A 125835-nucleotide genomic window follows, 5' to 3' on the forward strand; every position below is an offset into this window, starting at 1 on the left:
CCTCCTCCTCGTAAACATGACGTGTGGGTATAAATATCGTGTTCACGATATAAATATGCATGTTTAAGACTAGGGAGATGATATTGTCACTCCCCCTGCATTACGCATGCACCTCACTTATTATGTGATTTGACGTCACATCAAATCAGGTTATAAGGGGGGCGCATGCGTAATGCAGGGGGAGCGAAAATATCATCTCCCTTAAGACTATCAAGGACATTTAACAATAAAACTAGCAAAAGATAGTAATATGATAAAGGCTGTGAAAATAATCCTTCCCAAGCTCCACGTGACTATTTTCACAACCTCGTTGCCTTCATTTGATGAGTAATTCTGCTAGAAGAAAAGGTCAGTCTGGGTGCTCAATCCAACTGAATTGCTGGAGCAATTTTTTTTTTTTCGGTGAATTTGCACCCCATCTATAGCCAAGGCAAAGAAGTAGAGACCATCTGCTTCACCCATCAGTTTCTCAATCTCAAGTTCGTGCTTATGATAATGGTTAGAACATGAGAATATGCAGTGGGAAAATTGTAAAATTCTACTTTCCCTCAGCACCTACGTTTACGACAACAAACTGGTCCTCTCCAAAACAGCTTTTACACTGTTCATGCTTGGATTTGGGTCCACCAGTGACCAATGGTACAAGATTTCAAAAGCTGCAACAAAGCCCAACATCTTTCAACATTATTACTTAAGATATGATCTTGAAACAATAAACCGGCTGAACAGGACATTAAGATACATGCATATGATTATCAGATTAGCATAAGATTTTGATAAATTAACTCACCAGCTGCAATAAGGGGTCTAGAAGGGTATACATGGTGCAATGCTGCCAATTGAAATACAGTTCGAGAGTCATTTGCCTTTCCGACGCTTCTGCATTCCAGTGCAATTGGAGCAATACCACTTTCCTTTGGGTTGTTCTTTCAAACCAACACAGCCATAGTGGAACCACTCTATTTTGCACTGTCGAAAGGTAGAATCGGCCTAAATCAGAAAAAGCTTTTCACTAGCAGAAGTTCGAAGAATTCAGGAAAGCAATACGCACATCTGGGTTATCACAAGCAACCATCTCGCCGTAGCTCACTTGGTTGCAGAAACAGTATGTGGGTTCATTTGGATCCACTGGCAAATCCAAATCCATGCTTGGTGGATCTGCTGCTACTCGTGACCTGCTTACAAATAGAGGAGTCAAACTGTCAATCAATGCAATACAGAGTATCACCCAGACAAGAAACAAAGTCATTGACAACCTTTGAACAAAGCCCAGAATCATCAAACAGATAGGAAACTCAAATTATCAGTTGTTGCAACAAGCAATAAGAATGCATTAAATTTAAATGCATGTGATGCAAAGCCATATTATAAACTCAAGGATAACATCCAGCTGTTGGTTATCAAATCATGCGTACAATGCAGAGTAGAGGGCATGATTGAAGCAAAATTAAGAAAACCACAGATTTTCTGCCATGAGATCTTTAAGTGACTTTGCAAAAAATAAAACCCTAACCCTAACCCAAAAAAATCGAGAAATCATAACATATTTTGCAGAGAAAATGGTGCTTTGGCTCAAGAAAAAGAAGAAAAAAAATAAAAAATGCGGAGAAAGTATATATATATATATAGGGAAAAGTAAGCGTACTCGGTCGAGTAGATAAGCTTATCTACTCGGTCGGCTAAAAACAATGGGGGCCCACATTTTTTGGGTGATCCAAACCATTCATTTGAAAGGTCCTTACCTAGATAGGGTGTCCACAAAAAATCAGCCCCATAGGATCATCCTAACCCATCCAACAATGGAGGGAAAATTGGCAGTTTTGTGGACAAATTGTGTCTATCCATTTTTCCCTCCACATTTGAATAGGTTATGATGATCTGATTTTTTGTGGGCACCCTATGTAGGTAAGGGCCTTTCAAATGAATGGATCACCCAAACAATGTGGGCCCCCACTGTTTTTAACCCGACCAAGTAGGAACACTTTTCCGATATATATATATATATATATATATATATATAGAGAGAGAGAGAGAGAGAGGAAACTGTTGGTGAGCTTAAGCGCACCAAACTTATGGTGCGCTTAAGCTCCCCAATCACATGGGTCCCACATTTTGGGGAGTGATCCAAACCATTCATTTGCAAGGCCTTATCATAGATAGGGGGTGTACCAAAAATCAGCTCCATAGGATCATCCTAACCCCTCCATTTGTGGAGGACAAAGATGGGGCAGATTTGTGTCTGTCCATTTTTGTCCTCCACAAATGGAGGGGTTAGGATGATCCTATGGAGCTGATTTTTGGTACACCCCCCATCTATGTAAGGGACTTTCAAATGAATGCTTTGGATCATCCTAACAAAGTGGGCCCCCATGTGATTGGGCGCTTAAGCTCACCATAAGTTTGGTGCGCTTAAGCGCACCAACAGTTTCCTCATATATATATATATATATGAGAACGGTTTCTACACACATGTGTAGATAAGTTATCTACACACTAGCTTAAAATACAGTGGAGGCCCACATTGTTTGGGTGATCCAAACCACTCATTTGATTGGCCCTCAGATAGATAGGGTGCCCACAAAAAATCAGCTCCATAAAATCGTCATAACCCTTCGAACTGTGGAGGCAAAAAATGGACAAATTTGTGAAGGTTTATACACATCCATTTTACCTCCACAAATCATAGGGTTGGGATGATCCTATGGAGCTGATTTTTTATGGACACCCTATCTATGTGAGGGCCAATCAAATGAATGGTTTGGATCACCCAAACAATATGCCCTCCACTGCATTTTAAGCTAGTGTGTAGATACCTTGTCTACACATGTGTGTAGAAACCCTCTCTCTCTCTCTCTCTCTCTCTCTCTCTATATATATATATATATATATATATATATATATATATGAGAAAAGAGAAGGTACTCCCAGGATTGGGGCCACATTGTTTGGGTGTTCCAAAGCATTCATTTGATGGGCCCTCACATAGATAGGGCGTGCCCAAAAAATCAGCTCGATAGGATCATCCTAACCCTATGAACTGTGGAGGCAAAAAAGGACGTGTATAAACCTGCACAAATCTGTCTATTTTTTGCCTCCACAGTTCATAGGGTTAGGATGATCCTATCGAGCTGATTTTTTGGGCACACCCTATCTATGTGAGGGCCCATCAAATGAATGCTTTGGATCACCCAAACAATGAGGCCCCAACTGTTATTTTAAGGTAGGGAGTAGATAAGTTATCTACTCCAGGGAGTACCTTCTCTTTTCTCATATATATATATATATATATATATATATATGAGGAAAAGGATTGTACGCTCGACCGTACCTAAAGTTAGGTACGGTAGAGTGCCAAATCACATGGGTCCCCCATTTTTGGTGGGCATCTAAACCATTCATTTGCAAGGCCCCATCATAGATAGGGTGCATACCAAAAATCAGCACCATTGAATCATCCTAACCCCTCCAAAACTGGAGGCCAAAATGGGCAGATTTGTGGACAAACACTGTCTGTCCATTTTGGCCTCCACAAATGGATGGGTTAGGATGATCCTATGGAGCTGATTTTTGGTATGCACCCTATCTATGATGGGGCCTTGCAAATGAATGGTTTAGATGCTCACCAAAAATGTGGGACCCATGTGATTTGGCACTCTACCGTACCTAACTTTAGGTACGGTCGAGCGTACAATCTTATTCCTCTATATATATATATATATATATATATATATATAGAGAGAGAGAGAGAGAGAGAGCCACATACCACCGGGGATGAGAGAGAGAGAGAGAGCCACATACCACCGGGGATGAGAGGTCACCGGCGAGGAAGGACGAGAGAGGAGAGTCTGGACGAGGTTTGTTTTCGCAAAAAGCCACCCAATAAAGTCTCGAGAGAGAAAAACCCCCTTTTCTGTTTCTCATTGACGGAAATGAGTTTGCGCAAATTCGAGGAAACCACAATTTCCACGTAATTTTTTCCTAATTCCACGTCATTTAAAATAGTTTCTTTGGAAAGCAACAAAACATCATTTTTTGGAGTTTCGAAAAAAAGGGGGTAGTTTCCTTTGCTTTCCTCAATGGAGAAAGCAAGTGAACACAGCCATAGTGAATAAATTAGATTTCCGGTCAAGCTTGAATTTATAAAGACTCTAAATTGAAATTCGAACTTTGATTCGAGTGCTGGTGAATTCATAATTCTTTGTGGCTCCCTGCCTCATGACTAACTGGCTATGGATAGAAGTTTATGAGAGAGAAATAATTGTCTCGGTTTTAAGTGATTATTTCGTCACTCTATTCAGATTTTTTTTCAAAACTTTTGACTCAATTAAGTACTCGACCAAGTCATAACCAGCACTCATCAAGTTAGGGTTGTTTGAACTTTGAAGTTTTTGAACGAATGCTATCAACTTTGATAGAAATAGAAGTATCATACTGCCTCTATCATATGTTAACACAGATGTAGTGGTCCAAAGTCCTAACCGACACAGTCAACAATGAAAGCCGATATAGTTCTATACACATGGCACAATGCTATATCGGTGCCTGATTGTTCCCACAAAAGGACTTCTTGAACTTCATATATTTGCTTATTGCCCTTCCATCAGGAAGAGACTGAGATGGTTGTTCAAACTTCTGATAAAGCTCGTAATAATGATGGGAAAATAATGCAGTCAAAATGTGAATGCATGCACACATAGCAACCAAGAAGAAAGTTCGCATATAATCAATTCCTTACGACTGCGCCCTCTAGTCACAAGTTTCCCTTTCAATCAGACCATGTGACTCGACTTCAACTTCTTTTCTAAGTTCCAATTCACCATGAATGACATCCTACCAGGATGCCATTCCACCAATTCTCATGCTTCTTATCCTAGTATGGAGTCAATTTCTTCATGGCACGCAATGCTGTGGTCCAAAGGTAGAGACCACACTAGAAAGGAGAAGAGATCCACTGTGGAATACTGACTAAATGCTCATAAATTGATCATCATGATGAACGTTGGATAAATCAGTGCATCAATGAGGCAATTTCAGTAGGCCCAAAGGTCCTACAAGCTCCTCCCGCAATCCCTCCAGGTCCATTGAAGGTTTACGGTCTAAAGAAGCATATGAAACATCCTGAAATCTACTGTACTGGAAGCAGACCTCATGTTAATGTCAGCACAGAACCCACCTGTGGACAGTTAGCGACCAAATCTGAAAAACATTGCCCTTCCTATTTATTGAGGATTTAGGGGAATTTCATTGGATTTTATGAGTAGCCTTAGAAAGTCTGCAGCAAGACCTGTTTACAGGAATGTATTTCCAGTTTTAAAGAGGTTACGTCACAGTTTTGTGTACAGTAATATTTCTTTGGATTAGCAAGTTTGGTTTTGTTGGAAATAAGAAACACAGAATCCTGGATTCCCTCAAAATCGTAGATGGAAGACGAGCGAAGAAGGAGACCAACGGTCGTTTTATGATTTCTCACCCTCCTTTCCGTCAGCAAGAGAGTAGATCATCCCATGTTTCCAGGTTCTAGAAATCTTAGGATGGGGGAGAGATTTCTAAAACCTGGATTTCTTACTTAAAACCAAGATTCTAAAGAGAAGCGAAACGGAGAGTCTCCTTCTTCTCTTGTCTCCCACCCAGGATTTTGAGGAAATCCAAGATTCTAATATCCGCGTATCCAAACGGCCCCTAAGAATCTTAACATTTTGTTAGCAATAAGAGGTCTAGGTTAGGGATAAGTTTAGTCCTCCCTATGTAAAATGTATAGATGGTTTCTTCATTAGAAGGAACAACATAGTTTTGGCTCGAGACTATATTTTCTTCTGTTGTTTTTTTTTCCTTCCTGCTGCACAAGCAGGTATAAAACTGTTCTAGTTGACTTGGTTATCACTCTGAGAAATTTCAGCAGGGGATTTCTTTTCCCTATTAAAGTTGCATCACTCCATGTAAGAAAACAACCCAAAACAGAATGCTTTCAAGTTTCAACACAAGAGAGGAAAAAACTGTACTCTGAAAGCTAAGTATACTGATAAGAAAGGGTTTTCTTAAAGCAAGTAATATCTAGGAAAGAAGCATACTTCTTGCGTCCTCCTTTGCTACTTTCACTGCCTCTTGTAGGTTTGATGCTGCTATCAAGATTTGGAGCGGCACCTTCGAGATCCTTGTCTGTTACAACCCAAAAGATTTTGACACATCCCACACAAATAAGTGGCATGATATCCAAAAAAATCAAGGCATGACTGTTTCTATAATAGTAGAAGCATCCAATAGAAAGATCAGAAAGCAATTTCACAACAATTTGCATGCAGCTAGGTGGAAAATAAAGAAATCTGATGAGTAGAGAAGTACCTCGCCGAACCTCTTCATCAGATCTCCTCATATAATTATCGAGCTGCTGAATGTGTGCATCCACCTGCACCACAATTGTACATCTAAATCAGTTAGTAGCAATAGAACAGTCAGCCATTCGAAAAAAACAACAACAGAACAGAACAGTCAATGCACTCAAATTTTGTTTTTGGGAAGGGACGGAATTTGTTGAAGAAATAAGTGCCCTGATACAAGATTTGCTTTGGAGCTGAAGAGCAATAGGTATCGGTTCTCTCGGTCTAACTTTATGGCATCTTACTCCTGTTTCTGTTGTATGGATTATTTGGATGGAGAGGAATTCTCGTATCTTTGTAGACGAATGCACCATTCTAAATTGTCTGGCAAGGAAAATTAGATTCACAGTGGCTTCTTGGGCTCTTCAACATCAATCTTTCTCAGGCTACTTGGTGGACATAATCATAAGCAATTGGGACACAATTTTGAGGGGCAGCACTTACAAAAGTAAAGGGAGTAGCGAGATGGAAAACCTCCTAGGAACGTCATCAAACTCAATGTTGACGGTTGCTCCCTTGGCAACCCAGGCTTGGCAGGTATTGGAGACATTTTTAGGAACAATTCGGGCGGCATCATCCACTCTTCTGCTCTTCTGCAGGCCCTATTGGCTTCACGGATTCCACTGAAGCAGAGGCCCGCGCACTACATCAAGGTTTGACTATCTTCATAAACCAGATGGAGGGCATTTGGAAGTTGGAAGCGACTCTTCTAACATTGTGAAATCAACGATGGTCCATGGAGACTTGGCAATATCATTGATGAGATTAAAGATATGCATTTGTATGGAGGTTTCTCGTTTTTCCCTTCTTTTTTTTAAATGGCGATTTCTCTTTTTCCCTTTTTTCCTAGAAGTGCCAATGATTTGGCGGATCGCCTAGCCAAATTGGGTGCTTCTAGTAACTCTTTCTTTGAAGGTAACCCTCATTTTTACTAAATGAATTTAATAGTGATATCTATTTCAAAAGAAAAAAATAAGAAAAGAAAAAAGAAGTGCCCTGATATCTATTGGACTGAAACTAGAAAAGAAATTTAGGATAACTCGGTGCAGATCTTCATTGGAAGTGAAAGCAGAAGACTTTTGGTTGGATAAAAGCAGATAGAGTTGTGGTGAGATGGATCTCGATACCCACCAACTCATTGCAGCTTAACTTTGAGGAGAACTCTCAAAGAGATCTGCATCCCACCAGTGTAAGGGATGTTTGGAAATACTGAAATAGAGATGTGACAAAAGTTGAATCTCAATGTTTTCCCACCTTGTAATGTACATCATCTCCAGCTTCAGTATGCAACCAACAAAGAATAAGTACAGCATTCCAATTAATAATTCATCGTTCAATCAGTATAAAGTTAAAAGATAGTAACATGGAGTTGTACCAGATCATACGCACTAACGGCCATGGCAACTTTTTCATCAGAAATCCTAATGCAGTGCTTTTGTTCATCAAGGGCCTCATCTGAAAATCTGATAAGCGAAGTATCCGGAGTGATGTTACCAGACTGAACTCCCTGCTTAAGGTCTTCTATTTCTTGTTCACATCGTTGTTCATTTTGTCGCTGAACAGCTGTTTATATAGACAAAAAAAAAACAGCCAGTGAATGTTTTGCATGCTTGACATAAGTTTTAAAATTTAATTTGGTTCTTTAGAATTTATCAGTCATTTATACAACATGAAGGACTTTAAGTGCCAGAAAAATTAAATCCATTACCAAGAAAAACAAACTCAAGGAAACATATAAGAAAACTAAAGAACCATGTTCCCAACATGCAAATTTGCTTTCTCAGAGTTTTGGTTAGCTAGGTGATCAGCCACTCCATTCCTTTCGTGGTGCGCGATCATGCCACCTAGCAGGTTTTGGCTTTCTTAAAAAAAAGTGAAAAAAATCCCAGAAGGGGGAGTCCTACAGCCAATTTAGAAAATCATATTAAGGCAAAACCTTTCATTTCAAAATAAATAATGGGTACTTAAAAGAATGAAATATAAACAGCATGAAGACCCATCTAAGCGATTATCTTAAGCCCAAATAGCATATTCAATGGTTTCAGTTGGATAAGTTGGGGAGGAAGATTCTGTTGAGATTTGCAGATGTTGGAAGAGACTCATGATTGTGCGCCCTCCTATTGGTCTCTTTAAACCATATTCATTGGGAAACCTACTCCCCTTTGTTACTTCTCGGTAAACCTAGAATTTTCTATAGTTAATATTTTTTTTTAATGACATGAAAAATTTATTAAAAGGAAAGGGAAAACAAGCAATGACTGAAAGGGTCAAAAGGATCAAAAGGGCGGCCAGTGCACGAGGCTCCCGCCATTGCGAGGTCTGGGGAGGGCTAGATGTACACAGCCTTACCCCTGCTTTGCAGAGAGGCTGTTTCCGTGACTCGAACCCGTGACCACCGGGTCACACAATGGAGCAACCTTACCGTTGCACCAAGGCTCTCCCTCTTCAAAAGGATCAAAAGAAAGCAAGAAAAAAGAACAAGGAAAAATATGAGTGTTGATGGAGCATGATCGCCTTTCATCGATTACACAACCTTCCTAACTTCCTCTATAGAAAAAGGCTGCTCAAGACCAATGCATTACAATCCAAGGAATCAAACTCAATAGCCTCAGGTCTGAGGTGATGCATTTCAAAGAAAAAATAGACTTGTAGAATCGAAGATCTGGCTGGAAATGGCTTTAGGGTAATCAATGCGAACACCATCCACAACCAAGCTATGATTGCAATTAAATCTACATGAGTACATCTAGCACCAGCAACGCTATGGAAGAAAGCCTTGTTCTTGTCCCCCTCACTCAACTACTTTGTTCTAGCTAGCTAATAACTAGGAATATTAGAATTTCAAATATGTCCACATGTAGAGGTCGAAGGAGAATAATAAGCCATTTATTTACATAGCACAAAGCTCCACAAGTTTGGTGTGTCTTCTTCTAAGCCTTCTTGGTTGTAGTGGGTCAAATATTTCCCTTGTACTCTTTGGATTGTCATGTGGGCCTTTTGAGGTGAGTAATCACATTTTGTGGAGAATCCACAATCATGCTATTGTGTGTGTGTGTTTTTTTGTGGGAGCTTTTGGAGGGGTGGGGGTTGTTACATTTCAAATCCCACTTATAATTGGAGGGCGTATTGAATGTGGGCCAAGAGAAAGGAGAACCTAATGCAAGTGCATCTCACAAATCTGACGGATCGTTGATCAAGCCCGAAATAATGCCAGATCTTGTTTTTTAGAGGTCAATCATCCTCAAATCGAAAGATATCAGACGACGTCCAGAACAACAGCCCACGTTGATTACAATGCTTAAGCTTCTTTCATTTATTAAAGTTTCTTCTTTTTTCTTTTATTTGTTGGAAAATTTCTCTTTTCCTGTTGGTCGATAAAAGTTCTAGTTTTAGTTTAATTAGGATTTTTAGGATAGATAGAGAGTTGTTTTTGTGTTTGAGTTCTAGTTGAGGTAGGAAAGTAGATTGAGTTAGATTAGGATTTCTATGCAAAAGCCTATAAATATGACCACATTGTAACTATTTTACACAAGTATTTGGATGAATAAAATTTTATTTTAGCCCCTTCGAATTGTCCCGCCGGAAAAACAAGCCACCTGTTGCTTGTTGTTGCCTTTCCACGAAAGCCACCTGCTGCTTACCTGTTGCCGCCGAAGTCCATCGATGTTGCCGGCGAAAGTGTCTTGCAAGGTAAGCACATGATCATCCCTGCGTTAACCGCAAATACCTAATCCATCTTCCTTATCCTTCAACTGAATCCATCTTATAACTACTCAACAACATTCTAACCTCTAAAGTATCCTTTTCTTGCAATGTTTCACCAAAGAATTTCATTAGTTTCTAATAGGGGTGCAACTTGGGTTGGGTCGGGTTCAGCTTTTGGTTAAAAATGAATTGGAATCAACCCAAACCCGAACCGATTTTAAGGTAAAAGCTCAACCCGAATTCCCCAAAAGGCAAAAAACGACCCGAGTTGCACCCCTAGTTTTTCTAAGTGCCATTTAAGTAACTATTTCCATCCTTTCAAGATCCATTTTGCAACTTTTCCACAACCCCTTTTCCTTGTTTTCCTTCCCTTCTCTTTCCAATTTCCTAATCAATTAGTATCTGAGCTTCCGCTGTCGCTATCCACCCCTACGTCAGAACCCAATACAGATTGCGGGCATGAAGAAGAAACACCAGTTTGTAGAGGCTAACATCCACTATTGAAGAATTTGTTGGCGAAGGTGTAACCATTGATCATGTGAGTCTTAAGGCCAATGAAATATCGTATTAACTACCTATTGGTGTCAATAGATTAGAGTTATGAATAGGCTAATCTATAACCCTTGTGTCATGTGTGTCTTAGTTTCTTCTTCATCAATCATCATTTATCTGAAAGAAGTAAAACATAAATGAACAAACAGACCCAAAAGTTTTCAACTTTTAGATAATGTATCTCTTCCACCATGTAATAGTATGCAGCTTAGCATTCCCAGTTTCAGAAATCAAAATTTCCATTTATAAGGCCATGTAGAAGCAAATCAATCACCACAAAAATAACGTAAATCAATGATCAAAAGAGATGATGAGTTCCATAATTCTTTTGGATGTAAAATCATACCTTGCAAACTTTTATCTAAATCGCGCATCACCGAATAGTAACGCTGCAGCGTGGATGGTAATAATTCTAGACCTGAACAAAGAACAACAATTTAGTGTGGCATGAAATTAATATCATCACTCTAAACATCATCCAATTTCAAGAAATATAATAAATAAACAAGAAAATTCGATAGATATGAGAAACCTAGGTCAATGAGGTGGAAAAAGATTTTCCGGAGTAAATACGAATGATATAACAGAAAAATGTCATCAAAATCCCAGAAATTTCTTTCAATTCACTACAATTTTTCCATATCTGCAGACCTTTTTTCCTCACAATTTCAGGAATAGAAGATCAAAATGAGAAGATAATTGCATATAGAAGTGAGCATTTTTGCAAGGGGAAGGTAGAGATGAAAAAAGAAACTAGGTTTTTTTTATTTTATTAGGAGCTTACTTGCTTGAAAATCTTCGAGAAACGGCATTGATGAAAGTGGGAAATCGTTCGTAGCCCGATTACAACACTGGTTGGTTCTTTTCCGTTTGGATGGGAGATGCAGAGAGAAAGAAATCGAACCCTAGAGGTAGAGAGAGAGAGAGAGAGTTAAATCAAAACACAAATAATAAGACTGTTATTGATTAGAAAGATGAGGGTATTACTGTCATGAAAAATCAGTTGTCAAAGTAACGAACGATGGGAGAGGCTGTCAGGGACATGCTTGGGTCTTCTTAGGAAGACAAATTTATTTTTCAAAGCTGAACCCCGTAGTAAGTATATGATAATAGTGAGACTCGTATCTCCTTTCAATTTACAACATACAATGCTTTTCCTGTTTATTTGAAATCTTATACCATGGTCACCTTGTAAAAAGCTAATGCGCGGGTAGTGGAACCACTACACGCTAGCTACTGCTGCATAATGCCCAAGAAATCGGATCAACTGAGGAGCTGGAGCACCCAAGGTTGAATATCGAATGTGTGTGGCATTGAGGTGAGGAGAACATTAGTTAGGTTGAGTCTCCTTTCGGAACTACTTCTTTGCTTTTACTTTTTTTTTTTTTTTTTACTATAGCTGTAAAAGTTCATTTCGAGTTGGAGCAGATGAAGCCTTCTTCTATCTCTCTTCTCGGTCCAATTTGGCTCTTTATCTTGAGCTCCTTGTTCTTGGCCTTAGTATGCGGTACTTCGACCACTAAGCCTCGCTTATGCACCAAGAAAGATCTTCGATAGGAAAGCTTGGTGACTGGTCCCCCCCCCCCAATCACTTGGGAATGTTCGAATACGAGAATCCTTTGTGGGCCGATACATCACTTTCCTTTTTTGAAGGAGTTCATCACTACGGCGACTATGAGACAACATGTTTGCAGTGTCTCCTAAGAGCGTCTCCTCTTAGCTTTCAGTTGAAAAAGAAAAATTAGTTACATTTGATGACATGAATCCAACCATAAGCCCTTTTGCAGCTCTTTATTCAAGGGCTCCCTTGTGTCTATCATTTGCTAGGGAACACCATAAGCCCTTTTGCAGCTCTTTATTCAAGGGCTCCCTTGTGTCTATCATTTGCTAGGGAACGCTGCAGAAGGCATTTTGCAGGCCGGCTGTTGTACGAGAAATCAGACACCTAAGCTTAATTTTCAACAGATTTCATCCGAGGTGGCTCATGCAACGGTCAGCCCATGAAATACCTAATGCGATGGTCCCTAGCAAATCCCTAAGGCTTGTGATCATCCTATGGAAATGATTTTTTGGGCACAATCTATTTATGTGTTGTGGCCCATCACATTGACGGTTTGGATCATCCTATAGTGTGGTCCGTACAATACCTTTTGAAAAATGCAGGACTATAAGGGCTTGCAACATACAAAATCTCCTCTTTTGACATGAGCATAGCCTACTCCCAATTGATAGACGGATAAGCATGGTTAAGTATTCTCAACAAGTAATATACGGACCACTTCAAAGGATGATCTAGACCATTTATCTGTTGGGCCACAACGTAAATAGGTTGTGTCCAAAAATCATTTCCGGATGATCTTAACCCTCCAATCTATAGAGGTACTCCACATTTTTTGGACACAACCTATTTACGTTGTGGCCCGACCAATGAACAGTTTGGATCAGACTATGAAGTGGGCAATACAATTCTTTTAGAAAATACTCAGACTATATGGCCACGGACCATATAAAATCTTATTTTCCTAAGTTTGACATCAAAAAGCGTTAAAGTCTGCCCACAAATCATGTTAAAAGTGGGGTGTATCATCCTACAGAGGGGGCGAAAAAATCATCTCCCAAATCAATGGCTTAAAAACATCCTTAGGATGCCATTTTCATCAAGCTCATCGGATGAGAGGGGGACCAAGGATGATAATTTGTGATGGCCTACAATGTTCATTAGACAGGATCTGATTTTCAAAGGAGAGTTTAAGGGTGATTTCGGAATATATCTAAAAGCCAGGGAGCATTTCTTAAGTCAAGGGCAGTTTCTAGTATCTTTTAACAATTTGCCCATTTTGAATTTCAAAAATACGACCGTTGCGGAAACCAGAAACCGCTATAAAAAGCTCCCTTGTGTGCCAACGGTCATATCGTTTTTCTTGTTGTTGTTGTTGTGTGTGTGAGAGAGAGAGAGAGAGAGAGAGAGAGAGAGAGAGAGAGAGAGAATGGACGCATACGAGAAGTTAGAGAAGGTAGGAGAAGGAACTTATGGGAAAGTCTACAGAGCAAAGGAGAAAGCTACAGGGAAGATCGTTGCCCTCAAGAAGACACGCCTTCATGAGGACGATGAAGGAGTTCCGCCAACAACCCTTCGAGAGGTCTCTCTCTTGAGAATGCTCTCCATAGATCCCCACATTGTCAGGTCAAATTTTCTTTTATCTTTTTGGGCTTCTTTTCCCATTTCCTTTCTCTAGTTTTGTTTCGATTCCGTCTTATATTTCTGGGTGTCTCATTTATATGGGTAGGGTTCTTTCTGTTTGATTTAATCTCTGTTTCAAATGGGTTTTCACTCTCTAACATTTCTGGACTGTGCATTTAGTTTTAATTTTTAGGGTTTTTTTAATTTGTGTGGTAGTATTCCTTTCTGTTTGATTTGATGTCTATTTGAATGATCTATTGATCCTTTTTTTCGAAATGCTTTACGTTCTAAGCGAGAGGGTTTCAGGGTTTCATTTCTAATTTTAGGGTTCCTATGTTTCTTTATATGCGTAGGGTTCCTTTCTGTTTGATTTGATTTTTTTTAATGTGTTTATAGGTTCAATCCACCAAAAAAGAAGATATCTGGGGAATTTGTAGTTTATTGTTTTGATTAAATCATCTTTTCTAGGATGTTTTGTTTATATGGATAGTGCTTTTGTCTATTTGATTTGATAGATATCCCAATGAATCTTGTTTCTTTTTGTTTCTTGAACTGCATTTTGTTCAGTTCATTGGATTAGGTCTTGTTTGTTCCAATTTACTTCTTTGTTCAGTGGGTTTGATGAGGTTTTAGGTAGATTTAAAGCTACATCCATGAATAGAAACGTTCCATCCATCGTAGGTGTCCTTTAATGTGTCTGATACCTGATTCTTCTTGAACGATCTTATGCAGATTATTAGATCTCAAACAAGGCCAGAATAAAGAAGGGAAGACAGTTCTGTATCTGGTTTTTGAATACATGGATACTGATCTTAGGAAATATATCAGAAGCTTTCGCCAAAGTGGACAGATGCTTCCTGCTAAAACTGTCAAGGTAGGCATTTACTGATTCTGCCCTGCCCTTCACCAACTCATGTTTCGAATGTGTCAAATCACGACACAAAAGTGATATTCAAGCTAACCATGAATCTACAAAAATTGGATTCCTGAACTGAGATCCAACCGTCTAATCAATAAGCTATCGATCAGGAGGGACCTGAATCCAGGTGTTATTGGACATAATATAATGCAATTATTTCGAAATGTTTTTGCCGAGACGAAACGAAATTGATAGCTTAGGTTCTACTCTACCAGTATTCTTTATTAGCTAAAATGATATTCATAGAAGTTGTGTTCTCTTAAACAGAGTTTGATGTATCAACTATGCAAGGGTGTTGCATTCTGCCATGGGCATGGTGTGCTGCACAGGTAGTTCAGTTCCACAGAATCATTTTAAGTTATTGTGTTGAGCTTTCTCATAATCTTCATCTTATGGCTCTTTCCACAACACAGGGATCTGAAGCCTCACAACCTTCTAATGGATCGAAAGACGATGATGCTTAAAATAGCAGATCTCGGACTAAGTCGAGCATTTACCGTTCCACTCAAGAAGTATACTCATGAGGTACAGATTTAATGTTTGAAACAAAAATTTCGCAGCGCTGCAAAATTTCTTATCCAGTTAAACTTTGTTCCAGATCCTGACACTATGGTATAGAGCTCCTGAAGTACTTCTGGGAGCTACCCATTACTCAACGCCAGTAGATATGTGGTCTGTTGGTTGTATATTTGGTATGAGAACTTCCCTTCTTCAATTCAAAAATACCAAGAATCTGTTGCCTACTTACAGTTTAAACCGGTCTTCTCTTGGGAGTTTCTTAGTTTAAAAGAGAATCTAAATTTATTTATTTATTTCTGCTAAATTGCAGCTGAACTGGTTACAACTCAAGCACTCTTCCCAGGAGACTCTGAATTGCAACAACTCCTCCATATCTTCAGGTTCACTCTAGATTCTGCATACAGATACTCAATTTTCCTGTTATGTTTAACCTTCTGTTCTACTGATAATGTAATATGGCTAATTATTCAGGTTATTGGGCACTCCAAACGAAAAGGTGTGGCCAGGAGTGAGTGAATTAAAAGATTGGCATGAGTACCCACAATGGAGCCCACAGAGTCTGTCATCAGTTGTTCCCGGCCTCGATGCCGATGGCCTGGATCTGCTTTCAGTGAGTTTCAGTCTGCATGAAATGTTATGATTGAAACGATGTGTATCACTGTATCATCATCTAAACAACGTAAAAGATGATAAAATCTACAAGAGAATGTGGCCAGGAGTGAGTGAATTAAAAGATTGGCATGAGTACCCACAATGGAGCCCACAGAGTCTGTCATCAGTTGTTCCCGGCCTCGATGCCGATGGCCTGGATCTGCTTTCAGTGAGTTTCAGTCTGCATGAAATGTTATGATTGAAACGATGTGTATCACTGTATCATCATCTAAACAACGTAAAAGATGATAAAATCTACAAGAGAAATAAATTATAGGAATGTTTTAAATCAGCAATATTAGAACATCAAGACAGAAAGAGGTATGCCACCCAAAAAAAAAAAGAATTAGTCGGAATTTTCAGAACCTAGTTATATTGTTGAAAACAATACTACAAATTATTAACATCTGATTTTTTTCTGTCTTCCAATATCAATATAGGTTGATTGTTTTGCTCCTGAATTTTCCACAAAGGAAAAAGAATTCTGAGAGTTGTTTCATGGATCTCAAAGACGGTCGTTGGGTTCTCCCAATAACTACTAAGTTGGGTACACACCACCTTGGCATTTAGGTGGTGTACCGAACTTAGTTAGACACTATTATAAATCATTTTCATCTCCTAACATATATCATTTAAACTTAGCTATACACTATTATAAAACATTATTGTCCCTAGCATAAATCATTAACATCCCTTACTTTTTAACTTTGATTGTCTCTAAACATGTTATGGCAGCTATACTTGTTGATATCTATCAAATTCATAAGTCATAACGAATATGTAGAATTTTATTTCTACTGAAAATTCAATATACACTTGTGGGTTGGGTTTGGCAACAAGTAACAACTGGTTTATAACTAATTACTGGTAGCTATTTATATATAGATATAAACTACTCAAAATTCTTAGCAATGTGTATAATTTTTTTTGTACTGAAAATCCACTAGTTACTAATTTGTTGGGTTTGGTCACAACAGGTGGGTATAACTAATTTACTTGTAGGAGTCTTCATAAACACAATACGTCTTAACAAAGAACAAATTCATTATCATACAATATATGTCGCTGTGTCTATAAGACCTCCCTGTGTCTTCTCTTCATTAAAATATTTCCTTGAGTCAACTGATTTTCTTTATTTTCAATTATATGTGTGACCTGTGAATATGATTATTTATGTTTGCAGAAAATGTTGAAGTACCAGCCTTTGGAGCGGATCTCTGCAAAGAAAGCCATGGAGCACCCGTACTTTGATGAACTGAATAAAGCATATCTCTGAAACAATGACTAATTTTCATTTGCTACTTCCTCTGAAGTGCTTCCCTCAAGCAATTTGGTTACATTTTGTGATTGATGTCTTTGGATGCTGTATAACATTTTGTGATTGATGACGACCTTGACAACATTTTCGATTTTAAGTAATCACGACCTAAGTTTCTGATGATGTTTCACTTGCTATATCCTCAAATTGAAGCAAATGTCATGTTGTCTAGCATTTTGATATACGTGGATAATAATAATAGACCATGCAATTTAGAAGAACATCATGCACTGCATTTGAGCCACCTTCTCTGGGGATTCACAATCTAGTGAAAATTCCCCAAGGAGCTTCTATTCATGACAATCTAGTGAAAATTCCCAATCAAACACCAAGAAGCATTCTATTCATGAATACAGGCTGCTGACAGTGTTTCTTTTACAGTACAATGCAACATGATGATTAAGAGCAAGTTTCCTTATGGTTGAAAATTTCCTTACAGTACAATGCAACATGATGATTAAGAGCAAGTTTCCTTATGGTTGGAATGGGTTTCTCTGGTTACCAATTTGTACGTAGATTTGCCCATAATTTTCTTCACAACACAAAAAACGAACAAGACATATACTAAAACTAACGTATACAGTGGCAAATCTATGTCCTATACACTAGGAGGAGGAATAGAGATTCCCACTTCCTTAACTTTTCTTGTTCTTCCGGATTGAGTGAGGAAAATCAAACAGCGCAAAACAGCATGCATTTGGAACATAAAGGTACCGATTTAACCCAGATTACTACTACTAACCTCCTAGAGACCACTAAAATATTTTTTCCTACGTAAATATTTTCCATATTTTTTTTTCTTATAACCAAACACCTGCTTATCCTACGAATGCTAATTCATTTGTCTAGTAGAAGCGCGCATCGCCCCTTATCTGGGCCGTTGAATTTCAAGAACCATTGATTATCGGCTACTTTGACCGCAAATTCCTTAATAGTACACTAAATTATTGTTCAAAACCATTGCTTTCCAACAAGAAACCCATTGCATTTGCTGCAACTAAAACTAAAATTTGGCAGCTTCAGAAATTAATTCTCATATTCCCCTGCAAAGCAAAGTGACAAATTTATTGAAAAATAAGGAGGAACTGGATGCAAAAACAAAATTGTCTAGTGACCTCTCACTATGATTACATTAATGGTTGACCTCCTAAAATGAAAAATTCAGAACAGATAAACAGCCATAGTGTCCCCACAGGGTTACCAAACTGATCCAGTAGTTATGAACCCACCTCTCAAAATCCTAAACCTCCTCTGTTCAATTGATTTGATAAACGAAAATTATTTTTTATTGCTACATCTCCGCTGCAGCACCTTTAATAATCCATGCCGCCCATACCACCCATGCCGCCGCCCATTGCTGGAACTTCCTTCTCATCTTTTGGGAGTTCAACGACGACAGCCTCAGTTGTAGTCATCAATGAAGACACACTGCAACATAATGAAATAGAAGGTTAAATGTAGGCTAATGGAGGTGTGATTACTACTACCAATAAGCTAAGATTTTGAATGATGAAATCAAAATCTATCAAGCAGAAAATTAAAGTTTAAGGGGTCTCTACAGCAGGCCAGCTTAATATTCAGTTGGAGAAAAAATGGGTAGCAGCATAATTCATGGCAAGGGTTTGGTGACACTATTCAGTGTGGTGTAAATCACTATCTAAAAAGTTCCCACGTCATTCATCGGCCAGCCTAAGGGTGTCAGTTTTGGCTCGGGCTCGGAAGCTCGCTCGAGCCCGAGCTAGATTTCTATATATATATATATATATATATATATATATATATATATATATATATATATAGAGAGAGAGAGAGAGAGAGAGAAAGAGAGAGGTTAAACTCATATAAGCTTATATGAGGTGGCGCTCACAAAACATAAGGCGCCCACTTTGTTTGGATGATCCAAACCATTCATTTGCAAGGCCCCATCATAGATAGGGTGTGTACCAAATATCAGCTCCATTGGATCATCCTAACCCCTCCAAAAGTGAAGGCAAAAATGGGCAGATTTGTGGACAAAAAGTGTCTATCCATTTTGCCCTCCACTTTTGGATGGGTTAGGATGATCCAATAGAGCTGATTTTTTGTACACACCCTATCTATGATGGGGCCTTTCAAATGAATGCTTTGGATCATCCTAACAATGTGGGCCCCTTATGTTTTGTGAGCGCCACCTCATATAAGCTATATATGAGGTTAACCTCAGGAACCCTCCTCTTCTCTCTCTCTCTCTCTCTCTCTCTCTCTCTCTCTCTCTCTCTCACACACACACACACACACACACACACACACACAAATATATATATATATATATATATATATATATATATATATATATATAGAGAGAGAGAGAGAGAGAGAGAGAAGGGTTCCTGCGCTCGAGTGCTGGAAACAAGGGTGGGCCACATTTGGGGGGTGATCCTAAGCATTCATTTGACAGGCCCCATCATGGATGGAAGGTGTACCAAAAATCAGCTCCATTGGACCATCTTAGGGTGTCTATTTATGGGGGAGAAAATGGACAAATACTGTTTGTCCACAAATCTGCCCATTTTCACCCCACAAATGGACACCCTATGGTGATCCAATGGAGCTGATTTTTGGTGGGCACCCTATCCATGAAAGGGCCCATCAAATGAATGCTTTGGATCCCCCCCCCCAAATGTGGCCCCACCCCTGTTTCTGCACTCAAGCGCAGATAAGCTTATCTGCTTATCTGCGCTCAAGCACAGGAACCCTTTTCTCATATATATATATATATATATATATATATATATATATATATATATATATATATATATATATATATATATATATAGAGAGAGAGAGAGAGAGAGAGAGAAGATTTTCTACACACTAACGAGCTTAACGAGATGAGCCGTCTAGGTTTTACTTTTGCATAGGGTTTTAATTTTGCATTTAAAAAACTCTTTTGAACTCGCAAGCTAATGAAAATTTGACTGCATCAATCATTAACTTGCACAAGACGACTGGGTTTTGCCTTGGCGAGCTCTTATCCAAGTTGGAGTTTTAAACAGTGGGTTTAATTAGGGCACCATTTCATGTTTTGCTACAAGAGTGTCACTCCTCCGTCCAAAATCCAAGCAATGCAAGTTGCTAAGTGTGTAGTTTAATAGAGAAAGATGGGTAGAATAGAATTACTTACCTTGCAGCATCCACCAAAGCAGTTCTAATTACTTTCAATGGATCAATAATCCCAGACTTAACCATGTCCACATATTCACCTGGTTATGAGTAAGTCCAAAGAAAAAGAGCTGTTAGATCCCCACACACACACACACAAACTAGCAAGGAATTCTAAAAATAATTAATTAAATTATAAAAGAACTGGCAAAGGAAATCCCACCTTTAGCCGCATCATATCCGAGATCAGGATTATCCTGCTCCAATAGCTTGCCAACAACTACAGCCCCTTCAACCCCGGCATTTGATGCAATTGTGTGCACTGGTGTCTGCAGTTGGATACACAATATCTCCATCAATTTCAAAATCAAATTAAATACAACTACTAGTAAAATTCCCAAAATCTAGACGTGGCAGCAAAGTTAGAACCTTGAGAGCATTCTGAATGATTTGGACTCCAATCTTTTGATCAAAGTTAGCAGTATGCAGCTTCTCCAGCTCCTTTGATGCATAAAGAAGAGCAACACCACCACCTGCAAAGACCACCTTGTTGAGTTTGAAGCCTCAAGGCAACAACAATGACCTCAGACTACAAAAGAAAAGGACAGCGAGTTTACCTGGTACAATGCCCTCTTCAACAGCTGCCTTGGTTGCGTTTAAAGCATCATTCACCCTATCTTTTTTTTCTCCAACTTCTGCTTCACTAGCTCCTCCAATCTGCAAAATGCACACAAGTAGCAATAAACATCCTCGAAAGATCACTTCTTTGTGTAACCTTCACAAATAAATAAAATGGGGCAAAATAAAGTTATATCAGCCCCAACTAGAGGGCATCTGTGCATTTATCTCTACATAGGCTATGCAAATTGAGACTGATTGACTTGACTTGGTATGCAATACCAACCAACTTCTCTCAGTTGAAGTCAGTTTGCTGAGCCACAAATTTAAAACAGGATGCAACATTAATAGAACATGTAGAAAGTCATAGGGCATTTCTTAATCAAGTTTCTGAGGATGCAAAACTATAAGAATACAATGAAGGGAGACTCAACCTTTAGAACAGCAACACCACCAGAAAGCTTTGCCAACCTTTCTTGCAGCTTCTCCTTATCGTAATCTGAAGTGCTCGCTTCAATTCCAGACCTCAGCTGTTAGGCAATAAACACGTTAGGTCCAATACAATCATCCTATTCAACTGACATAAGAGAAGACATCCAATAGCAAGTCCAAGAACTTGATTGAGGTGAGTTGTTCAATGACTACCAAATAAAGGTGGCAGAGGAACAATACAAACCTGTTCACACCTCTCTTCAATAGCCTTCTTATCGCCAGCCCCATCAAGGATGACAGTGTCATCTTTAGAGATTGTTACCTACAATTTCGTAAGTTACATATTAAGCCACATACAAAGGCCAATCCGGTTTCCTCTTATGGAAATGGAAAACACCCTGACTTTTGATCAAGACTTTAATGCAAATAGAAACAGGTCATTAAATCCACAGGTTTTTGAGAAATCTTAGAAAAACAAATGGAACAAATAAAGAAAACAAGAAAAACAATGGGACAAATTATGCGAAATGGAAACATTGAGATTAGCATTCAGAAAAAAATGGAAATGTTAAAGAAAAATTGATAATCATTCAGAAAAATTCATAAATATAACCAGAATTTTAAAAAGAAAAAGAAAAACACATCTAAGAGATAACTTACCTTTTTACATGTGCCTAGCATATCTAGCTCCACTTTTTCTAGGTTCATACCGAGTTCTTCAGTAATAACCTACAACCGGGGGAAGAAATGGGAAAAAGATTTAATAGGAAAAATTTGACAAGAGTTCAGGCATTAAGAAGATAGAAAACTAAAAGAATGAACGCACATCTCCTCCCGTGAGAGTAGCAAGATCCTGCAAATTGGCTTTCCTATTTTCTCCAAAACCAGGTGCTTTAATGGCACAAACCTATCTCAATACACAATTTACCCCAATTAGATTACTAGACATTAAAAGAACACAATTATAAACAAATAGAACAATATTACATTCAACAAGAAACTAACTATTTAAAAGTGCATGCAAAGAACATATCACCTTGATTCCTGCCCGAAGCTTATTTAGAATTAGGGTAGCCAAGGCATCACTTTCTATATCTTCAGCAACAATCAATAAAGGTCTTTGCTTCTGCAAATATGTAAGAAAATCCAGATAGGTTAACAAAAGCATTTAAGTCGCTTGGTTGAGTAAACTCAAACAGAACTCCAAAAGAACAGATACCTTTAAAGCCAATTCTAACACTTTCACCACTGCATTTAGACTTGCGATCTTCTTCTCGTGAATTAAAATTAGAGGATCATCAAGTTCCTGTTGACACAAAACATAAAGGTAGAATGAGCATCAAGACCACACATCAAGACCAGTATATATGAGCCCAATGAAACTATGTTAATTTCCCCAAAACAACTCAGTGTCTCAAAAGCTCATAATCTGTTCCCAGCTACCCCAAAAGAACAAAGCTGTATTGATTTCATACCCTATGCCAAGGAAATAGCAGACATTGAGGCTAACAGAAACAACCCGTTCAGGGAAACAAAAATGCTTACACATTTCTGGTTCTTCTGGTTAGTAATGAAATAGGGGGATATATAACCCCTATCCAGTTTCATCCCCTCGACAATTTCCAGTTCATTGAATAGAGTCTTCCCATCCTGTAAAAATTTAACAGGCAATATCAAATTAACATATCACTATGAGGCTACGGCTAATTAAGATGTTGCTGAGGAGGAAATAAGACAACAATCATCCGCATGTGCAAAAATAGAACAAGGACACTCGAACTTCACAACAAAGAGTAAATGCGACAGGGAAAACAAGATTAAGATCTTGAAATCCACTTCTAAACTGCCTAATCTGCTCCATAAACTGCATAAAAAATAATTAACTGGTCTGTCAACAATTCTAACATTCGCATGGAGACACTCCAGAATGGTAATAGATCATCTGAGGGTAATAGAAAACTTAAATTATATGATTGAAGGCCTGAAATCAAAGTGTATCTCTTATTTAGGAGCGAATAGATAAAAATCTAAAGAAACAACACCGAAAAGTACAGAAATTCCAGTTGGATAGCGTTGATCTGACCAAGTTACAGAAAGCCCAACCAGCCATTTTAGCCTCTTTTGGCAGACCAATTAAAAGAAATGCCAGTCAACTTAGACCAAGTTCCTGTTAATATAAAACATTTTATAGCACAATATCAATATGACAAAGGGAAAAGACATGCCAGACACTGCAAAGTGATATGCACAAAAATCCAAGCTCCAAATGAATCAACATCGAGCATACACTACTATAAGTTGAAATATCAATCTGGTAACTTACAGCGATAGTGATGACCCCCTCTTTGCCAACTTTCTCCATGGCTTTTGCTATTAGCTCACCAATCTCTCTTTCTCCATTTGCAGATATTGTACCAACCTATTTGAAATGAAGAATTGTAGCAATTTAGTGAACTAAGAATAAAGACATTACTACCAGTTCCAAAACATATATGCCACTACTGAAAAGTTATTTATTTATTCAATAATTAGAACACCAACAACACCAACAACAACTAGACAGCATAAATCTTCATACAATGAACATAAATTACATAGTAGAAAGATATAATTTCATGTAAGACAACTTTTTTTTTTTTGAATGGCAAAGATTGTGTAAGACAACTTATTCTATTATTTTCCTTTTTTTTAAATGAAAAAAATAAGACAACTTATTCCCTTATTAAAAGAGAATATTCACCTGTGCAATCTCTTCTGATGTGCTAATCATGCGTGCTCTACTCTTCAAGCTTGTAACAACGGAATCAACTGCCATCGTGATTCCGCGCCGAAGATCCATTGCGTTCATTCCCGCTGCCACTGACTTGCACCCTTCGGCGAATATTGCACGAGTGAGGACTGTGGCACATGTAGTACCTGTAGAGACCATCATGATCCAGAAAATCAGTCATTTTCACGGCCTTCGATCTGGTTAGCCGTAGTTCCACAATCAAGGTTTTAAAACTTCGGTTTCGGTTACCGGTCATCAGCAAAACCAAAACATTTCAGTATGAAATTTCAGCCAAAATCTTTATAAAATCCTAAAAACACTTTGGTACGAAATCAAGGCCGAAATCCAAGTAAGATACTACGCCGCTGATTTTTCTTTCTATTTTTGTCATATTCTTTAATATCTTAAAAATCTCGTTATTCTTCTCCTCTGCAAGTGGAGTTGAATTTTTTCAGGGTTTCTGTCAAAACTTCAAACTTTGCATTTTATATATGAAAAATTGCATATTTCGACCAAAACACTAACGAAATACCAAAATTTCGAGCAAAATCTAGTAGTTTTCCGAATCCAAGTGAATTTCGATTCGGTAGCAGCCGAAATTGAAAAAATGAAGACATTCGTAAAAAGGTGGGGGTGGCACCAATTGAGGAGAAGATGAGAGAGCACCGCTTAAGATGGTTTGGACATATCCAACGTAGGCCTTTGGATGCTCCAGTGAGAAGAGGCGACTCGTGCCAAATTGATGGAGTAAAAAGACGTAGGGGCAGACCGAAAACAACTTGAATAGAAACAGTGAGGAAAGACTTGATAGCTAGGAACATAACAGAGAACATGACCTTGGATAGGATAGAATGGAAGAAAATGATCCACGTAGAAGAACCCAACTAGAGCCAGGATTAAAGCCGAGTAGATTCCTTTCACCTTCTTCATGAAATTTTTCTAAAGGATTCATTTAGCCGACCCCAACTAGTTTGGGACAAAGGCTTTGTTGAATTGAGTTGAGCAGCCGAAATTGAAATATTTTGGCCGATTAAGATCTAGTTAGACATAGTGTCACAATGAAGATCTGGTTAGACATAGTGTCACAGTGGAGATGCAGCACTTCTACTCATAAAGAGAGTTACCCTAAAGCAAAACAGGATAAACCAGGGCAAGTATGACCAAGTGCACCAAGATTATTTGAGTGAATCAATGATTGACCCAACAAGTTTGTAAACATATGATGAATTGAAGCAGCTAAAATTGACTATGTTTTGACCACCCAGGGCTTGTCTACTTGGTAGGAATGATTAAGATTAATCAAGCTACCAGAGTTCAAATCTTGGGTGGGGATGTTTATTTAGTAAGTGCTTTGTTCACTTTTTTTCTTTTTTTTAAATTGACTATGTGCCAGTGTTTAAAAACTCAGTCCCAAATGAGAACTCGGCCAAGGTAAAAAGGAGCAAACTCACATGGATCAATGATTGAGGCAGCTAATTTCTCATTAACTCAGGCAAGTCGATGATTGACTCCAAGAGTTTTTAAGCAGTGATGCATACAATGACAGGTCAGGTTAACCAAGAAATCATATAATACATGAACAGATAACCCACACATGAAACTTACTTATATTAGCACTTGATACTATTGTTCCTCGACCTTCTAGTACTATGATCAATGCACAAAAAATAAATGAATATAACAAAGGGAAAAGAGCTTCTAGAAAGACACATTCATTGTCAGGGAGCTTCCTAACAGCCCTCCTCTATTACACCACTCACCCAACAATGATGGGCATTTTTTGCGACAAAAGAACCCCATCGCTTTAATAAAATGATAAGCATGCCCCTCTTTGGGTACACATGGAATATTAGGATGACTCTTTGGTACTACCTTGACACAACTGTGTCCTCATATCATTTACCAAAGAAAAATATGATTGAAAGAGAAGAATCCTATTTTTCAGTTAAGAGAAAAATAAAGCAAGAATTGAATACACTAGTTTATATTACATATATACAAAGTAGGGCAAGTAAAGGGGGGAAGGCAAGACATAGACCCAGTCATGGTGGACCAAATGATTCTTACGATGGATAGATAGATGCGAAAGATAATCTTCTTCTCGATCCTAATCCCAATTGACTTGATGATGATGATTGGGTCTCTGATTTTGTTTCCTTTAGGTTTTCCTTTAGATCAAACATATATGTCATTACTACCTTTGCAATCATTGACCATCGATAGAAAATTTTAATTTCACCCTAAAGAGAAATAGTAATGCTCCGCAAAGTGAGCATAATTAAATATTTACAAATGTTAAGTTACTGATTTTGTAAAACTTTCCCTCAGAATCTCATTTTAAGTTTTAAAATAGTGCAAATTACGTAAGGCAAAGGTGGAGATTGCAAATGTTACTCTGCGAGATAATGAACACGATGAAGAGGGTGAAGATGAAACAGATATACATTGGTGAAGCGGCTTTGGATGATGAGATTGATAATGACGACATAGATTCTTGAGGAAACAAAGGTTTGACTATACATATTTCTTTATATTGTAATGAGCCGAATTTCTAAGTGGTATTCGGTTGCCTACTTGCAAACTTATAGCACTAGTTCATTGACTTCTTGAGAATTTGACACATTTTTTATGACACTAGTTTGTTATAGTGTATGCATTATAATCTTTGAGTGTACGCTCTTTTATTTATTTTTTCCTTAATTGAATTATGATATATGCTTGAATTATGACCACAATTGGAGGATGCCAGAAGGCAAGAATGGGAAAACCCCTGCATGTGGGCCAGACTGCAGAGGCGGTCTGGCCCACCTGCAGAGCACGCAGGCATATGTAGCCCCAGTCCTGACATCCTCGTGCAGTGCACTGGTAGATCTTCCCTTATAATATTTGTTTGCTATCAATCTTAATTTTTCTAATTATCACTCAAAAAAATCTTAATTTTTCTAATTCTTTTAATTTTTTAACTTCGAAGTAAAAAAAATAAGTGGGGCTTACACCTTGCATATGAGAGGGTTGATCACCTATACTTTTGTAAACACCAATCTGTAATAGATAAGAATGCCTCAAAGGATAAAACTCTTATATGGAGCAGTAAAAACTTACCATCGCCTGCAACATCATTTGTTGCATTAGCAACCTGCTTCACAAGACTAGCGCCCATGTTCTTAACTCTGTCTTTGAACTCAATACTTTTTGCAACAGTTACACCATCTTTTGTCACTTTTGGTGCACCAAAGCTTTGCTCCAAGACAACATTACGACCCTTTAATAAACCAAACATTCAAAAATTTGAGGCCTCAATTATAAACAAAAGAAAAGAATATAAAAAAGGTAAGGCAATAAAAAAAATATGAAAAAATTGGGGATCGATTTTGACTTTGTTTTGACAAAATTTGAATATCCGGGAAGGAGAAATGGACGAATACTCGTGTACGAGGGTGTAATTGGGTTTCTTCGGTTTTGGGGCCCCATTGCAAATGTTACCATACCCACTTATTCTGATAATGGCATTCCTGATACTATTAAATTGTAGAGAAATTATATGGTGGACAAAAGATAAGGCAATAACAACCTGAATTCACATTGAGACACAATTCCACACAAACACGCATTTTATATTTTTTAAAAATCTAGACTAATAAAAGGGCAAGTGAAATTGGGAGGAAAAATCCACACAAATTCATTAGTCCCACCCAATGTTAATTTGGAAGCAAAAAAACATAACCAAAAGCCAACTTGAGGAAGAAATAGAAAAGAATGCAAGTATGTGACCCTCGTCAGAAGATAAGGAACAAACAACTGCTCGAATAGTGTAGAACAAAAAAATAATAGTTACCAATAAAATAGTATGAATCTTGAAATTCCATTCTAGATACTAAAAAATTGAACAATTAAAATTAAATGAATTAACACATAGATATGCTAAGCAAGGTTTAAGCCCCCGGATGGCCACATTGAATTAGCCTCAAAACTGTAATACATCTTGCCAACACGAGTTTATAACAGACAATACAACCTGCATATCAGACAATGAGTATGCTTCAAACTTGAAATAACAAAAAATGAGATAAAAATAAAAACATATGATTAAATGTATTATCAATGCAGGTGTCCCATGTAGAAATGGCCCTTCAAAAACCACTATCAACCATCAACCATTTAGTATCGCATTGCTCAAGGAGACAGATATGGCGATATCAGATAAAACCCAACAAGGAAAAACATTCAATACATCTTGTATAATTTCCCAGCAGAGGATCAAGTAAATCATTTATCATGCTTGAGTCCACATTTTCTGCTAAACCTTCCTATGTGAATTAGACTTAAATCTGTTATCATCTGTCCAACCAAATGGAAATCTTGAAGGCTAAGTTCTTATTCTAACATCCTAAGCCCAACTATATCTTTCAACAAGCCATTGGAAACATCAGAAAAATTTTAAAAAGAAAAAAACTTGGAGACAATAAAAGCGTGAATCCACCCAAAATACCATATTACAATCCAATAAACACATTCAAAGGGGGGGTGACAAAATCATCAAAATTGTAACCTTGGGTCCCATGGTGACTTTCACAGCATCAGCAAGCTCTTCAACACCCTTAAGCATCAAAGCGCGAGCCTCAACGCCAAATTTGATGTCTTTTGCCGCATAATTTCGGCTCCAACTCAACTGACTGCCAATCTACACTAACATATAGAAAGTAACATTAAAGAGACAAAACAAATTAAAGAGCCCATTTCATTAAACATCCAAAGGCATAAATGAACAAAAATAAAAGATTCAGATGAAGAAAACCCAACACCCACCTGCTGACTGCTGTTTCTAGCGATCCTGCAAAGTGAAGACACATAAAGATAATGAAAACCAGAGAACGAGCAAAAACCCAGATGGAAAATATCAAAAGGAAGTGATATATTCACCCCCCCCCCCCTTGTTACCTGGTACAGCCCCATCTAGGGTATTTTTTACTACTTTTTAACACTTGAAGGGGCTGTCCCAGGTAAAAAATGCAAAGAAAAGACCAAAAACGAGATTCAGAAAGTGCTTAACACCCAAAACTATAACCCTAAGAAGATTAGAGGATAAAAACATCATTTTTCTGTATCACTCTCTCTAAATCCCTTTGATTTTCATTTCTATTCTGCTTACCTGGTTTTGGAAGCAAGGTTTGCTACTACGCGATACATGGTGGAAAGATGGTGTGGATTTAGAAAATGACAGAGGAAAATAAGTAAGAAACGTAGATTGAGATTAGGGTTTAGGGTTTTTGTACACGTGAGAGAGAGGGAGAGGTATAAATAGGGAGAAGAGAGAGGAAAGTCTAGAAGCCTCTTTTAGGGTTTAGGGTTTTAGCGGTCTTACCCTGCACCCAAACTTAAGAGAGGGCTCTTATTGGGCCTCCATTGGCCAATTAAAATTAAGCCCCCGTGTAATCTTTTTCTTCCTCTGTTTCCGTGGAAAATTATTTCTTAAAAAGGCAAAACCACAGATTTTATATGACCTGTGCACATGAAGTTCATTATTTTTCAAAAAGTACAGTGGGGATGATCCAAACCGTTCACTTGATGGGAAACCACGTAAATAAGTTGAACCCTATAAATCATGTCCATAGGATGATCCTAACCCTTTTATCTTAGATGATTTTTAGTACAGACAGCCTCTGGTGGCTCATCAAATGAACGGTTTGGATCATCCTAAGAAGTGGGGCGTTACTGTAATTTCTGTACCAGGTTTGATGGATCATGGAGCTTAGATCATCTGATCAGGGTGGGGTCAATGGGGATGGGTTAAACAACTTGTCCTTGCTTGTTAGATCAATAGATCCAATCCCAGAAAGTGGTTGTCAGGGAAGAGGACTTGAGTGTAACAATTCTTTTAAGAAACAAAATTTACATAAGATATACAGATGACATATCCACCCCCTAATTTACAAGGTTGGCCCCATCGAGTAAAACCCTGACCGAAAAAGAAATGGTTATTGTTAGCCAGGTTTTAAATTTCGGCTGAAATCCGCTGTCAACATCGAAACCGATATCCCCGAGACGTAACAAATTTCGGTCAAAATTTTGTAAAATTCAGTCAAAATTTCAATAAAATATATTTTTTATTTCTTCGCAGAATTTTGGCTGAAATTTCAGGAGAAAAATCCAACATTTCGTTAGCTTCTCTGTTGAATTTCGACCGAAATTTTGGGATTTCGGCTGAAATTTCAGTTTCGGTGAAGATCGAAATTATAGCCGAAACCAAAATTTAAAACCTTGATTGTAAGTTTGTAGCCCGAAAATAGGGCGGTCATGGTTAAAAGGGTGGTGAATTTATCATCACCCAAAAGATATTTATTTGAGAACTAATGAAATAAGTCCTATTTTTATAGAGGCCACCCGCATTCCATCCATCATGGGATAAAGTTGCTCATTATATCTTTTTCTCCAAGCAACTGTTTTGTCAATATCATCTTGTTTGGTTTTTCATTTTATCAATGGGACCGGACATTTTGATCGGCTATTTTTTTTCGTTCCGTCTAGAATGGAGAGTATTTTTAGAGAATTAAAAATGCGAATAATTTTAAAAAATTATTAAAAAAATATAAGAAACTATTAGACCGACTAAATTCAACAAAAGAGATATGTTTTATGGGATTTGCTAGCGTCCGTACACCGTAAAAGGCATTTCACAGATGGTCTGTTGCGTGTCTGACCAGCCACATAGGTTCACTTTTCAGCAGCTTTTGTCTTCATCTCACCGCAAATCCCTCGTACAAAATACTAAAGACTAAATGACAATTTTCACTACCGTGTTTTGATAATGAGACAAACTCATCTTGTCTTCTGTAAGTGGAAAGCCCTTCCAAGATGGAAATCTGTTCTGAAAATAAAGACAATAGAAACACACCGTTTTTTTATGGGACGGATTTCCGTTTTGCTAGCGGCCTCTTTATAATTTAACCAGCTATCAACAACAGTTCCGAAAAGCCTCTCTCAATCTCCAAAAAGCTTTAACAGCCCATTAACAAGCAAAAGACAAGTTGAGTTAGTCTCATCATCAAAACACGGTAGTACAATTATGAAAAGGCAGAGTAAGTTATAAATACAACAAATAAAAGGAAGATTGAATTAATCAATTTTATCACTAATTACATCTCATCTCTCAAACATAAGGCATCTCCTTCTAGGAGAAGCATGAATAGGATCATCATACTCAATTGAAGGATTTGAAAATTAAGTGTGGAAGAAGCGACGAAAGTAGAGGATTGGATGGGGTTCCATATTTTTTTTTTTGTTAGAATATGTGAGATCTAATGGTTGAATTGGGTTTAAGATCCCACCGTTGGATCACCTTGGAAGGTCGAATGGGTAAGTTGGCTGAACGAGGCAACTACAGAGATTAGGCAAGTTTGTTAAATGGGGTAATATACAGAGATTAGGCAACCAGGTTTGATTAGAATAATCTCTTTCCGTAGTTATCAGATTTCATTCTATGTTTATCATGTAAGTGCTCTGTACAAGCCCACTTTCATTCTCTTGTAAAAGCATTCAAGATTAGTGGAAAATCCCTTATTTATCTTCTTCTTTTTTTAAAATTTGGACAGGCAAAAAGATACAAAGTACTAGAACGCTCCAAGCATACAAAAAATAAAAGCAAAATGATAAAAAAAAAAAAGGAACCATTATGGGCATTGCTGTACTTTCTTAAAAAGTAAGATTTTTGATGAAAGAGGGGATTTTGGTATTTTGCAGTATATGGTCTTGTTTCATCGAAACAAAACAGTTAAATATGGAATATGGACAAGAACATTTGTTCTTGTGTGCTATATATATGTTTGCTTAATGGTACAATTTGTCTGTCCCTTTGCTAAATCTATTCCTTTCGTTGAGAATCCACAGTTTTCCAATCTAGTATGTCAAATTTCAGTGATTTGGTTTAGGGGGAGTTGCTTGTTTGCTCTTTCAAGTCCTTGAGAATTGTGGTTCTTTACAAGATAAGATTCTTGTGAGCTACTTCTGGCTCAATCCTCTATTGCGTTTAGGATATCTTGAAAAAAAAACTGTTTAGATGGATAGGCATTAAACTTTGAAATGTAAATTTGCTTCCTCGGGTTTCTGATCACAGGAATGACCTTTTCAGGTTTGCAGTACAGGGCATGCTCATAGTCCATGGTTAGCTATACTCTCACTAGTTTCATCAACGTAAGGATGAAAAAAAGGAAGAACAGCACTTTCCTATTCATCTGCGTTGCGTTATGAACAATTAATTCTTGGGTAAATGATTAAAAAAATACAAAGATTATGCTAAATTGTGAATAAAAGGTAGATATTTAAATATTATAAAAAAGGGCTGTCAGGTGAGAGAGTATCAGTTTTAGGACAAATATACCCCCACTTTCATTTTCCCACCATTTCTTTAGCTCTAATCCCCACGTTTTTCTTTCTTCTTCCTCACCTCACCCAGCCAATGTGAAAAATACCAGTGCAGCCATTCCCATCCTTTGGAAGCTCTAATCCCCACGTTTTTCTTTCTTCTTCCTCACCTCACCCAGGCAACGTGAAAAATACTAGTGCAGCCATTCCCATCCTTTGGAAAGCTCTAATCCCATTGTATTTTGTTAAAAAAAAAAAACACCATTACTTGTGAGAAATTTGAACGTCGGTGATAAACATAGCTCCAAGTAGGTCCATGCTCCTCTACTTCGATAGGGTTTAACAGTTTATGAAGGTTTTCATATTTTGTTGGGCTTTAACATTTTATGAAGGTTTTCAGTTTTGTTGGATTTGAACATTTTATGAAGGTTTTCATTGTTTTGTGTTGAAAAAAAGAGAGAAATTACCCAATTTGTTCTATGTTGGTTGTATAATTGTTTCCATTGTTTTCTTGGGTTTTAAAAGAAAGTTATAACCACCATTTTCTCTGTTGGAAAAAGACCATTACTTGTTTCTACCCAATTTGGTTCGTACCGGTTCCGGGGAAGAAAATGTCGCTCCGTACTAGTTCCGGCGTATAAAATGTGGTTCCTCAGTGGTTCGGAGGTATAAAATTTGGTTATGTACTAAGTTTTAGGGTATAAAATGTGGTTCCTTAGTGGTTCTGGGGTATGAAATGTGGTTCCCTAGTGGTTCTGACGTATAAAATGTGGTTCTCAAGTGGTTCCGGGGTTGAAAATGTGGTTTCGTAGAGGTTCCAGGGTATAATATGTGGTTCCCTAGTGGTTACGAGGTATGAAATGTGGTTCCGTAGTGGTTACGGGGTATAAAATATGGTTCCCTAGCGGTTCCGGGGTATAAAATGTGGTTCCCTAGTGGTTCCGAGGTATAAAATGTAGTTCAGGGGTATAAAATATGGTTTCGTAGTGGTTCTGGCGTATAAAATGTGGTTCCCAAGTGGTTCTGGAGTATAAAATGTTGTAAAATATTGTTCTGTACTAAGTTAAGGGGTATAAAATGTGGTTCCCTAGTGGTTGTAGGGTATGAAATGTGCTTCCCTAGTGGTTGTAGGGTATGAAATGTGGTTCCCTAGTGGGTCCGGCGTATAAAATGTGGTTCCCAAGTGGTTGTGGGTTAGAAAATGTTGTTCCCTAGTGGTTCCAGGGTATAAAATGTGGTTCCGTAGTGGTTACGATGTATAAAATGTGGTTCCGTAGTAGTTAAGGGGTATAAAATATGGTTCCCTAGTGGTTCCGAGGTATGAAATGTGCTGCCCTAGTGGTTCCAGCGTATAAAATGTGATTTTGAAGTGGTTCCGGGGTATAAGATATGGTTCCCTAGTGGTTCCGGGGTATGAAATGTGGTGCCCTAATGGTTCCGATGTATAAAATGTGGTTTTCAAGTGGTTCTGGGTTATAAGATGTGGTTCCCTACTGGTTCCGATGTATAAAATGTGATTCCTTAGTGGTTCCAGGGTAGAAAATATGGTTCCGTAGTGGTTCCAAGGTATAAAATGTGTTTTCGTAGTGGTTCCGGGGTATAAAATGTGGTTCCCGAGTGGTCACGGGTAAAACATGTGGTTCCCTAGTGATTCTGGGGTAGAAAATGTGGTTCCCTACTGGTTCTGACGTATAAAATGTGGTTCCGTAGTGGTTGCGGGGTATGGAATGCGGTTCCCTAGTGGTTCCTGGGTATGAAATGTGGTTCCCTAGTGGTTCCGCGGTAGAAAATGTGGTTCCCTAGTGGTTCCTTGGTAGAAAATGTGGTTCCGGAGTGGTTACGGGGTATAAAATGTGTTTTCCTAGTGGTTCTGGGGTATAAAATGTGGTTCCCGAGTGGTCCCGGGGTAAAAATGTGGTTCCCTAGTGGTTCCAGGGTAGAGAATATGGTTCCGTAGTGGTTCTGAAGTATAAAACGTGTTTCCGTAGTGGTTGTGGGGTATAAAATGTGGTTCCGTAGTGGTTGTGGGGTATAAAATGTGGTTCCGTAGTGATTCCCGGGTATAAAATATGGTTCCGTAGTGGTTGAGGGGTGTAAGATGTGGTTCCCTAGTGGTTTTGGTGTATAAAATGTGGTTCCAGGGTAGAAAATATGGTTCCCTAGTAGTTCCGAGGTATAAAATGTGGTTCCGGGGTAAAAAATATGGTTCCCGAGTGGTGATGGGGTAAAAAATGTGGTTCCCTACTGGTTCTGGGATAGGGGGCTGGGGGGACGACTTCTAGCTAACAGACTTATGTTCCTTTTGTCCATCAAGAGTTGTGCTGAGGTCAAATATGATCCATCATATATTGAGTACTAATGACATGATCTTTTCTTATAATTACTTCAATCCTATTTGGCTACTCATCTTTTGCCTAACTTCTTTCATCCAATAATACTCTAGCATTCACGTCGTTTTCTGTAAACCTTCCAATAATACTCTAGCATCCACCTTATTTATAAGAAAACTAACTTCAGTTTTCCTATGTAATTCGTGAATACCCCAATTCTGGATGTCCTCAAATTCCAACCAAGCTCTCTTCAAAGTTGAGCGTGAGTGCGTCGATTACAGGTTCTTTCCATGTTTCCACCCCCCCTAATTTTTGTCCATTTCTTGTTCCATGGTTTCCTTGAACATCTCCTTCTCCGGATCCGATTTAATGATTCATGACTCATCCTTTCTACAACCTTCTACTTAGGTGCCATGCCTTTCTGATAAAAAATTGTAGATTCATTGACGAATCAAAGTCCTAGAGCTTCACCTTCCTCAGTAATTCTGTCACTTTATTTTTATCCACAACCACGGCCGCATAAGATCTTCTCGTATATTTGCTATTTTCATGTAGAGTGAAAGAAACACATCAAAACAACAAATGCTTTTTCTCCTACACATCTCTCATCATGATCTTCAAAGACAATTTCTAGCTTTCTGTAGTAAATTTCTCTTCTTTTTCAGAATGTTCATTAAAGATGGTTTTTTGTCGAACTCTGATTCCTCCACCCTAACACTTGATTCATCTCCTCTTTTGTGATTGGGAATACATTCTTTGTCGAACTCTGATTCCTCCACCCTCTCGAAGAATTGTTGGATGAGTTGCATGGTGCCACAATCTTCTCCAACCTTGACCTTCGTTCAGGCTACCATCAGATTCGAGTGCATCCCAACGACATTTCTAAGACAGCCTTCAAGACTCATGAAGGCCACTACGAGTTCCTTGTAATGCCCTTTGGGCTCACCAATGCACCATCAACTTTTCAAGGTTTGATAAACGAGGTATTCAAACCCTACCTACGCAAGTTTATTCTCATTTTCTTTGACGACATACTTTACTTGTGTACAGCCAATCATGGGATGCACACCTTTTACATCTTCGTACCACCTTGAACTTATTAAGATCTCACAAGATCTATGCAAAGGACTCTAAATGTAGGTTCTGTTGTGACAAAGTGGACCACCTTCGTCATGTAATATCAAGAGAAGGAGTACCTGCTGACCCAAACAATATTTCTTGCATACTTAGTTCGCCTTTACCTACTTCAACTAAATCATTACGCGGGTTTTTTGGGTTAGGTGGGTATTATTGGAAATTTATAAGGGATTATGGTAAAATCGCAGCACCTTTGACGGCTATGCTAAATAATGATTCTTTCAAATGGTCCGATGTAGCAAGTGAAGCTTTTGAAGACCTCAAAAAGGCAATGGCTGAACCCCCAGTGTTGGCTCTATCCAAATTCTCCAAACCTTTCACCATTGATTGTGATGCTTCAGGAAAAGGGGTGGGTGGTGTCCTCATGCAAGAATGGAGGCCATTGACCTTCTTCAGTCAACCCAGTATTTTCTTTTCATGTCTCTTTGGTCAAGAAGAAGTTGGGAGAGAACATTCCAATAGAGACCTCGCTGCCACCAGTTACTGGTGAGGGATTAATCCAACCTCAACCTCAAATCATCTTATATCGTCGAGTTCTGAACCGTGGGAATCGAACCATGACTGAAGTGGTAGTGAAATGGCAAGGAGCTGAAGTTGAAGATGCAACATGGGAGCGCTACCATGATCTATTGAAGAGGTTTCCAGATTCAAACCTTGAGGACAAGGTTGCTTGAAGTGGAGGGGAGTGTTACGTGCACAATCTGTACCAGTTATTTAGTTATTTTCTGTAGGGTCAGACCCATGTATGTAATGGAGTTTGTTTTGAGTCATTGTGGTGTCAGTTATGGAGTCCTGTTACTAGTACGTGGAGTCAATTGTCGTACTTGTCATTTGGAGAATTGTACTCTACTTAAACTCTTTTCTCATGAATGAAAGACATACAACTTTCTTCTCTTAAAAAGTATACTCTTTCGTGGAGGTTGGCTCCCTCGAAGTAGCCATTTTTCACCATAGGAAAATCCAAGAGAAAGACGTAACAATCCTTGCAACCACAAATATGAGGGTTCGAACCAGAAATAGTTAGAACCACAATTGAACCAAAATTGACAATTGGGATAATTATTTCCACAGAAGGAACAATAGGAACCACTATTTTCAGACTTGGAACCACTTCAAACACACTATTAGACAGTTGGAATGAAAATCATTGCTTACAAGGATCCTTGGAACCATACTTACTGGTTTCAAGGGTTCGAAAGTCTCAAAAATCCCAAAATAAATGGTTATGCCTCTTTCCCTTCTGTCAAAAGAGTGCAAAACAAAATCGATAACGGTCCTTCTCCCAATAAAATCAAATGAAACCCTTTGAAAACAAAAATAAAACCCTTGGCTACCAAAATGAAACCCTTCAAAACCTACAAATCCTGAATGAAATCCTAACAAACCACAGTTACACCTTTCAAAACAAATGGAACCCTTTCGAACCCTAAATGAAACCCTAATTTGGTTTCCAAAATTTATTTCTTTCAATCCATCGAAACCCTAACAAAACGAAAATCAACAAAATGAAACCCTTTGCAAACCATGGATAAACTAGAAATCAAGTGAAACCTTTTGAAACCCTAACACAGGAATTAATTATAGCTTTATACAATTTCAATAATGGTTCCAAGTATTTCATCTCCAACACCCCAAGAAGAAAACCCAAAAAATGAAACCCTACATTAAATGGTTTAAAAAATACCTTGGAGAGTTGAAGTATTGGTTTTGGCAAGAGGAGCTACACTTTCTGGCGACAAGCTAAACTTTCCGACGCGTATGCAACCTTTCCGGCAAGAATAGTATTTTCCGGCGAGGTAAAAGGGAGAGAACGAGTGAAAAAAACGAGTGAAAAAGGGTAAAAGAGGGTGAAAGGGTAAAACGAGAGGTTAAATGGATGGAAGGGTATTTTAGTAATCTTCCTCTCCCAACCATCTCGTTTCTCCACCGACGGTGAGAAGTCTCGTCTGAGAAGAGAGAGGTAAAAAAAAAACAGTGTAAAAGATAAAAAACGAAAGTAAGAAAAAATAAGTTACAAAAGGATATATTTGTCTTCAAACACATTTTCTCTCACCTCACACCCCTTATTTTGTAATTTTCGAATCACTACCCTTTATTAACAATTTCCATAAAACTTTGCATTTTTTTAATCATTTACCCTTAATTCTTTCATCCTAAATAGTGATTTCATTATCCCTTCTTGTCATCCCTATGAAGAGAGGGAGATTTTATCAGCAAAATTATTAAAGTTGGGAGACAAAAGAAAAAGGAGAATATAATCCTAAGGTTCTGCACAACATTTTTGTTGGGAAAGTTGCATTAGTTGCCTAGTTACGCGTGTAGATGGTAGGGAGTGAGAGAAAGAGGGGAGCAAAATGAAATTTAATGTATGAATTAGCCCTATTACGCATGTGGATCTCCCAAAACACACTTGTAATCTTCACTCAATCTTTCATATTTACAGCCCAGATGTAGTAGATGTAGGAGAGAGAAAAAAAACCTAGCAAAAATGCTTGCAAAATTAAAGAAAAAAATCGTTGGGAATTCATAAAGGTGCGATTTAGCTCAATGATTTGGAGACGGGTTTAAGGAAGCAAAGGTGACAATTGTGGGACATCAAGAAGTTGAACTAGGAGTTGAAGCCATTTATTAGAGGGTTCATATAAGTATCATGTAAAATCTTGATAGGACAAGGATAAATAGTTGGGCTACTGGATAGCCATTTATCAGGGGATTTGCTAGCAACCATCGCAGAAGGCATTTCTTAAATTAAAAAGACAAAATCTGTTGGAAAGTGAGCCTATGCTATCGTCGCTATCAAATCCTATAAAACAATAATCGGAATGCTAGTGACACAAATTTCTGTTATCTTTTGGCAAGCTGAAGGTTATGAAAATTTGCACGGATTTGCTAGTGATTAATAACATATTTTTTGCTGAATTTTAATGCCCTTGTGAACACTTTTATTTACATAGTCTAGAATGTGGAATTGTATCTCTTTAAACATCATTTTCTGGAGAGATTTTCCAATATTCTGAGGAACAACCTGCCGAATGTGGAATTGTATCTCTTTAAACTGTACATACACAGACTATTTCAAACACATTTTTGCACCATAAAGTGGATGTCAAAACCCATTCAAAATTTCCACCAATTCCTAATGAGAATTCCCGTATATTTGAAAAACACATATTAGAAAGAGTTAAAACCAAGACACTCTACATAAAGGGTGCTCCCAATTACTGGAATCAGGTTTTGAAATCAGAATCCTATTCCGATTGCACCTGATTCCAGCATTGAACTCCCCAAAAAAAAACAAAAAACAAAGAACCGAATCATATAGGCAGAAATGATGATGAGGAATTAAAGGTGAAAAAAAATCCAGGACAATGTAATCCTAAATGGCTAATCACAAATACAATCTTCAAAATAGTTAAATCACAAGCATCACACTGATCATTTGGAAAGAACTATAACTCGGTCTGCAAAGAGTGCCGTTTACCAGCTACCACTACTACTCTGGTTTAATCATATGCCACAGAAATATTCAATTACACTGTTATTTTCTTCCCTTTTGACTTTGGAGCCCAAATCATTCTCTCTGTTCAGAATCCATCCGAAATTCCAATCGATATCATTATTACAAAGAAAAGGGAACCTCCCTTCTCACTAGATGGGTATAGTTACACTCACAAATTTGTTTTACACCCCAAACCATTCACTCAAAACCCAAACAGGCCCTCTCTAAATGGGGCTTTTCACACACTATACAAATACACAAACAATGAATAATCAAACCCAAAACCACACGATCACCCAACAAGGAAAAATCTAACCATGGTTACTATCAATTGGAACACCAGATCTTGCCTGTGATATCCGGTTCGCATAGATGGTCACCAGCCGCAACTGTGTGCTGTTGAGCCCCTCCAAATATGGCAAGAATGCTTTGCCAAGCATAATATAGATATCCACCAAACAGAAAACAACAGTCTGCAACAGCCTCACAAGAACAAGAGATTGTCAGAATAAGACCAGATACTGGAAATGCATAAAACTGTATTGAAAAGTACCATTAACAAGTGGCATTCTGGTATGGAAGCAAATAACTAGTAGAGTACGGATCCTGTTGGCTGTTACAATGCACACCCCATACCATATGCTTACCCAATTTTGCTTGTTAGACGCAATCACTCAGACCATGATACTCATTTAAGTACAAAAACCGGTAGGTGCATTATGCACTGGCGGATATTGTAGGATGTCCATAAAAATATAAATGGAACATAAATCTTCAAGAGATCTAGAAGAAAAAGGTGCTAACATTTCATCTGATAATTTCTCTGCTATTTATCTTACAATTACAGAAGGTGATAGGATTTTGTCCAAATTTAAATCATTAAAATCAAATCATCTAAACAAAATGGAGATTACTTTACCAGTGCTTGACAAAAAGGTGTGTTTTGGTCAAATTCTATGAGAGAATATTGGCATGCTTTGGTTAAGTTAGATGGTTTCAGTGGGCTAGGTAAATATAAGGGAATAACAAATCAACAGCATTTTGGTCATTTTGAAAATATGAGCACCTCTCATGTCATCTCTAACTATGTGCCAAAGACAAAGTGTGGGGTTTTAATGCTTTATTTTTCTTTTGTTCTTGTTGCGTAGGGGTTACCTTAGTCAGCCCCACTTTGTTTCTTGTTTCCTCTATCAATAATGTTATCTTTGGGGGAAAAAACAGAAAAATTAGTATTCTGGATTATTTTTTATCAGTTTCAACCAAATACAGAGTTCTCTTATTCCAGGACAAAATAATGCCCAACAGTTGTGCCACCGACCTCTCTTCCAAATATAGAAGATAATTTAAATTATTTCTAAGACTAAGCATAATGTCTTGATCATAATTTATACACACAGAAAACATGAAATCGCTAAATATGCATAAGAATTTGTAAATATCTAGACCAACCCATTTATCTTCAGTCAATGTGATTTGAACCAGAAACGTAGTTACCAAGAAGAAATAAGAGATATTATAGACCAAAGACCATAACTCTAACCTTGCGGACATCAGCACTCTGGTTCCCAAATGCATCAAAGAGAGCAGGCAGAAATGAGGGTAACTGAGCCATTAGTTCCTCTTGTGAAAGCCGCCCCACGAGCTGAAGAGATACATAAGCTCTAATGTAAGTATAATTAATAAAGGGTAACAAAAAACAAACATGCACACCAACATAAGATGGTTAAATCTTGTTTGCTTTTATGATGGCTTAAAATTCTAGGGTGGCCAAACATATTCATTTCAGAGTTTGAACTTCGAAGATTCAATTGATGCAGAAAGATGCAAAAAACGAATGGCTCTTAGGCTCTTTCCTAACACCACTTTTTTGGACCCCATGTGTGCCACATGGATGCAATCGGGATCCGTTGATCCCACCAGTGACCAAAAGTCTAGACCATTGCCATTAAACCCACCTTGATTGAATGATCGTAGCCCCTTGATCCAGCAAACCTGTTTAGGGTTCAACAAAGAAAAGCTAAACCATTGATTTTTGAAATCCTTAATATTATGAAAGATATGCTCAATTTTTCATGTTACCACAACCACGAGGGTTGCCTCAAGATGGCCCACAAGATGAATGATATTGATTAAACATACACGTCCCCACCTAATTGCCTAATTGGATTCATTGAAGAAATATCTTGTAATTAAGGAAAGAAGCAAAAAATCTATATTATATGAGGCTCTAGAAAGCAGTGATGAGTTATTCAAACCCAATTGTCCATGAACAAATAACCGGAGATTTTATTTTTATTATGAGAATCAAATAAATCTTTTCAACAAGTGATTGCTATGGCTTAGTGATGCGGATTATAGGCCCAATAAGAGGGCCCATTAGGACTTTTAGGGATATATTTCCAAGTTATTTAGTTTCTACGATATTTATTTCCATGTTTTTAGTTTTTAGGGCTTTATTTTCTATGATATTTTATTGCCTACATAGCCGGCGACCATCGCTGATGAGATTATCGGTGGGTGTATTACTGGTGGGTGTTGGAGAAAGATATTTCATTTTCTCATATTCGTAAGAGTGCTAATGATAGAGTGGATAAGTTGGCAAAAACCGAAATTTGTAAAGATTTATTGAACATAGGGCGACCTATGCCCTATATGATGTAAATGTGTATTTTTGCTTTTATTAAATAAATCATTATGTTCTCTCTCGAAAATAAAGAAAGAAAAAGAAAAAGAGACAAACTCAAATCCTGTAACCTGAGAAAATAAAACCCTGGCCCAGTTAACAATGAGAATTTCACAAAGCATTACCTTTGTCAAACAGTTGACGCAAGTAACAAGAAGTTTCTCATCTTCACTGACCAATAAAGGAACTATAACCTGCAGAGTTGACAAAACCAATAAAATTAATAGCTTTAGGAAAACATTAAACGAGGCATTACTGTTAACAATCCTGGAGATCAATAACCAAGTGATTTGTGAGATTCACATACAGTAAGGCATCTGTAAGGATCATAATGAGATAACACAATAGTCAAACAGTGATCGGCTTCATTTGCAACCTGAATACAAGAAAACAGAAAAAAATAAACATTTATGTTTTAAAGAAGATTGTTTAAAAAATACACAACAAGAGCCAACATCTTAAAAATCCCAACACCTTTTGTTAAAAAAATAAATAAATAACAAATAATACACCCAATACCTTGGCAACTGTATCCCTGGTAGCATGAAGCAGTTTTTCGATGACAATTTCAATGGAATCTTCCATGGTATCTTTCTGAAAGTAATATATTACATAGTTAGAGCCTTAGAGGAGATCATTATGATATTAGACAACACGCTCACCACTGTTAAACAAAGAACCAAGACTCCTTTGACCAATGTTTTTGCTGTGAAAAGGTAACAAAAAGTAACCGAGCAGGACACAGTTCACAAACCTGATTATTTAGCATTTCGAGTATCAAAGAAAGAGCAAGTTCCCTGATGGAAGAATCAGGATCATCCAAGACCTCAAGAACAGCTGTTAGAATTTGATTGAAGTACTGCAGAAATACCATCAAGTCATTAGCAAAAAAAACATCCAACAGACGAATGCTTCAGCATCTTGTCACAACTAGAAATGAAATGTGCTTCGGTAAATCATGAAACAAGTGACATTTCCCCCCAGGAATGCCATAAATAATAACTCAGATCTATGGAATTCATAACATGAATTCTCTTGCTCTTGAGAAACCATATTGAACAATTTCATCCTGATAATGTCCATGCATTCAGGAAACCATCTTAAGAAAAATGAGAACCATTAATATTTAGGCATCAAATGCCGCATTAATCACTGCCAGATGTTAATCCCAATAAAAGTTCAAACAAGAAAATGGAAAGAGTAAGGTAGCCTCTGGACCACTTGAAATTGTGGCCTACACAGATCTCCGTTGCACTCTTGGCATGTGTACTCTAGTCCCTACAGTGGACTCCTAATGGTGTTAAAATCACCTGATCAGATGATTATAACTGCTTGATCAATGGACTTTTTGCCTGTACAGAATTAATTACTGGACATTTTTTTTTTGTTTTAACCACCAATTTATAGGTCATATATAAATTGACCTATAAATTGATTTATATACGACCTATAAATTGATGGTTAAAACAGCATCTCTGCAAAGCAGGGGTAAGGCTGTGTATATCTAGCCCTCCCCAGACCCCACAATGGCGGGAGCCTCGTGAACTGGGCCGCCCTTTTTTTCATCAATTTATAAGTCATCTATTGAGGGGTTAGGATGCTCGTTTTGGACTTTCTTTGCCCAGTGGCTCCAGTCACATTGGAACCCACAGATGCATGGTTCAGATTATTGTTCATAGGATATATAACATGTGTATCGTAAAGATCAAGTGGGTGTTCCACATCTATTGAACACATTGTACATGTTCATAGGAGTGCATTTATGTTGCAGAAATCACAAATGGGCCACACAGCTTTTAGCTGAATGGAGCACATTTGTTGCATGCATTGTGCGTGCAAAATAAGCATAGGCCCAAACATAAATTTGTGATATGAGGGTATTTTTTGCATTCTCAACTATAAATACTAAAGTGGATAACAACTTCTATTGTTTAACAAACTTAATCGGCAATGATTTCTGATATAAAACTGAGTCGTGAAATTATATTTTAAATTTGTTCGGAAATGTAAAATACAGAAAGACACAAACAAGTATGATCTTCTCATGTCCAACACTAATTAATCAACCATGAATAAGCTGGTTCCTTGATCTTAATGCTCACAAGGTTTTGGACCACCAACTGAGGTTTACCAATTTAGAAACATTCCAGATGGAAGTTGCAACAAGTCAACTGAACTGGTTGTGGCCATTGGACCACTAGAGGTAAAGAAGATCTACATCTTCCTGATTAAAAGCCATAAGCAAATTGAAATAGATGAGGGTGAGAAGGACAAAGCAAAGAAATCCAAGAATCTTAAAACAATAGGCAGATCAGCAATTGAATCAGAAGGCGTGTGGTATTTTAGTGCCAGATGTGTCTTTTCACTAGGAATCCAGAAAATATAAAAGAATGAATTTCCACACCATTTGCAAACAAGGAACACACAGTGAACAAATCAAAAATTAACTAACCACAACTCCCTAGAAGGTATTTTCATTTAGCAATTAAGGCGATGAATAGAAACATCACCAAAAGAAGGGGGGGAAAGAAAGAAAAAAGAATCTCCTGTCTTGAAATTGAGAATTATCACAAAAGAAAGACATTTAAATCTGAAAATGTAATCATACCTTGCTCCACACAGAGTGATCATTAGCCACAGAAGCTTCGACCAATTCTTGAAGTGCCCCACGTTTACTCGTTACTGAATTCTCATCATTTCCATTGCAAACCTATAAAGTGGAGTAATAATGCAATGATTACAATGTTCTCCAGTTCAAGTTCGTCTCAAGAAGTTCCAAAGCTCAATAAATAAATGATTTCAAACACAACCGTCAGGACAAGCAACTTCAGAAAATGAGTTTCCAGTTAAAGGAAGACCAAAAATTGACTTTCCAGAACTCACCTTGTAAAGAAGTTGAGGAATGCTAGGTCCAGAGCCTGGTGTGGAGTTGATTTTAATAGCAGTAAGCTTCTCGTGATTAAGCTCCACATTAGGAGAGCCTTCACTGCCAAGCCCCACCCCGTTGGCTACCTGCCGATCAGAGCTCACCAGTCCATTGATGTCAAGACGTGGAGTTCCTAAAGAAATCTCATAATCTATGCCGTGGTCAACATTTTCAGGACGGTTAGTCCAGGAGCCCACAATATCTACTGTAGTATTATTATTGTACTTTAGATCCTTGCTTTTGGAACTGAGAACGTCGGGATTAGAGCCAACCTCAAAATTTTGATACAAGTATTCCTGTGTCTCATCAGACACTGCCTGACCAACAGAGCCACTGATATGGGTTGATTCTTGCATGGAAGTCCACTTCCTCCCACCCTCACTATCAATGGACCCCGCAGAATACCTTCCAAGAAAGTGACTTTTCTTTGATGTACCCACATATCCTTCCTCAGAAGAAGTTCCAACAACATCTGACTGATCATAAAATGATTTAGAACGTTGGCGCTCTTTCTTGTTCTGCAAAAAGTTCATGAGATCCACCTCTATCCGAGGGGTATATTGCTTAAGTGCCCGTCTTAAGGAATTTTGTTCTTCAACTGATAGGCTGAGAATAAAATTCAGGACCGACACCGAATCAAAATGCGAATAAACTGATATAATGCAAGTAATAGCTGTTTCCTTCAGTTTAGAGTTTTTATCATGTGCTAAAGGTGCCAATTTACCAAGCCATAACTTTAGCAAGCCAATATTACCAGCACCTTCAGGACTCATTGCATGCTTGTTAAAGGAACTAATAGCAAACTTAATGACAGCCAATTTTGCCTTTGGTGACCGTTGTTCGTCCAGTGAACGGAGCAAAGCAGGTAGAAGAGAGTCAATCCCATAAGTCTTACTCACAATTTCCAAGGTTGTCGAACAAGGTTGCCTAACCAACTCCTTCGGGTCAATTAACCGTGAAAAAACATGTGGTAAGATCCTTTCAAGATAACTTTCAAAAGGCTTTCTACAAGCTGGAATAGTATCTGCAAGTGTTGAAAGAGCTGCCTGTGCGACTTTGTGGTGAGGATCATCCAAGTGTTGGAAAAATAGCTTCATGACCTTTTCAAAACTCTGCATGACTTCTTGAATTCCTTTTGGCCCTTGCTGCAGCAAGGTACGGAGATAATTAAAAGCAGAAACCCTAGCACACCAATCAGAACTAGTACTCAGTCCTTCGGAAAGAGCATCACTGAGAGAAGTTGGACCGTCCATATAGCTAGACATTTCACCAAGTGAGATTTGACTATCATCAAAACTATTTCTACCGGCTGCAGAAGTCCTCCCAGTTGCATGCTTTCTCAAAAGTGGCCTCTGGAAATTAGGGATATAACTATTATGTGAGTCCTTGAAACTTGCATCCTTGTAAGGCGTATCCAGGTATTGTTTATCTATGTGCCCATGTGGAAATCGCCTAATCGGCCTGATATCCACATTCTCTTCAATGGAACTTCCCTCTTGTAGCCTTTCAGAAGATCTTTTGGTTGTGTAAGACAATGAAGTGGATGACAGAGAGTTGGTTTTCAGGTTACTGAGGTAAGATAGTGTACCAGGTCCAGGATCCTCGGAAGACTGAATTTGAGGAGTGCTGAGGTCAGAGAAAATCGAGCCACCACCATTACGAATACTACCTCTGGAAATATCAGGTGCAGCAGAATCAGCCAATACTGAAGGAAATGGAGGATCACGAGCGGATGGAGGGTCAACTCCTGCACTAGGGGCAAGAAAATGATGGTTTATCCCGTTCAGACAAATGCATGACTTACTATGCGACCGCCAAGATTAAATTATTAATCACCAAAAAAATTACTTGGAATTGAGAATAATATCTACTTAAAGGATTAGTTGAATACCGAGATCCAAACTAGTCGAGCGTGTCGTTGAAGAATTGTGCTTCTCAGATATATCTAACCCTCTAAGCATGCTTTCGATAGCTGTCACCTTCTGTTTGCTTGCATGCAACACACTTTCAAGGCTTCTTTCAGGACCATTTCCAATTGGCTTTGTTTGTGATAGAAGTGTACTAGCAGAAGATAGAGATGTCCCCGAAGAAATACTTGCACTCCTGTCCATTGCAACAATAGCAGACGTTCCATATCCAGGTAAATTCGAAGCAGTGTGAGACTGAATACGTGGCAGCTGCACACCTCTCTCACGAAGTGAAGGAGAAGCGTATCTTCTGTGGATCCCACCATCTTCTTCATTTATTATCTGTTCAAAGGGTGCAACCTTAGATAAAATTTTATAGTAAACCAATAAAGTAAGGATTCTTCAAAATAGAAACAAGAAAAACAGGTACCCTCTGTATGACAGGATCAAAGGATAAAAACAAGCGACGGGAACGCTCTGGCCAAGTTTTAGTGAACATTCTGTAGCAAACTCTTGCAGTTGATCGCACCTATACAGTTTCAATATGTTAATAAGAACTTGATGGTAACGCTGTGGGAAAAAATTGATACACACAAGCAGATACAAATACTGCAAAAAAATGTGACACACATCAGTAAAAAAATGAAAGAAGGATGTCAAGGGCATCTTCAATTGCATTACAAATGTGAGACAAAAAAAAAACAGTTTCAAACGAAAACAATCATTTAAAAATGCTGAACAGTGCAAAACATATCAATACATAGAAATGGTAAACATGAAGATCACCAACAGCATTCATGTTATGAAAAATCCATTTTCCAAAAAAGTCACCCAATCTCCCTCTTGTCATCTATAACAATGCTCACCAATTACCAAAGACCTTGTGTTCTTGAAAGATATTCTAACAAAACTTAGCTTCAAGTCCCATCCAGCAGTTCCCATCTCATAAATGCCTTTATTTTTTCTTTTTCCTTTTTTAGCTTCAAGTCCCATCCAATAGTTCCCATCACCATAAATGCCTTTCTTTCCAACTCCCATTTTCACAATCTAGCAATTCTTTCCTGAAGATGACACATTGATTGACAAATATTTATATTTTCTCAACAGTCTTTACCATTGAAGTAACCTCACACCTATAAGTTCTAATTAATCCTTTCCTTCAAATTCCATCCAACAATACATACAAGACAGTCTTCCACAATTGGAAGTGTAACGACCCGATTTCCAAAACCGGTCGCTACAGTTGTGGTATCAAAGCACCCAGGTTTAGTCAGTGAGGGATCTGGTGCACGAGTCTTGGGTACGTCTTAGGAATTGGGTAGTTGGACAAGAACTCAAATAAAAGACATACACCTTCCTTAAGCACTCAAACATGACCTTAAAGGAAAACACACACCATCCTATATTGCCAGGGTTAATTGCAAATAGAAATTCACGACCCCACCTGATTAAAACATTAGTTGATAAAAAGAAGAAGAAGAAAGACTTCTCCTAATTTTAAATACGTACCTAATGTTGTGTTTGTTCATGTTACAGATGCAGCACTATCAGAGGAGAGGAATTAGGGGCAATGCCCAAGGTCGGGATCAAGGTCAGGACCCCTTGCACATGATTGCACAGCTTCTAGCAGCACAACAACAGACCCAAGCTACAAATCAGGCCGTACTCCAGAACATCACAACGGCACTTGCGGGTCATCAGGAGTCGAGGGCGGTAGCAGACCCTTCCCAGCTACACAGGCAGTTTAGAGATTATCACCCGCCGGAGTTTACTAGGATAGGAGACCCTTTATTAACGGATCATTGGATCGTGGAGGTAGAGCGCATCATTGCGGTAATAGGGTGTACCAATGCCCAGAAAATTCGTCTTGCCACCTTTCTGTTAAAGGAGCAAGCTGGTACTTAGTGGAGGACAGTTGAGCGGAATTATCCAGAAGCAAGAAATGAGACTGGGGAACAATTCAAGACGCGGTTCAACAATCAGTTTTTCCCCAGATATGTTAAGAACGAATTGGCATCCCAGTTTTCATCGTTGAAACATGGGACTATGACTAGGGTTCAGTATGGAGCCAGATTTAGAGAGTTGTCATAGTATGCACCAGGCTATGCACATTCAGAGGAGGACAAAGTGAGAAAATTTATTGAGGGTCTTCGCCCCTCCATCATGGCGAGCGTCATCAATTTCGAACCTGATACTTTAGCGGCGGCCTGTGCAAAGGCCGAGGTAGCGGAGCGCAGTGATAGACTAGTTCAGGCTGCGCGGAATCCAGCAGCAGGGAACATAAATGATGCACCTCCTTCAAAAAAGGCAAGGACAGATGGAAGCGCACCTCCAAGAATGCCATGTAACCTCTGTGGCAAGTTTCACGCTGGAGTGTGTTGGAGGACGATGAAAGTTTGTTTCAACTGTGGTGACCCGAGCCATCAGATTCAAAATTGCCCTAAGCCTATTTATCAGCCTTTCTGACCCCAGCAAGACAGCAACAAAACTCTCCACACCAGCGAACCAGGGCAACAAAAATTTCAATAATCAGTCACCACTGCAGCAGCAATAGCTAGCTCAGCCGCATCAGCAGAGACACCCAGCTCAACCACAACAGAAGAGACAGCCAGTACACCAAAATCAATGCAGAGGAAATCAGAATCTCCAACAAAATCAAGGGAGAAATGCCCCTCAGGCGCCAGTCAACCGTGTGTTTGCACTCAATCAGCAGGACGCCGAGGCATCAAATGCGGTGGTGGAAGGTCAGCTTCTAGTTAACAATTCTTCAGCACATACTCTTATTGATACTGGCTCTACTTTATCCTTTATAGCACCTGCTTTCGTTCGAGAATTGGATTTGACCCCTGTGCCTTTATTACATCCTTTGAAAGTTGTCACACAAGTAAGAGATATTGTAGTTACTGAATTTGTCTGTAAGGGTTGTGTTATTAAGATAGGTGATAGAGAGCTTTTGGGAGACCTACTATTATTAGACATGAATGATTTTAAGGTCATACTTGGCATGGATTGATTGCTTCCGATCACGCCAATGTAGATTGTTTTCATAAAGTGGTGAGATTCGCTATTCCTGGAGAAGAGGAATTTATTTTTGAAGGGGTAAAGCGTCCTAGGGAGATCAAGTTGATAGCAGCAATGAAAGCTCAGAAGTTGTTAAAGGGTGTGAATGCTACTTGGCATATGTGAAGAAGGAAGGTGACAGTGGAGAGATTTCTGCAACAGGCATTCCTGTGGTGAGCAAGTTCTTGGATGTTTTTCCAGAGGACTTGACGGAGTTGCCTTCCCACAGAGAGGTTGATTTCACCATTGACCTTGAGCCAGGGACCAGACCTATTTCTAAGGCTCCTTACAGAATGGCCCCAGCAGAGTTGAAGGAATTAAAGGATCAGTTAACAGAGTTGCTTGAGAAGGGATTTATTAGGCCGAATTCAACACCATGGGGAGCTCCAGTTTTATTTGTAAAGAAGAAAGACGGTAGTCTTCGGTTATGCATTGATTACAGACAATTAAATAAAGTAACCATCAAGAATCGTTATCCACTTCCTCGGATTGACGATCTTTTTTATCAGTTGCAAAGAGCTGCCCACTTTTCGAAGATTGATTTAAGGTCCGGATATCATCAGTTGCGTGTCAGAGACGAAGATATCTCTAAGACTGCATTTCGAACTCGGTATGGTCATTATGAATTTGTGGTGATGCCTTTTGGGTTGACAAATGCTCAAGCCATATTTATGGATGTAATGAACAGAGTGTTCAAGCCTTTTCTGGACTAGTTTGTAGTGGTGTTTATAGATGATATCCTCATTTATTCAAAATCAAGAGAAGAGCATACCGAGCATTTGAAGCTTGCATTGGAGACTTTGAGACAGAATCAGTTGTCAACAAAGTTCTCTAAATGTGAGTTTTGGTTAGAGCGCATGACATTCTTGGGTCACGTGTTATCTAAGGAAGGAATCACAGTTGATCCCGCTAAAGTTGAGGCGGTTACCTTGTGGAAGCAGCCAAGAAATGTGTCAGAGATCAGGAGTTTCTCAGGGTTGGTAGGATATTATAGAAAATCTGTCGAAGGCTTTTCGATTTTAGCTGCACCATTGATTAAATTGACAAGGAAAAATGTTATGTTGGACGGAGGTGGGTGAGAAGCAATTGATTGGGCCGAAATTAGTTCAAGAATCATCAGTGAAGATAGCTTTAATCAGAGACCGATTGAAGGCAGCTCAAAGCAGATAGAAAAGTTATGCCGACCAGCAGCGGAGAGAGCTTGAATTTTGCAGAAGGAGATATGGTATTTGTTAACATATCTCCGTTCAAGGCGGTCATGCGGTTGGGTAGAAAGAGGAAGTTCAGTCCTCGCTACATTGGACCCTATCGAATCGTTAGGCGAATTGGAGCAAGAGCTTACGAGTTGAAGTTGCCTCCGCATTTAGAAAGGATGCATAATGTGTTCCATGTGTCCATGCTTCACCTATATCATCCCGATCCTTCCCATGTTTTGGCGGAGGACAAGGTGGAGCTTCAAGAAGATTGGTCTTTTTCAGAAGGTCCAGTTCGTATTCTTGAACAGACGGAAAAAGTTTTTGAGGAATAAGACGATTCCGTTGGTCAAAGTACTTTGGCGTCATCACGACATTGAAGAGGCTACTTGGGAACGGGAATTGGATATTCAAACAAATTTTCGTGAGTTATTTGGAGGTATGTTTTGCTTAGCTTAAGGTACTAGTACTGTCATTTCTTTCTTTTGTATGATGGTTAACATAGTTTGGTACGACCCTCTTCTCCAATTAGGGAAGTGAATTTCAGGAACGAAATTCTTTTAAGGGGGGTAGAATGTAACGACCACAGATTCTTGTTTCTTTTAAATTTCATTTAATTAAAAATTAATATAATAACACCCTAATTACACCCCTTAAAATACTGATTAATAATGCTTATTGAAATAGTCACCTTGTAAAAAAAAAATTTATGGGTCCATTAATTCTCTGTAACTTATAAGTTTTAAGGAAAAAAATGTACATATATTAATCATTTATTTGACACAAATTTGGAAGAGATAAATATTAGATTTGGGAAACCCAAATCACCCCAAGTTGGTGGCAGTACACATACACCCAATTGGGAGAGTGCGTGCACGCATAGGTGGGCCCTATCAGTGTATTTAAAACTCTTGTTTAAAAAAAACACTTGGTTAATATAGAAACTTGATAACTTCACCCTTTGTCTAGCCCTAAAAGGACACTTTCTTTTAATAGGATTAGGAAAAAAGAATATAGTAAATATTAACACTAAACTATAATTGATAATGACTCTCTTTCCTTTTATAATCATAAAAGGACCCTTTACGTGGGTATTAGAGTTGGAATAGGACACCCCATTCTCTAATTAACCACAAGAATTTGGGTCTTTAAAAAAACCTAAAATTGTGGGTTTCTTCCCTCACCTAACGCATCACGAGTGAGAGAGTTAACGGAAAAGAGAGAGAGAGGGCAAACCGAAAGAGAAGAAGAAGAAGAGCAAGAAGAGAAAAAGAGCTAGGGTTACTTTCAATCTCAAATTCCAAGTAAGTATCCCATGATTTCAGTTTTTCTTCAAGTTTGAAACCCTATTTGCAACCCTAATTAAGAAAATCTCAAATCCTAGCCATGTAACTCATGCCAAAAATCACAGTGGATTTTGTAACCTTTTTAATCTCAGATTTTTAAAGAGTTTTCCTTTCGAATGAAAATCACCCACATCATCTTTCAATCTCCCCAAAACATAAACTATAACAAAAACCCCAAGTCACTACCATCATCATGAAGAAAATTAAAACCCCAAGTTTATATACATGCAAGTCCCTGTTATTTTTTTAGTCCTTTTAATACAATATATTCTATACATTTTCGAGACTCCATCTTAGGGTTTTAATTTTCTTCATGATGATGGTAGTGACTTGGGGTTTTTGTTGTGGTTTCTGTTTTGGGGAGATTGAAAGATGATGTTGGTGATTTTCAATCGAAAGGAAAACTCTTTAAAAATCTGAGATTAAAGAGGTTACAAATCCACTGTGATTTTTTGCATGAGTTACATGATTAGAATTTGAGGTTTTCTTATTTAGGGTTGCAAATAGGGTTTCAATCGTGAAGAAAAACTGAAATTATGAGGTACTTACTGAGAATTTGAGATTGAAAATAACCCTAGCTCCTTTTCTCTTCTTGTTCTTCTTCTCTTTCGGTTTGCCCTCTCTCTCTTTTCCATTAACTCTCTCTATCTCTATCTCTCTCATGATGCGTTATGTGAGGGAAGAAACCCACGATTTTGGGTTTTTATAAAGACCCCAATTCGTATGGTTAATTAGAGAATGGGGTGTCCTATTCCAACTCTAATACCCACTTAAAGAGTCATTTTATGATTATAAAAGGAAAGAGAGTGTCATTATAAATTATAGTTTAGTGTTAGTATTTACTATTTTTTTTCTTCCCAATCCTATTAAAAGAAAGTGTCATTTTAGGGCTAGACAACAAGAGGGTAAAGTTATCAAGTTTCCATATTAACCAAGTGTTTTAAAAAAAAACAAAAAAACAAAAGTTTTAAATACACTGATAGGGCCCACATATGTATGCACGCACTCTCCCAACTCGGAGTATGCGTACTACCACTAACTTTTAGTGATTTGGGTTTCCCCAATCTAATATTTATCCCTTCCAAATTTGTCTGAAATAAATGATTTATTTATGTACATTTTTTTCCTTAAAATTTATAAGTTAAAGAGAATTAATGGACCCACAAATCTTTTTTATAAGGTGACTGTTTCAACAAGCATTAGTAATCAGTATTTTAAGGGGTGTAATTAGGGTGTTATTGTATTAATTTTTAATTAAATGAAATTTAAAGAAACAAGAATCTGCGGTCGTTACAGGAAGTCCGCTAACACTAGATGCCCCCTATTGTCCATCCAGCTACGTAATCCTTTATCTTAGCAGAAAAGCTCACAAGAAGCTAGTTATATCTAGGAAACGCTTACAAAGCACGAATATTGGAAAGATAAAGCATCCAGCTTATGAAACTTTCTCAAGGGAAAAGTTGTCCAGTTCTATAACATATGCAACCATATATACAGCCATCAAACATGAATATAGGAAAGCTACAACGGCCATCTAAATGCCAAAACAAAACTCACAGACCATTTTACATCTCTTTTGAATTTTGCAAGGGAAAGATACCTAAATTTTTATTTTTTTTAAAATCTGATTGCAATTGAACAGTTTCTGAAAATACCTTCCAACAATGCCAGAAATTCTATGTTCGAAACAAACATATACGTTCACTTGTAAAGCCAGGGCCTACTCAACAGCCTACAATTGGAATTATATAGTTATGAGCAGTGGACATTAAGAAGATGACAGCTCTCAAAATACTCTTCGGCAAACTAGCTGGCATTCTCTTCCAAGTGAACCGCTGCATGTGGCAATCAATGGTCATGAGAATTTGGCCAGGTCAACGGAAAGTCAATCAAAGACATCAGTTTACTGCATCCCCCCTCCCTTTTCAATCATCTCACTAAGTTTTAAGATGAAAACTCGCCCATGTCAGTAGCCAAGATGGAGAATTTTAGAATAAAACTAACACGCCATTTTCATGGAAACTAACTAGCACTTGTTTCTGGAGAAGCTATTGTGGGAACTCAGAAAGGCTCTGAGGATTGCTTCAAGTCATAAGCTTCAAATTTTCAAATGCAAAGCAACCTCCCAAAGTGTATAGAGGAGAGTATAGACCATGGAGCCAACAGGAAATGAGTAACCAAGCCATCAGCAATCCAACCTCTCAAAAAAAAAAAAAGCCATCAGCAATCCACTAAGGCATGTATATATAACAAGTCAGATGTAATGTCACAACTTGAAACACAATCTTCAGCCATCCAAGTATGGATGCAAAGGGTAGGCCATGAGAATGTGGCCCATAAGTTTACTTTCAAGACTCCAGTTCAAGGCACTGGGCATCTCTAGAAGCAATCTAGCCCCTCCCAAAAACCAAATAAACAAAAGCCTTAGCTGCACTAAAACTAAACCGTATTGAGATGGGGGTAAGAACAAACTTAGCAATGGCACGCCACAAGCCCACACCAAGGTGAACTAACAATAATCTGGAGTCTGCACAAGCTATTAATAGTTTATTTTGAATGTAGTCGGGCCTTGTCAAGAACATATTTATTTATCACTGCCAATGAAGAAAAGAACTGAAATGGTTACTAGAGAAAGACCATGCTCATTAACCAACAATCACCAATGTCTTTGTAATTAGATAAGATGCTGTAAATATAGAAAAGAATTATATATGGGGAGTTTTTTTATGGTATAAGCCCTTATAGTCCCGTATTTTTCAAAAAGTATTGGACAGAACATAAATAGGATGATCTATATTCCTTTATAGATCGGAGGGCTAGGATCATCCTATGGAAATGCTTTTTCGGGAACAACCTATTTACGTTGTGTTCCATCAGATGGACGGTCTAGCTCATCCTATGACGTGGACCGTGCAGTACTTTTTGAAAAGTACGGGAATATAAGGGCTTACACCATATAAAATCTCATATATGGGTATTAGAACAGTAATAAACGACATACAGCTTAACAGGAGAAGGAGGAAGGTGTGTGGGTCAGGGGAATCGAAGCTGAGCCCATAATAGTTATAAAAACATTACAGTCGCATATTAAAAATGCCTAACATTATAAAAACACACATATGGAGTCATATAGATGCAGAAAAAGGGTAACCACTCATTCAAATTTGGGGTACCCCAATGCGCATTAGCAGTGAGCGAGGGACATATGAGAAAAGGAAAATCGCAAAAACTTGCAACCCAAGAATTCAAGCTAGCTAATTCTTTTCCTCTGCCAAGCCCTAGACAAATATCCTACAACAAAGGTATACCTCACTCATTGCATCTGCTACACAACACTTTATAAGATCTTCGTAAAGATCAGCTGATCGCTGTATTTCAGGTGCGTCAGCCCAGTACTCAAGGATCAGAAGTGCATATTCACAGCATCTGCAATGGAAAAAGATGTAGAGAGATAGGGAGCAAGAGGAGAGATGTAACTGGATTAAATCCATAGGGATTAGTCCCGCCCTAAAATGGGTGGGGATACCCTATGTCATCAAAAAGAAAAAAAAGAAAAGAAAAGATGTAACTGGATTAGTGATGACCTCACATCTTTGCAAAGAGGCATGTTCATACCTGGCACGAAGCACTGCATTTCGGTCATTCTTCGCACAATCAGTTATCCGAGGAAGTACACGTGCAACTTTGCAATTACGTAACATCTGGAAAGCCCATAAGATATTCTAAGAAGCCATGAACCAAATACCAGCCGACTGTATGATGACATGCTCTGACTCATACCGTTTTTATGCAGTTGTCTGCAGACTCCGCAATTACGAGGACCGTTATAACGACAAGCTTGAAAAGCACCTGTAAGAATTACATACATGACAAGTCTGAAAAACTGACTACAACATTCAGTGAGATAGTGGTGATCTTACCGGAATGAACATCTCTGCACATGCTTCAAAATCCCCCAAAAGTTCCTTTGAAAGCAAGCTTAATAAATGGCAAGCCTGGAGAGGAAAAACTAATCAGCAACATTTCTAGAAATTGGAATTTGAACTGTAACTGAGAAAAGCACTACGTTCAGCTTTATATATCTAATAAGGGCACCAGCTACTGCAATTTCATTAAGTTTTGAAAACAAAAAAAACAAATCAGATCAAGAAATTAAGCAAAAATACACGTCCTCCTTATTTCTTGATGTCAATGGAGATACAACTAAGGACCCATAAGTGAGCCCTAACTCACCCGGTTCATCATGACTAGTGTCATCATGAGTGTCAATACTCTCCACGGTTGCAGTAGTAGGTCACTCTCAATGTTCTTAAGGTTACAGACATGGCCAGTATGACAAAAGACAAAGAGATAAATGTTTGACCAAATTCCCCATAAACATGTTGAAGGGCTATTGCAGAGGCAAAGCAGCAGCTCTGATAATGCATAGGTGCGACGCATAAAACGGGAAAAAGGGGTAAGGAAAAGGGAAGGAAAAAATGATGGAAAAGCGAATCGGAAATTTTGAAAAAAAAAATGGCAGATGGAATTATTGAAAGGGTATGTGGAAATTGACGAAAGGTATGTGTGGAAAGGGTATGTGGTTTTATGAAAAATGGGCAAAAAGTAATAGAAATGTAGTCATTCAAATGACGGGAAGGAAAAGGGGTTTGGAAATAGTGGAATTAGGGAAGGAAGTAGTCAGAAAGTTTGTCAAGGGGTGGCTAAATTTGGAGGGATTGAAGGAAGAAGGGTGAATTCGGTTAGCATTAATGGAGGTTCTTGGGTGGTTTTCAAGAAGTGATTGGATGGTTTAACTGTAGGGAAAAGAATGGTTTTTCGGTTAAAGATTAGGAGAGGTGGCTTTCAGGTAATAAAAGGTAGTGATTGAATAAAGAAGGTGGCTGATCGGCTGATAAAGCAAAGGAAGAAAGGGAGTTTATACGGCTGTTTTAGAGGAGGCTTGTGGCTGAAATTATGCGTGAAAAAACAGGCGGCAAGAAGGATGTCTGCAGGTTTCATGTGTCAAGTAGCCCAAGAATTATGGGTAGTGAACAAACTTTCAGTTCCCGCAAAAAAGGCCATAGGCGGCTGAGAATTAAAAAGTAGGTGGCGGAATCAAAGAGAGGAAACAAGAAAGGAGAAAAACATCCTTCCCTCTTTAATGTGAGAAGCTTTGACTCATCAAATTTTATATGTGCTACGCACTCAGCAGGTGAAGAACCGAGTTGACTCAGCCAAGTCCTAAGAGATGATTGTAATCATTTTTTAGAACACTGCTAAAACAACAAAATGTGTGCCTACAGACAGCAAAAAGGTCATGTACTGCACAAAGCTAGACAAAGACAAATGTAATCATATGTCCACAACTAAAAGTAGAGCACCAAACGAGCCATAAACAATCTTGAAGGATTGTTTATGGCTCTAGTTTCAATCAAGGATTGAAGTATCATTAGTAACCAACATATCTTGCCTAATATGCATCAAATTTCTGGATGGGTCAATCCTATCTTTATATGGAATATACCCATATTTATTTCATACTTAGAACTTTAATTGCTGGATGGGCCAATCCTGTCTTTATATGCAATATACCCATATTTAGTTCATACTTAGGTATAAATCTAGTCCTTAGCAAGCATTTCCATTTCCCATACCTTGCCAATCATATCTTCTTGTAGTAGTTATCAATTTTGAAACTCTTTTAACCGAAGGAGTTAGACATTATACCACCAAATACATATTTGATACTTGGGCTGTCCGATTTGTATCATGTTTCTGAGACTTGAATTTTTGGTTTCAATGAAAATAATGTCTGCACACCTCCCAAACAACATTAACAAACCTGTTTTACTATGCTAGATCGTCGATCAGATAGTTGGGTGCTTAGGGGAGTAATAAGCTGCTTCAGGAGTGTTGGAAAAGACGGATAATCTGTAGCACCTGATAGAAAATCAAATGAATGGCATCACATGAACCGAAAGTCAAACAAGTAATTGCAATATCATGATAATCTCTATCCTAAATGAAGTGAGCATTTTACATAACACCAGACAATGCTTTCATCAGCTGAACTATTAAAGAAAGTAGTAGTGTCAAACGAACTGAATAATGCATTTACTCAACATAATTGCAGCTTTACTATGTTACAGTGTACAAGCCAGTACAGCTCATAGAGCAATGAAATAACAGAAAAGAAGTAATGTGCCATCTACAGAACCAGGCCATAAAACAAATATGGCGATTATTTTACCATGAAACAACCGACAGTCATTTATCTAAAAAAAAAAGGACATCCTGTGCAGGAAATATTTCCAGCAATCAACAAGCTCCAATTAGGGAAAAGAACCAATTTCTAGAACAATCATATTTTCTCTTATCTAATACGATGCAGGAAAAATGGAAAAAGAAAAAGAAAAAGGGGAGAGCATCATTAAAGGCACTTAAAACTAATTCCAACACAAAAGATATCAAAAACTTTTTGCAGAAAAAAGGTGAACTTGTAGATCCGCTGATGAAATGATTCAAAGATGGTTTGATATAACTTGAACATCGATTATGGATGTAATGCACGAATTGCCCATGTTCCATTGGTTGATTAATAGAAGTCAAGGTTTTAAATTTCGGTTTCGGTAAGCGTTTCGGTCCTCACCGAAACCAAAATTTCGGCCGAAATTTCCACCGAAACCAAAAAAGTGATATCTTATCTCTTCCTCAAATTTTTTGGAATTTTCCTAAAATTTCGGGGAAAAGGAAATTTCAATCGAAATTTCGAAAGTTTGGTCGAAATTTGGTAAGGTTTCAGATTAACGCAATTTCGGTTTCATTCTCCACCGAAACCCGAAATTTCGGATTTCGGTCGAAATTTAAAACCTTGATAGAAGTGATGACCCAGTGTGGGAATATTATCTTGGATCAGTGTTTTGTCGGGTAGATCGACAGGTACCATTACCTGTAAGTCTGATTTCGTAGCCATTCAAAATTTGAGATGATTGATGACTTTTAAACCCGATCTATGTCGATTTTAAGGTTAATATGCACTATAAAAAATCTTCTTTTCGAGAATCCATCTCTCTTGTGAAAGTTTTTTTTTTTTTTTTTCTAAAAGAGTGTGTGTTTTTCTAAAAGAGTGTTTTCTCCCTCTTACAGAAAGGAATAGTTTTTTTTTAAACCCGATCTATGTCGATTTCAAGGTTAATATGCACTTTAAAAAATCTTCTTTTCGAGAATCCATTTCTCTCTTGTGAAAGTACATTGTTTTTCTGAAAGAGTGTTTTCTCTCTCTTACAAAAAGGAAGAGTTTTTTTTTTTTTTTTGAATGGTAAGAAGCTTTCATTAATAAGAAACAGAGACCGAGTCGGTCCCTGAACTACAATGATAAAGTTGTGGTCCAGAATAAGGAAAAAAATATAGGAATCAAAAATTAGGGAGGGAGGAAATCAAATAACTCTAACATGATTAAATAGAATCGATGTACCCCCAATCCTGTCTTGGATTTCATTAAATAACGCAGCAAGGAAGAGTAAAATCAATACTTTTCTCGTCCTTTAATTTAGGAACCTGTTTTCACTGAAGTTATTTCACCTAGAAATACTTGGTAAAACTTCACTGCTCTCTTGAAATCCCGAAGTTCCCATTTCTCTTTTTTGTTTAATCTTTTCATGCTTCTATCTCCGTTCTTTCTAATTTTGTCATCAATCTTTTTCTCATCATGCCACTCTCTCTTCCTCTCCTCCAAAAATCATTTTCTTGTGGTGTTCCCTTAGTAGCTTTCACAAAACCCCAGACACTTATTCATGCTCTCAACTTTGCAATTATTTTCACCGCCAGGAGGGGCTTGTGAAGTTGAAGGAAAACCACTTCCTAACAACCATCGGGGTTTTTCTTTTGTTTTCTCCCGAGTGTATACTTGTAGAGTTGTGGGGAGTTATGAAACTAATGTCTGTTTACGAGTTGCAAATAATTAGACTGGAAATGGGTTTAGCTCCAACCCCAAAGCAAATGGTCTTCTGAATGTTTTCAATGAGGGGACAAATTAAGTGGGGTAAAATTAGAGCCCCACCCCATAAGCAACTTTAAAAATTTAGATGTAAGGGAATTTGGGTGGTGCTAAATACCCCAAACTTTAGATATTTTAAAAAAACTTAAATTTGAAGAATTTTAGAAGTGGAAATTTTGACTCATCATTTTGGTGAGTTGCATGTTTAAATAACGTCATATTGAGGGTGGACCTAAAAAGTTGCCACACATTAGGTCATCATTTATAACTACTAAAATTGGGGCGAAATAACAACGTTGTAGCCCCACGCCATGTCACCAATGGTGTTGAGTTGGGTGTCTTAAATTCAACCCGGTTGGGTATGAAAAAATGTGTGCAGCACGGGAGCAGCCCGACCCGTTATTCAAGTTAGTTCAGCCTGGTTCGGGTAAGCTTGTTTTGACCCGCTTTGTATAAGGGATTTTAGGGCTTATTTTCGTATTTTAGTTTTGAAGAGGGTTGAAAGCTCAGAAAGGGAGAGAAGGGTGTCTGTCCAAAGGTTTCTGGGTGGGTTTGGTGAGAGATACCGATTTTCTCTCGTAATCTCCAGTTCCTATAGTGATTTTCTCTTCGCCTTTGCCATGGATGTAGGCTTTACAACGAACCATTCAAATCTTTGTGCCTTCATGTGTTTGCTTGTGCCTGTTCCGTTTTAGTTTGCCATTGAAATTGCAGGTTGCTTCTGAGGAGGTTTTTCTCAACACATTGTTATTTGGTAAGAACAAGGCTCCTTTTTCTTACGTATTGGGACGTCTTCCCAATACAAACAAGCCAATTGGGAGGGGTCACCATAAAAATTAGGTACACAAAAGTAATATACATAATGTTGTACCTGCTAAAAAGGTCCCTGAGACAAACAAGCCAGTATAGACTGATATGTATCACCCCAAGCCACACATGTACCAATCGGATTTGTACACTAATCAGTTAAGGTCCACATCCAAATTACAAAACAATAATAGATATTATCTTTCTTTTCTTCTATGATTTGGCCGACACTTCGAATTTATTGCCGACTCACGTGTCCTGCCGTGTCCGACACGACACGCATGTCCACACGTGTCGACACTCCTTTGGACACTTTTACTTGCATTTCTGGAAGTGTTAGACGTAATGTGGGTGTGTGGACATGTTTTTGTATCGTGTCAAGTGTGACATTCTGTTTTTTTATTGAATATTGTGGTTACCTCATTTAGACAACTCGTATCCATGTCGAAACTAGACACACGAATCCATATCCACAAATCATGATAACATATACTTTCTATTTCAGTCGTGTCCCCATTTCTAAAGTTTGGGGGTTTGCCGTGTCCGACACTCCTTGTCCATGTCGACATGCGACACTCTTGTCCGTGTCCACAAATCATAGCTTTTCTTCTTTCCCATTCTTTTGGATATTCCAATGTGGCGAAAGGACGCTTACGGCTCCGAGCATTCCATATCAAGACCAATGCCTCTTTCAAAAGATTTGAAGTGCATATCATGCAACTTGGGTTGTTCTTAATTTTTGATATATGTCTTTCAAAGTTTCAATCCTTGAACTTTCTCCGGCTTCTTTCGGTTTTTCTTAAGAAATATGCAAATGTGACTAAGACGTCTCCTTTTCTTTGTGTGTGTGTGTGTGTCGTGCATGCGTATGTGCGTGTGTTTTGGTTGACATTGCACCATTTCTTTCTTTTTGGTGTAATTCGGCACTTTTTGTTTGTCTCCCCAGCTTATTAACATTTATGTATCTTGGGTTTTCTTGTTAAATTAGTTATCAAAGAAGAAAGTATGCGATGAATTGGGTTTGACTTTTCCCCTTTTTTTCTAATTCTAGTTAGTTAAGGTGTTTCTAGTTATAATTGTGGGGCTGCTAGTACTCAAACATTTTGTCTTCAATTGACAATAATTCAATCACCGAGCACCGCATTGTTTTCCACACATTACACAGCCATTAAGAGATGATTGAAACACATGAAAACTCTGAAGAAGTTCTTCTCTTCCGAGGAGAGACTTCCGAAGAGTAGAATCACAAATATAAGATCTTGGAGATGTGTTTAGAGTGGCTGATTAAAAAAAATGTGTTTAGAGTAAGCATCATAGACCCTATAGTTAAAGTTGTAAAACAGGTAGGCAGCAATAGCAAGCCCTCCATGGGATTCCGTTTAGCAGATCAGATTGTTAACTAACCAACTTCTCCAAAAGCTTAAGCTGTTGGAGAAAGGCGTTCTTTATCTTTTATACTTTAACACTCCCCCGCACGTGTGGCCCACTTGGCAAACACGTGGCACATGCGATCCCACTTTGGGCTGACCATCGCATGTGGAATTTTGCTATCCGGGGAGGTTTGAATTCGAGCCCTTTGGCTCTGATACCATGTTAACTTACCAACTTCCCCAAAAGCTTTAGCTGTTGGAGAAAGGCGTTATTTTATCTTTTATACTTTAACACAGATATTATACAAAATACGAGCAAGAGAGAGGAATATAACATTCGAACCAAATTTCTCAAAAACAAAAAAGAATAAACAAGGGCATTTCAAGATGATCACACATCCAGTTAAAAGTTAAAATGCTGTGTATCAATTGCAAACACTAAGAACTACCATATTTAGTCAGAATAACAAATATACCAGCAAGAAAATGATGATCAGTGCATGTGATTTTTACCATTCAAAAAAAGAAAAAATCACAGCATGTGATAACAAATAAATTTTTACCTCCAAAAACAAGGCCTTCAACTCTTTGCATAGCAGCTATCCTAACTGACCAATCTTGTCCCGGTACAAGAGTAGATGCAATCTTTTCAAATTCCCTAATCAATTCTTTTTCAGAGTACACTTTAACAGGGTCAACTGGTTTCTCTGTAGACTCACTATCTCCTGTCTCACAAAAAATTGGACAATGAGCTTCCAAATGTCAGCACTACCGAAAGGAAAAGATCTGAAGCATGCTAAATCATAAGAGAAAAGGGAAAATGTCATAGCATGCATAATATTAAGTGCTAACAGCTCAATCTTGAAGTATTACTAATGTCAGGACAGAAAACATCACGTGGGAGGCTTTCTTGCTTGTGATGGTTTCTAAAAGCATTTGTGCTTATTCTAGCATTTCCCGAAGTTTCACCTTAAAATTTCACCATTTGCATATGTTTCCATACGTGTCCGTGATTTTAGAAGATTTCCACCGAAATTTCCAACCGAAACTGAAATACTTCTGTTTCTGTGCCAATTGATACCGAAACAAAATTTTAAAACCTTGGATGAAACACACAAATGACCCTGCATGATCCTCGTAAAGAATAGTCTCATCGTGCCCTCCCTCACACTCATTTATCACCCCTTGCCGGGCACTTGTATTATGGAGGCATGTTCTTCTTCAGGGTAAATCCTATCCTTATCATCAGATCCTACTAAATTGGTCTGAGGATTGAATATCCTGAGGGGACAATCAGCCAACATGTGTGTTAACTTACCAACTTCTCCAAAAGCTTAAGCTATTGGAGAAAGGCGTTATTTATCTTTTATACTTTTAACACTCCCCCGCACGTGTGGCCCACTTGGCAAACACGTGGCACATGTGGTCCCATTTTGGGCCGACCATCGCATGTGGATTTTTGCTATCTGGGAGGTTTGAACTCGAGACCTTTGGCTCTGATACCATGTTAACTTACCAACTTCTCCAAAAGCTTAAGCTATTGGAGAAAGGCGTTATTTATCTTTAATACTTTTAACAATGTGAACCCGTTCACCACGCTTAAAACATTCAAAGGTTTGTGTAATTTCGGTCCTTGTAGAATACGCCCTGCTTTTGTCTCACTCATATGGGTTTTCATAACATTTCTTTTTGGAGGAAGAGCGGAATTCAAATGACTAGTCACTGCAAATCGAAATTTAAGGCCAATAAGAAGGCATCATCAATGGTAAGGGTGTGAAGGGAAACTGAGCCTTGTAGCTGAAATCGAAGCCCATTAAGGCATCGAGCATTAGCCTACTCTTCACCTTCAACCAATGAACTGCTGGCTATCAAATATCAAGAGAAAGAACTCTTCCATATATTCCCTCACGGATCAAACGCCTTGCTTAAGGCCAAATAGTCTTTGGTAGAGTGTGGCCCGTGCGGCCCTAAAATTAAATGGCAAGCATTTACCCTTCATCTTTTCTTTAATTTTTTATCCAACTATCAATATTGGCCTTTCCTCATTGAGTTCTCATTGTTTGGACTTGTTTCCACCAAACAAGGGTAGCACTCTTGAGCTTCATGGTAACAAATATAAGCTTTTTTATCTTCTGGGAGCTATTTCCACTCAAAGAAGTGATTGACGTGGTCTACTCACGAAAATCGTCAGGGTCGAGGTGACCCTTGAAATCCCTGTCATCGACTAGAATGCTACAATCTCTAGAACCCTCTAAGGCTCCCTAAAATCCTTGGCATTCACTTGAATGCTATAATCTCTAGAACCCTGTAAGGCTCGCACTAGCCTATCCACTAAGTAATGCATGAGTCCGTCATGGAATCATCGTGGCTCCTCATAAGGCTCAAACTCATTATCCCAGTCTAATCGGCCTTTACAGGAGTCATCTAAGGCTAACCCTCGACTATGGCCTCTCATGGCCCAGATGGTTGAAGGCATCATGGCATTTATGGGGGACCCAAGGCCTATATGTTCACTAATACGGTTCAGTGAGACCCTAATTTCTACTCATATCTAAATGTTGATCCAATGTAACTTGTGTGTTCTGTTGTCAGGCCCCTAGGAGTTGGACTCGTCATTGCCCTTAGTGGGGAGCAATGGCCCTATTAGCCATAGTTTAGATGTGTCTGATTGATGTGCAGGACAACCCTACAGACACTGAAAAGACACTACTACACCTAAACAAAATGGAATGACACTATATAACGTAACAGACATCAAACTGACCTGGGATAGACTCTACAATCCAGGATGCCACTAAAGACACAATTCCTGCCTAAAATGCCCTAACTGGCAAGAACCATGGTTTTAAATTTCGACCGAAATCGAAATCGATGAAAATCGAAACTTTACATTATTTCGATCAAAATTTTGAAATTTCGAGAAATTGCGTTTTCCTAAAATTTCAGTCCGAAATTTCAGTCCGAAATTTTAGGGATTTCGCCAAAAAATCTGGAATTTATTAGTTATTTAATATATTCCCGAAATTTCAGCCAAAATTACCGAAATTTACGTAATTTCGGGCAAAATTTCAGGGGGGGATAAAATTATACTTTTTTTATTTCGAACGAAATTTCGAAATTTCAGCAAAAATTTCAGTTTCGGTGAGTACCGAAACGCATTCCGAAATCAAAATTTAAAACCTTGGCAAGAACAACTAATCTAGACTCTAACAGGAATTGGTGTGTGCTAGATGAGCTACCTAAGGCCTACAACTAAGCAGAACTCTATCGGTAATACTACCGAATACTTGAAGGAATAAAAGTAATGGAACTCTACAAGGGATCTGAGCTCTAGGCTCTAATAGCAAATCGGTGCAAACCTGGGGTTCACACGATTAATTGCTGATAATTAGGAGCATTAAAGGGGTTCTAATTCAATAATACAACAACATGGATTCTCAAATCAGCGTAAACATAGCATAAATAATCAAACTTGGCAAGGATTTTCAAAGAAATTCTAAGCTTTAGAGGAAGAGGTTGGTGGGAAAGATGTCACGGAGATAGATTATGGGAAAGGTTATAGAAAATAGAAGTGATAGGATATGTACTTGAGGCGGCGTGCCAAGCTCTATTCCTTGGTTGTCGTAATGCCAGATGTGTGTATGTGTGTGTGTGTGTGTGTGTGTGTGTGTGTGTGTGAGAGAGAGAGAGAGAGAGAAGGACAAGTGTAAAGACCCGGCCCCACACGGGCCTAGAAAGTTAATAACCTTAATTAAATCTGGACCGTAGATCCCTAGACCAAAAATCACAGTATATTTTCGTTTTTTTAGTATAACCAATTTTTGGGGCTGATGATCTTGTCCGTTCCACATGATTTTGATCCCGATAGATGTGTATTTCGAATACCTATCCAACGGACCCAAGATTTAGCGATTCGGACGTGATCTGAGCAAGTTATGACCCTTTTTCTATTAGGGTTAGGCATAGTTACGAGTTTTATCCTATTAGGCAACTTTTGGGTTTTTATTTTTATTTAATAACTTTAGTTTAGTTGTTAAATTTGATAAGTCACCCATAAGGAGTTTAATAAGAATGGGGACTCTTGCTAATTGTGGAAAACTTGGATTAAAAAACTAACCTTTAATATTAAATCTAATTGGGAAACCCACTTAAAGCACAAAACTCATTAGCTATTAAAAACCCAAAACATGGGCTTTTGTAACCCTACTTGTGCACGTTCAAAAACCGAGAGAGAAGAGAGATAAAAGAAAAAAAGGAAAAGGAGGGATTGATCTTCAAACCCTATTCTTGTTTCGAGTAAGTGCATAAAATCTTTTTATATGTGTTTTTGCTTGTGATTCATGGTGTTTGATTTTTTATTTCCTTAAACCTCTTTCGAATTAGGGTTCAAAGCTGTTTTTCCTTCGAATCAAGATTTTCTTTTGATCTTTATATGTAAAAGATAATTTTCTTGGAAGACAATTCATGTGCATGATCAGTAGTAGTGTGTGCGTGTGTGTGTGTGTGTGTGTGTGTGTATGATTTTTTTTATAAAGATCAGATCAAGTGAGTCCTATATTAAGCCCTATGGCTGTTTTTCCATAAAATCAACATGCTTATAATTAGTATCATGTAGAAAAGATGCTCTTTTAAAATCAAATATATATATATATATGATATAAATATAATAGAAGCTTTGGTTTTCCACAAATTTCATTATGTGCATGCTCTGTGTGTGTGTGTGTATATATATATATATATATATATATATATATATATATATATATATATATATATATATATACTAAAGAATTGTTTCCTAGATACCAAAGCATGTGTGTGATTTGAATATGAAATAGCAAATGTTTTTCTTCCAAACAGTGTGATTTATTTGATGTAAAAAAACCATGTCACTCAAAGAAAATAATTAAAGAGTTTTTGATGGATTTTTTTTTTTAGAAAACAGCCTAAACTATTGATATCACCCAAAGGTAAGCAATAGATAATTAAGAATAATAAAAGGATATGGTCTCACATAAGCCTTAGGCGTGTGTGTGTGTGTGTCACTTGAAAATATGAATTAAGGAAACTTAGAATTTGGTATATCATTGTGTTTCAGATTCGGTAGCAATCCCTACTCAGACATAGAGGATTTTTTACTCTTTCACATCACAAATAACTAAGGTAGGTGACGGTGCCCTAAACTTGTACTCTTAAGCAATGATTGATTTATATGCATGCAATGAAAATTCTTAGTAGACATAGAATTGTTCATGTTAATGATGTAGTTAAGATGATTTTTTCTTATTAATATGCATCTCGCTCTCATGTTTGGTTATATTAATAGCATGCAAATAGTGAAAAATGATGTTGTGCCGATAGCTTGCAAAAGATGAATGTTATGATTCTTTATTAAAGGAAAAAGAAAAAATGTGGGAAGCAAGAAAATTGCTAAAAATATCTTTAGGATATTGAAAAAAAAAGAAGATATGGATGATATGCCAGTAAAACTGCTAAGAAACAAAAGCATTGGGAAAATAATTTGGTGGATTGGGCGGAGGTATGAGTCGTCCAGGAATAATGAAATTCCAAGCCGGCCTTGGGTTTTAGCGCACCCCCTTGGCGGTAAATGCATCCTCTTAGACCATGATGTCAAGAGGCGGAGTGACTGTTAAGCACATCGTAAAAAGTCTTTCATGCCCACTACCTGTAAACGAGGGTAGTGGAACGTATTGGAGGCAACGTAACAAGCTATGAGGAGCTGGATTGCCTTGGGGAGTCGTCTCATGCATTAAATTAATAATAAATATAAACCTCTTAAAGGTAAAATGTTTTATGTTTTATGAGATCAGTAGATTCACATTTAATAGATATTATGGCGTGTTCTTTTATTAATATTTCATGTTTCAATTTGAAATAATTGTTATCACATGTTCACTAATGAATTAATTTGTATGTTATTAAATTCAAGAGTTGTTTAGTTGTATTTGTTTAAGTACCGAATGAGTCTACATAGTTCTTTGAACTAATATCAAAAAATGCCCCACAGGTTTTGATACAAATGATGACATTGAGACAAATGCTAATGAGGAAATCGAGAATAAAAAAGGGGTGTGCAAGAGCCAAGATAGCGTAATTGGTGTGGCCATGTGGCCTTGGCGGCTATTCGTCTTATTCTTATTTTGTTTCTATTTTTGGTTATTATGTCAAATCCTCTTATTAGACTCTTTAATAAAAGTAAACTTTTAATTGAATTTTTGTTGCTTTTTGTTAACGGTCCGGGTATAGAGTTACATCTAAAAATCCGGGTCGTTACAACAAGGGGCAGCTCCCAGCAACAAGAGAGAAAAGGAGAGAATATACAGGGAAACAAGGAGGGAGGGGGAGAGAAAATAGGAGAAGATGAAGTGGAGAAGGGAGAATAAGAGATGAAGTAGAGAAGGGGAAATAAGAGATGAAGAGAGGGAAGAGAAGGGTGGCATTTCACCTAGTCGTGAGAGAGAGAGAGAGAGAGAGGAATTGTAGAAGTAGGGGGTGCACCTCAGGTTGGGTTGGGTCGGGTTGAGGCCGACCCGACCCGAGGAACTCTTTTTTCCAACCCGACCTAACCCAAAGAACCTTTTTTCCAACCCAAACCCGACCCGACCCGAGTTCGGAATTGTAGAAGTAGGGGGTGCACCTCAGGTTGGGTTGGGTCGGGTTGAGGCCGACCCGACCCGAGGAACTCTTTTTTCCAACCCGACCTAACCCAAAGAACCTTTTTTCCAACCCAAACCCGACCCGACCCGAGTTCAACCTTACCCAACCCGAATTTTTAAGCTTACAAAAAAGAATAATAAAAATGTCGGGTTGTAGATCGAGGGGGGAGGAGGAGCAACCTAGGAGATTTGTTGAAATCCTAAAGTTAGGGGTTTCTACAGAGGGTTTTTTTTTTTAATGGAAGGGTTTCTAGAAGCCGACCCAACTAGTTTGGGACAAAGGCTTTGTTGAATTGAGTTGAGTTGAGGGGTTTCTGGAGAGGTTGAAAGATTTATAAGAGAGGAGATGTTGGATAAGGATGGGCAGAAGAGGCTGGCCAATCGGATAAAAGATTGGGTTTTAAAAGGCTTCAAGTGGATTTTTAAAGGGTTTAGTGGTGGGCCATGAGAGCAATCAATGCGGTTTTAAGATTTTAAGTGAGTTCGGGTTTAGGAGGTTTTAAGTGATTTGACATGGTAATGGGCAATAGGATGTAAGGGAATTTAAAAGGGTTAAGTGATGGGTCTTGGGCTCGGGTAATAGGCTATGGGTAATCAGTAATGGGTAATGAGCCATGGATTGAAGTCGACATCCCCGCATCTAGGACAAAATAAAATGTTATATAATACAAAAATAAAATCTAAATAAAAAGAAATAAGACATCTCCATCATATAATCACAAAAAAGGCGGCCCAGTGCACGAGGCTCTCGCCATTGCACGGTCTGGGGAGGGATAGATGTACGCAGCCTTACCTCTGCTTTGCAGAGAGGCTGTTTCCATCATATAATCACAAAAAATAATAATAATAAATAATAAAATAAAATAAGGCCCAGGACTGATGGATCACCTCAATAACCTACCTCAATAACACATAATGCATGCATCTCAATGAAATTGACACAATGTTAATACCACAGCAGATATTTCATTTTCATTTTTCAAGAATGTAAACGAATAGACAGTAAAACATGAATGCAACTGAGTCAGAGTTGGCTGCACATAGGAATGCAAAAGTCAAAAGTTATGTATCAAGTCGATATTAGAAAAAACTACATGTATAAAAATAGAAACAGGTATAAATTGCAGAGACAAGAACCATTACGGGCAAAAATGATAAACTAAGGCAAAGTGAACAAGTTTCTAGCAAACAACGATTAAAAGGTGCAATCAAAAGGCAAAAAGCTGTTATTCAGAAGAAGAAGAAGAAGGATTCTCTGATGTACAAAATAGTCATGCAGCATCAGTTGAAAGTGAATTATTTAGTGTCAGGAACTCAATTTCACCACACCGTTTGAGGTAGAAGTAGTACCGCTACTGACCTCCAGAAAGAGATGACTCACGTGCAGTACTCATTTTCTTTGGGCTGTTTCTTTTATGGTTATATGAAGGCACATTACTAGACTTCATTTCCATTGGGAAATGGCCTGTTAGCCCATCTGACGAGCGAACCTTTGGTTCAATCTTCTCCATCCTGGCATTTATTTCTTTCAACTGCAGCATCAAATGGTAATACAGTTTAAGGAAAATAAGAAATGGCTATTATTCCTGAAAAAAACTTCTGTCAAATACCAAGAACTAACTTCACAGTCAAACTATTATCATTAATGGAAACAGCCTAACCACCATACAGGATTTGTCATGACATAGTAGAATAGAACTTGTTACTGAGAGGAGAAAATTCAATCATTGGATAATTACCAAAGATGTAGGAAGATTATGGCGCTGCAACTCGTCACGGAATTGAGGTCCAGCCTGCGCATACATCTCCTGAAGAAATTTAATAAAGTTAACCATGCCAACATTCCCAAATTTTGGATAGCTAATTAGCTCATCAGTTAAAGCAAGCAAAAGGCCATTCCGTAAGTTGGAACATACACTATGTTAGAAATGAGATTAGGGTTAGAGAAGAGAGGAAGAAGAAGAGGAGTGAAGGATGGAGAGACTCCACTAGGGAGCTCCTCATGAATATGATGTACATATAGGCCCAAACTAGGGCAACAACATACAATGACTACAATACCCCTAACTAATACAAGTAATGTCTAAACTAACCTAATACATTATTCAACACTCCCCCTCAAGCTGGAGTGTATATACTATGAAGCTCCAGCTTGCTACAAAGAACTACGTCAACAACTAAAAAGTACAAGAAGCTCATGCACATCCAGCTTGGTATAACACTCATCCTCAAGCTGGTGTGGTACATACATAATGAAAAACATAAAAGAAAAAAACAAAGGCCACCATGAACAGCATCGAGATCAATGTCCATCAAAAGAGTAGCTCCCCTGAAGTAGCACAACAACGAAAGCGATCAAATAGGGCCTCCCCCTGAATGAGAGCATGGCGAACATATCCGCATATCGAGGGCAATGGAGGCGCCATGGCAAGAACAGCTACAATCCAGCAAGCAAAAGGAGCACACCAAAGGTGGGCACAACGAACATTGGCGAAGCAGCACAACGCCAAGTGAAGAGGTTAGCAACTGATGGGGAAACCATCGAAGACAAGGTCGACGGAGAAACCATTGCCCGGAGAGAAGGGATGGAGAGAAAGAGGATAACCAACCAACGATGGGGAAACCATCATCTGGAGACTAGGTCGACGGCATGAACATCGTCACCTGAAAAGATAAGAAGATAGAAAGAGGATAACCAACCAACGATGGGGAAACCATCGTCTGGTGACAACGTCGATGGCATGAACATGGTCACCTGAAGATAAGAAGAGGAAGATAACCAACCAACGATGGGGACATCATCACCTAGAGACAAGGTCGACGGCATGAACATCGTCGCCTGAAAAGAGCCAACCAACGATGGGGAAACCATCGCCCGGAAAGGAGAGGTCGACGGGAAAAGACAGTCGCCTGTAAGAGAGCCGACCAACGATGGATATGGAAGCCATCGCCGGGAAAAGGAGGAAGAAGATAACATGAAGGGATAAGGCATAAAGCCGAACAACACGAAGAGACATGAAAAACGAGACATGAAACAAGACAACACTCCCTCAAGAAGACAAAGACAACACTAACAACACTCCCCCTCAAGAAAAGACAACAAAGTGGACAACACTCCTAAGAAAAGACACAAAAAACTACATGAAAAAACACTCCCCCTCAAGTTGAAGGTCAAATACCTTCAACTTGCAACGAAAAGAATACAAATAAGGCACTACACAGCTTTCGGACATTTGATCAAACACTCGGTGTGCGTCGTAGAGAAGAAGACAGAGGAAAGATGGCAAACAAGGCACCACACCTCTCTTAGACATTTTATCAGATACTTGGTGCGCACCTTGAAGAACTACATAAAAGACATAGAATGTAATAGAAAGAAAGAGATGATATGAAGATGACAACAAGACGAGCACAAGAGACAACAAGAAACAATACAAGACAACACTCCCCCTCAAGGCACAAAACTTTCAAGGCACAAAACTCCTTTGAGACATTTCATCAAACACTTGGGGTGCACCTTGAAGATAAGATGAGAAAGAAAAAGGCCATAGGCCAAAAAAGTTATAGAGAAGAGAAAATAAAGAGAGCTTTAGAGTAGAGAAGAACCCAAAATGGGTTTACACAAGTAATACAAACATGATTTTTGTTTTGTTTTGAGATATACGATAGAGGGGAAATGGGTTAAAAACGAAATGCGTTTGACGAAATAAAAGAGAAAGAGTGAGATTTCTAGGGTATAGAAATGATTTTTTTTTTTATTTGGGTATTGTAGCGGGCTACTGTAGCGATTTACTGTAGTGGTACTGTAGCGGTACTGTAGCAGTTACTGTAGTGGGTTACTGTAGCAGGGAATGTTGGGGTTAGGGGAAAGGGAAGAGGGGCAGTAGGAGGAGGAGGAGAAGGGAAGGACACGAGCGAGGAGGAGAAGTGACTTTTTTTTTTTTTTTTTGAGATTTTGTGGTCTTGGCAAAAAGGACACGAGCAAGAGAGAGATTTTCTTAAAAAAAAAATGGATTTTAAAGACAAGGAAAGAGAGACACTACGAGAGAGATATTTAAGGGATTTGAGATTTGAGGGAGAAACTATAGAAAGATAAAGAGAGGAAAACGAGATACGAGAGAAAGGGATGATAGCATGGAGGGAGATACTCTTCTTCTTTCCTTCTTGAAGGATCAGCCCATTGGCTCTGATACCATGTTAGAAATGAGATTAGGGTTAGAGAAGAGAGGAAGAAGAAGAGGAGTGAAGGATGGAGAGACTCCACTAGGGAGCTCCTCATGAATATGATGTACATATAGGCCCAAACTAGAGCAACAACATACAATGACTACAATACCCCTAACTAATACAAGTAATGTCTAAACTAACCTAATACATTATTCAACACACTAGAACACTTTAAAAAGACTGACTTGTGGACAGACACAAGTGTTGCATGTCGACATAAACAGAGTGTTGGACACGGCAACCCTCTAAAATTTAGAAACAAGGACAAGGCTAAAACAGAAAGTACATATATCTATGATTTATGGATACAATAATATAATATTAGAATAAGAGTTTGTTTAAGGTTGTAGAATTAAGGGAGGGGGTATAACAACAAATATTAGTTAAGGAAGAACTACGGAAAAGTAAATCATAAAAGAGGTAAACACAATAATCAATAATAAAGGTGCGAACGAAGAGAGGTAGTCATGAGTAAAACAGAAGCATGAGTTGAGTGGTGAGCTAAAGCAGGGTAGCGAAACCAAGTCTTCACCAAGGCTATTGGTTTCCTACAACAAGTTTTGGAAAAATGAAGTAATGAAAAAAGTTAAGTGGGGATCAATTAGTTAAAACAAAATTTACTTAGAAACTTCATGGAAATCTGTCTTGATCAAATAGAAACCTCGTTTTTCTTCTTGATCTTCGTAGTTGCTTTTCAATGTGTGCTACATCACCTTGACCGTTTGTGTGTGTGTGTGTGTGCGCGCGCACGCACCTTGTTTTTTTTACAATCTGCACACCCATTCCCAACTTTACCAAGTAGAGTTCGCAACTTCCACCAATCACTTTGCCTTTTAATGTTATAATTCTTTTCTCAGTATTTTCAACAATTTTATGAGTATGCCCCATCTTTTCTTAACTTCAATTTAACATTTAGGAACTGTCTTTATTTTAAAAACTATGAATTCATAAACATATGCTTGCCCACAAAATGATTGGGCAAATTAAGTAACAAATGTAGCATTTGCTTAAATTTAGTCCAACCACTGAATAGAGGTGTGTAAAACCGTAAACGCAAACACAACAAACGAGGCTTTGCAAGAGTATCATGAAATAAAATCAAATAAAATCAGTCCAAGTCCAGATTGAACTCAACGTAAAAATCAATGCTGTATAGGTTACAAGTGTTCGAAACCAACACGAGTATGAATTGTGGTAAGCCCCACCTTTGCTCAATGAGTCAAAAAGCATGTTGATTGGATGATCCTAAACTGTTCAATAAAGAGCCTATGAATGGGCAGTTAAAAACTATATACAGGCAACATTTCACATTCAACAGCCAAAAATAGAGTTAGATAGATAGGATTGCCCAATATCCATCATTTTGCGGCATTGTGAATCCAGCATAGTGCATGACAGTGGACAGTCCAGATCAACCAACAGTGGGGTAAACCATATAATAGTGTGCATGCCTCGAGGTCGTTGGCGCTTGCAGCTACTATCGATGAACTATAAGGACAGATGCAGCAACAAAGAAATCAGCTTTACACGTATTCGTCAAAGGCCAAATGATCTAGCTGATAGACTTGGTGTAGCTAAAATGAATCTCATCATTGAGCAAGCTCTACCCGATGACTGTTAGTTTGTACTCTCATTTTTCCTCTTAATAAAAGTTATCCGTTTCACACACACAAAAAAGTATGCGTACCATATCGGGATACAGAGAGGCCACACCCTATTCTAACATTCCCTAGTGTTTAATTTTCTTAAAAAAGCTTTCTACTGAGAGAGGTAAAACTCAAAACCTATAGTAAATGTAATTATTTAACGTGCGGCCTAGTAAGAAGAAAAAGGAAAGAAAAATAATCGAAAATTGTTGCACCCAAATCCATAGTGTGGGAGTCGGATACATGTCTGACCAAGTACTTTGGCCATTAAGAAGAATCCAAGCAATAGAGGTTAATACGGAAGGCATTGGTCCAAAGTAATTAACAAACTAGTTTGTCTCTTTAAGAGTTTTTATCACCACATTCATCACTAACCTCAATGCAGAAACTAGCCGCTTCCCTGACACCAAGGTTTGTGTCGTTCAACAACTGTAAGACCTGAGAATGCGATAGACAGCAATATTATGACAACAGAAATAGACATTACAGAAAAAAACAGAATGAGACGAAAAGGAAGAACCGGTTTCTTTGCCAACTCAGCAAGAATGGAAGCAAGACATACTGGAGGAAGTAAAACCCGCTGAAGTGGAAGCTCAGTTGATGCAAAAAGACCAATGGCCGATGCGACGGTTCGTGCGAATTCTTCACGGACTCTCCAGCTCTTGTGCGTCCACGCATAATTCCCAGCTCTTTCAACAATGATTGTCGGTGAAGAAACCTAATTCACATGCAAGTATACAACCTTTAGGGTTGCTTTGGATGCCACAAAAGTTTATCCTTTTTGCAAATAAGATAATTTTAATTTAATATTATTTGCAAACGGAGCATTGAGGCCTTTTAGAAAGCCAATAACAATATTATGTCTGTTAAAGTATAAAAGATTAAAAACTGCCTTCACCAACAGCTTAAGCTTTTGGAGACATTGATAAGTTTACATGGCTAACCCAAAAGTGGGGCCACATGTACCAAACGTAGGCCAACCCTAAAAAGAGGGGGCCACACGTGAGGGGGAGTGTTAGAGAATAAAAGATTAAAAACCGCCTTCTCCAACAGCTTAAGCTTTTGGAGACATTGGTAAGTTTTACAATGTCTAAAACTATATAACCATTATTTGCAAACATATTTAACTTCAAAACCATTTGCGTATGATTGTATTAAGATAAATTTTAGAGGTAGCAAAAGGGGCCCTAAAGATGTCAATCCCCTCTTTTAGTTCTTTCCAACAAATATTTAACTATGAGAATAGCCTAGCCCTCCCCATTTTTTAATAATAATAAATATGAAACAACTTACCATTAAAAAAAAAAAAAACACTTCCAACAACAAAACTAAAAAATATCACAGCAGCAACGATCTGAACAGAAACATCTTTAAATAATAAAATGAAATTTAAAAAAAAAAACACCATAGTGAGCAACAACGTCTACAAAAAAAGATGAACACAGAGAGAAATTAAGATGCCAAACAAATAAACGAAATAATAAGAAAAATAACAAATCCCCGATTCCTAATTCCCAAATTGACACACAAATACTCTGTCAGCAACAACAAATAAACCAAAAAAAAAATGGAGAAATCAGATGGCTAACTCGATCGAGCAAAGCATACGATCTAAAACGAACGCAAAATTCTCCAGTCATTCAGACACCTGATCCTCGATTTTTCTAGTACGAACACTCAAAAAAAGAAAAGAAAACAACAACAAATAAACTGAATACGAGTAGCGAACCCTAAATCCATCATGATACAACAGATCTCCATTACGGAATTTCACCAAAAAGAGAAAACAACAAAAAATACACACAATTAAAAGGCAAAACAAGTGACGAATCCTAAATCAAACAGGACAGCACGGAATTTCATCAAAAATGAGAGAAAAAAACGCATAATTTGAGGACAAGACACGTCATTCAAAAAAAAATAGAAGGCAAAATAAGAGATCCGATCTTCCACAAACCCTACCTCCATGAGAGTAAGCAAGAGCCTGCGAGCAGCATCACGGACAGGCTGTTTCCCGTCTCCGAACCTCTCGACTACAGCCGGAACTAGGGCATTGAAATGCAGCTTTAAATGTTCGCCGGAAAGAACGGCGGCAGAGGCCAGGGACTGTAGAGCACCCTGAGAAACCCTAAAATTGTTGTCTTTGAGAAGATCTAAGCAACAGTCTACGAGGGATGTGACCTCACCGGATGAAAGACTCTTCGTGGAAGCTTCTAAATGCTGGTGGAGGCGTTCAACTCCGGCCATTCTCTCCTTTGTGTCTTTAGAACGCGCCATGTCCAGCGCCTCCTCCATTTCTGTAACGGAGGAAGAATTAGGGTTAGGGTTAGGGTTTTCAGATCTGATTGGGAATGGGGAGTGCAGATCTGATAGTTTTGGAGCGGGGGAGTCGGTGGAGAGAAGGGAAAGAGAACAAGAGAGAGTGGGAGAGAGAGATGAAAAAAAGTGAAGCGGGGGGTAGTTAAGGGATTGACACTGGTTTATGAGGAAAATACGGGATCATGCCACTGTGTTTTCGGTAGAAGGTCAGTCGTTTTTGTTTTTCCTTTAAACTATCGTCTAACTGTCTAAGACGGCGCTCACTCAGTACAATATGCTTATATTTCGGTCACCTGCGGTGCATTTATTTCCAAAGTGCCATTTCTTGGTTGATGGTCAATGTGGTAAAATTAAAGTTCGAGGGTGCTAGCATCCTTTGCGTGAAGGTTATTATGCATGATCTACGCATTCTGTTGGTGCATGGACATTCCCGCCTTCAGGTGAAAAAAACTTTCCAAACTAGTATTAGGAACGGGATTTCTATCTCAAACGTATCGAGTTGATTGGCATGAAGAACGGGAAATTAAGGAAACGTATTAAGAATAGGTTTGATGCTCTAACCTACTGTTGCTGCGTCCGATTTTTCCTCCACGGCAGTAAGGAGAGCTAAAAGATCCACCGCTTTAATCCCTGTCTCGAAGATAGATAATCTTGTATCTAACTGGATAAAAGCAGAAGCAGACCTATGAATAGGAGATGTTGTGCGAGTATCTATAGGACCAAAATTATCAACAAGCTCTCAAAGAACATTGAAAATTCGTCCCAGCGTAGCCCCAGGACAAGTGTACAAATGGGTCCCTTCTTGTACACAAATTCGGGACACTCGGAGTCTAAACTCTAGTGGAATCCTTCAACACTTAAGTAAGTTTGAGGCATCGTATGGAGATAAACTTAAGGAGATAGGCGGAGTTAGGTTGTTGATGGTGGTGCATACCTTTCTTTCTTAGAGTGTGGGGTTCTCTTTTTATAGATGGAGGTTCTATGACTCGGAAGGTGAAGGTGGTGTATGGTCATGGTGGTGGCTGTTATTGGTGCTTATATCAGTGCTGCCTCTTATCTAGCTACAGCGGTGGGTCTAACCAAGGTTTTAAAAATATTATATTCAATATAGAATTTCGGTCGAAATTCCCGAAATTAAAATACAATTTAATATTTAGTATTAAATTTCGACCGAAATTTCTGCCGAAATCTTGGTAATTCGGTCAAAATTTCGAGAAATTACTATATATTTTTTAAAAAATTGGAATTTGGAGATAATTACTATATTTCGGGATAATTACTATATTTGACACAAAGATCCAACTCTCTCTCTCTCTCTCTCGCTCTCTCAAACACACCCTTTTAAAAAGTAAAAAACATTTCCATAGGATGATCCTAGCCCCCGATCTTTAGAGAAACTCCATATAATCAAACCTCTATAGATCGGACGGCTAGGATCATTATGGCTCGTCAAATGGAAGGTTTGGATCATCCTATAGTGGGTGTTGTAGACTCCATTTTGGCAAATAGGGGATGAATATGGTAATAGAAGGGGCGAATTTATCATTGCCCAATCTCTCCCAACCCCCTCAAAACGGTTTCTGTGAGAATTGAGGATAAATCACTCCTTTAACGTTTTCAGTGCCGCCCACTTATCTAGTATTCTAGTTACAGCGGTGGGTCTAACCTTAATTAGTTACTTAGGAAAGTCTTCGACACCTTTAGACATTTTACACCAAAATTAATGCGAGGAATCTGAGTTTCACATGTTATGATTTGGAATAAAAGGCAACTGCCAACATTCCCCTACTTTCCAAGCTGTGTTTAAAAAATGATCAATTACTGTTGCATGCTGGAGAGTTGAAAAAATGACGAGAAAATGTTGAGTTTTGAAAAAATACTAACAAATGCTACTTTATTAAAAAAGAACTTTTTAAGACGAAAATACCCCTAACCTTACTTTATCTTTCTCTTATTTGTTTTTACACTTTATCTTTCCGGCGATAGAAGCCTTCTTCTCCGGCGATAAAAGCCTTCTTCTCCGGCGAAACATCTTCATTTCTCCGGCATATGCTCATTTGTCTTGAGAGGTTAGAAGGAGTTCTCTAGAGACGCCCCTTTCTCATTTTCTTATTCTTCCTCCAAATATCTAAAATCCCATTATCTTTGTAAGTATTTTCCCTTTTTTAGTGGTTGTAGCCAAAAGCAGTTGCCCAAAGAGCTTTCATTAGGCAAAAGGGTAGTGGAAGCCAAAATGGTACTCGAAGCAAAATGTAAGTTTGGCAAAAATGATAGTCGAAGCCCAAAAAATGCTAGTTGAAGCCAACAAAAAGTTACTCCAAACCAAAAATGATAGTCGAATCCAAAAAATGATAGTCGAAGCAAAAAAAAAAATGATAGTCGAAGCCAACAAATATTTCTCAAAGCTAAAATATATTAGTTAAAGACGAAGAAAGTTCCAAATGTTACTGGAATTTAAAAGTTTTAGTCGCAACCAAAAACATGTTAGTCGAAGCAAAAAAACCAGTTATTCGAAGCCTAAAAAACTTTAGTCGAAGCGAAAAACACAACGGCGAATGTTACAGGAAAACATTTTTTACTTCGACCAAGTAATTTTTGGCTTCGACCAAGTAAATTTTGGCTTCGAATATCCTGTTATGGCTTCGAGTACCTGTTTTTGCGTTGAGAAGAAGAGGGGGAGATCTCTGAAAATAACTAATCAGTTGATGTCCATTGGATAGCACGAAAATGATGAACATATGACTTTGCCATAGCATCTCTTTTACAAGTTTAGAAGTTAGGAGAGGTAGTGGAGTTTTCCATTAGCCACAGTAACACAACAAAAAATTATCAAATGGGGTTTCTCAACACGGCCATAATCCAATTTCTCCTTCTCATCTTCCCATTCTATTTGATTCCTCTACTCACATGACAATATAAACACTGATAGATCGGTGCTCTTGGCTTTCAAGAAAGGCATAGTTGTTGATCCTCATAATCCCTCAGGACAAAGGAGTATCTGCTGCCAGAGAAATGAGATTTTTCGCCGGAGAAGAAGGCTTCTATCGCCGGAAAATCTCGTCGTTTCACACAAAATGCGTCGGAGTAAAACCTAAAAATGAAAGAGTGTAAAACCTGCAAGTAAAAGAGTAAAATGATAAAACCAAGAAGAGAAGAGAAAGATTAAAGTAAGAAAGGGGGGTATTTTCGTCCCTAGCAACATTTCTTTTAATAAAGTAGCATTTGTTAGTGTTTTTTCAAAACTCAACATTTTCTCGTCATTTTTTCAACTCTCAAGCATACAACGGTAATTGATCCTTTAAAAAAGGTGATGTGGGCTCTGGAAACGAGATAAAGGGCAAGTGATTGGAAGTCCCTTGTTTTGGTAACGACACTCTCACTTTTATTAAACATTTTTCTTTTGGAGAAAGAGGTGGGGCGGGGGGGGTGTTGTTGTAACATCTATTAACAGCTAATAATAAAGAGTGTAAAATGAAGAGTAGATTGATATCCACATGCCTTATTTTAATAACGGCACTACTCGTTTGGATCGGATGTTGATAAAAGATAATTAAAAGAGTGTGAAACAAAAAGAGTCTTGCCATTATCAAAATAAGGTAGTGCGGTTATCATTCCCTAGCAAACAATTGATTATCATAATAAAAAAGGAAAAATGATATCAGCACAACTCTGTTTTGATAATTGCACTAAGTTAAGTCTTTTTTTTTTTTCCGCAGGTAAGCTGGGATTGCTTTGACCATTGAGCTAGAGGCTTAATCCCTGCACCATGCCATCTCATGTCTTTTATTAATTAAAGAGCTGCCAAACGTTATTACAGTTCCAAAAAAGCTCTCACAAAGCCAATTAAAAAAAAAAAAAAAACACAAGCTGCTTTGTGCAATTATTAAAACATGGTAGTGCCAAAATTAGTAGCCTTAAAAAAGGGAGTGCGGATATCAATTAGGATCCATATCTTTAAAAATTTTGGAAGAAATATGTCGTTCATGCCCATTTTACATTTGGATGTAAAATGGGCTTAAAAAATGGGTGTAAAATTTGTGATAAGCCCATTTTACAACGAAAGAAATGGGGCATGGAAGTGCGATCATGATGTTGAATGCATTGAAAGAATGATCAATCATCCACCGTCCATTCCTTGTATTACTTGAGATGATTATACACCAAGTGACGGTGTATAATTGATAATGTACCATACATAGATAGGGTGTGCCAAAAAAATCAGCTCCATCGGATCATCCTAACCCTTCAATCTATGGACGAACCTTCAGCTGAGGGGGCCTACCTTAAACAAATTGAAACTCCAGGGGTGTATTTGTCACTTAAACTATAGGGGTGGAAGTGGATGTGTCAGAAACTAGAGGGGGTGTAAATGTAATTATCCCAAAAACCCTATTTTTTAAAAGACCCTCAGATAATTTTTAATGCATTTCTCCAATTAAAATATTGTGACAGCGGAGGACCCGTCAAGATGGGGTACAAGTGTACAACATATTCCAATAATACTAATATTATTAACACACACAAGAACACTACATTGCTTACTGCCTACCGACATTGATAGCTTAAAGAGGAATGATGTGTTGTGATAATCACTCACACTGAATTATGGTGTAAACGAACTTGGGTTTTTGAGAATTGATTTTGAGTCCAAAACTGATTATTCGACTCAAAATTATATTTAATTTTGAGGGCAATAATCAATTCTGAACTCAAAATCAATCTCTCAAAATGCCAAGACTGAACAGGCCCTATATCATCAATTGGACTCATGCATACTTGGTTTCTGGTGGTGGTTCCCACATATGGCAACCATTAGGTCGTGATTGCTTGGGTCAGCAATCTTTGCACCCCTTATATGTTGTTCATTGTTAGGCCATGCTCCGTTTCTTTGGGTGTAAAACAAATTTAATGCCCATTATTAAGTGGAAAATGAGTGTAAAATTTGTCTTTTGCCTACTTTGAGTCCAAAGAGATGGGGCCTTGACGTAAGATGGGTGTAAAATAAATTGTATGCCCATTTTAACACTAAAAAATTGACGTAAAATTTGTTTTACTCTCATCTGTATATAAGTAAAGCTGAATGTGGGAAGCTGAGGTTATGCCGTGCGTCACACCCACAGCTTCCCAAAATTAAATACCGAATTAGCATTCCGAATTCTAAAACGTTTTCTACACATAACGACGTGGTTGCACCACGTGGCACCCTCCTATACACGTAGCTTCTATGTATAGACTTTAAAAAATATATATATCAGGCATGTTAGGTATTTGCATGCTTAACTATTGTATTTTTTATTGGGGATTTGCTAGTGATCATTGCAGAAGGTATTTCGCGGATGGGCTGTTGCATGGGAGAGCAGCAACACACATGCTCATATTTTGTCTTATTCATTTAACTCACCTAAGCTGCCTCCTCTCACATGCAACAGCCCATCTGCGAAATGCCTTCTGTGATTGTCGCTAGAATATCCCTTTTAATTGAAACTGAACAGGAGAGGACGCTTTTTAAAAAGGGTGATCAATGTCCCACTTCTAAAATTAATAGACTGATTAAACCAATCCACCAAACTTTGGGACCAAGCTTAAGCAAAAACAAGAAAAAGCTTGTCCACTTTCTCTTGTTCTTATAATAGTCTACAGCATCTCATTAGGTGGGCGTACTGACCATCACTTCGTGAGATGCTTTCCCTTTCCATGTAGAGCTTGAGAATGAAAAGACTAAGCTTGAATCTAGATAATGTTAATGATAGAATTTACCTCTAATGGAGCTGTTCTCCATGGAGATAGAAATCCTTGGATAAGCTGTTCCTGGGATTGGCTAACATGCCTGGATAATTTGATCTTGCGATTGGGTACTATTCCTATATAATATTCCCTACATACGATGGGGCTGTTTGGGATGTGAAGGATAGCAAGCCTATACAAGGACGAAATAAACCCTGGCCCGCACAGAGAAAGGGCGTGCCCGGCTACATTGAAAGATTTTTTCTGATTTCTTCCTCTCTTTTTTTTGTCTCTGTTTAGTAAAATAGGCAAAAAACAAAGAATTAAAAAAGTTTTTTTATGCCCATTTTACAGCCTTCTCGTGACAATATATTCCTAACGGTTTGAAAACCTTTTTTTTTTTTTCTCTTCCAAATTCTTCTCTAGCATTGCCAAACTTCCCCCAAATCTCTAGCTATTTGAAAAGCTGCTATATGGTGAGCAATATTTCCTTCATAAGTACATTAATTGGGGCCACTTGTTTCATGATCCGAACCATTTAATTGTTGGGCTCAGCTTTGAGAATACATATCAAGTGATCCTTAACTTTCTGATCCATGCTCTATAACTGGACTGTTTGAAAATAAGAGGGTACATGTTCAAAATCCATTAGAAAAGTCACTGGATTAAATACTAAACGATCAAGATTGGGTCCCAAATGTGAAGTGTATGTGATTTGGTCGACCATCATGAGCTGACCCATGTCTTCCTGGTCCCAAGACGAATGAACATCCCATCGATAAGGCCCATAAAAGCTAACACTAAAAGCTTTTCTGGCAGAACCTTAAACTAGACCATACAAATAATGGGCTAAGATCATTCAATCAAGGTGAGGCCAAGGGAAGGATCAACAGATCCGATCAGGCCCATGTAGCACACAATGGGCCTAAGGATGATTAAAACAAAATATAATCTTTTGCAGCGTTTTTTTTTTTCCGTTTATTTGTTTTCAAGGGTGAGAAGCGTTAGAGTGAAACATACACTTCATAATTTGAACATAGTTCAACTCCGTTGGGTGGCTTAATTTACAATCCAAGAAAAAGAAAAGGGATGCTATTGGAAGTCATTTTCATTATAAAAAAAACAGAAAAATAGTCTCAACACATTTATTACTTAATCATACTCTGTTTTCTTGAACTTTTCTTACCAGTACAAAGTAAGAAGTACACATTTTACTAAGTTAAATGACATTTTAGTAGAGGTACATAGTAAACCCAAAGGCCCTTTAGTATGATTTGTTACATGATCATGGTGCTTAATGTTTCTAGGTAAAATTTATTCCAGGTAAAACAGCCACTCTCATATGAATTAAACGAACAAGACAAAAAATGCTAGGCTTTTTGCAAAATTGCATGGCAAGTCCCTTTCTTTAAAGGGCGATGATTTTTTTCGCCCCGGTAGGATTATGTGAGACTCCGTTGGCTTGATTTGACATAAAAAAGTGTTAAAAGTCTGCCCACAATTCACGTTAAAAGGGGGGCACATAGTCCTATTTGTGCGTGGGTGCGGGGTCGGTGCGGGGATCATCTCCCTTCTTTAAATTTGAACTTTTCTAGTTACTCATTAATGGGAGGCAAGATGTGAAAGTGGAGGGCACATGGGCCCAAAAGAGATAGTGAAAAGAGATCAAGAAATTCGTTGATGGGAGGCTAGAAAGGATGTAAAAGAGGGCACATTGGCCAAAAGAGAGTGAAAAAAAGATCAAGATAAGGCAGGAAGCAATGCCTTTTAAAAGGAAAACTGATCCCTTTGACAGTACACAATGAAACAATCATGTTTGCATTCCAACACAATTGGATCCTGGTGGGATGGTGTGGGCGTTTAGCAAGCTTGCTAAGTCAATTTGCTGAGTATTCTATGAAGTATTAGAGATGAACTTTGGTCCTTTCCGAATTGGTAAGGCAGACATCTGAGTGGTTGCCGTGGGGTGGTCTCTCACCCTTCCTAAGGAGGGTGATAGGTCTGAATGAGCAATAAGGGATCACTTTGGGGAAGGATGGCAAAGATCGAGAACTCCTTATGATCACGATTATTGTCAACTGTAATAGCATGAAGATCATTGGATGTGTCAAAATCAGTCAAATAGATGCCGTGTGCATGCCCAGGGGGTGTGTGTGTTTGTGTGTGTGTGTGTGTGTGGGGGGGGGGGTATGATTTGGTAGCATCCATCGCCATAGTAGTCAAACTCTTACGAGTCGTTGGGCTTTCGAGTAGTCGCATGGGTGACTTGCCTCTGTTGAAAACTCTTACAAGTCGCTGCGAGTCGAGTCGAGTTGAGTGAAAAAAAATAAGAATCATATGAGTAAAGTCGAGTCACTGGGCTTGGGCTTTCTTGTTTTGATAGTTGAAAACTTGGAAGTTGGAACTTAGAACTTTATTATTATTATTATTATTATTTTAATGGTAGACAATGGCATTAAATGCGAAAAAAACACTGAGGGGATCTATACAAATAAAGAGAAAGAAAAAGAAAGATAAGAACAAGCTCCACTATAAGGGTCAAGAAGGAACGAAGTTAAATAGCTTAACTCTCTCCCTAGAGTCACCATCTCTAGCTAAACGGTCCGCCACACCATTAGTTGATCGCCTACCATGATGGAAAGAAATCGATGCATCCCTCGACCTATCTTGAATCTCATCGAAAAAAAGAGATAAATCTCCAAGGGAAGGAATGAGAGTGAGTATGCCACCTTATCACATTGAGCGAGTCTCTTCTACCACTACCTTATTCAAATCTTCATTCTCAAGATACCTTATTCCTTGGTAGATAGCACGCACATCAACTTCATTAGCGACTGCGACTCCAGTGGGATTCTCAAAAGCCCATTTCAAAGCTCCAAATTCATCCCTCAAGACTCCCCAAATTCCAGCACGACTAGGGTTCCCCATGCTAGACACGTCAAAGTTTATCTCAAAAAACTATGTGCAGGAGGCTCCCAGTCTTGGACAATCTAGGGTTCTTGGCTTGAACCACCACAGATCTTCTTCCAACCATATTATAAATCATGGGCGGATACAAATATAAAGCAAGGAAGGGTTTTCACCCATGAATAAGTTCCAACCAAAAGTCAAAACTTAATTATTTTTGTGCATGCAAGTTACATGCATTTGTATTTTTAGCTTAGTGCTATTGGGTTACATTTTTTACATGCTTCTTTTGATATATAATTGTATTTTTTCAACTAAATTTATGTTCTTGTCGAAAACTCTTACGAGTCACGAGTCGAGTTGAGTCATAAAATTAAGAAATCAAGTCACAAGTCATAAAATTAAGAAATCGAGTCACGAGTCAAGTCACGGGTTTACAACAATGTCCATCGCAGAAGGCATTTCGCGGATGGGCTGTTGCATATGAGAGCAGCCACCTCATGAATGAAGACAAAATCTGCTGAAAAGTGCCTGTGTGGCTGCTGTCAGATGCAGTAGACCATCTGTGAAATGCCTATTGCGACGGACGCTAGCAAATCCCTATATATATATATATATATATATATATATATATATATATATATATATATATATATATATATATATATATATATATAGGGGAAAGTGATTGTGAGCGGCTCCTCATATAAGCTTATATGAGGTGACCGCTAAAAATATGGTGGGCCCAAATTTTTTGGGTGATCCGAACCGGTCATTTGATAGGCTCTGACATAGATAAGAGATGCCCAAAAAATCAGCTCTATAGGATCATCCCAAGCCTTCGTACTGTGGAGGTGAAAGAGGGGAAAATGGACGGGTAAGTGGGCAAATTTATACCCGCCCATTTTCCCCTCTTTCACCTCCGCAGTTTGAAGGGTTGGGATGATCCTATGGAGCTGATTTTTTGGGCACCCCCTATCTATGTCAGGGCCTATCAAATGACCGGTTTGGATCACCCAAAAAATTTGGGCCCACCATGTTTTTAGCGGTCACCTCATATAAGCTTATATGAGGAGCCGCTCACAATCACTTTCCCCATATATATATATATATATATATATATATATATATAGAGAGAGAGAGAGGTTTCTACACACAAGTGTAGATAAGTATTCTACACACTAGCTTAAAAGACAGTGGAGGCCCACATTATTTGGGTGATCCAAACCATTCATTTGATTGGCCCTCACATAGATAGGGTGTCCACAAAAAATCAGCTCCATAGGATCATCCTAACCCTTCGAACCGTGGAGGCAAAAAATGGATAGATTTGTGAAGGTTTATACACGTCCATTTTACCTCCACAAATCGTAGGGTTGGGATGATCCTATGGAACTGATTTTTTGTGGACACCCTATCTATGTGAGGGCCAATCAAATGAATGGTTTGGATCACCCAAACAATATGCCCTCCGCTGTATTTTAAGTTAGTATGTAGATAACTTATCTACACTTGTGTGTAGAAACTGTTTTCTTATATATATATAGAGAGAGAGAAAAAGGTTCCTACACATATGTGTAGAGAGTTCTCTACACACTAGCTTAAAATACAGTGGAGGCCCACATTGTTTGGGTGATCCAAGCCATCCATTTTAAAGGCCCTCACATAGATAGGGTGTCTACAAAAAATCAGATCCATAAGATCATCCCAACCCTACGATTTGTGGAGGTAAAATGGATGTCTTTAAACCTTCACAAATTAGTCTATTTTTTGCCTCTACAGTTCAAATGGTTAGGATGATCCTATGGATCTGATTTTTTGTGGACACCCTATCTATGTGAGGGCCTTAAAAATGAATGGTTTGGATCACCCAAATAATGTGGCCCCCACTGTATTTTAAGCTAGTGTGTAGATAACTTATCTACACATGTGTAGGAACCGTTTTCTCATATATATATATATATATATATATATATATATATATATATATATATATATATATGAGAAAAGGGTTGCTGCGCTCGAGCACAGAAACAGTGGGGGGCCATTTGGGGGGGGGGGGGGGGGGGATCCTAGCCATTCATTTGGAAAGCCCCATCATAGATGGGTGGCCTACCAAAAATCAGCTCCATTGGATCACAAATGGGTGTCCATTTGTGGGGCAAAAAATGAACAGATACTGTTTGTCCACAAATCTGTCCATTTTTGGCGCCACAAATGGACACCCTAAGGTGATCCAATGGAGCTTATTTTTGATGGACACCCTACCCATGAAAGGGCCCATCAAATGAATGCTTTGGATCCCACCCAAAATGTGGCCCCACCCTGTGCTCGAGCGCAGCAACTCTCTCTCTCTCTCTCTCTCTCTCTATATATATATATATATATATATATATATATATATATATATATATATAGAGAGAGAGAGAGAGAGAGAGAGAGAGTGCTGTTAAGCGCACCATTTTTTTGGTGCGCTTAAGTTGTTAAAACGCCTCCTATTCGTTTAAATATTTGGGTCCCGCTAAAGCGCACCAAAAGGAGGCGTTATAACAACTTAAGCGCACAAAAAAAATGGTGCATATATATAAGAAAAGTGTTTCTAAGCACGTGCTTAGGGAGCTCCCTAAGCACAAGTGGCTTAAAAAGCCACCGATTGGTCGCTTTTTGTGGACCCCCAGAGGTGGACCCGCCATACGAACCAATCGGTGGCTTTTTAAGCCACTTGTGCTTAGGGAGCTCCCTAAGCACGTGCTTAGAAAAACTTTTCTCTCTCTCTCTCTCTCTCTCTCTCTCTCTCTATATATATATATATATATATATATATATATGAGAGAACATTTCCTACACACTTGTGTAGGTAAGTTACCTACACTCTAACTTAAAATACAGTGGGGGCCCACATTATTTGGGTGATCCAAACCATTCATTTGAATGGTCCTCACATAGATAGGGTGTCCACAAAAAATCAGATCCATAGGATCATCCTAACCATTCAAACTATGGAGGCAAAAAATGGACTAATTTGTGAAGGTTTATACACGTCCATTTTACCTCCACAAATCGTAGGGTTGGGATGATCCTATGGATCTGATTTTTTGTGGACACCCTATCTATGTGAGGACCATTCAAATGAATTGTTTGGATCACCCAAACAATGTGGGCCCCCACTGTATTTTAAGTTAGAGTGTAGGTAACTTACCTACACAAGTGTGTGGGAAATGTTCTCTCTCTCTCTCTATATATATAGTTTTAAACAAGTCAGTTCATCCTAGGAGTTCATCATAATGGGAATTTTCATAACGTGTATGCTGTGATCTTACTACTATATTTAGATATGGCTAATACAGTTACAATATGGAACAGTCAAGCATGAAGCATAAAGGATGAAACAATCAGTTGACTTACAAATGTTTAAGCCATCTGCAAGCAGATAAGATTCGTAATGGCTTGGAAGTTGAAACCCAAACTCCTGCAGTAAGCAAACAGTCCAGACCAATCGAGCTATGCTTGCACCATCAGTTAAAACCTCCATTTCATGAAATTTCTACCGCAATATAAAATTAAGATAGGGCGGAAAAATTCTTTTATGGATCATCATCATAAGGCGCATCTAGGGCTGGCAATGATGGGAGAATTACAATGGGTTTACCATGAAAGTAGAACTCAGCAAGCATGGAAACATCAGTGGACTCGCAGCACCGGATATTTCCAGTTAAGTCCAATCTCTTCAATTTACCTGAATAACAGGAAATATGATACAGTTGGTAAACATAATGTAATGTTTAAGTAATTTATTTAATCAAGCTAGATGAACATAATGAGCATTTACATCAAACGAAGTAGTCTCACATATGTTCAGCTGTTCTGTCAATAAAGATGAACTACAATCAAGTCGAGATCTGCTACCTCATTTCCCTCGTGCATGATATGATAAAAAAAAAAGGTCTAGTCCACTATACTATGAGCCATTGTCCATGGCCCCTACTCCTCTTTTGAGGCCCAAGTAATTGCATACTTGGTTGACGACTAATCTTTTGCCTAACTCTTGCAGAAAATCCATAAATACCTGATCCTCTGCCCTTACTGGAGTCTCCGAACCCTAGCAACTCGATTTCTACTCTACGGTTCATAAATACAAAGGCCTGTTAAAGAAAGAAGACAAATCATGAAAGGAGCTTCCAAGACAAAGTATTAGACCAAAAGATTACTATTTAGTCGTCTCATTCATTTTCCCTCATCTCCCCAGGAACGGAAGAAGGGATTTGTTGTGACAAGTGCCACTGGCTCAAATTGTTACTCTCAATTCTCACACAACCAATAGTTCAGATTCCAGGAGAGAAAAATTAGCTATGTTCTAGGTTTTAAAATGTAAAGGGGAGACGAGGCATATGCCTTGAGGTGTGAGATGTACGCCGCAAGATTTCTTTTTCTTAGCATAAAATAGGAAAAAAAAACTTAGAAACCTTTGTGCTTCACTTGCCAAGCAAAAATCATCAATTTGTATTGGTGGTATACACAGTGATATACGTGCTGTACATAGTTCTACTCACACTTAAGAGTCAAGAAACTAAGGGGCCGTTTCAATACGCGGATTTTAGAATCCAGGTTTTAGTTTGAAAACAGTGTAAAAGAGGGTCATGATCAAGCTGCTGGTATGCTGTCCTGGCAGCATTTCCTGGATTTTAAGTAAGAAAACCAGGTTTTAGAAATCTCTCCCGCATTCTGCGATTTCTAAAACCTGGAAACTTGGGATGATCGCCTGCTCTCTTGCTATCGGAAAGAAGGGCTAGAAATCAGAAAAGGACGGCTGCTCTCTTTCTTCTCTTGTCTCCCAACTACAATTTTGAGGAAATCCAGGATTCTAAAATCCGCATATCCAAACGGCCCGGCCCCTAAAAGTTTCTTCTAACACGAGTAGTAGTGCTCACTCTTCAATAAGTCGACATCCAAATTCTATGGCTTGATGAGAGCAATCATGTTTAAGTCACCGATTTTGACTGTCAACCTGTTGTGAAAACATAGAAAAATTCTTTTGTAGCACAAAATGGCATTGTGAAAACCCTACGGAGGGAGGAATGAAATATTGAGAAGGAAATAACATACAAAAAATGTTTTATTTACCCCGAGCTTAACCGTAGGTGTTAGTGAAAAGAGAAAAAAATGGATACGCTAACCATTGCTGGCACCTATTGGACTTTTGTAAAAATCTGTTTACATCCAACACAAGTAGTTCTAACCAAAGAATCTGTTAAAGCCCTCATTTTCTCCAACATGTCGGGGTAGTGAACTCCAGGTCCGATCCCCACCCAATTGACTTGGCTGTCCTAGAACTCTTTATTTCACTAAATATACCAGATTAATTAACTTATTGTAATTAGGTTTTTTAAGCCCCACCTTCCAGCATTCCCTCATTAGCTTCCTATGTAGTTTCATACTCTTCTAAATGTTTATAAGAGTCAAAACTATTCAGATTCAGAACAAATTCAGAAAAGAAAAAACCCATACAGATACTTAGGTTTATACGATAAAGTAAAAATGAAAGCTAATGCACATTTTTTCTTTCTTCTTTTTTTTTCAAAAAAAAGAAAAAAAAAACCTACTCCACATTAAAATAGACTAGGAGTCAATAATCTACAACCTTAGGCACTTCTATTTAATTCTGGGTTTGACTCTTCTGAGCTTGATGTTAAACATTGAAACTAATTAAGATGGCCTGCATGGCCACATGAAACCAACACCTCTACTTTGCCAGGACTGATTTTTATTTTATCATAGACTCAAAACCTAGACTTGTCTATGAAGCACATCCAAGGGTGTATCCTTGTTAAAAAGTTTGGTCACATTGTTGGTCGAGAACATAGGACAAACAATGATCTCACTCTTTCCATACGCCACAACTCTACTCGTATTGCACTTCCATGTGCTTCTCTTACTAACTAAATTTAGAGTTTTTGACAAATGAGATAGCATAGTCATAATCACAGAACTCCATTTCTGATTCTCACATCACAGTTTCAATTAAGTGTTTTTATCTCAATGACAGTTGATTATTTCATATCAATTGGTTTGTTAAATGTTTCTTGCATGACCAAGGTACAACTCCAACAGGAGAAGAACATGACCAAGGCTCAACTCCTAGATGCATCGGAGGGTAAGTTTTAACCAGTGTTTAAATTGCAGATTCGGCGCAGAACGCGGCGGGAGAAAAATCCTTGTCAACTCGGCACAGACAAGGCCAAGAAGGCGGTTGATGCGGCTGAGTACTCGGTTGACGTGGTCATAATTTGGGAGAGTCAAACGAGTTTTTATTAACTTTGTGGGGTAAAACATGGAACGCAGCGGCAAAACGCAGAACATGGCCAAGGGAAAAGGGAGTCAATTCGGTGAAGTCCACAGTGACGCGGGGGAGTTTTAAAACTATGGTTTTAACTACTTACAAATGAGCCATGTTAAGTCACCTTGAAACAACTGATCCATTGGCCAAGTTGATCAAGTACAATACATATGATCACATACATGATGCTTCCAATGACTTTCAACCTTACCCTAACGATCAGGAGGTGCCCACTTTCTTAAACAATTTGAATCCATCGCCCACAGCATTTTTGACTGGTTTATACTCACACGTCTTGCAGTTTCTTAATACACTCTCCCATTATGCTTCCTGGAATAAACCCAATAATTTGGATCTCTGTACCTAGTTATATCTTTATATGAATTCCCAAGACAAATGAATCTTCACTCTACTACATTTCAGTTCAGGCATAAACTAGAAAATAATCTTCCTAACCATTTCCCTGTCATAAGTTGCTAGTAATATATAACTGATACAGGTATAAAATAACAAAATCACTCCCACCACGGTTTGTCCGCTGTGCAAAAAAATACATTGGACAAATCCCAACCCTCCACTTGGTGCCCTGAGAATGGACGGTTAAAACGAGAAGGCCTTTTCTGCATGCTACTCATTTAAGATCAACCAACCAGAAGATATTATAGCCACGAAAAATTCACAGGGTGGCCCTTACATTTTGATGATATGAACATCAACACGTCTAATAAATGAGTTGAATTGGATCCTTCGCAATCTTAATTTTTTGTGATCCTATTATTCGGCCACAAAGTTGACACAACTCACCAGATCAAAATGCCATGATGAACGATTTTAAAGAGGCAAGCTTGTAAGCTCCTAACAAAAAGTAGACTGTTTTATGGGTACATACCTTTTGACAATTTCAGTGCAGCAGATATAACCACCAACGACTCTGCAGGCATAAAGTTAAAGCCCGCATTCACTTGAACGAGTTCTGGAGCATGTAAAATGAGTTTGGAGACAAAATTTGCACTTTCAATGCCACCACGATTTTTGCTGAAAGAGACAGTAGCATATTAATTGTTAGCTCCCCAAAGCCTAAGACCCGAGAATTGCAAATTCACCAGAAATAGGTTTATCATGCCAACCTCACATTGATGGATACAAGGTCAATGTGCCCTGATATTTCTTTCTCTAGTTCTAGGAAGCCAGAAGGGCCCAGTCCAATATCTTCAATATTAAGAACTCTAACATGTGAAGTTGCCAAAAAATCTGCCAGCGGCACTGCTACATGACTGGAAGTTGTAATATGAGAACTAGTACCTCACAAAGATATAAAAATCAAGGGAAATATACAATTATATGTTGAAAATAAACAAACAAACCTTCCAAGGTCATTATCTGCAATTGAGAGAGTGTTCAATGATTTCCTCAAGGTTGAGAGGCTTTTTAAAAGTTGAATCACTCCAATGCAAGAAAGGTTGCAATTCTCTATTTTTATATCCACTAAGGGGGAGGCTCTATCAGAAGCCTCAATGAAATATGGAATTAGACTCCTGTAATAATTTAATTAATACTCGTGAACCAAGCTGATCAGCATATTAATAATAACACGGTATTAAACGTATATATATATATATATATATATATATATATATATATATATATCGAACTGACCTAATTCCATCATCTCCGATAGGATTATCACTTATATCCAAACTCTGCAAGTTAGGCATGTGAATCAGTGCACACGTAAGATCTTCGGCATCATCCTCACATAAATTGTTCCCCCTGGATACCACCAGTCACATAGTCATGCACGCAAAACTGTTGAAAACATAGAAAAGTCCAATTCAACCATTCCAGTTGATCTTTTTAAATGAACAGGGAGTGCCAATACTCAAGTTCAGCAAACAGCTGTGCCAATAGTCAAATGGGTAATGTTGGGCTCCAGCCAGACCTCCAAAAGGGTGAAAAGTAACAGAAAGATGATGGAAATTTGGACTCCACTAGCAGGAACCATGGTTTTAAATTTCGGCCGAAATATAGAAATTTCGAGGATTTCGGTTGGGACTGATACCGAAATCACCGAAATCAGAAATTTTGGCCAGAATCCAAAATTTCGACAAATGTAATTTTAAAATTTTTTTTCTTCTGAAATTTACTTTTTCCCAAAGTTTTGGCCGAAATTTCGGCACTAGTTTGAAATTTGTTTTTTTTAATGAATTTCGGCCGAACTTTCGGTTTCGGTTATGTCCGAAACCGAAATTTTAAACCTTGGCAGGAACATGTGCTAAGGGAGGACCATCAGATAAAAAGGGCAAGACAAAGACTGGAACCAAATCAGCCATGATGATGACTAAACAGCCTCCGGAACCAAATGAAAGCATGTTTCTAGTACTATGAATACATTTACAAAAGCTGAAGCAAAGAAGTCAACAGCATGAAACCTTAAATTAAGAACATGTAACGACTTCAATGATTTATCTGTTCCTAAATTTGATTTTGAGCAGCTAGAGAATCTCCAATGGGCCTTAGAGAGCCAACCTGCAATCTGCAAGTAAGATCTTAGTAATGTTCCCTATTGATTTGACTAAGGGAAAAAGAAAGAAAGAAAGAATAGGAATCACTCACATTGCTGTCCGATATCTCAAGGTTAGACAAATTAGATGAAGAATCAATAAGAGTATCAAAAATCATTTTTGCAAAACCTGGATCCAAGCGATTGTCGCAAAAATTAAGCGAACACAATGACCTAACACAAAAAAAAAATCACAATATAAGTCATATCAAGTAATCTGATCAGGGTAAATATATCAAATCAAATGCTTCACTCAAGTCAAATATGGCCTGGAGCATTTTCAGAAACTAGAATAATGCCAGTTTCCTTTTTATGAAAGGCTAGAATAATGCCAGTTTCCTTTGATACGTACACAACTGCTCCATGACATTGATTTCAGCACTTTTGTCCAAGATTTTAGTTACTTTTGTTGAGCATTCTGGGTTCAATAGCAGACTCCTTGGTAAGCAAAATATTCTACCAGCCATTTTTCTACCTCTTGAATTTGGAGATCCAGAAATTCTTATGATGCAGCACAAATTCATTGATCACTAAAACCAGAGACTGGAGAAGGACGACCTTTGAGGATTTTTTTATGAATTTGGTCATTTTCATTTAAATTTTTGGACTATTCATATTGAGTTTTAGAAAGTCCACATTTGGAGAAAAAAATGTGGGAGTGTTTGAAGCTTCTAGAGTTTGTATTTTGAATTGAGGACGCTTAAGTTAAAGTAGGAAGGTGAATTAGGGCAGGTTTATGGATAGAAATAGTTGAAGACAGAAAGAAATATTTTAGAGCATACACGGGTAAGTTTTCTTTGGAAACTTTCTATTTTTGTTTTGAAAGAATTCTAGATTGTCTATAATTGTTTAGAAGTCCTTTTAAGTTAGAAAGTATGCAAGGAAAGGTCCAGAATGTTTATGAGTAGGAACTAGGAAGGAAAGGATTTTGGAGGTGAGTCTATTTATATAATGTATGGCACTCACTTTGGGAGTTTTTGATTGATTATGAAACTTTACATTTAAGCAAGTCGTTTTGCTTTTTGTTTGTTGTTTTCTCTTTGAGCCAATACCATTCCTTACTCTCGTTGTCATTTATTGAGGTATATGCTTGGTTTTTGTTTTGGTTTGAATTTTGGTCCAAAACTTGTGATTATCATTCTATTTCTGCTGCACCACCTTGGAAATGAGAATAATGACTTTTAAGGATTGTTTCAGTGTCCACTATACAAATATATAAAAAAAATTGGTAATAGAAGTGATTGCATTAAGAATGGGGAAGATGGAGACATGGTCAAACATCCATAAAAGCATGGAAGCAGTACCAACTTTTCATCAAGTATTTCTTATCTATCAATGGAATAACCTAAAGAATTAGTCAATCATGAAGTTCACAAAACCAAAGATAATAAAACACTGGTAGAGCAACATGTGAGTGTTCTGCAAATTATGGTGATGCTCTTCTTGATTGAAGCTCTTATTATTATTATTTTTTTTATTTTTTTTGAAATGGTGATTGGAGCTCTTAATGATGATGAAAAGGTAACCTTCATATTATAATCATATCACTAAATCAGATATTGTTCAGGTGGTTTACCCCTTCCATTGGTTTATGGGCATTCCCTTGGGGACCGCACATTACATCTTCTCATTGCATCTAGAGACATGTCCATTCTGCAATATGAGTTTACCTATATATGTGGTCCTTGACTTGTCATGATTTTTGCCCACATCCAGTGGAAATTGGTTCTCTGATTGATGCTAAGCTAGCTCAATTTCATTGTGTTACCTCACATATCAAGAAGACTCAGATTGGATTTTGGTCCTTACCTATCACCTTTTGGGGTCAAACCTCTATCTTCCAAAAGCGAAATTATGACAAGAGGAAGCCGTCAAATTCTTTTATTAGTAGATTACAGATGGTTCACTAAAGTCAAGCACAGCTACAGAAATTTTCCAGTAAATAATCCCACCCCCCTTCTTCGGACTGCTCACTCATATGTTTTAAAGGGGGGGGAGGGGGGGGGGGAGGGCGGGGGTTGTTGTCCTTGTAGGTCAGGCCTTCTCATTCTTTTCAATCAATTAGAATTTGATTGGCAGTTGGCACATATCATTTTTTAATCAAAGGTTGTTCTCCTATTGATAGTATGCTACTTCAATTCGTTGTATTACCTCGCATATCAAGAAGACCACGGATTGAATTTTGGTGCTTAACTATCATCTTTTGGGGTCAAACCTCTATCTTTCAAAGGAGAAATCATGACACGAGCAAGCCCTCAAATTCTTTTGATTAATAGATTACAGCTGGTTCGCTACAGAAAATTTTCAGCGCATAATCTCCTCCCCCCTTTCGGACTGCTAGCTCAAATTTTAAAGAGGTGGTAGGGTGTGTGTTATCTTAGTAGGTTAGTGGTTCACTACAGAAAAATTTCAGCGCATAATCTCCTCCCCCCTTTCGGACTGCTAGCTCAAATTTTAAAGAGGTGGTAGGGTGTGTGTTATCCTAGTAGGTTAGTACTTCTCATTGTTTTCAATCCATTAGAATTCGAAAGACATATCATTCTTTAATCACAGGTTTTTACTATATTTTACTTCATGAAATTGGTCAAAATTTTCCATAACCTAATAACAATATCATGCAAAGAAAAATTTCCCTTCATAAAAAGTAAATCTTTTGAATGTTATTAAAATATTGTAAAAGTTTAATCTGCACAAAAGGTTTGTAAGTTGATGAACAATACTAACCAATACAAATTGACAACTTACGACGAAATAAGTGTAATCTGAGATTTTGAGATATACCTCCCTGATGATAAGAAAGATAAAAGGCCAATAGGTATAGAAGCTGGGTTACTTCCAAGAATGCTTGAAGATTTGATTGACAAATATCGAATCCCATGTCTTGGTATACCCTTTGTGTATAAAGAATCACAAATATCAACCCAAGAAGTAGGGGACATCCTGCAATGAATAAACTCGAGACATAACAATGTCTCACTATTCTGTTTCAGAAGCTTGCACGCTCCATCAACCTGTGAGATGATGTTTGGAAACTGTAAACCACTAAAAAAATAAAAAAAAAGCTTAAGAAAATCATTTTTGGCATTCGGCCTCTAGGGGACTCCAAGGATACACATTTTTTTACTGTAACTAATTTATAAAGTGTTTTCATGCAGATGTAAATATTAAATTACGGCACAAATTGTCTCCATGCATCCAGGTCATCAGGATGCCAAGAAGCAGCAATTCTTATCGACAATGACACAACAAACTCATGACCTCTTGCCGAAGACTCGTGAGCTATATGGTTCACGGACTGAGGCATCAACGTGAAAATACTGAAAGATGACTATTAAAATGACTATCTAATAATTGCTTTAATTATATTTCTCATATTTCAACTTTTCCTGGAACATAGGCGCGAATGGATGCAGATAGAGAGATTAAAACATACATGACTTTTGGAATTGACACGCCGGAAGACCAATCCTTGCAACTTGCTGTTACTTAATAGCTCCTGGCAATGATAGAGTGGTTAGACTATCAGAGATGCATAAAATATAAATTGCATATATTGTGCCACAATAAGACCAAATGGAAAAATTCTGTTGCTTTGACTCATAAAGAAAAAACATTAATTATGACGCTACATTAGCTTTGGGAGGCATTGAATCGAAATCTTTGAAGGCATTATTAAGGCAACAGCTCCTGCATGTCTTTTAGGGACATTACCCTCACATTTTGCTAGGAACATAAGCCTTCCTTTCTACTTCCATTAAAGTTAAGCAAAATCCAACTTTCAAACTTCTATACTCGAATTTTGTTACCACAGAAACCTGATTTCGAAAGATCCATGACTACAATCTCTGCGAGATTTTCCATTTTGTGTACTATTTTATTTTCTCCATTTCATGTGAAAGTTACCTCTTGATACTTATTTACCAGATTTTTAGTTAAATTAAGAGACCTCGATCCCAAACCACCTCGTTAACGGTATTTACCAACATCAACTTCAGGCATGCGCGTGAAATGTGCACGCAACAACAGCAGCAGCAACGATACTAATACTAATAATAAAATAAGATTAATATACATAAAACCTGAAGCAATTATTTATCTATCTCCTATTTTTATTTAGATCCTACTAAAATTAACCTAAAAGAGCATTTGCATTTTCTTAGAACCATCCAAAGCCTTTCCAATATAATAAAATACCTTTGTAATATTTCTCCTTAAACATGTGGAAGACTGCTTTCCCTATTTATTTATTTTTGAAATGTTGATAGTCTTTCCCTATTTATGCTCTACCACAATATACATTTAAGTTGCAATCTGTGCATTAAAATTGCAAGAGGTTGAGGGGAGAGGATGTACCTAATGTCGTGAAGCAAATACGTTTTATAAGGAGCATATATCGGGAGAGTAAAATATTCATGACGATGATGATGGTACCCAATAGAGACCTAAATCCTAACAGTGCTCAGGGCAAGAGCACTTGTGTTAGTGTTTGACATGTACCAGATTGTTAACTTAGCACCATCAAAGAATCCACAGTAGACAACTCATTTGTACACAACATAAAAAAGTGAAAAGAAATATGCTTATATTGAAAAAAGAAACAGCAATAGCACCTTACTCCAATAGTCACTCAGGACTTTAACCTCAAAACTTTGCACACATGTGTGAGAGGTACATATGGGCATCAACAATATCTGTTGAGCATCTGGTTTCACGCATTCAAATTGCCCAATTTTACGCATCAACAATGACAGTAAATCATCGATCATCCAATTTATACAGACCAAGATTCAAACAATGTGAATCATCCATCACCCAATTCATAGTTCATACAGACCAAGTTTCAAACAATGTGTCCAAAGTGTCGGGTGCTAGCTTGCAGGCAAAGTGCTAAGTCACAAAACTAGATAAATATTGGGCAAGTCTACTAAATTGAGGTACATTTTATTTTGAATGGAAGGATATTTAAAGCGAAATTTTATAAGTCTAACATTTTTTTACTGTTGCTTCTATTGGTTAGCAAATAACCTCTTTTCTGCTTCAAAAGTTTGCTCCCATCCATCAAACCTTGGAACAGCTGGTTTAGTTCTGTGTTGCCAAAATAGAAAATGGGAGGTAGACAAGTCTATTGTGTCGGCGTTGACTTCAAAATTTTATTAAAAATACATTGCCTGGCCGAATCCCACCAAATTAAAGCGCGATAAGGGGCCTACATACCGATTTTATTAGTTGTACTTGTGATCGAAACTTCTCCCCTTGAATAGTATGTTGTTTACAATGATAAATCAAGGGGTTCCACGACGGATCTCCATATTTTCTCTTATAATCTGCGGTCGGCCTAAGAGGATCTCCACGGATCTCCACATGCTAAACTAGAGTTATGGAGAACTACTTTAGAATCAAAAGGTTTTAGACTGAGCAGGACTAAGAGTATATGGAGTGCAACTTTAGTAATGTAAGGAGGCGGGGTGAGGATGTAGTAAATATGACTGGACAGGAGGTACCTAAGAGGGATATCTTTCACTATCTTGGTTCAATCCTACATAAGGAAGACGAGATTGAAGAGGATGTTGACCACAGAATAACAGCATGTTGGTTGAAGTGGAAGCATGCTTCAGGAGTTCTGTGCGACTGTAAAATACCTACCAAGTTGAAGGAAAAGTTTTATAAGACAGTTGTGAGGCTAGCCATGCTATACGGCTCAGAATGTTGGGACACCAAGAAGCAACATGTGTATAAGATGAGTGTAGCGGAGATGAAAATGCTTAGATGGATGTGCAGCCACACAAGGTTAGATCGAATTAAAAATGAAGACATCGGTAAAAGGGTGGGGGTGGCACCAATTGAAGACAAGATGAGAGAGCACCGCTTAAGATGGTTTGGGCATATCCAACGTAGGCCTTTGGATGCTCCAGTGAGAAGAAGTGACTCGTGCCAAGTTGATGGAGTAAAAAGAGGTAGGGGTAGACCGAAAACAACTTGGGTAGAAACAGTGAAGAAAGACTCGAAGGCTAGAAACATAACAGAGAACATGACCTTGGATAGGATAGAATAGAAGAGAATGATCCATGCAGACGAACCCAACTAGTGTCAGGATTAGACTTGGTCAATTTGAACCGAGTAGATCTGTTCACTTTCTTCATGAAAATTTTCTAAAGGATTCTTTAGCCGACCCCAACTAGTTTGGGACAAAGGCTTAGTTGAGTTGAGTTGAGTTAATCTAGGGTCGGCCTGCTCGACAACATAAGATGCAACATAGTGAGTGATTGGGTGCTCTTAATTGGTTTCGTCGTCAGCTCAAGCACTACTACTGATCTCATAGATACTAGTGTTGAGATATTATCACATAAAAGAGCCGTATTTTTTCTTTGAGACCCACTGTAAGGAAATCCCTTTGAGAATCACTTAATGAACATCTTTTTCAAATATGTCACTTTTGAGTCCAAGTCAAGTTATCTTTGAATTTTTTTTCGCAAGTATATGGCATTACATTCTTTTTTGTTCTTTAAGTATCCAACTTAAAGATTGCAAGTATACAACTTGGATGGTTTCATCATCTTGAATCCAACATAGTGAAATTTTTTCATCTAAGCTTGTGCCCCACGCCAATTCTTTATCTAGACCGGAGCCTTCCATAATAAGTGGTGAAATATGGGTGCTTTAGATCTTTTTCCATTGATGTCCTTTGAGAAATTACAACCCGAAGTAATCTCCTCATTTGAATTCTTCCATTGAAACATTTAACAAGCTTGATATTTAATAACAAGCTCCAAACTTCTTTCCAGAGTATTGTCCATGGGACATCTCATGGAAGGAATTAGAAGCATTGTCAAACATCATGCGCATAACCCCTACTCCACTTAACATAAGCAACAACCTGATTTGCTTCTTTCAACTTTTTTCGAGAAATACTATTCTAGTTAATTTCACTTCATTCTTTGAATTGCAGGAGCATGACCAAGTCTGAAATATATCATTTTTTTTTTTGAATTGTTGAAGATGCTTGTAAAATATTATATGAATTCGAACATATTGCTCATCTCATCTTCAATGGCTCATATTTGCAGGTATTGAACCTCATTCTTGACATTGCGAGCAATGTTTTGAAAATCGGAATCGAATCGTAAATCGTAATAGGGGCCGAATCGTATCGGATCGGATCGTAAATCGTAAGATTCATTCAGAAATATAAAAATATATATAATAAAAAAATTATAAACAAATTAAAGAATAAAAATAGCCAATTATTCATTTTTCATCCAAATTCATTAATTCAAATACAAACTACCATGATTAGCATTCAATATCGTAATATGAATTGTTTGCTGACAAACTTGACACATACTGATCATCTAATTCTCATCCAAGCCCATACATCTTGGATAATAATCTTTAAAAAAAGACACAAGATCATATCAATTCTCAAAGTCTCAAACATCAAAGGACAAATATCAATCATAAAAAACGGAAGTCGATATTGTCCTCATTATGGTAGTCTCCCACCTCGATGTGAGTAATGCCCTCAAGCAAATGCTTTGTGCTTGACTGGTTCGATTCGTTCGAACTCCTACATCTCTGTCTTCTTCCTTCTGATGAGAGGGATTTCGAAGGCTTCTTGTAATATAGAAAGTAAATGAGGTCTTTTGAAAGAAGTCATATTTTCTTTTATACAAAACTTAATTTGGATAAATCGCATGAATCGTACGATTTACAATCGAATCGTAAGATTCATTAAAAAATCGTAAGATTCGTACAAATTAAGATTCAATCATGGGATTCAAATCGTTTTGCCTAAGAATCGTTAATCGGATCGTAAATCGTAAGATTTTCAAAACAATGATTGCAAGTGCATGCGAATATGAGGACATGAGAGTAGTCGTCTGCCTCTTTTTCTCTTGGTAGCAGATTTCCAACCCCTAATTTGAACAAACAAATGCTAGAATTGTTGGCATTGTTATCAGCGTATCTCCATTCCAATTCCAAATGTAGGTTTAGTATGCTCTATTCCTTGTTTCACATGGCTTGATTTTTCTCCATTTGTCGCATAACTACTATTGTTTGGTGTAGACATTGCGATTACAAGTGCCATAATTGTTGATGTAAATGGTGTTGCAACAGGCGTTTCTTGTGGCGTTGGAGTCTCCTTCAAGACAACAAAATAAATAGACGTGGCTATTATCAACTTGAAGCTGTTAGGGAAAACCAAGAAAGGGCCATAAAAAAATGTACAGACCATGCTGGGGGCCCTCTACTGATATCAGCATTATGTCAAGAAGATGCCATCAGTTGAGCTTATTTGCAGCCCTTTTTCGCATCTTGCTATGCCCTCTCTTATGAGAGCTAGTGGGGCTTGTGAGTCCACCCGGTTTGCATCAAAGACAGAGAAGATCATCCCCGATGCGAATCTCATTACCTCAGTTTACCATGAAATTCTCTCTCTCTCTCTCTCTCTCTCTCTCTCTCTCTCTCTCTCTCTCTCTCACACACACACACACACACACACACACACATATGAAATAAATGATTAATTAAAATAAAATAAATAAAAAATTACATGGCATTATCAAGTGCAAACCATCTTAATTTGATCTCCCATATATCATCTTTGTCTCAAAAAAATTTTGAATGGATTTTTTGTCTCAAAGTATGCATTAAAAAAAGGGAAGTGATATATCCGTCCCTTTTTTTTTTGACTTGGAACAGCCAGCTGCAGCGTATCTAGGACTGCAAAGGGGCAGATGTACTTCACACGGAAAGGATTCAATGGATTTGATTGCCACTTACACTGCAGCTGGCTGTCCCATGTAAAGAAAAGGGGCACATTTATCATTTCCCTAAAAAAATTGTAGGGACAAAATATGCATTTGATAGGTTTATCACGATGTTGCTAGAAAATACAAGAAAACTGCATTGACAAAGTTGCACCCCAGAAAGTTGCATTTGCGACACCACATGAAGACCCAACATTGCCTAAAGATTTGCGACTCGACTAAGCACCTTGAAAGATCTCATTCGTCAAGTTGGGTGTGATTGCAAAACTGAAGACTAAGCATGTTATTTCCTATACACTCAACTCAACTCAACTAAGCCATTGTCCCAAACTAGTGGGGGTCGGCTAATGAATCCTTTAGAAAATTTTCATGAAGAAGGTGAAAGGATCTACTCAGCTCAAATTGACTAAGTCTAATCCTGAAACTAGTTGGGTTCATCTACATGGATCATTTTCTTCCATTCTCTCCTATCCAAGGTCAAGTTCTCTGTCATGTTCTCTTATCCAAGCATGTTATTTCCTATGATTCATGAAAATAAGCAGAACCATAATGAACTGGCAACACATCCAAATCTTCTTCGTTAATGATGACATCTGCAACCCCCCCCCCAAAAAAAAAGAAAAGAAAAGGAGGGAGGATATATAACATTCAGAAGTTCTCATACTAACAATTTGTTAGCAAGATATCCATATCTAAAAGACAATTTGTTTATCAAGATTTTCATATCTAAAAGCTTGAAGATTTAAACTAGCGAATTTGGGAACAATATGAATTAGAGATAGAAGAGCTATTATTTAGGTGAGAATCAATACAGATATTTGATCCTTCAACCGTGGTGATGAGGATTCTTAAAAATAATTATCAAATACAAAACATCATAAATAATGAATAAACATTTTATTATTCAAGAAAATATACACATTCTAGTCTCATATAAAGATGATAATTAAAATCAATTCACATTTCAAATACTTATCATTGAAACAAAAAAATCACACTTCAAATACCATAAAATAGTTTGGCACGGGATTCCCTTCTGCCTATAGAATGTAATACTTACACATATCTCTGTGACACAGGTTACATTTTGAAGTCTCAGGAATCTGCATACAGAGAAGAATATATTATAGTAACCTGCAACTTGGCTTAAATGATGAATACATGGCGACGAACTAAAAAGATACACGACCACACGGACAGATGTTAAGGTCCATAAGAGAAAAAAAACATCAAAATACTACCACGATAAACATCCACTGGCATGGAAATCTCAAAGGAAGAGACAATGGTAATTGTCTATCTAAAATATAACTATTGAAGAAAAATGATAGGGTGTTTCAAGAATACCAAATAAACTGGTCTATTGTAAAGAAATAATGTAACTGAAGAATAAGAAGACAAATCTCTTTAAGGTAAGAAATAATGCCTCTGATTGATTCCACCAATGATCCAAGGATCTTCAAGCATAGGATTGCAATTTTGCAATGAAAAACATGCATGTGCAACAGCGAATAGGTCTGTTGGATGTATGTTTCAGCTGAAACATTCCAAAATATCCATGTTTGAGCACTCATTTCGGGAATTTTGCTTTTGTAGGTAAACCTTTATTTGATAGCTAAATCCAGAAGAACATATCATGGATTATAACATTTTTGGGGCTAAATATTTATTTGATAGATATATAGTTACCAATTTTTTTTTAGCTAAGCCCATGAGAAAGGGTCATGCATTTGACACCATATCCAATGTTTAAAAGACTTGTGGTTGTGGATCAATCATTGACTTGCCTAAGTTGACTTGCTTTCAGCCTAACCATGTGAATAAAAAACGTGTTTGATTCAATTGAGTCAATGAAAATCTCACCAGGTGAAAGATATTGAGGACCCCGTGAAACAGTCCACGATCTCGTCAATCCAATGAGCAAACCGCCAAGGGTGAGAAAGGCTCCCCTTTACCCACTTTATAACATTCAGGGAATCACTTTCCACTATTACATGGCCGAGACTCTCTCGAGCAATTAGCTTAATTCTTTGAAGCACCGCTCTAATCTCTGCCTCAATGGATTCTACAATTCCAATGAGACCTGAAAAAATCCATTTCATTGCACCGCGCCACCACGCTCATCTCTTAATAAACCACCTACTCAAGGCTTGAGCCATTAAAGTTCAACTTTAGGCGGCACTGAGGAGGATCCCAGCTTTGGGAAAAAGTTCTCCTTGTACTCACCATCTATGCAAGCCTCTCTCCAGCCATGCCAAAGATCATATGCTAAAATAAACTTGAGCTAAGAAGGCCCCTAGCCCATGAGATGGTTAGCGCTATCACTTTCGTGGTAATGAAGTGGGGGCTCTTCACCAAACCCCTAAACACCCCAGTATTCCCCTCCTTCCACATCACCCAAATTGTAGCTAATAAGTTATGGTATGTTAATATCAAATAAATACAATTACGAACACAATATGCAAAGAGTAAGATAAGACTTAGATGTACTTAAAGTTTCTGACCACATGCAACGTATCTAGTTGCATAGGAGGTACTGCACAACATGGAGCAATTGTAAAATAAAAGGAGGACACAAAATTGGGAGCTCCTGCAAAGAGTTAGGATAAATTTGACATAGGGAACAAGACCCTAGGTGATAAACACTGGCTCTTTCATCCATGATTGCATAATAACCTTACCAGATCATTTGACCATCACTTCCAATGGTAAAAGAAAGAGTTTCAAAGAGTTGAGTTACGGCAGCAAGTATAGGTACTTCGGTTGACAAGAAGGCTAGCTCAGTACACGAATCCCTTCCTCTAGAAAGAGTTCCCCCTCCCCTCTAGTAGCTCTCTTCTGTTATGAGAGAGAGGGGGCAGGAATGAGTAGAACTAGAGTAGATTCAGAAATTTGAAATGAAAGACTTGGGGCCTCTTCAATCTTTTCTTGGAATAGAGTTGACTGATCATCTTCAGGAATGAAATGATCACAGCACAAAGATGTTCTTGATGCGAAGATATTAATTTTTTTTTGAATGATGATGGAGTTAATTAATAGAAGAAGAAAAGGAAACCCATGATAGAGATGGTCCGTACAAAGGAAAGATACAGATGGATAGGTGCAGAAAAAGAAAAATAAGGACCCTCAAGGAGAGAGGAAATCAAATATCTCCATTCTAACTCTATCTACTCCCCTCCTAGCTAATCCGTCGGCATCGCTATTAGCAGATCTCGTAACGTGCTGAAAGGATATGGGAAAACAACCCACTCAATCCTTAATTTCATCAAGAAAGTGGGAAACCTCCGAGGATGGGGGTATCTCCCATCAGGCGACCGAATAACGTTGAGGAAGATATGAAGATGTAGAAATAACACTCATCCTCCATGTCTACCAGATAAGCAACATTCAAGAGTTGAGCTTAGTGTACTTATCAATACAAAGGAAATAAACAAATGGATAGTTCTGCTCTCCTAGGTTTGAACATACAATTAATGGTCAGAACCCTAGATGTATTCAATTCGTTTGTATTAAGTCAGTTCTCAAAATCAAATTTGAAACAGAAGACTATAAGATCAGAATATTTCCAGGGCATTGGTCAAACGAGAGAATAATGTAAAGCCAAAACAAACATGTCTTTGATAATGTTGAGTTAGAGGAGAAGGTTCACTTTAAGTACAAGCCCGTGAACAAAACAAATGCCAAATAGGGAAGACGATTTCCTTTTTTATCCAAAGAAACCCATGAGTCTTACAGGAATCATATCTTACATTCAGAACCCAAGATCAGTTCCAAATCAGTGTGTGCCACCATAAGCATAATCTGAAGTCCACTACACCTCAACAGCTCAAAATGGATCTTACCACACATAATCGTTGACCGATGTGACAGCATATTGAGATTAATGTGTTGTGTTGGGAAGAAACCTTATTGCCTGGAGCAGCAAAGAGGGGGGAAAACAAAAGAAGCAGACCTCAATGCATGATAACAGCAAAACCCTACTCACTTTGATTCTCATAGACCTATATATTAATCCCGAGTGTTTTACTCTCCCTTGCAACACTTAGAGCTCCACAAAACTTCCAATAGCCCTCTATTATAGGCGTACTAAGTGAAATTTTTTGAAGAACAAGCAAAAAAATGTGACATGTATCTAATATTAAGAAAAAAGGCACTCTACAGTAATAGAATACCCATGTGCACAGAAGGAGAGCATCTTGGGATACAAATCTACATGACCCAAGCCCCTTTATCAGGATAAATTCCAGAGGCCATACTCACTACAAATTACCAGGGGACTAAACTAGCAACATCCTATTATAACTTAATGCCAACGTGATACATAAGAAACATCATTTCACATTTTGGAGAAAATGAATCAAATGAAGAAACAAAAAAAATACATAAAAGTAGAGAGTTGTGAAATGTGGAGAGAGAGAGAGAGAGAGAGAGAGAGAGAGAGAGAGAGAAGAACAGAACAGATAGCATGAGAAATGAAGCAAGAGAATACTTCAGTGAAGAAATAAATCTGATAAGAATTGCAATTGGTGATGTTAGGTGTAAATAGAGATAAGAAAGAAGTGGGATAGAAAGAAGGCTAAAAAAGGTGGTTGAAGTAGGAACTAGAAATAAAGAAGAGAATTTGCTGAGTAAGTGTTGAGAATTACTGGAGAATATAAATCAAATCAAGAAACAAATAGGATGGGAAATGAAGGAAAGGAATACTTCAGTGCAGAAGATAAAGAGACAAGAAAGATGTGAAGAGATAGGATGAGAAATGAAGCAAGAGAATGTTCAGTTAAGAAGATAAAGAGACAAGAAAGAAGTCAAGAGAGATGGAAGAACAGATATTGTGAGAAATGAAGCAAGAGAATAATTCAGTGAAGAAGATAAAGAGACAAGAAAGATATGTGGGATGAGGACAAAGGGAAGGATTGGAGAGAAGGAATGAATGCCTTTTAAGGGTTGAGGATGAATAAGAGTCGGTCGAAGTTGAACAATAACCCTATGAAGCCCCGGATTGTCCTACTTCAGTTCCATGATAAATTTTGGAGAGGCAAAAAATAAGAAAAAAATATGACAAATACTCAATATTGAAAGTCTGAATAGAACTCTCAAGTGCACCACATGCTGTATCTTGGGATTCTAAAACAAAGGACCTATGGCCCTTACCATATATTCGAGCCATGGGTCACTCTCTATAAATAACAGATGCAGGGCTAAACCCACAGAAAACTAGCATAATTTCAAAATTGTACATTTCATCTTGCATCCTTAACCTTGAGTACATTGAGATAGACTACCAGTTACCACTTTGTTCAGGAAAAGATTCTTGCCGATGACATCAAAACTCAATAACTCCATCAGATTGGTGAAACACTCACCAAAGTTCTTTCCAAGGATAAAAAAAATGTTGCAGTGTTTTGATGCACTAATCTAGCATCGACATTAATCAATCACCTTGAGAGAGGATAACATAACCTTTTTGTTAATGTTCTCGCAATAATTATCATAGAGTCATAGGAGCATTAAAATTATTTCATTCTATTCTCTATTGTCAGTAATTCAAGGTAATGTAACCAATATCATCTGCAGATTAAACTCAAAAGATCAAGCTGGTGTCCTGCATCACTTCTACAAGTTAAACCATATGACCAAGGCACATGTTGGAACAAATAATAATATCTCACTCAAGATCATTTCCTGATAGTCAGTAACTAATGCATTGAAAGCATACAGATCACCATGCATCAACATCATATGCAAAGCTCAAGTTCTATATTACCTCGCATAGCATCCAAATTGTTGGCAATGAGAAGATAGTTTTGAGTAGTGACCAATTGTATGATGCATGGTCCCAATGTAACCAATAGACTTTACAATAGTATCTGAACAGAATAAGAGAGGATGACAAAATAAGTTGCTTCCTCGGGACACAACAATACAAAAAAAAATGTGAAAAAAAAAACTACAGAAACTCATACATAGAAGCATATGAAACTCTGAAATCACCCACAGGGCATCAATTTCTTAATGTCCTATTGCCCTTATCATCAATGGAAGGAAAATTGCCTTCACATGAGGAGCTTTAAGCATTTTTTCGTTTTTTAAAATGCTGGAAGCTTTAAGCACTTTTCGCAGAAATTACTCCTATCTATGATTTGGAGCATCGCATATCATTCTTCAGCAAGAGAAAGTACAATATGCTCGTAGTAAGTCTAATACGATATGCCATTAGAAAAGTACTGCAACAAAGGGCAGAAAAGTCAAACGAGGTTAATAATACGCATAGATTGACCAATGACCACAGATATGAAAAGATTTTCTGTTATGGTCCTAAATGGCCACATGGAGAGGTAAAAATTGGATCTCGTTTGATATTTCACGTAGGTATTTCAAGCAAATTACTAGAATACGGGAATCGGATCTCAAATAAGAATGGGCTGGTGAACACAAAAGTCCAAATTCCAGATAATTCTGAACCACTACCTCAATTGGAGCTTTTGATCCACTAAGACAAGCTCTGCGCTCAAAGTAGTGACTTGAGATTTTGAAAGAAACCAAACATTCGAAAGGATAGGGTTTCAAACATATCCAATAACTGAGCTCAAAGTGGGTTCTGGACTTCCTTTTCTCCATCAACTCTCTTGTTTTTTTGAATGGCTTCTCCATCAACTCTTTAGGCTATGCTTTGAAGAAAATATTACATGTTTAAATATCTTCAAAAAAGCCCTAGAACGCCATACGATCCAAAATCTCCAATGAAATAAATGGGTTTTAGCCCATTGATCGCCACATTTTGTAATAAATATTAGGGGCCATTATTTTGCTAAAATTTGTGGAAGATAACCACTTTCCCTGCTTTTTTGGAAAAAGAAAAGAAAAGAACCCATTGACTCACTTGAGAATATCTGATAGGAAACAACAATTATGATCTCATTCTTCAGCAGTCTTTAAAATATCGCGGCCTAAGGAAACATCAATTACTTTGTCTAACAGCTCTTTGACATTGTTAGTGTCTTCGCAGTGCGCATTAATAATCTTTTTGAGGAGTGGTCTTATATGGGTTACATGGGGTCGGAAACTTTGGAGCCTAGCTCCGATGGCATCTATATGGGTCATCTGGAAGGAAGGGACAATCATATATTTAAAAGAGTCTTCAGAAACCTTCATAGATTGAGGCAACAAAGTTACTCCTTGATTGTACTTTGGGTCAGTAGCCTTCCTGAATATAGAGGCATTGAGCTCGACTCTTTCAGAAGAGTGTGGGATGTGGTTCGGCTCAGTAAGAACCCCTCATCATCAATAAACCCTAAATGGATTCCTTCCCCTCAGGGTTTTGTTAAGCTCAACCTTAATGGGTCTTCTATGGGGAATCCAAGTTTTTCAGGTGTTGGGGGCCTTATCCGTGAGTCGGACATCATAACCAAATGGGCCTTTTTTGGCCCTTTGAGCATTTTGGACGCTACCAATGCAGAAGTGCAGTATATCCTTACTGTTACTCATTTAGTGGAGAGAGACCTGGATTGTCTCATAGATCATTTAGTGCAGTCCCCTTTCACTATGATCTATGAGACAATCCAGGTCTCTCTCCACTAAATGAGTAACAGTAAGGATATACTGCACTTCTGCATTGGTAGCGTCCAAAAATGAGGCTGATTGTTTAGCTAGAGACAGAGTTGGAGGCTAGCCTTGGAGTCATTCGATTATCTTTCCCCTTGATCGTCTGTAGTTTTTTCACTATTCTTTTGTTTGGATTGTACACGACCACCTTGGCCTCTTTTCTTAATAAAACCGTTGCCATTAGAAAAGAAAAAAGGAACCACTTTTAACAACTTTTTGAACCTTTCAACACCTACGAAATATAAAAATTTGCAACTTTCCAAAGTTTTAGTATATAATGGGGAAATGTTTGAAAGGAATGAGTGAAGTGCAAATTTCGGGAGAATGAGAACCCTAGATTATGAATTTAGGTAGGATCAACAAAATATTAAGAATTTCTTCCTAAAGGAGTTATGCTTTGACTTTTTTCACATCAACAAAATGTTGCAAAGGATAGAAAGGAAGTCAGTGACATGTTTGCGAGCCAAACTGTAGCTTTAAGGACTACTATGTATATTGCATAACAAGTTACAAGGTAACAAGAAGGAATTAACCTACCTGACATTGTTATTTCACCAATACATCCATCGAAAGAAGGAAGCAAAGCCGTCTCAGCTGCTTCATCTAGGCAACTATCTCTCAAGTCAAAATCACAACATCTTCATAGGACTAAATCATGTGCACAATTTCAAATCACTCTTTACATTCTGATAAAATAATTCAAACTCGTGCAATTAGAAATTGTTTGCTTAATCTCACACACAAATGTTAGAAGATTAACATACTTTTGTAGGTGTGCTTCCCAGTAGATCTGCTGCCAATCACCACTATTAAAAGTCAATTCATATCTTTCTACTCCATCTTGTTTTGTCATGCAATTGAATGGTTCGATCTCTATGCCTTCAGGCCATCGTGACATGACTAATTTCTTCCATGCTGTATTAAAGTCGGCACACCTGCAAGTCGTAAGTCATTTAAGAAATGTATATCTAATGCTGTTTTCTAATCTAAGAGATGCCATAGAACAAGGAATTTTCAGTAACTGAAGTCTTATCAAACCTTCCACGTTTTTTACTATCCTTAACGCTATCAGTCACAAATTCTGACCTGTCATAGTGCTTAAAAGATCTGCCATGAGAGAAACAAAGCCACAAATTAATGTAAGAATCTGTGTACAACTGTATAATCTTCTCTTTTCTAACTCTCGATTATTGATAGTGCATAATTACATATGACTATGTAGAGTGTTTAAAACATGTGGTATGGTAAAATTCAGTTCAAGCATAATAGTACTACAAACCTAGGGAAGTTGCAGATTGGCCTTTGAAGTACTTTATATATATATATATATAGAGAGAGAGAGAGAGAGGAAAATGGTTGTGCGCTCGAGCGCATATACGCTGATATGCACTCGAGTGCCCAAACACATGGGTCCCACATTTTTTGTGGTGATCCAAACCATTCATTTGCAAGGCCCTTACATAGATAGGGTGTGTACAAAAAATCAGCTCCATAGGATCATCCTAACCCATCCAAAAGTGGAGGGCAAAATGTACAGATTTGTGGACAAACCGTGTCTGCACATTTTGCCCTCCACTTTTGGATGGGTTAGGATGATCCTATGGAGCTGATTTTTTGTACACACCCTATCTATGTAAGGGCCTTTCCAATGAATGCTTTGGATCATCCTAACAATGTGAGCCCACATGAGTCTTGTGCCCCGAGCGCACAATCATTTTCCTCTCCTATCTGTGTGTGTGTGTGTGTATAGACACACACACACAAATAGAAATATATATAATTACAAATAGAAACTTAGAAACTGTGGTCAAAATTCAGAAAAGATAAAACTGAATACAGTTCGTAGCTGGAGTTTTGTATGTAGGTTGCCATTCCACCTCCAGAGTCACATTCACTCTACAGCTTCAACCTGCTACTGATCCTATCACTAACAATAGCTACCATGATTCCAATGAGGTTGCACTATTAGTAGTTTTAGGCACATCCAAATGTAGATATTTAAAGTTTTTACAATTAATATGAAAACAAAATTACGTTTCTAAGGTATCAGTGTAAGTGTTAGAATCCAACATGGGGCCTGAACCCGACGCAGGCTAAAATGACGATTCTTGGATTCAATATTATAATTTAGTTATTTTCATAATTTTAAAATTCTTAAATAATTGTCATTCAAAAAAAAAAATTCTTAAATTACAGGAGAGATTTAATGGATTACATAAATAACAGTAAGTTTAATAAGTTATACGAGTTAATGTTTTATTTTCATATAAAAGCTTTATATTAAGATGGCTGAAGCTCAAAACTAATGCTAATGTAAATTTATGCTCAGGAAGAAAAACCTTAAAAAAGGAAAAACCAAAAGTGTCAAACACAAATCCATGGTGTCAAAATCAGTTACGGGAACCTTTCAAAAAAAAATTCAGTCACGGGTACTTAGCCCATTTAGGAGAATCTGAGCAACATAACCAAATACCTAGGACTTCCCCAATAATGACAATTTTGGTCTTGCATGAAAACCTACAAAACTGGAGAGAGAACCGCATCTTATCAAAATTAAATGGGAAACATGAGCCATCTTCTTGAAAGATATTATGATTGGGGCATGATCCAAGACCAAAAATAGGAGAGAATATCAAGAAGAAGGTGGAAAATTTCCTCCCATTCCCTGAAAATATAAAATTATCAACAAAACAGGAGCTATTGGTTGTTATGTCGTATAAGTCACTGCTCACGAGGGCAGTCCTAAAACTAGGAGTTCCAACTTCCAACAAGTGATCCATTGCCCTCTCTCTCTCTCTCTCTCTCTCTCTCTCTCTCTCTCTCTCTCTCTCTATATATATATATATATATATATATATATATATATATATACACACACACACACACACACACACACACACACACACACACATATCTAGTTTCTTTTTCTCCATACCTGAAAGCAGAAAATGATCTAGCCTACAGAAGTAGGAAGTATTAACGGGGACTACCAGTAATAAAAGTGTACAACATGTGCACCACTCATGGTAGGTAAGGATGGAGTTAAACTGTTAGCTCAACAGTGAATGATACTCCTTCACCACACCGTCACACAACCCCAACCACATGACCTACCACTCTTACGACAGTGTGAAACTTGTCCAAAATGATAAGATAATATAGAACAAAATTGCTTCAATCCTCCTTTCAGTGCCATTTGATTTCTAATAAACCACCTTAATGTCCTCATCTTACCTGGGTCATTCAGTCCTTCACACCGCATGATAATGAACTTGCTTGTCCTTTATCACCCCCTCTTGTTCCTATTTGTTCTTTCTTTGATCCCTTTTACTTCTTGCATATCATTCAATAATACCTTGGCCAAAAGCACATGTTCAACGAGCATACTCATTTTAAAATCTTAACCTCGGTCAATTATGATAAGCTGCAGTTTCTGATGTTTCTCTATATTTAAGTCTTTATGACCAAAATTAATTAATAAGTTAATTCTACCTTTTATTGAGTAGAAATGCCTATTTCAATTGTTGAGAAAATCCGTCGGGCAATCCAATCCGATCGTGCACAGATTAAACGGATAAATAATAGCAAGCCAGCCACAAGATGAACACCGATATTTTACGTGGTTCGGCCAAGCCTACTCCACGGGCGAGAAACACGATCTTCCACTATGAGAAAAACAATATACAAGGATTACAATGGATTAATCGCAAACCCATAAACCCGCAACCCTTTCCTTGCTTCTCAAACCCAAGACCGTACACAAGAGATAACGCCAGAGATAAACCCGAAAAAAGAACCCAAGAGAAAACCCCGAGATGAAAAACCTCTTCTCCCTTTCTCTCTCTTTCTCTTCTCTCTCCGCACCCGACACACCAAAGACGTCTTGCTTCGCCGCAACCCAAGAGAACAACACTTCTCTTTATATAGTTTAGTTTTCCCCAAAAGCTAAATATAGAAATCTCCATTTTTGCCTTTGCCTTCCCACCCAAGCAACCACCATGGGTGGGAAATAAGGCAACTTTCCCAACAATCTCCATCTTGGCTTATTTCCCAGCCACCTGAAGATTTTTCGTTGATGTTGCCACCGGTCTGCTATCGCTGCAAACCACCATTGGCCTTTTGAAGTACCAGCTAAACACCCTCGAATCACCTTGGTTCTGACTCCTCCCGATTCGATCAACACGGCCAATGCACATGTGTAGCTGCCAACCCGTTGACTCACCTAGTCAACCTTGGAGAGGGATCTCGATCCATCCTCCTCAATGCAAGTACCGTCATCCTCTCACGCTTGCCATCATTTCCCTTCAACGCCTTAGCCAAGCCCTGTTGAATTAGGATGTCCTTCACCCTCATCTGCCATAGGGTGAAACTGTCATTTCCGTCAAATCTGTCGATGTTGAACTAAGTAGAACTTGATTTTACCGCCATCTCAGATTACTTTGCACTTCTCGGTGTAGCGCTCCACCTCGAACAAGAATCTTTCTTGGACAATCTTTCTACCCCAAAAATCGCTCTAAACGCGATCCAACCACAACACCCACGATCACTCCACCCAGCCTTGACAATCGCTCCACCTGAGCTTTGATACCACTTGTTGAGAAAATCCGCCGGGCAACCCAATCCGATCGTGCACAGATTAAAAGGATAAATAATAGCAAGCCAGCCACAAGATGAACACCGATATTTTACGTGGTTCGGCCAAGCCTACTCCACGGGCGAGAAACACAATCTTCCACAATGAGAAAATTAATATACAAGGATTACAATGGATCAATCGCAAAGCCATAAACCCGCAACCCTTTCCTCGCTTCTCAAACCCAAGACCGTACACAAGATATAACGCCAGAGATAAACCCGAAAAAGAACCCAAGAGAAAACCCCGAGATGAAAAACCTCTTCTCCCTTTCTCTCTCTTTCTCTTCTCTCTCCGCACCAGACACACCAAAGACGTCTTGCTTCGCCGCAACCCAAGAGAACAACACTTCTCTTTTTATAGTTTAGTTTTCCCCAAAAGCTAAATATAGAAATCTCCATTTTTGCCTTTGCCTTCCCACCCAAGCAACCACCATGGGTGGGAAATAAGGCAACTTTCCCAACATCAATATTTTACACTTCTAACAGATACTTCACAAGCATTCCAGCTTCATTGCTCCCACTTCACACAATCAAAGTCACATTATTCTTACCACTGACGCACTCTTATAGTCTAATTATTGCCCAAGCCTCTAAACAACTAAATCAGATTAGGAACAGAAGTTTGATTTAAGGCATTCAAACCAGAGAACTTTAGAGAAACAATTATGAATTTATAATGTGCTTGATAATACAACGAGTATGAAGCAAGTATAAACAAGAAAACAACTTGAATTCAACAAACTTCATAACTGTGATGGGTTTTATAAACCAATACAAGAAGTTCATAATTCATGCCTCGAGACAACTTACAATGCTTCATGTAACTTCTGCAATGCCACTGCTGGTAATTGCATCATTAAGTAATCAACCAAGTCTGATGGGAGTTCAAATATGTTTTGCAGATATCGATCTCCTGAACAAGAGGAAATACCGATTACGAAATTAACATACGCAATATGAAAATATTAATAATTCCTCAAAAAATCAAGAATTAAACTTAACAAGAATTATAACATTTAACATCATAAGTTTGACGGGGAAGCCATGAGTTGAACTTTACCGTAAATTATTTCCGTCCTTATTGTGTTTGCGCATAATGACAGCAATGATGGAATTTCTCCCATTCTAGTGCGTTCAGCAACACCAAAAAGTAACACTGGCAAGCATAAAATTATATTAAAAAAAAAATCATCATTGATATAAAATTCATATAGAATGAAATCAAATTATGAGCACAGTGATTCAAATCCTATCGATACAGATAAACAACAAAACTGAGAAAAGAAGAATAAATAAAGAGAGAAATGAACGAAACAATGTACAAAGCAAGATAAGAACAATAGAGGAAGGAACTGAAAAAGAGTTTGGTAGATTTAGGGTTTCAAAGGAGAGATGAAGAAAAACACTGGCATACAGGCAATAGTATAAAAAAATCAACATTAGAATAAGATTCAGATATATTGACATCAAATTGTCAATGCGGTGATTCAAATTCTAAATTTCAAAATCCTACCTATACAGTTAAACACTAAAACCAAAAAAAGAAGAATGAATCTGGTAGTGTTAGGGTTTCAAAGGAGAGATGAAGAAACTCTATATAGGTACAAAAATATATAAACCCTAAAAATCACCTCATAGGCCGTGAATTTAGCAGCGAATCTGCTCGAGAATTAAGACGATCGCGTTCTACTTAGGGTTTTTGCAGAGAAGGAGGATGAGGTGAACCTCGAATTGAAACAGAAACAAACGACCCCCCCCCGCCTTGACGGCTGGCTAACATTAAACGTTAGGATTAACGTATATGTCACTTTCCCACCATTTGACTGGTCTCTCTCTCTCTCTCTCTCTCTCTCTCTCTCTCTCTCTCTCTCTCTCTCTCTCCACACACAACAGGAACAGTTGGTGGGCCCAACAGAAACCTTTGGTGGAATGGTGGGCCCATCTTTCAACGACGTAGGCCCCGCCCATACCACACTATAGGATAATCCAAACCGTCCATTTGATGGGCCATAAACGTAAATAGGTTGCATCTCATAATATCATTTCCTTAGGCTGATCGTAGCCCTCCGATCTAAATAGAAACTACATCTTATGCAACCTCTATAGATTGTAGGGTTGTGATCGTCCTATGGATATGATTTTTGGGGCACAACCTATTTACATTGTGGCCCACCAAATGAATGGTTTGGATCATTCTATGGAGTTGGTCGTAAAGTAACATTTAGGCCCGTCCACAACATAGGACGATCCAAGCCGTCCATGGTTTGGATAATCCTATGGAGTTGGTCGTACAGTAACATTAATGCCCAATCGTAGGCCCCACTGATATTTTTTCAAATTGAAGCGTACCATCCACAACATAGGATGATCCAAGCCGTCCATGGTTTGGATCATCCTATGGTGTGGTTCGTACAATAACATTAAGGCCCAATTTAGGCCCCACCCATATTTTTGAAAATGAAGTATACCGTCCAGACCATAGGATGATCCGAGCCGTCCATTTGATGGGCCATAACATAAATGGGTTGTGCCCCCAAATGGGTTGGCCCATCAAATGAATGGTTTGGATCATCCTGTGGTCATACAGTAACATTAAGGCCCGTCCACAACATAGGATGATCCAAGCCGTCCATGGTTTGGATAATCCTATGGAGTTGGTCGTACACTAACATTAAGGCCCAATCATAGGCCCCACCGATAATTTTCAAATTGAAGCATACCATCCACAACATAGGATGATCCAAGCCGTCCATGGTTTGGATCATCCTATGGTGTGGTTCGTACCAATTTAGGCCCCACCCATATTTTTGAAAATGAAGTGTACTGTCTAGACCATAGGATGATCAGAGCCGTCCATTTGATGGGCCACAATGTAAATAGGTTGTGCCCCATAAATCATTTCCGTAGGATGATCACCACCCTACAATCTATAGAGGTTGCGTAAGATGTAGTTTCTATTTAGATCGGAGGGCTAGGATCAGCCTATGGAAATAATATTTTGGGACGCAACTTATTTACGTTTATGGCCCATCATATGGACGGTTTGGATTATCCTATGGTGTGGTATGGGCGGGGCCTACGTTGTTCAAAGATGGGCCCACCATTCCACCAACTGTTTCTGTTGGGCCCACCAACTGTTCTTGTTATGTGTGAGTGTGTGTATGTGGAGAGAGAGAGAGAGAGAGAGAGAGAGAGAGAGAGAGAGAGAGAGAGAGCGAGCGAGCGGTAAAATGGTGGGAAAACGTTAGCCAGCCGGGGGGGGGGGGGGGGGCGCGGATATCAACGCCCAAGAAAAAGAGATTTTAAAGAGAGAGATTGTTTTTCGTCCGTCGCGACTAAGTACGTCGCCTAGAAATCTGCCTTTAACTTTTCTACGAAGGGCTGAGATCAACCCCAAGTCACCCCCCAAATTTTAACACAATTTCAAAAGGGAGATGATGAATTCGCACCCCCACTGGGATGATTCGCACCTTTTCATGTGAATTGACGTCAAAAAGCATCAAAAGCGACAGACTTTAGCGCCTTTTGACGTCAATTAACATGACCGTGGTGCGAACCATCGCACATTGGGTGCAAATTTATCATGACCCTTTCAAAATCGGAAGTGATAAATTCATCCCCTTTTTTATTTGGGACAGCCCCATCTAGTGTATTTATGACTACTCTTTTACACTACAGGGGGCTGTTCAAAGTGAAAAAAAGGAGCGAATGTATCATTTCTTTTTTCAAAATTTGTAGTTAGTTCTGTATTTTTTTTTCTTTTCAAAACGGTATTGAAGGCAGGTTGGGTTGGATTGGGTTGGACCGGTTAGGATTGAAGTTTTGGGCCATCAGGTTGGGCTAGGGTTGAGAAGCCCGAATTGCATCCTTACTAGAAATTGATATCCGCACCCATAACCCCACACCCCTTGACCCAAAAAGATAAAGAAAAAACAGAAGAAAATGGAGAAACCCATTCTATCTAACTTCACTACACCTAAAATGGAGTCCAACACCCCTATGTCTTATCCTATTTTTAGAGAGATTATAACACCCCTATCTTTTTCATTATTCTTCTTAATGTTTTGCATTTTTGTACCCTTTTCTTTTTTATGTTGGCATCCCAACCATGATTTAAGGAGATTGTATTTTAGCTTTAGTTGTATTTTTTTATATTTTGGTACTGCTAGAGAGAGAGAGAGAGAGAGAGATCTTACTTTCCACATGTACATGCGAGTCCCATTGTTGTGAAGTTGGCCAAGAACATAGTCATGGTCATTCATAGTCACCGTTTCAGCTTGAATGTGCAGACCACAATCTAATATTGTTTTAGTAGGCATTTTTAGATTTTTGAAGGGTTTTTTTTTCCTTGGACGAAAATTGGCCTAATATAGAGCTTTTCTCCGGTTGCTGAATTTTCGTTAAGCTATTCCTAATTTTGTAGGACACAAAACTAAGGGCAGTGATAAATCGACCCCCCAAAATGATAAATCGACTCCCCCATGTGTCTATCTCTCTCCTCTTTCTCTCTCTAACCCAGAGGAGAGAGAAAGACACATGGGTAGTCGATTTATCACTCCCCAAAACTAATTATCAATAGGGATCATTTTCTATTCAAACTTTATGTTTATCCTAAAGGGTCATACTAATAATATCAGGTCAGGCAGCATAAAAAATGAGGTGTCTACCACACCAAGCTAAGCCATGTTCTGGCTATGGCTGTGCAATGTGCACCAATGTTCTTTTTTTTTCTTTTTTTGAAATGGTGATGATTTATTGATAGAAAATAAGGGCTTGCTTCCGAGATGGATGAGAGCACCTATGTTCTTTTGTGTGCCCAAATAATGGATTTTTCTTAATTTAATTATCAGTGTGAAATTACTATTTTATTCTCCTCTATGACCATTTTGGAGTTATTAGAGGAAAGCAACCCAAGGCTTAATCTTATATTAGAGAGGCATCTCTCTATAATTTACAAAACTGTGTCATTGTTCCTCCTTAGAGCTCTCACTGTGGTCACCAATTTCTTAGTATTTTACTACTGTGGGATCAACCCACGTTGGTGGATTCAGTTTCACTTGGAGGCTTCTCACCATCACAACTAATTACATTTGAAATTTGGATTGATAAGAGGATGATTTTGACTTAAGGAGGGTGTGTCTTTGTTAGATAATTTTATCAAAACTGAAGAGCAGAAATTGATCACACTTCCGATCGACCATGATGATTAGATCTGGCAATGCATTGTGATCCATGCGATCTCACCGTTGACGATGTGCCCATTCACCCGATCGTCCATCACTGGAAGGATCTTCCAATCTAACCAAGCCTTCATGCTCGGATCAATAGAATCGTGGGCTTGCCTTGGTAGATGAAGGACAACCAGAACAGAAACTTTGATTCCTCTTTCTTTCTCTTTAATGCATTGCCCCATTAAGAAAAGTAATGTACTTAGAGTAATAGGATCAGAGTTAGGTCTCCCGATGCAACATACTCCTAACAATGGATTCTTAATGGGATTAGTCCTCATTACCAGAAACCCTTAGACCCTGTTTATTTTGGATTTTTAGATCCGTTTGTAAGTCCAAAACTTAGGCTCTGTTTGTTTTTGGATTTTGGAGAATCGATTGTGTGTCCAAAACTTAGGCCCGGTTAGTTTTGGATTTTGAAAACTGATTGTGAGTCAAATTTTGGGTCCAATAATCAGTTCTGGATCACAATGGGTTGTCGAGCCTTATTATTGGACTCAAAATTAATTACCAATTATGCGCTTCAACATGCGAACGCCATATAATGATATCATATGGTCCTATACATCATAGACAATGTCCTATCATATTAATGACAATATTGTTACGGTCCTATCATATTAATGACAATATTAATGATATTATTGGTTGATTAATAAAATGTCATCTAATCCTTTTAACCTAATGTTTAGAGTACCTACCATTTATTATTTCAACCATTTCTTCAAGCTAAGAAAAGTATAGTTAAATGCTTCAACTAACTCTGCTGACTTTGCCTGACTTGACAAGGCCAAAGTAGTCCAACATCTATTACATATATGTGAATGGTTATGTCAACGTCTATAGTAGAAGCATTTGGTTCCCCCCCCCCCCCCCCTCCCCCCCGGCAAAAATAAAAATAAAAATAAAAATAAAAAAAAAAAAATAAAAAAATATATATATATATATATATATATATATATATATATATATATATATATATATATATATATATATATATATATATGAGTTAAGTGAAGCTACACATACGTGTAGCTAACTTAGCTACACCGACGGCTTAAAATACAGTGGGCCCACATTGTTTGGGCGATCCAAACCATTCATTTGATAGGCCCTCATATTGATAGGGTGTGCCCAAAAAATCAGCTCCATTGGATGATCCCAACCCTTCAAACTGTGGAGGCAAAAATGGACAGATTTGTGAAGGTTTTTACACGTCCATTTTTGCCTCCACAAATCGTAGAGTTGGGATGATCCTATGGAGCTGATTTTTTGGGCACACCCTATCTATGTGAGGGCCCATCAAATGAATGGTTTGCATCACCCAAACAATGTGGGGCCCACTGTATTTTAAGCCGTCGGTGTAGCTAAGTTAGCTACACGTATGTGTAGCTACACTTTTCTCTCTCTCTCTCTCTCTCTCTCTCTCTCTCTCTATATATATATATATATATATATATATATATATATATATATATATATATAATAGAGTTCCTAAGGTGTCACCTCATATAGCTTATATGAGGTGGCGCTCACAAAACATAAGGGGCCCACATTTTTGGGGTGATCGAAACCACTCATTTGAAAGGCCCTTAGATGGATATGGTGCCTCCAAAAAATCAGGTCCATAGGATCATCCTAACCCTTCCATTTATAGAGGTTAAAAATGGGCAGATTTATGGAGGTTTATACCCATCCATGTCAACCTCCATAAATGGAAGGGTTAGGAGGATCCTATGAAGTTGATTTTTTGGGCACACCCTATTTATGTGAGGGCCTATCAAATGAATGCTTTGGATCATCCAAACAAAGTGGGCCCCTTATGTTTTTAAGCGCCACCTCATATAAGCTATATGAGGTGACACCTTAGAAACTCTACTCTCATATATATATATATGAAAGGCTCTTAGATGGATATGGTGCCTACAAAAAATCAGGTCCATAGGATCATCCTAACCCTTCCATTTATGGAGGTTAAAAATGAGCAAATTTCTGGAGGTTTATACCCATCCATTTCAATCTCCACAAATGGAAGGGTTAGGATGATCCTATGAAGTTGAATTTTTGGGCACACCCTATCTATGTGAGGGCCTATCATATGAATGCTTTGGATCATCCAAACAAAGTGGGCCCCTTATGTTTTTAAGCGCCACCTCATATAAACTATATGAGGTGACACCTTAGGAACTCTATTCTCATATATATATATATATATATATATATATATAAAGAGGAAGGGGGTTACTGTTCACCGCTGATGTGGACATTCCCCCCTCCTCCCTCCGATCTACATGGCAAATAAAATCCTACGTGGCTTTCAGATTTTAGAAACTTAAAATCAACCAAATCTACTGTTCATTCTTGTGAAGAGTCACCATATTGTACAAAAGGTTTTAAATGAAGAGTCACCATATTGTACGAAAGGGTTTTTTTTCCACACCTACTATTCCTCCCCAAAAGTAACTCATTCAACAGTCGACACATTTCCCTATTCCAAAACAACCTTTCCATATTCCAAAATTATATCAGTTCCCAGACGTTACCTTTTTTTGTTATACAAATGTTTTTTATCTCAAACCATGCATCGCACAAGTGGAAGATAAAGATCTACCAGGTATTTATGCTCTCTCTCTCTCTCTCTCTCTCTCTCTCTCTCTCTCTCTCTCTCTCTCTCTCTCTCTCTCTCTCTCTCTCTCTCTCTCTCTCTCTCTCTCTGTGTTTTCCCTTTTTGATTTCTTTTCCCTATGGTTTTTCTATTGCCCTTTTCCTTTTTTTTCCTCAATGGGCCCAATCCCAACAAAACATGAGGTGTAAAATTGTGGTCCCACCCCATTGGCTTGTATATATATATATATATATATATATATATATATATATATATATATATATATATATATAGAGAGAGAGAGAGAGAGAGAGAGAGAGAGAGAGAGAGAGAACGGTTTCCACACACAAGTGTAGATAAGTTATCTACACACTAGCTTAAAATAAAGTGGAACGCATATTGTTTGGGTGATCCAAACCATTCATTTGATTCGCCCTTACATAGATAGGATGTCCACAAAAAATAAGCTCCATAGCATCATCCTAACCCTACGATTTGTGGAGGTAAAATGGACGTGTATAAACCTTCACAAATCTGTCCAGGTTTTGCCTCCACGGTTCAAAGAGTTAGGATGATCCTATGGAGTTGATTTTCTGTGGACACCCTATCTATGTGAGGGCCAATCAAATGAATGGTTTGGATCACCCAAACAATGTGGGCCTCCACTGTATTTTAAGCTAGTGTGTAGTTAACTTATCTACACTTGTGTGTAGAAACCATTTTCTCTCTCTCTCTCTCTCTCTCTCTCTCTCACACACACACACACACACACATATATATATATATATATATATATATATATAGAGAGAGAGAGAGAGAGAGAAAGAAAACGGTTCCTACACATATGTGTAGAGAGTTCTCTACACACTAGCTTAAAATACAGTGGGGGCTCACATTGTTTGGGTGATCCAAGCCATCCATTTTAAAGGCCCTCATATAGATAGGGTGTCTACAAAAAATCAGATCCATAGGATCATCCCAACCCTACGATCTGTGGAGATAAAATGGATGTCTTTAAACCTTCACAAATTAGTCCATTTTTTGCCTCCACAGTTCGAATGGTTAGGATGATCCTATGGATCTGATTTTTTGTGGACACCCTATCTATGTGAGGGCCTTAAAAATGAATGGTTTGGATCACCCAAATAATGTGGCCCCCACTGTATTTTAAGCTAGTGTGTAGATAACTTATCTACACATATGTGTAGGAACCGTTTTCTCATATATATATATATATATATATATATATATATATATATATATATATATAGAGAGAGAGAGAGAGGGAGAGAGAGAGAGAGAGAGAGGGGAATAAGATTGTGCGGTCGAGCGGGCCCAAACACATGGGTCCTACATTTTTTGTGCTGATCAAAACCATTCATTTGCAAGGCCCCATCATAAATAGGGCGTGTACAAAAAATCAGGTCCATTGGATCATCCTAACCCCTCCAAAAGTCGAGGGAAAAAATGGGCAGATTTGTGGCAAACAGTGTCTGTCCATTTTGACCTCCACAAATGGATGGGTTATGATGATCCTATGGAACTGATTTTTTGTACATACCCCATCTATGTAAGGGCCTTTCAAATAAATGCTTTGGATCATCCTAACAAAGTGGGCCCACATGAGTTTGGGGCCCTCGAACACACCTAAGCGTGGTGCGGTCGACCGCACAATCATTTTTCTCATATATATATATATATATATATATATATATATATATATATATATATATATATAAAAGAAATGGTTAGTGTGCAGCTGCACAGATAAGCTATCTGTGAATGGCTGAACAAATATTATCCGCACTACTATATTTTGATGATCACAC

The 125835-nt window shown here is 38.1% G+C and overlaps 5 protein-coding genes across 8 annotated transcripts; 1 reads left to right on the plus strand and 4 right to left on the minus strand.

Moving 5' to 3' along the window:
- Window positions 1-233: 233 nt before the first annotated feature.
- On the minus strand, window positions 234-11565 carry ING1 (RING/FYVE/PHD zinc finger superfamily protein). 2 transcript variants are annotated; one of them, XM_077373578.1, is made up of 8 exons: window positions 11416-11565; window positions 10978-11049; window positions 7750-7937; window positions 6340-6403; window positions 6069-6156; window positions 1052-1175; window positions 791-969; window positions 234-656 (listed from the first exon to the last, which is right to left on the minus strand). In XM_077373578.1, exons 1-7 carry the CDS (start codon window positions 11441-11443, stop codon window positions 859-861), a joined length of 675 nt encoding a protein of 224 aa, XP_077229693.1. In that variant the 5' UTR covers window positions 11444-11565; the 3' UTR covers window positions 234-656; window positions 791-858. The 2 variants fall into 2 exon arrangements, with proteins under 2 accessions (XP_077229693.1, XP_077229694.1); XM_077373579.1 differs by lacking the exon at window positions 11416-11565 and adding an exon at window positions 8083-8274.
- Window positions 11566-13555: 1990 nt separating this feature from the next.
- LOC143860683 (cell division control protein 2 homolog D) lies at window positions 13556-17342 on the plus strand. Its single transcript, XM_077371457.1, has 8 exons — window positions 13556-13815; window positions 14545-14686; window positions 14999-15060; window positions 15145-15256; window positions 15330-15423; window positions 15561-15630; window positions 15722-15860; window positions 17085-17342. Exons 1-8 carry the CDS (start codon window positions 13619-13621, stop codon window positions 17175-17177), a joined length of 909 nt encoding a protein of 302 aa, XP_077227572.1. The 5' UTR covers window positions 13556-13618; the 3' UTR covers window positions 17178-17342.
- Window positions 17343-18257: 915 nt separating this feature from the next.
- Window positions 18258-29546, minus strand: LOC143860688 (chaperonin CPN60-2, mitochondrial). Its single transcript, XM_077371467.1, has 18 exons — window positions 29330-29546; window positions 28987-29011; window positions 28730-28861; window positions 27283-27442; window positions 24151-24326; window positions 23734-23829; window positions 22956-23060; window positions 22630-22716; window positions 22447-22536; window positions 22237-22317; window positions 22071-22139; window positions 21655-21732; window positions 21413-21508; window positions 20978-21077; window positions 20790-20893; window positions 20584-20689; window positions 20383-20461; window positions 18258-18647 (listed from the first exon to the last, which is right to left on the minus strand). The coding sequence occupies exons 1-18, from the start codon at window positions 29365-29367 to the stop codon at window positions 18533-18535; spliced, it is 1737 nt and encodes a 578-aa protein (XP_077227582.1). The 5' UTR covers window positions 29368-29546; the 3' UTR covers window positions 18258-18532.
- Window positions 29547-39461: 9915 nt separating this feature from the next.
- On the minus strand, window positions 39462-77756 carry LOC143860122 (CLIP-associated protein-like). 2 transcript variants are annotated; one of them, XM_077370652.1, is made up of 22 exons: window positions 77287-77756; window positions 75887-76042; window positions 75700-75762; window positions 71191-71259; window positions 70812-70983; window positions 63338-63499; window positions 58444-58541; window positions 56540-56614; window positions 56400-56468; window positions 56235-56320; window positions 55928-56045; window positions 47451-47549; window positions 47005-47362; window positions 45071-46860; window positions 44796-44897; window positions 42942-43046; window positions 42707-42781; window positions 42495-42563; window positions 42313-42381; window positions 41460-41496; window positions 41045-41146; window positions 39839-39977 (listed from the first exon to the last, which is right to left on the minus strand). In XM_077370652.1, exons 1-21 carry the CDS (start codon window positions 77617-77619, stop codon window positions 41079-41081), a joined length of 4173 nt encoding a protein of 1390 aa, XP_077226767.1. In that variant the 5' UTR covers window positions 77620-77756; the 3' UTR covers window positions 39839-39977; window positions 41045-41078. The 2 variants fall into 2 exon arrangements, with proteins under 2 accessions (XP_077226766.1, XP_077226767.1); XM_077370651.1 differs by lacking the exon at window positions 41460-41496 and having other exon boundaries at window positions 39462-39977; window positions 77287-77753.
- Window positions 77757-89556: 11800 nt separating this feature from the next.
- Window positions 89557-117958, minus strand: LOC143860488 (RNI-like superfamily protein). 2 transcript variants are annotated; one of them, XM_077371160.1, is made up of 17 exons: window positions 117805-117955; window positions 117234-117329; window positions 116984-117086; window positions 112577-112645; window positions 112303-112473; window positions 112076-112149; window positions 109701-109803; window positions 104997-105039; window positions 98602-98664; window positions 97950-98179; window positions 95222-95342; window positions 95038-95141; window positions 94265-94378; window positions 93973-94143; window positions 93736-93882; window positions 93498-93643; window positions 89557-90010 (listed from the first exon to the last, which is right to left on the minus strand). In XM_077371160.1, exons 2-17 carry the CDS (start codon window positions 117295-117297, stop codon window positions 89859-89861), a joined length of 1875 nt encoding a protein of 624 aa, XP_077227275.1. In that variant the 5' UTR covers window positions 117298-117329; window positions 117805-117955; the 3' UTR covers window positions 89557-89858. The 2 variants fall into 2 exon arrangements, with proteins under 2 accessions (XP_077227275.1, XP_077227277.1); XM_077371162.1 differs by lacking the exon at window positions 89557-90010 and having other exon boundaries at window positions 93500-93643; window positions 93741-93882; window positions 117805-117958.
- Between the last annotated feature and the right edge of the window lie 7877 nt (window positions 117959-125835).

Source organism: Tasmannia lanceolata, unplaced genomic scaffold, assembly GCF_043159265.1.
Source record: "Tasmannia lanceolata isolate RefF3 unplaced genomic scaffold, GAP_Taslan_0.1 ptg000037l, whole genome shotgun sequence".
In the NCBI taxonomy this organism is placed as follows: Eukaryota; Viridiplantae; Streptophyta; class Magnoliopsida; order Canellales; family Winteraceae; genus Tasmannia; species Tasmannia lanceolata.

Coding starts and splice junctions, on each gene's coding strand:
- ING1 (XM_077373578.1), bottom strand. CDS start 11,443: ATGCCGTTTCTCGAAGATTTTCAAGCAA. Junction 11,050..11,415: donor TCTCGAAGATTTTCAAGCAA/GTAAGCTCCTAA, acceptor TTCTTTGTTCAG/GTCTAGAATTATTACCATCC. Junction 970..1,051: donor TTGCTTGTGATAACCCAGAT/GTGCGTATTGCT, acceptor ACCTTTCGACAG/TGCAAAATAGAGTGGTTCCA.
- LOC143860688 (XM_077371467.1), bottom strand. CDS start 29,367: ATGTATCGCGTAGTAGCAAACCTTGCTTCCAAAACCAG. Junction 23,061..23,733: donor AGGGGGTCATCACTATCGCT/GTAAGTTACCAG, acceptor AAATTTTTACAG/GATGGGAAGACTCTATTCAA. Junction 22,140..22,236: donor CTACTCTCACGGGAGGAGAT/GTGCGTTCATTC, acceptor CCCCGGTTGTAG/GTTATTACTGAAGAACTCGG.
- LOC143860683 (XM_077371457.1), top strand. CDS start 13,619: ATGGACGCATACGAGAAGTTAGAGAAGGTAGGAGAAGGAACTTATGGG. Junction 14,687..14,998: donor TTCCTGCTAAAACTGTCAAG/GTAGGCATTTAC, acceptor TCTCTTAAACAG/AGTTTGATGTATCAACTATG. Junction 15,424..15,560: donor GTCTGTTGGTTGTATATTTG/GTATGAGAACTT, acceptor GCTAAATTGCAG/CTGAACTGGTTACAACTCAA.
- LOC143860122 (XM_077370651.1), bottom strand. CDS start 77,619: ATGGAGGAGGCGCTGGACATGGCGCGTTCTAAAGACACAAAGGAGAGA. Junction 70,984..71,190: donor ATAATCTTCCTACATCTTTG/GTAATTATCCAA, acceptor TTGATGCTGCAG/TTGAAAGAAATAAATGCCAG. Junction 58,542..63,337: donor TGAAGGCCTTGTTTTTGGAG/GTAAAAATTTAT, acceptor ATTTTCTATCAG/GTGCTACAGATTATCCGTCT.
- LOC143860488 (XM_077371160.1), bottom strand. CDS start 117,297: ATGGGAGAAATTCCATCATTGCTGTCATTATGCGCAAACACAATAAGG. Junction 95,142..95,221: donor TTGAGATATCGGACAGCAAT/GTGAGTGATTCC, acceptor TCTTACTTGCAG/ATTGCAGGTTGGCTCTCTAA. Junction 94,379..95,037: donor TTACATGTTCTTAATTTAAG/GTTTCATGCTGT, acceptor GGTGGTATCCAG/GGGGAACAATTTATGTGAGG.